Below are 144,179 nucleotides of genomic sequence, written 5' to 3'. Positions count from 1 at the left end.
CTTAACAGATTTGCATATTTTTCAATATGGGGCAACTTGACATGATCATAGCTAGCCAACTTATATTTGACCCTTCTAAGACTAATGAAATGATTGGGATCATAGGGTATCCAGAGGAAACTGGTTTGCAACCTGAGGCGTTGCAGGATCTTATCTGCTTCTTGCCATGCCTCTTCTCTTTTATTATAAATGAATGGGCCTAGCTGGTTTCTGACTTTGAGTTGTACCTTATTATTTTTGCTATGGAAATGGACCATGTCTGCATTTCCAAATTGTCTGAAATACTCTAAGGCAAAGAGTCTCATAGGGACATATCTTGGTAGCCTATATGGGGCTAACTCACAACCATATATTCTGATCACTGTATGGTGTTGGTAAAAGTACCAATCCCCAATGCTATAGGCCTTTGAGAGCTGGAGGATCCTTTGCATCTCATCTGTCAACCTTGGAGGAGGAGAGCTCAACAGCAAGGACATGGCTGGATGGATGAACAGATCTATGAATTCATAGTAGTTATATGGTGAAAAAGATATGTGATGAAATACTGAAGACCAAAATACTACAGACCTTTGGTTCCCTTGGGCATCAAAATTCTTGAGAGTAATAGGGAAGCTATCAGGCTGATAGAATAGAAACAAGTGATAGATGTAAGAAGTGTATCTAAATATCCTTTCCCTCTCTAGATTCATCAATTGCTCATGAATTTTATTGGCAATGTATGCAGCATAATCATAGTGAACAGAAGGAGGCTTCCCAGGGGAGAAGATAGACATCATGGCCATAATGGTTTCATCAACATCCTCAGATGATCTGTATCCCATGACATAACTGATCATATCCACAAGCATTTTGCCCAACTCATTGAGATATACATTTCCAATAGGAGGAGTCCTCACAGTTTGAGAGCCTGATTGAATGAATAATTGATTGATCTTTATAATTTGGGCACTGGACAGCTTGCCTCCTTTCTTTATCAAATCCATCATGGAGAGAGGAGTCAATGGCTTTGTAGTATGAAAGTGCAGCATTTGATTTATGGCCTCAGGGGTGACATGGAACAAAATTGAGCCTGAGGAACTGAGGACAGCTCTCTGACATGGGTCATAGTTGGCACTGCATCAATGTATCAAATCTGGGAGAATATTGACTTGAGGGAGATTGAAAATAGGCAAATTGGAGTCCCAAATCCCTAGAATATCATTTCCACTGAGATGTTTGGCTTTGAGATCGTTGAGTACATGAATGTGGTACTTGCTGTAATCTGGGATTCCCTCTACCATTTGGTAGTCTCTGTCAGCCAGGGGCAGCCATTCTAGCTCTCTTTGTGGGGCATTTAAAGGGGCAATATTCAATGCTACTGGAGTTTCCATGGTCAATTGATAGTTTGAATTATATTTGAACTTGTTTTTCTGGGCACAGCAACACAGAGCTATGAATTTTGCAGGAGCAGGGGAATTTGCAGAGAGGACAAGGTAGACAGAGAAGGAACTGAGTTGAATTGCTTCAGGGAGATATTTCAAATGAGAAAATGCTGGGTTTAAGGGTGGCCTTCCTGGTGGATTTGTCTAGCAGAGGTTTTTAGTTTGCGAATACGCAAACAGACTATGAATTTGTGGAAATTCGGCTTAATGCGGACACTCTGTAGGTGAATTCGGCCTTACAGTGGGAAATAAACGGTAGTCACCGAGGATTTTCTGCTAATTACAGTGTTTTTCTCTCTTTTCTCGCTTGTTTTGGTGAATTATGCAAAAAACCAGGCGCGGAGGGGAGATTTTGATAAATACCTGGTGCAATCGGCCAATGGTGGAATAACAGGTGAATTGAGGGCGCCCACGGTCTTTAAATCAATTTCTTGCAGGTTGGCGGTGAAGACGACGTGAAATTGCATGCAGGAGGCGCAACAGTCTTTTGGTAACAAAATGCAAAAAATGTGATTTTTGGCGAAAATATAGGAATTTTGGCCTTTGGCGCGCTTTTCTTGGATGACGTCAGCATGACGTCATAGGTGGGGTCATGGCACGGAATGATGACATGGCGTTCCGTGAGTGGTCCACATGGATGGGGGACATGGCAAACAACTTAGGGCGATGGCAGATGGAGCGATGATGCGACGCTGAGGTGGCAGTGACGTAGGCGTGACATGGACGTGACGTGGTGGGCGGTAAACAAAGGTGGTAAGCAGTAATATCAGACCGCATGAGGTACGGGCGTGGTTTTGGCAGGAGGCCGCCCGATACAACCCAGGAGTAACACGTGTCCGAGCCCTGACGTCATGGTCTGAAAAATTTCGGGTGCTATCGTCCGGGCATCGGGGGCGGTCCGATATTGATGTGAGCCGTCGGATGGGAGGGCCCAGATCTGACGGTCGACGGGAAGCAAAGGAGATCGGACAATACGGATGGGAGCGGGTAATAAACAATAATATTTTTGGGGATGCGCGCTGTAATCAAAACTTTGGATAAGCGGAAAAAATGGGTTTTGTGATGTTTTATAAGCCAACATGGGTTAATTAACATTTGTGCGCAAAGCGGGGTTAGGGCTATTAAACCAAGCAGATCTTGGATTAATCCCTAAACTTTGTTTTTGGCGTTATTTTGCCTATTGCGCTTAAATCTCTTAGCGCTCCAACTTTTGAAGTTTTTAAGGCTATATTGCCTAGGGAAGGGGGAATATTTACTTTGGGGCTTTTTACATACAATGGTGATATAGTAGTAGGGAAAAGGGGAATATAGGGAATTAAGTAATAATGGTTAATAGTTAATATGGGAGGGGGATATGAATGAGAGGTGATAGACACTAAGTTTTAGGGAACAAACTTAGTTTTGAGAGTAGATCAAAATGAAAAGGTTTTTACACAAGAAATGTGGCTCTTCTATACAACAAGGATCAACAAAAGAGTTTGACTTCTGCAATGAACAGAGGTGGTATTGGGATGTTAGCAAGGAGTTTGATGGGGGATGATTGGGAAGTTAGACATGCTTCACTTTGTTGCTACAAAACTGCTGAATAGGAAGATCTGCACTGGCCACCATGTGTTTCCTTTGCTTAGGCCAGTGATATGAAAGAAATCATGCTTCTGCAACCCCATCTACCTACCCATTCTATTGCCTAGCATTTTTTTGTTACTTCAGGGAGGGTGCACTTAGACTAGCAAACCCTCAATTACTCTTTTTCTTTTCTTTTTCCATTTTCTTTTGATTTTCTATCTAAGGCTAGCCTTACTACTTCCAAGGCCCCAGTTTAAGTAGTTGGGAACCTTCATTCTCTACCTAACTACTGATGTGCCAAGATTGAACAGTTTGGACAAATTTCTTTCTCTAGTTTACCACAAAAATTGAAATATGGCATGACCCAGCTTAGGCTGTTGGATCACCCATTCAGAAGTAGGACAGCATCAAACAACTGTAGATATGTGTTTTCCACAAATATGATATCTTTGCATCACCAAAGTAGAGCATATTTGGCACTTCCCCTGCCAATCATGAAAAATGAAACCTATTGGTATAGGTAGCTAACAGTGGCTCCACTTGGGGATGGTTTTTCTACTTTGAAAGACCAAGAACAGCAGGTCAGAATGCCTTGGCCCTTGACTTCTCATCAAAACTTGAAGGTTTTCTCCTTGAATTTCAAAACTGGAAACTTCCACCATTGTGGAACTTCTGAAATAAAAAGCCTTTTCCTGCTTATTTACAAAACTTCTGAAACTGAACTATCTATGTGCTGAAAGAAAATACTATATACAACTGATAATGTACAGGGCAGAGCCATGCTATATACATGGAAAGTAGTCAAAATAATGCTTTAACATCTGGCCATTCACAGGGCCCTCTTCAGCTTTAGTGTCATTTAAATGCTTCAAGAAATAAGTGTTATTTCCTTGCACTGCTTGAATTACAAAGGGTCCCCTCCAAAGGGAGTCAAATTTGCCATGCTTCCCCTTGTCTTCTCTTCTTGAATCCCATTTAAGAACTTTATCACCAATAAAGAAATCTTCAGCCTTGGTTCTTCTATCAAAGGCTTTTTTCAGTTTCTCTTGTAGGACCTGAACTCTGCTGTACACTTGATCTCTGGTTTGCTGTAAACAGATAATCTGATTGATTCTTCTTTGCATGTCATTTGGTTCAGCTTGACTTTCTTGAAGTAGCTTCATGACAGGGACCCCTAATGATGAAGGGAATTTGGCTTCCATTCCATAAACCAACTCATATGGGCTGACCCCAATAGATCTTTTAGTTGTTACTCTGTCTGCCCATAAGGCATTTACAAGCTTCTTATGCCAATTTTTCTTATTATCTTCCAATATCTTCTTAATAATGTTGATAAGACTTTTATTAGATGATTCAGCTAAACCATTGCCTTGAGGGTAGTATGCAGTAGAATGGCCCAAAGTAATATGGAATTTGTGGCAAAAGTTCACCATCTTCTTGGATCTGAAAGCAGCAACATTGTCTGTTATAATCTTGTCAGGACAACCAAATCTGGAGAGAATATTAGTTTCAAGGAACTGAATGATAGTAGAATCATTTGCTTGTCTGCATGGAACAACCTCAATCCATTTAGTAAAGTAATCTGTGGCTGTCAGGATCCATTTATGTTGGCCTGAAGATGAAGGATGAATCTCCCCAATGAAGTCCAAGCCCCATTACTGAAAGGGCCTTTCTGTTGGAATAGGCTTTAAGGGGAGTGGTAGTAACTTTCTTTTTCCCTCAAACACTTGACACTTGTGACATGTAGTGGTGAAATTTTTAACATCAGAGAATAGAGTGGGCCAATAGTAGCCTGCCCTTAATATCTTATCCACAGTGGACTTCCAATACAAATGTCCACCACAATCACCCGCATGAAATTCTTTCATAACATTGTTTGTTTCATCCATAGTCAAACAATTCAACAATATACCTTCATGATTTTTCCATAGTAACTTACCATCTATAACACAAAATCTTGAAGCTTTCATTTTTAAAAATCTAGATTTGGTTCTGGACAATCATGGGGGAGCACATAGGTTTTGCAATATATAACAGATATCAGAATACCACAGGAATTGTTCAAAGGCTGCATTGATCTTTGGAGTCGCCAGCTCCGGTTCATTGTCCAGTTGGTTAATATCCAAGGCTTGGAAGTTTGCTTCTGACATCAATTTAGCCAAACCTTGCCCTTTTATCAGTTTTGTAGGTCTTATCTCAATGTCAAATTCCAATATGTTAGCAATCCATTTTCCTCTTCTACCCTCTAAGTTTTCTTGAGTCAGTATGTCTTTCACAATGGGATTTGGTACATAAGCAATAACATGAGAGTATAGGATGTAGATCCTGAAGTCTTTGATGGCTTTGACCAAAGCATAAGCTTGCTTTTCCATGATCTGATATTTCAAAGGTGCATCTCTAAGGGCTCTACTAAAGAAAGCAATAGGTTTTTCATTCCCTTGATCATCTTTATGCAATAAGACAGCAGCAATGGTATGCTGGGAGGCAAAGGAGAAAATGATAAATTCTCTGTCAAATTGAGGATTGTTAAGACTGGGGTTTGGGTGAGGGCCAATTTAATACCTTCAAAAGCCTGGTTTGCTTCTACTGTCCACTTCACTTTTGAATCCTTTTTAGCATGTTGTTTAGTAATCTGATCAATTCTGCTAAGTTTTGGATAAATCTCCTTAGAAAGTTGATATTTCCCAAAAAGGCTTGTAATTCTTTAATATTTCTTGGATGGGGCATTTGCAAGATGGCCTGTATTCTGTCTGGGTCGATTCTAATGCCATCCTTTGAAATGATATGACCCAATAGCTTGCCTTCCTCTAAACCAAATAGAGACTTCTTGGGATTTAAGGAAATTCCATATTTCCTACATGTTATGAATATTTGTCTCAAGTGTTTCAGATGTTCTTGGTCAGATTTTGAGAAAGGTGTGAGGTCATCTAAGTAAATAACAAGGAAGTCACGAATCTCTTTAGCAAAAGCAATATCCATTGCTCTTTGAAATGTAGCTCCTGCATTTTTCAACCCAAAAGGCATTTTGACATACTTGAAAGTTCCCCATGGGGTTGTGAATGCTGTTTTATCCTGATCATCAGGGTGGACTAGGATCTGATTAAAGCCTGAGAATCCATCAAGTAATGAGATTCTTGAAGCCCCCACCACTCTTTGGAGAATGTGATCCATTTTAGGTAAGGGATAATTGTCTTTGAGGGATACTTGATTCAAATTCCTTAGATCAACACAAAGCCTAATCTCCCCAGTTTTCTTTCTTGTGGGGACCAAATTTGAAATCCAGTCTGAAAATCTGATCGGTGTTATGATACCAGCTTTAAACATTTTTTGTACCTCTTTCTCAATTGAAGGGAGAAGCATAGGATTGATTCTTCTTAATTTTTGCTTGAATGGCTTTTGATCAGGCTTGAGAGGAATGGTGTGTTGAATAACAGAGGTGTCATAGGACTTCAAATCCTCATAACTCCATGCAAACACATCTTGGAACTATTTAAAGAGGTCAATGTATTTAGGCTTCTGGTCAGGAGGTAAAGAGGCAGACAATTTTATTATCTTGGGTTTTTCAGTAGTTCCAATGTTGCATTCTTCAATGGCAGCATTAAGAGGTTGCATTTTTGGTTTTCTAGGAACATCATTTGAGTCAAAAATGTCCTCCGACGGAGTCAGGCCTGTTGGTAGAAAATTGTCTTTTAGCTGTATGATTTCTGCCTCTGTACCAGTTATTTCATCAAAATGCAATTTTTTTCCCATAAGGAAAAAATCGTAATTTCTATTAATGGAGAAATTACATTTTACAGATGCATTTGCATTCATAATTGTGGGACGGTAACCATCCTGTAGGTGCCTCGTTTATCATGTCTTCTGATAGGGAGTCCTAACAGCTAAGGCTGAATATGCCTGAAATAACAGCTTACATTCCGGCTCTGCGCAGAGAGCCCAGCAGTTGCTGATTCAGCTACATAGATGTTATACATAAAAACAATAATCAAGAAAACTACAAGAAATGTGCACTGATTATATGTGGGTCTAAAGCCCAGTCCTAAGGTAAATCATGAAATGGTCTGTGGTAGTATTGATGGGATGATCCATCAATCACCTCTTGAATTAGCCAGTCATCCCTTTGAATTTGCGCTGCTGCTTTGGATAGCTGGTCCGCCTCAGTGTTCTGTTCCCTGTATATGTGGCTGCATTTGAAGGATTCAAGTGATGCGATCAGCCTTTTTGTCTCTTGGAGAATGTGACTCAGAGAGAAAGTATAGCAGTGTGTTGCATCGTTCAACCAATTGCATACAATTTGTGAATCCCCGAATAACTGAAGATGGCTGCAATGTTTCTGTATGGCAAAATGGATGATATGCTTTGCTGTGCATAATTCAGCAAAATTGTTGGTGCCACGACCAAGATTAATCTGAATTTTATAATAATGATCATCGCTGAGATATAGCAGCGCTCCTCCACCACAACCTGTTTCTTGGGCTGAGCCGTCGAAAAAAGCCCAAGGTATCGATTTATCCAGATTAATATGCCTGAAGGTGCGCGTAGGATTTTTTGGAACAGCTGTAGGGAGTAATTCGAAATCTGCAATGGTGTGGCTCAGGATGACAGGCCAATGAGGCGCCTTATTCTGAAATATAACCTGGTTTCGAGCAATCCATATTGCCCAGCAAACAAGCAAAGGCATGTTGACGGATTTGCCTGTGTGAGATCGGCACCATTCGCTCCACGCTTCCATGAGATTCTGTCCCTGCCAGACTTTGAGGGATGGATAATGTGAAACAATGCTTTGCCAAAATGATTTAGTGACCTGACAAAATAGGAACAGATGCGCTGTGCTTTCCTCACCTAAACAGCATAGGTGGCATCTGAACGGACCGTGGAATGTTCGTTTCATGAGGTTGGTACCTGTTGGAATTTTATCAAATAGTATGTTCCACATAAGGAGTCGAGTGCGAGGGGCTGCATCCAGCTTCCAGAGCTCTTTCCAGATGGGGAGAATTTCCGTGGGCTTGTAAGGCTCCATAAGTGTTATATATCCCAACCTGGGAGAATAGATACCATGGGATGCGATTGCCCAGATAATGTCATCGGGGCCTTCAGTGAGTCGTATGTGCGCCTGCGAGAGAGCATCAGTATAAGCCCGCCATTCTAGATGCCATTGTTCAGGTATCTCTAAGGTACGGGGGGTTGCCCACGCTTGTTGCAGAAAGGTGGTGTTCGCCCTGTCTCCGATATGCTTGATATGCGTGATGCCTTTGTTATGGAGGTGTGCTAATAATTCATCAGATAACCTGTGCGAATTGCCGCACCCGACCCACGGATCCACCCCAATCCTAACACAGTTTCCTTCATTGATGCGCCAGGTGATGCCTTCCCTCAATAGCGGCAAAGATTGGAGGACAGCTTTCCAGATATTTGATATGTTGCGGCCAGGGTTGTGTTGAAGGCGGAACCAATCCATAAGGTGCATTGGCTTGATATATTTTACCTGGGCGACACGAGACCATAGGCTATCTGTGGTCAAGAGGTTCCACCCAAGTTTGGCAGCTAGCGCCTTGGCAAAGTGGTCGAGGTTCTTAATGCCCCATCCGCCCCATCATTTGGGTCTTGCTATGGTAGCCCATTTCACCCAGGTAAATTTCTTCCCTGTGTGATGCCCTTTCCATAAAAATCTGGCACATATGTTTTGTAATCTGTTCAGGATGCCGCGAGGTATCCACGCCAAGGTCATCCAGTATACTGGAGTGGCTTCAATGACTGCTTTAATGAGAGTCAATCTACCAGCTCTGGAAAGATATCTGTGATACCAAACCTGCAGTCTTTTCTCCACCTTCGCTATTAACCAAGACCAATATCCATTCCGATAGCCAAGAGGTTTTAATCTGTACCCCAGATATTTGATGTCGTCAGCTAGTGTTAATGAGATGAAAGGGAAGCGCTGTAGTGCAATAGAACATTCATGATGAGAGCAGCCTACAACCGTGATTGTAGATTTGCTTTCATTTATCTACATGCCTGTGTCTTGTTGAAAGAGAGCAAATATATTCTGGAGAGTAGTGGTGTCACCTGTGCAACCATTAAGAAAAATGAGAATGTCATCAACAAACAAGAGGTGTGTAAGATAAAAATTCTCGGAGATATTGATGCCATTGAGTTGATTCCTATCTCGGGCAGATGTGATAAGCCGACTCAATCCTTCCATGATAAGGAGGAATAGAAGTGGAGATAATGGGCATCCTTGCCTGAGCCCTCTTTCTGAGGTAAAGAAGGATGTGGCTTCACCATTGAGAAGTATACTGTAGGACACATCAGTTATGCAGCTCATTATCCATTTAGTGTAGCTATAGGGAAAGCCTAGGTGAGTCAGGAGAAGCCTGATGTAGAGCCAGTTGGCTCTATCGAAAGCTTTAGACAGGTCAACCTTTAATATCAGGCCCTTTTGTTTTTTGGTATGAAGAGTATGAAGGAGCTCTTGTGCGGTGGCGATGGCCTCATGAATCTGCCTATGATGAAGGAAAGAGAATTGTTCAGGGGATATGTGGCGAGATAAAATGGGCTTTAGACGATTGGCGATGATCTTAGCAATGATTTTGTATAGGCAGTTGCAGAGGGAGATGGGGCGGAAGTCATTGTAGGATGACGGGTGATTGGCTTTCGGGATGAGAGCGATGAAGGTGGATTTAATAGCGGATGATATTCTGCCATTTCTTCTGCTTTGCTCAATAATATTGAGGAGATCATTGCCCAGGAGATCAAGGAAAGCGATGTAGAATTCGATGGTCCAACCATCCGGACCAGGGCTTCTATCTTTCTTGAACCATTTAATGGTGGATTCAAGTTCATCCATGGTGACTGCCTTTGTGAGATCCTCTGTTTCATCTTGTAGGACGAATCTGGGAAATTTCTCTGCCACTCTCATAATCTCCAGGATGTTTGCCGCTCTGGGGGCACTATAGATGCCTTTGAAGTGATCGATCGCTAAACTGGCCAGGTTCCTCTGTGATGTAATTGGCTGATTTTGTTCATCCCTTAGCTCCCATATTGAGTTGATAGCTTTGCGGCCGTTGGCGAATTTGTGATAGAAATTTGTGTTGTCATCTCCCTCAGTAAGCCATATGGCCCTGCTGCGAAGCCGCCAGCTTTCTTCTCTATCCTTCAGGATCTGTGTACGCTTGGCAATGAGGGAGTTGAACTGTTCTTTGCTCCCTGCGGTAGAGAAGATGCCATCAGAAGAGGTCTCATATGCTGCAATGGCTTTCTCAGCCTCCTTTAGTGTGTGGTCGTCACAGACGCGCTTCTGGTGTGCCCAATGCTTGGATAATCGCTTAAGTTCAGTTAGTTTCCTAACGAAACCAGCCGAAAGATCTTCATGATCGCGAATGGGATTGTTCTGCCAATATTCGGTGACCAGCTGAATATAGGAGGGGTCCTTTAACCATGTAGAATTAAATTTAAAAGGGCTCTTGATCTTGTCATAGAAGTCGACCGTCTCCAGGAAGATAGGGCGATGATCCGAGATGCCGCCGGAACCGACCCATTGCCTTGTGCGAGGGAGATTGTTATATAGGGATTCTTTAAGCAGAAACCTATCTAATCTTCTGGCCAAGCTCTGATTTCCACTTCTATTGTTCGTCCAGGTGTGCTGTAGCCTGGCAGAGGGTATGTCTACCCAATGATGCTCCTCCAACAGGTTGGATATGGTATCCGAGAAAGGGTCTGTCAGGGCAGAGTGCCCCCATGATTCACACAAACCCAAAGTGAAATTTAAGTCGCCACCGAGCATTATATTGTCCTCCTTTAATAAGTCAGATTCAAGTAGTGCACTCCAGAAGGGAGCCCTACTAGAACATGGACCATAGACGTTGACGATGCGTAAGTCCATTTCCATGGAGAGAACATAAACGTCCAGGCCGATGAAACCTCTGCCGCCCCAAATGTTACGGATCTTGACTGCTTTGTTGAGGATCCCAATAGCTAATCCGCCCGATCTCCCTGATGCGTCAATAGCATGAAAAGTCCAGTAAGGCATCCAAGATTTGAAGGACTGGACTAGGGTGTCAGCAGGACAAAGGGTCTCTTGAAGAAGTATGATGTCAGGTTGTGATATGGTAAGCAATCTCCTGAGAGCTAGTTTTTTGGGGGAACTAGCAAACCCCCTGCAATTGAATGAGAGTACCTTCATGTAGGATGAGGGGTAGGGCCTTGCCTCGCTCTAAGGGCCCGGAGGATGGTTTGCTGTCGCCCAATGGCTACTTCAGTGTCAGCAGTGTGTCTGGATTTTGTAATACGAGATGGTCGACCTCGAGATTGCTTATGTGGAACAGGAGCAGATATGATGTCAAGACCGAAAGCATCGATACCTCTATCTTTGGATCTGGATCTGAGGGAATAACGAGGGGATGCAGGGGGGGATGGGGCAAGGGAGGCGGATATGGAGGAGGTGATCAAGGAGGGCGAACTCGGGGGAATGGCGGGAGCAGGTGGCGGAATGGAGCATATGAGGGAGGGAGGGGGAGGGGGGGCAGAGAGTCCGAGGGGTACCCCCGAGAGAGGCTCAGGTGAGCAGCCGGTTGGGCAAGTGCTCAGATGAGGTGCAGAAACAACAGAAGGAGATATCGGATGTATCTGAGGGGAGGAGGTATGAGGGACCGATGATCCATCGCCCAGCTGATTAGGGACGTCGTGCACGAGGTCTGGCAATGTGCGAGTAGTGGGATCAACAGTGCTGCCCGGAGGATCAAGTGTAGCATCTGTGGCCAAATTATGCTCCGATGTAGGCTGCTCCGACTCTTGCCGATCAGGAAAGTGTGGGGGGTGTTCAGTAGCCTCATCCTGATATGTCTTCTTACCCTTGAGAAGGAGTGGACAATCCCGGTATAGATGTCCAACTTGGTGACATCTGCGACATCTATACGGGATCCCTTCGTAATCAATAATCTGCTTTCGCGCCAAGTCCCGCCAGTGTATAGTAATGTATTCTTGTAGACCACCCCTGGTGTCCAGGTTGATGAGAAGACGAGCATAAGTCATCACACCTGATTGGAGGAAGGATCGATCATAATCCAAGAAGGTACCCAATGCATTCCCAATTCTTCTGAAGATGTCTTCAGACCAATAGTGTATTGGGAGGCCTGGGAGCCATACCCATATAGGCCCAATGCCGATCTGCTCAGATTCGGGGTCAAACATGGGAGTCCAGCGTTTAAGGAGAACTGGAGCATGTTGAAAATTCCATTGAGAGGATAAGACCCAATTAGTGTGGTCGGCTTGAACAAATTTTAAAGCAAACCATCCTCTTACTAAAATCTGTACTAAGGGGGTGTCCTTTAGATGGTGTCCCCAAATATCAGAAGTCCAGGCCTTCAATCGAGTAGCCGAGTATTTCCGTCCCCTGATGTGGCCCACCAGGACTTTGTCGGATTGTTCCATGATATCTCCCCACTGGACATCCTCCTCGAGTCTGAGAAAGATATCTTCTGCTTTTGTCTTAAAACATCTGTTTTTCCTCTTAGGATCAGGAGCCAGGGATGAGCTCCAAGCTCGATACGGTAGCGGGGAGGCTCCAGAAACAGGTGGAGGGACAGTGAAGGATGAGGGGTCAGCGAAGCCACCGGAGGTGCACATCGGATCTGGGAGAGAAGTATTACGAGGGTGACAGCCAAGGAGAGGATCTGCAGATAGAGAGTCGGCGAAAGGGTTTATGGGAGGCGGCGCAGAACTAGAGAGCCACGGATCTGAAGCAGAGAAGGGGGCGGAAAGGGGGAAAGGGGGAGCGCAATCCACCGTAGATCCGAGGGTCGCCGGAGAAGAGAGAGCAGGCCTGGAAGGTGTATGGATCGGAAGAGTCGCCGGACAAGAGAGCGACGGATCCCCAATAGAAAAAGAAGCCAGATTTGTATGCGGGCTATACATACCTTGGGAAACAGTTGGGGTGCGCCAGATAGATACGCCTTCCAGAGGATCAGCAGAGTAATCGACAGCTTCTTGTTCTTCCATGAGGACAGCAGGTTCCAGGGTGACAGAAGATCAGAGAGCAGGTGTCAGGGGCCTGATGCAAAGAAGCGAGATCGGCCAACAAAAGAAGGGGGCAGGTGCGCCCGGTGAGTGCAGGTCTCAAGGAAATCTCGCAGGCTCAGGAAACTGCAGAAAGAATAAAAAACCCTAGCTAGCCAAAACCCTCGCGTTCGAATCCCTTTCGCTCCATCGCTCTAGTATCTCCAGCACCATTCCTTGTGATCGAATATTGAATCTTCCCAAATTTCATCAAAATGCAATTGTTTAAGTTCTTGTATATTTTCCTTGTCAAAGGTTGTTGGAAAAAGTATTTGATTTTCTGTTTTGGATGATATAGCTGTTTGGTCCTTTTCAGTTAGTGGCTGTGTGTCTTTCACAGAATCAACATCAATGTTCAAACCTGAAAATTCATGCTGCAAGGTCAAGAAACTATTTATCTGTGTGTCATCCTCAAATACTTGCCAATCTTTGACATTGTTTGGGATAGAAGGTCTGTGTTTAATCTCAGCTGTAAAACAATGATTGGGTTCAAAAGGCAATTTGCATGTACTGGAAAATGTAGCTAAACTATGTGCATGAAGGTTGTGAGTCCTAGGTATCTTGGTTATTTGAAATTCAGTGAAGGCCTTGAGTATTTCAATAGCAGCAGACCTGTATGATCTTAGTCTTTTGTCATTGGTGACAAAATTGCCTTTCACTTGTTGAATAATGAGGTCTGAGTCTCCCAGGATTGAAATTTTTGTGGCCTGTAAGGATTTTACCAGTTTGAGGCCTATCAGAAGAGCCTCATACTCTGCCATATTATTAGTACATCTGAAATTAAGCCTATAGGCTCGACCTTCTGCATGATTGCTTTGTTTGTTATGAATCCACACTCCAGCTCCTGCCCCTAATTTGTTGACTGATCCATCAAACTCAAGAAACCAAAGGATTTGTTAATCTAGGGGAGATTTAATAGCTTCTCTATGACTTGGGATTATAAGCTGGAGATCTTGTTTTTCATCTGGCTTGTTTTCTAGGACAGTCTCATCAATTGATTGCGCATCCTGGATTTCTTGGGAACTTGATTGCTCATTCGTATGTAGATCTTGTTCAAGTAAGACAGATTTGTCTCCACATATTGGACTTATATCATCATTGAACAGAATGAAGGAATCCATGTCAGAATGGACTGCATAAATAGGGAAATTTTGAGGTTTTTCTTCACTGCTCACCATGTATTTCATGAGTGATTCTCTGTATAGCCTCTTTGGTTGCCCAAAGACAGAGATGGTGGCATATGACATGTCCAATTGTAGGGAACCTTGGAGTTTGGCTCCCCATGATCTTGATAACAACATTCCATATTTGGGTGGAATGTCAGCAACTACCACATCCATTAAGATTGTTTTGTTCGGGTACTGGACAAGGGAAACACATAGATCTTTTATCAAGCCTAAACACTTCACTTGGCTGGAGTCAAATGAAAATAGGTCCTTATATGGTCTTGTGATGTCTAGATTCAATCTCTCCATTACTGACTTAGGCATAAGGTTATGAGAGGCGCCTGAATCAAACATTGCATTGTGTAATATCTTATCATGAACATGCAAGCTGACATAAAAAGGTAAGATTCCAGTACCTCCGGTCTTTCCATCAACTTCCGGACCGAAAAGCAATTCTGGGGTGTCATCCAACACATTGACATCATCTTTATTATGAGTCAGTTGAAGGGACTTCTTGATTTGTTGTTTGTAAATGTTATGCTTGGCTAGCTCTGAAAGAGGAATGGCTATCTTTAATTTACCAATTTCAGCTTCTAAGTCAAAAGGTTTTTCAGACTGGATCTTGGTGTTCTGGTTAACAACCTTTTCTTTCTCAATTGAGTTTTTAGAGGTTTCTTCTTGACTCTCAATATGATCTTGAGGTTTGTCCTTTTTGCTTACTTTTTGAAAAGTGTTGCTTGGGTTGTGCTGTAAAGGTGGGGTAGCCATTGGTTGTTGATTTGAGGGAAATGCTTCGGTTACCTCTTCAACTGTTACTTCATTTGTAATTGCATCAGTTTTGTTAATTGGTTCTGTGATAACAACCTTCTTAGGCTGCTGGCTATCCTTTGTTTTCTCAGGCTGTGCCACATTTATAGTTCTGCTTCTCAATTTGTATTGCTTATGAACTTCAAAAACAGCTGTGTCATAGCCTTGTTTGAAATCAAATGATTCACCTGATCTAGTTTGGAACTGACTGATGTCATTATCCTCATGATCTTCTTGACTCAGAAAAACTTGATGATCATCGTTCAGGCCCATCAAATTGATGTGGGTATCATCTATCTGCTCACTAGAAGTGGATGCTTCAACATAGTTTTCTTGGAACGGAGGCCTAATCTCTGGTTCAGGGCTGGCCTTGCCAACATTAGGATTTTGATTTCTTCTAAAATTGGGATTCCTGATAGGATTATTCTGTGGTACTTCCCATGATGATTTCCTCTCAACTGATTCTACTCTTTCACCTAACCTATGCATACCAGTAATTATTGCATCCAATTTCTGATCCCAGCCTGAAGGCTCTTCTTTGAAGGTAGTCTTTCTTTCAGTTCTGGTCCTATTTCTCTTAGCTATCAGGTTGGCTTCTACACTAACTGCTATGTCTTGCATCTCAGCTAAATTTCGGGAGCTCTTTCTCTCAATTGGTACACCATATCAGAATCAAACCCATCAGGAAAGGTATATAGAGCTAGATCAGGTGGAGGTCTGAGATTTTGGGGAATAGCGTTGTAGACATTGTTGAACCGAGCACAATAGTCCAAAACAGTTTCTTGGGGACCTCTTTTGATAGTATTGTATTCAAATAAAATATGAATTGGATCCTTTTTCTTCTCTCATCTGTTGATAAAGGTTTGATACAGGGCTTCAGGGTCAGCTATGGAGTTTGTTGGGAGTGACCTAAACCATGATCTTACATCTCCTGTTAGACTTTGCACAAAAATTTTCATTCTGACCCCATCATCATCTATCTCATAATTTTCAAAATAGTCCTGCATTTTCTTAGTATGTTGAAGGGTTGGATAAGAGCCAGTACCATCAAAATATGAAATTTTAGTTTGATAATCTTGGGGCATAGGCCCTGGATTGGCAGGTAACTGCAGTGGAGCATATCTATTAGCCATGTTTGGTGGGACAATAGGGATAACAGGAACGAATGGGACAAGGGGAGGAAAGGGGATGAGAAGGGTATGTGTAGTTGATGGAGGGGTTGAAAGGACACCTTGTGAAGTGGATGAAGAACTAGGAGATTGTGGAACGGTGGTATGAGGATGTAGAGAAACCTTAGCAGGGGTTGGAATATTAGTTTGAAATCCTGCTTCAGAACTTGAATCTGATAAAGTCCCTTCTGATTTGTGTCTCTTAAGGATTCTTGAAATCAAGTTTGGGTTTTGGAACTCAGGTGATGGATCTGGATCTGGGTTAGATCTTGTATAGCGAGTTTTCTTCTTAGGAGCCAGTTTCTGTGATTTTCTTTAGGAGAATTTTCTAAGAAGATAGTGATATTTGACAAGGACTGATCAGGTATAGCACAACTGTATGGAACTTAAGACTGAATAAAGATTGACTGAGGCAGCTTTTATATACTCCTGCAAATGCAAAGAAGAGGCAGTTTCTAAGGCTGTCTGGCTATCACTCAGGCTTTATCTACAGTATTTAAGAATCAGACAGGGGGTTTACGAATTTCATTCACTCCCCAGCGGTGTCGCCATTTATGTTAACACCCAGGTTGTTCCCTTTGACTCCTGAGGGAATACGGCCGGGGTAACCACTAACCAAGCTTTGGATTACAGGTTCTAGCCTACCTGTAATTAGAGAGGGCTCTCTCTTTCAGTTTTAACTTTGTTTTTGAGGATTTTAGGCTAGTTATGAGGTGGGAGTTTGTTTGAATTTTGGTTGTAGACTGTTGTTCAAGGAAGGGCATGCAAATATGAAGGAGAGTTCAATCCATTGGGCATGTGGAGTCCAGAAATGAGTAGGATTTGATGTCTGTGATAAAGAGAGGTTCACTGCAAGGCTAGATGGGTATTCATGATACAAACTTTGATTTTTAGAAAAAAAAACAATATAAATTACACCAGGAAAGGAAATTAAGAGTTCTTTCACAGTGCAATACGAAATGAAGAAAAAATCCTACTCAGCAGCAACAGATAATTACTGAATAAAGACTTATCATGTGATTAGAGCAAATGGGAGCATTTAAGAATTCCACAGTTGCAGCTAACCTTGAAGAAAACATATTTAGTAGTAAGGATTGAGTTTAGGGTGTCTTTAATGGACAAATCCTGAACTAGTCTTTTACCTTTCTACCAAGATTAAACACCATACATCACAGACAGATTACAGAAGAGATGAAACATAAATACAGTTAGAAAACACTTATTGTATCACGCCATAACATGAGAATCTTGTAGCAGTCAATAATTTCATCACAGCACGTTCCAGCCAAATATATCTCCTGGAAACCAACAGCTCCTTTGTATTATATCTTTCAGAGGAAATACAGCCGAGTTCTCTTGAACAAATGAGTAACAACAACCCCCAATAAGCTATGCGGGGGTGCATATATACAAAATATCACAAAAATATCTCAGTTCTAAGTTATTGCACAATAACTGCTCTTACCAACTTTCAAAGATATTTCTTACAAAATTAAAAGCTACTTTAATGAATATACAACAACTGCTTGCTGTTTGTCAGAAGTTCTTGACTTTTGAGGGCAACTGGCTCTGCAGGGTGCTTTGCATTGATTCTGAATAATATGCCCTTTATTGCTCTATTGTGCTGTAGTTATCTCAGCTCCGTCATCTGCATCTGTCGGTGTTGCTTTAGTGGCCAAATTGGTTTGCTGAGTTGGCTCAGTCCACTCTTTTGCAGTCATAGTAAATATATCAACTATATGAACATGATGATTTATATTTGATGTACAAAAATTTGATGAAAAATCTGTTTGTTCATAGCAATGTCTGTATCATGCTTGTCCACCATTCCTGAGTAGGCAATTGATGTCTCAAAATTGTGCCTAAGGTTTCATCTGCCTCAGTATATTTGTAGTAATTTGGAGGCACTTCAAATAGATGTCTAATCTCATTCATGATAAAAAACAAATTCTCTATTCTGTCATAGAGGCTCTGCCCAGATGCAGGCCCTGTTTCCTCTGGGGCACTTGATGTTGCAGTGATCTGATTTGTAGCAAATGTATTTACCCTCTTGGCATAGTTTTCATGGGATAGTAACCTTCCTGCACTGTTTAGTAAGCTGGGAAGGCCTCTGTTATGCAATGCTGTAAATTTCTCCATGAATTTATTCACCTCTGTCTGCATTTCCTGGCACCTTCTATCCAATGTTTGCACATGATTTCTCAAAGTGAGCACCCTCTTCACCAGTAAAATGGTATCAGTTCTATTTGAGATACCCATTGCTGCCAGCTGGGGGCCTGTACGGTTATTAAGGACATTGATCATCCTATTGGCTATCTCAGGCATATTGCCTAGAGATGCCCTTGCTCTTTGGCTTTCTTTTTGTGCCCTGCCTATGAGATCTATATGCTCATGGATGGTTTCAATATATTGCCATTGATCTGTTATGGATTGACCAATATTGGCCCACAGGACTTTCTTGATTTCAGCCACCACTTTGTCAAGAGAGAGCTCTTTCTCCAGTTCTTTTATTTTCTTCTCAAGAGCCTTTACCTCTCTTGTTTTTTCAGCTACACTTTGCTTTGATTTATCATATTTTTCATTAAGTGTAGCCAATTTTTCCTTGGCTTCATTTAGTTCTGCCATCTGGGCCTCCAGAGCTTGAAGTTCTTTCATCATATTTTGCATATCCAGGCTGGGTGCCTGTCCTGATGTTGTTGCTGGTGCTGCTGCTGTATTTGGTGCTGATGTTGAAGGGCCTGTCCCAGCTGTTTGTCCTGTGGGAGGACTTATAGTTTGAGGAGGTTCCTCAAGGTTAATCACTGGCTGAGGGGGCTGAGATGTCTGGCCTCCTTCTTTCTGTTTCAGGGCTGCCTGTAATGCACCCTCTGTTGCTATCAATCGGCCTTCTATTTCTACCAATTGCTTGTGTAATGTCAGCAGCATGGCTGCTACATCTTGGTCCTTTCTCTGCTGAGCAACATCTTCTGTTTGAGGGTGAAGGGTTGCTGGAATTTTGACCATTTTCCTCAAAGCTGCTATATCTTCCTCTTTTTCTTTAGTAATGCCTGCACAACTTTGGGATCACTTGGGTCATGCCCAAGCTCTATAATGATATCTTCCAAAGACCTAATCTTGTTGTCTTTGGCTTGAGAAGAGGCTTTCTCCAATTCTAATTGGGCAGTAGTATTATGGAGACTATTTTGCAGTTTGTGTGCTAGAAAGGTTTTGTCCGCAAGAGAGGAGTAGACCATCTCACCCGTTTGCTTATGTAGCTCTATTTGGTCCATTGGGTGGATGTCTTTTGCAAATACTTCCAGGTTGGTTCTTATGTAATCTGCAGCTGACAGTGGCTACAGCATAGTAGGCATGAAATGACTCATAGTCATCTTCCCCTCTGTTATGTAATATGCTGACATAAGCCTCTGCTGGTTTGTGGGAGCCATCTTGAGAAAATGATTGTAAAGTTGGAGTCTGACTGGCTCATTCCTTTTCTTAATATCAATAAATTGCTGCTTAATGCTGGATTCTACCCTTCTTTGCTGGCTTGAGGAGTTGACCTCTCCTCCAAGTGGTCTTTCTTGTTCCTGTTGGAAGGAACTAGCTGATGCTTCCATGCTAGGAGGGCCCATACCTATGGATGGTCCCATAGGCATCTCCTCTTCAGAAAAAGGATTTAATATTTGCCTTTTCTCCCCTTGTTGAATTTTTGATGTAGTGAGGGGAGTTTCTTGCTATCTATCCCTCTTCCTGGTCCTCTCTTCATTCAACGGGGTTTGGAGCACTGAGGTATCCACTGCTGTTTCCTGCCTTGGGGGCACACTTTCTTGAGCCTGTTGCTCTGTAGATACAGGGGCCTCAGCCATTTCTTCTTGTTGTTCTGTATGTTCCTTCTGCTGTTCTGTTGTTGGGAGTGGCTGCTCCTGCTCCATCTCTTTTCCCTTTTCTGTGCTAGCTGCTTGAGGAATAGTTTGAGCTGCTTGGTGGGGAGCTGTAGAAGATGAGGCAGCTGCTCCAAGTTGAATATGAGGAAGAGAAAAAACCTGCCCACAATATTCCAAGTCAGCTTCCTTCTCAAGTTTCTTGGCTTCTTTTAGTGCTATTTCCTCTTTAGTACTTGCCTCTTCTAGAGTGCCCTCTTTCCATATTAACAGATTTGCATATTTTTCAATATGGGGCAACCTGACATGATCATAGCTAGCCAACTTATATTTGACCCTTCTAAGACTAATGAAATGATTGGGATCATAGGGTATCCAGAGGAAACTGGTTTGCAACCCGAGGCGTTGCAGGATCTTATCTGCTTCTTGCCATGCCTCTTCTCTTTTATTATAAATGAATGGGCCTAGCTGGTTTCTGACTTTGAGTTGTACCTTCTTATTTTTGCTGTGGAAATGGACCATGTCTGCATTTCCAAATTGTCTGAAATACTCTAAGGCAAAGAGTCTCATAGGGACATATCTTGGTAGCCTATATGGGGCTAACTCACAACCATATATTCTGATCACTGTATGGTGTTGGTAAAAGTACCAATCCCCAATGCTATAGGCCTTTGAGAGCTGGAGGATCCTTTGCATCTCATCTGTCAACTTTGGAGGAGGAGAGCTCAACAACAAGGACATGGCTGGATGGATGAACAGATCTATGAATTCACAGTAGTTATATGGTGAAAAAGATATGTGATGAAAGACTGAAGACCAAAATACTACAGACCTTTGGTTCCCTTGGGCATCAAACTTCTTGAGAGTAATAGGGAAGCTATCAGGCTGATAGAATAGAAAAAATTGATAGATGTAAGAAGTGTATCTAAATATCCTTTCCCTCTCTAGATTCATGAATTGCTCATGAATTTTATTGGCAATGTATGCAACATAATCATAGTGAACAGAAGGAGGCTTCCCAGGGGATAAGATAGACATCATGGCCAGAATGGTTTCATCAACATCCTCAGATGATCTGTATCCCAGGACATAACTGATCATATCCACAAGAATTTTGCCCAAATCATTGAGATATACATTTCCAATAGGAGGAGTCCTCACAGTTTGAGAGCCTGATTGAATGAATAATTGATTGATCTTTATAATTTGGGCACTGGACAACTTGCCTCCTTTCTTTATCAAATCCATCATGGAGAGAGGAGTCAATGGCTTTGTAGTATGAAAGTGCAGCATTTGATTTATGGCCTCAGGGGTGACATGGAACAAAACTGAGCCTGAGGAACTGAGGACAGCTCTCTGACATGGGTCATAGTTGGCACTACATCGATGTATCAAATCTGGGAGGATATTGACTTGAGGGAGATTGAAAATAGGCAAATTGGAGTCCCAAATCCCTAGAATATCATTTCCACTGAGATTTTTGGCTTTGAGATCGTTGAGTACATGAATGTGGTACTTGCTGTAATCTGGGATTCCCTCTGCCATTTGGTAGTCTCTGTCAGCCAGGGGCAGCCATTCTAGCTCTCTTTGTGGGGCATTTAAAGGGGCAATATTCAATGCTACTGGAGTTTCCATGGTCAATTGATAGTTTGAATTATATTTTAACTTGTTTTTCTGGGCACAGAAACACAGAGCTATGAATTTTGCAGGAGCAGGGGAATTTTCAGAGAGGACAAGGTAGACAGAGAAGGAACTGAGTTGAATTGCTTCAGGGAGATATTTCAAATGAGCAAATGCTGGGTTTAAGGGTGGCCTTCCTGGTGGATTTGTCTAGCAGAGGTTTTTAGTTTGCGAATGCGCAAACAGACTGTGAATTTGTGGAAATTTGGCTCAATGCGGACACTCTGTAGGTGAATTCGGCCTTATAGTGGGAAATAAACGGTAGTCACCGAGGATTTTCTGCTAATTACAGTGTTTTTCTCTCTTTTCTCGCTTGTTTTGGTGAATTATGCAAAAAACCAGGCGCGGAGGGGAGATTTTGATAAATACCTGGTGCAATCAGCCAATGGTGGAATAACAGGTGAATTGAGGGCGCCCACGGTCTTTAAATCAATTTCTTGCAGGTTGGCGGCGAGGACGACGTGAAATTGCATGCAGGAGGCGCAACAGTCTTTTGGTAACAAAACGCAAAAAATGTGATTTTTGGCGAAAATATAGGAATTTTGGCCTTTGGCGCGCTTTTCTTGGATGACGTCAGCATGACGTCATAGGTGGGGTCATGGTACGGAATGATGACGTGGCGGTCCGTGAGTGGTCCACGTGGATGGGGGACGTGGCGGACAACTCAGGGCGATGGCGGATGGAGCGGTGATGCGACGCTGAGGTGGCAGTGACGTAGGCGTGACATGGACGTGACGTGGTGGGCGGTAAACAAAGGTGGTAAGCGGTAATATCGGACCGCTTGAGGTACGGGCGTGGTTTTGGCAGGAGGCCGCCCGATACAACTCAGGAGCGACGCGTGTCCGAGCCCTGACGTCATGGTCTGACAAATTTCGGGTGCTATCGTCCGGGCATCGGGGGCGGTCCGATATTGATGTGAGCCGTCGGATGGGAGGGCCCAGATCCGACGGTCGACGGGAAGCAAAGGAGATCGGACAATACGGAGGGGAGCGGGTAATAAACAATAATATTTCTGGGGATGCGCGCTGTAATCAAAACTTTGGATAAGCGGAGAAAATGGGTTTTGCGATGTTTTATAAGCCAACATGGGTTAATTAACATTTGTGCGCAAAGCGGGGTTAGGGCTGTTAAACCAAGCAGATCTTGGATTAATCCCTAAACTTTGTTTTTGGTGTTATTTTGCCTATTGCGCTTAAATATCTTAGCGCTCCAACTTTTGAAGTTTTTAATGCTATATTGCCTAGGGAAGGGGGAATATTTACTTTGGGGCTTTTTACATACAATGGTGATATAGTAGTAGGGAAAAGGGGAATATAGGGAATTAAGTAATAATGGTTAATAGTTAATATGGGAGGGGGATATGAATGAGAGGTGATAGACACTAAGTTTTAGGGAACAAACTTAGTTTTGAGAGTAGATCAAAATGAAAAGGTTTTTACACAAGAAATGTGGCTCTTCTATACAACAAGGATCAACAAAAGAGTTTGACTTCTGCAATGAACAAAGGTGGTATTGGGATGTTAGCAAGGAGTTTGATGGGGGATGATTGGGAAGTTAGACATGCTTCACTTTGTTGCTACAAAATTGCTGAATAGGAAGATCTGCACTGGCCACCATGTGTTTCCTTTACTTAGGCCAGTGATATGAAAGAAATCATGCTTCTGCAACCCCATCTACCTACCCATTCTATTGCCTAGCATTTTTTTGTTACTTCAGGGAGGGCGCACTTAGACTAGCAAACCCTCAATTACTCTTTTTATTTTCTTTTTCCATTTTCTTTTGATTTTCTATCTAAGGCTAGCCTTATTACTTCCAAGGCCCCAATTTAAGCAGTTGGGAACCTTCATTCTCTACCTAACTACTGATCTGCCAAGATTGAATAGTTTGGACAGATTTCTTTCTCTAGTTTACCACAAAAATTGAAATATGGCATGACCCAGCTTAGGCTGTTGGATCACCCATTCAGAAGTAGGATAGCATCAAACAACTATAGATATGTGTTTTCCACAAATATGATATCTTTGCATCACCAAAGTAGAGCATATTTGGCACTTCCCCTACCAATCATGAAAAATGAAACCTATTGGTATAGGTAGCTAACAGTAGGGTTAACAAAATCCTAACTGGCTCTGTATATCTTTCTCCTTCTGATGCATCCAAGGGAATAATTACTCTCATATTATTGCCTTCAAATATAATATGTCTCTTTTTTTGGATTAATTATAGCCATATTATCAAATGCCCAATCGAGTCCAAGTAATGCAGGATAGGGGTTACTATCATCCACAATTTCTATTACTTCAAAGTCAGCCGTAGTGGGAACTCCTTAAATGTTTACTATTACACTTGATAGTCTTCCTAAGGGGAAGATATTTTGCTAATTTTCCATCCTTAGTTGAATATGTGACCAATGTAGCTTCGACTTACCCATTAACTCCCATGTCTACATTGTCACAACATTAGTTTTAGATCCCATATCTAAAAATAACTTGATCCATCTCATATTCTCCTATCTGCGCACTAAACCTTTTTTCTTTCCTTGTTTTCTTCTATTGATGAAAATTTTTAACTGAACACAACTCACTTCATGATGTTTCTTTAGATGCACATGAATCTGTCAATTCCTAAAGTCCTTCTACAACTTTCTAATCTCTTAATAACTTCATACAAGTTTGTAGAAAAGACCTTAAAATACCTACTTGGTTAGGTGAATCCTGATCTTGTGTCAAATCTTGTTCCTGTGTCGACTCTGATGCTATGTCGCAATTACTTTTCTGTTTCGGTTGTGCACTAGATGTCAAAGATCCAACATCCATAAAACTTCTCTTGGATTCTATAAACACTTATTTTTCTTTCTGAATATCAAATACAAGAGATTTTTCAGTAGTATTTCTAACCCATGCAGTTTCAGATTCTTTCTTTTCATTTACTTTGTCATTATTGGTTGCAACTCCACTTCTAGTAAAAATATTGACTCAGGGATCCTACAAAAATTGCTATTATTGTGAACTTACCTCCACCGAATATAGTAAGATAGATTCACACTACATTGGGACATATAGGATATTATAGGAAGTTTATAAAAGGATATGCTCAGATTACTGTGCTTATGGAAAATTTGTTGAAGAAATATGTCCCTTTTCAATGGGATGAAGAATGTCAAAAGAGTCTTGACATATAGAAGGAAAAGATGGTAGATGCTCCTATATTAGTATTCCTTGATTGGAATAAGGAGTTTCATGTACATGTGGATGCTTCTTTTATAGCTTTGGGAGTGGTACTATCACAACCTGGTACAAGAGAAATTGATCATCCTATAGCTTTTGCAACTATGAAACTATCTAAAGCAGAGAAGAATTACACAAATACATAAAGGGAAGGATTGATAATGGTATATGCCTTATCAAAGTTCAAACATTATTTGCTGGGATCAAATTTCAAGATGTTACAGATCATTCTACACTGAAGTATTTGTTTAATAAGCCTGTCTTAGGAGGCAAAATTTGCAGTTGGTTATTATTGTTCCAAGAATATGACTTTGAAATTATTGTCAAACCAATAAGACTAAATGCAGGACCTGACCATTTGTCAAGATTAGAAACAGGTGAAGAACCAAACAATATAGAAGATAATCTCTCTAATGTGCAACTATTTAATTATAATAGAAGATGACCACTTTACACACATTATTTAGTTTCTAAACATAGGAATGGCTCACTCAGAATATACTATGAAGTAGAAGAAAAAATTAGTGGTGAAGGTAGTTGATTTTTCATTCATAGAAGGACACTTATATAAGATAGGACCAGATGAGATACTACGCAGGTATGTTCCTGAACATGAAAGACAAATAATTCTAACATAGGCTCATGAGGGCACAACTGGTGGACATTATACAGGAAAAGCTACCATGCAAAAGATTTTGAGAGCAAGATTGTGGTGGCCTACACTACATAGAGATGCAAAGGAGTGTTGCAAAGCTTTTGATGTGTGAAAAAGAACATGAAAACCTTCAAGAAGAGATGATATGCCATTGGTACCACATGTTACATTGCAAGTGTTGAGTCTCCTTTTTGATGCCTTTCATACCCCATACTGTCCTCTATTTTTGACCTACTTTACCTTGAAATCTACTCACTATTTGCCTACCTTGTTCAAAAACATGACTTTTAGCTTCCTTGTGTATATATGAAGTAATTTATATTTTAAGGCATGGTTTTTATGTTATCTTGTAGTAGATATAGAATTATACTCTCTAATTAATTTGATTGGTTCACATAAATGTTTACACCGTGCTCTTACTCATCCAGTACCAGCATTATCGGTCCAGTACTGACACTCCTTCTTATCTGATATCAAACATTATCAATCTGGTACTTGTGCTCTCGTTTGATACCTGTGTGTTTGCCTATACACTACCGAAAGATAGTGGTCCAACATTTGTGCTCATCTGGCACCAACAACAACAATCCGATACCCATGTTCATTCGGTACTTGCGATCCAACACCTGTGTTGAACTGGTACTACCTACGTTAAATGTGTTGATTCGGTACTACCTATGTTGACTGTATTATTCTGGTACCAGATCCTACTTTCCAGGTTTGGTGGTTGGGCGAACTGTCTTCGATGAGGCTGAGGAAATTGTTGGTCAAAGGCATGATTTTGTTACAAAAAATCAAGATATTCTTCCTCCTCATGCACTATGTGTCATGAAGATGAAGCTTCATATGTAAAATAGCTAAACTGTAATATTTTGTATGATTTGTTACTATTTTATCAAGCCTTGATGTAACACCATTTCTATATAAGAGGAGGCTTGTAGACAATAGCTAGAGATGAGAGATTCGAGGGAGATTAGAGAAATATAGAGAAACAAAGTTTTAACTTTACTGTTATGCTGGAGACTTGATGTTGTAATATTCCTTTTTGAATTAATAATATGAGCATCGATTGATAAGTTAGTGTGTTAATCAATTTATTAGTTCTGTAAGTCTTAAAGCTTTCCTTGGTAGCTCATCAAGGGCTTACCAAATCCATTAATGGAACTTATTATTCTAGTTATTATATAGTTTAGAAGTGTTTTAGAGTTTTATGCAATTCTAGTCTTGTTTTAAGCAAGTAATTTCTGAGTGACAATTCATTAGTTTATGAATGCAAACTGTATTTCTTAGGCTATACATTTAATTGTTGATTCCTTTTTTGAAGAACAGGAAAGGTTAAGATCAAAGATCTCACCATTCACCTACATGTGTTGTTAGTGAAGACTCTTGTCATACATTTCTTGTACTAGAATGAAAAGTTTCATTCAGAACAAGTTAAATTAGCAATGATTGCTTTGCTTGATTGCAGTAATATGATTTTTTTCAGTTTCTACATGAAAACAAAGTTGAATCCATATTTTCATTTCATGAGCCTGTAAATGGAAAAGCTTGTTATCCAAGCAAGAACCATTAGATTACATTGCTGATTAAGATTTTATTTATGAGTTTTCTTTCTGATCTTTAAATTGTGTGATGAAGTTAGATTAAAATTTGTGGAGTGAAGTATTAGTTTTGAAGTACTTCTTATTTAGGATATAATCATCAGACATAGGAATTTACCTATTATCGACACATATAGTGCATCAAATCTACTAATTACAACTCCCTGGTTGACAATTTAATATTGTGGCGATATATCATTCATATAATTGCCCCAACATTTTTGGTGCTATTGTTGGGGAGCTGTAATGGTAATAGGTAATGATTTGGTTTTTTGATGGTTTTTGAGTGATATTGGGGATGATCTAAGGGCAGAGAGAGGATGATAAGATGTGAGTGAAGAGCCAGGAATCCACTATGGTAGGGTTTCTCCAAAGTTTGGTTATCTCTAATTGACTCTCTAGTTTCTTTTTCATATGCATAGAATTAAAGGGAGGATCTAAAGCTTCATTTTTTATTTTTCTATGCAAGTATTTTTCCCTTTAGATCGATTCATGAAAATAAGAGAAGCCTAACTTTTGTGAATAGATAACTTGGTGATAGTGAGATACTAGTAGCACGATGGTGCTTCAAGTACATGATTGGCTTGCTTGCATTTGTTTTAAATGTGTTTTATTCTTATTTATTTAGGATTTTTAATAAGAACTCCATAAAATGATCCATGTGCATGACATGGATTAGCAACCAACAAAGCAGTATGCAAGGATGATCAAGATTTTGGGTTAAATCTCTCAAATACTAGATGCAGCTGGGATATCTGCTTCTCCGGAAGAACAAATCTTAACAATAGTCAAGAAATTATTTGCCTCTCCAGAAGTGATAGAGGAACAAAAAATCCATGAACCACATCCATAGGAATATCTTTACCCTTGCCATATTGTAGAATAAATTAAAGAATCATGGTGTTGGGTAGCAAAAGTCTCGCGTATTGGTCATGGGGCACAGAGCACAAAATTTTGGGTAAAGTTAGGGTAAAGACTCCACGGGATGCGCGAAGCGTGAATTGTAATAGGTTGAGTCAAAGGGTAGTCCACCCAAAAATAATGTAAAGAAATGTAAGTTGAGTCAGCCCACCCATGGATCGCGGGCCAGGGAAATGTATAAATAGAGCGAGGCTCTATGGGTAGAGGAAGCCAAGTTTTGCTGATTTTGGGTCTGAAATGTAATGGGTTGTTGAGGAGAATAGTTTGAAAGCGTTTGTAAGTCCGAGTCAAGGGTTTGGGCAGTGGATAGAGGCTTTGTAGCTGTGTGCGTAGAGGCTTGGAAGAGTCCGCAGCTGTGTGCGCGGACCCCTGTAGTTGAGTGCGCAGGGCAGATTTGGATGTACTGGTGAAGAAAGTGAATAAAGATAAGTTGTTTCTATGATTCTATGTTAAATCTGAATTATCACGAATTTGGCTTAATGTATGGTTGATATGATTGTTTAATCATTTGCGCATATGCTTACATTTTGAATACATGTAAATTTGGGTTTAATCTAAGTACGCAAACTAGTTAAATATGTTGAATGTTTGCTTAAAGACCTTGCTAAGTAGATCTGATTTACAAATACCTCATCTAATAGATTAGATCTGTAAACGACGCACTAATAGAAAGTAAGAGTTATTCTAGATCTGTGCGAATAGAGAGCTGCGTGGAGCTACAGAACAGTGCGCGAAACCTCCAAACCACATCTAGACATCCCAAGGGTGTGGAAACCTGGTTCCAACACCCTCCCCCACTACCTCAGGTGAGACCTCAATCTGTGCTCCACAGACTATTGCCGAAAGGGCCAGTAGCTGCGGGGTTTGTTTGGCTAAGTAACTTTTCCAAACCTGGGTCAGGCACATATAAGCCAACAAATGGTTCCGTTGCCAGGACTGAGATCTGCCTAAAGGGTGTTTAATGTGGGAACATTGGAATCCTACAAAGAAAGAGCTTGAAGAGTGGTGTGATCTGAAGCTTCACGAGTTCGTGGTTCAGGAAAACAGAAACTTGTGGATATCGGAGGAAGATTGGTTGGACCACTATATATTCAAAGATATACATGAGATCTTCTTCACGACATTTCCTATAGAATTGTACGAGTGGATCGTGAAGTTAGCTGATAGCGTGAGGAGGTGCAGATTAGATCAGCCTAATGTGTGGACTGTAGAACTGGTGCGCAGGCTAGAAGCCACCGAAGATAAACTCACACACGTTGTAGATCACTGGTTGGATCAGATCATAGGAGGGTTTATCATTGAATTCGTGATAGATACAACCATGAGTTACAATGAAGCGGAAAGGTGATTTCTCCAAGGACTGCGGGGTAAGTATATCAAATCATTGAATACTTGGATTAAGATGCTATTGTGTGAAAAACAGATTATGTGCGTATATTGATGTCTGGACTAACGTGGAGCAGAAGAGGCTATCGAGGAATGGGAGGGGTAGAGAATAGTCATCTTATTTATATCTCGCGAGAGAGCGAGGAGGATCTCGTGATGTTCTCACCAGGAAGTGTGGTCTGGTTGATTAAGGAGCACTTTCCACTGATACAACCTCTGTCCAAACCACCACCACCCACGTCCCCTACATCAAACCCATCCACACTGACACCAACCCCACCTTCCCCACTGCCAAAAGTTAGGATGGCAAGTGCAGTACAATTTCCAATATTCAAAGGTATAGGAAATGAGGATCCAAGCCAGTTCTGGTTTGTTATAAGATCTGTATTGGATGCTCAGGGCATCATTGATGATAACATCAAGAAGGCTACCTTAGTTAGCACATTGTAAGACCGTGTGTTCACTTGGTACATGAAATACTCAAGTGATCATCCAAATGAAGGAATAACAACGATCTAGGAGGAACTAAATAAGGAATTTGGTTGACCAAAGTCGGAAGCACAATCAGTTATTGGGTTCAAAGAAATAACAATGTTGCTTGGAGAAACTCCGTGGGATTTGGATCAGAGGTTAAAGAGTACCATTTGCGAGGCAAATATGACAGTGTTAGAGAGCAGCATTACATTTGGTTTATCACGTCATTAACACCACATCTGCTAATGGCTCTATCACAACAAAAGATCTCAACCCAGGTTGAAGCCTTGGAGAAAGCAATAAGGTTGCACGAAACCCCCATACAGGATCCAGGGTTGGGAGTACAACAAATCTAAGTGCAAATTCAAAACCTATGTCTAGAAATGCTAAGCTTGAAACAAGGGCAAGTGCCTCAACCAAAAGTATGGGAAGGGGTGTGGTGTACCAAATGTAAAGGCTAGGGCCACGATACGGACCACTGTCTGATCTTCGCAGACTATGGGACAACGGGGGACCAATACTGTTGCAACTAGAGGTACAAGCTGGGCCAAGCATGGTGGCCACCCTTTGGTGTGAAATCTGTTAGGTGGGAGGAAAGCACGCCACAAACAATTGCCATCTATTGCAGAACTTTAGACAAGCCCCCCCTCAATAGCTATTTTGTAACTTTTGTAGGACCGTGGGTCATGATGAAAGAAATTGTCGCAGTTACGGGATGTTGATGGATCGACTACCTACATATAGGATGCAAATGGAGACACGCGGGCAGGAGCCGGCCACACCATTCGCATGAGGGGGATTCCAAGGATGCAGACGGGGCCGCAGAGGAATGGGACCTAGACCGGGACAAGGACAATTAATTTGTTATAATTGTGGAGGACTGGGACATTACGTGCGGGATTGCACGAACCCGACTAAAGTCTATTTCCTGTCCTGCTACCAGTTTTATCACGAAGTAGTCAATTGCCCCACGCTTATTGCTCAAATGCAGGAAAAGGGGGTCCTTCCAGCTAACCCCACTTAGAACATCCAAATGATGAAAGCTGAACCACGCACAGAAGACCCTAACGTAAACATGGTGCTCAGAAGTGGCGCAACTACAGGGGGAGATAAGGGGAAGAAGATGGAAGAAGATACGTGGGTCTGTAAGGCTCCCGCAAAACAACCGGAATTTGATTTGGCACAAGCAAGGCAAACCTTTATGGAAGTTAAGAAGAATTTCGCAGAAGCATCTACTTCGGGTAGTAAGGAACAGCTGGGGTCGGAAAAGGATACTTCTCTGAAAACTACCTTCTTAGAAACATGTATGAAGCTACTCAGGGATGTTAAAGATGTGGAAGGGCTACAAGAGCTAATAGCTAGATGCATAGGGGCAGATGAACCACATATGGTCTAAAAGTTGGGAAAACATGCTTTACGTACCGACCGGGAAATGCGACTAACTGTCGAGATTGCAGACTATGAGATGGACTAGGTTGTTTTAGATTTTGGCTCTGACACAAATGTCCTACCAAAACAGACTTGGGAACACATGGGTAGGCCTATGCTACAATGGTCCTTGATCCAATTGCGGATGGCTAACCAACAAAAGATTCTGCCTATGGGAAGACTGGAAGGGGTTACAGTGGACATTGACGACACTAGCACACAAACTGATTTTGAAGTCATCAAAATTGTGGATGACAATAACCCATATCCGTTGTTTCTAGGGATAGATTGGGCAACATATATGAATGGAATCATCAACCTCAAGAAACGGAAAATGATCTTTGGAAGTAAATCTCTCCGCGTAGTGATTCTGTTGGATCCAGCTAAAGGGGCATGTATACTGAACCTGTGTGCGATGACGACAGTGATGGGCAACTAGACTGTATCTACCAGATCACAGTGCGGGATCAGGACAGGGTGAATCCAGCAGTGGACGGTTGACTCTCATGGGACCGCGATAGCTCTTGCACGTCGAACTCAAATGAAGAGGTTGAACGATGGCAGAAATGACTGCATGAAGTAACCACATTAAATTGTAACAAGATGGTCACAATAGGAGCCGTAGAGCCGCCACCTGAGGAGATTGCTACAGAAGCCAAAGAACCAATCGAATCGATGAATTTGGAACCAAATCTGCTGGAAGTATCCACGGTGGCACCCCGCGCAACCAGGGCTTCAGGAAAAGGTGCAGTCTCAACAATGTGAAGGAGGAAGCACGGAGGTCACAGGCAGACGCATGCCCGAGTTACCAATCAAACTGAGGCAAGTAGCCCGAAGCAACTCAGTTCGCTAGTAGTCGGTGAAAGGGTCCGCAAGAACTCAAGGGGAAGCACACCTAACAGCCATCCAATGACACAACCTTATTGGCAGTTGTGGACACCATGGGTTAGATGGGCCTGTAATAGGTGATGGGGGGAAGATCAGAGAAACCGGGGTAGCCGTAGGCCCCACAATGTCAGCAAACTATGGGCATGACTGAGAACCCAAAGCACGATACAAAGGGATGGATTCAGCAGAATGCCACGCTGCGACGCTCACAGAAGCTCAGCCCCTCTGCACATAAGGCGAGTCAGATCGGTTAGGAATACTGCCAAACAAGACCAAGTTGTGACCCTGCTATCATGGCTACACCCACACCCTCGGAAGATCACTCCCCTCCAATAGCGCGTAATGAAAAAACGAGTACCCAGGTGCTCGAGCGGTGTTCGTAGCCCAGGCTGGTAGGGAAATTGAGAAATCACACCAGAGGCACGAACACCTGACTAGTGGTCGAAACTACAGTCTCAGTGCCCCAAGCAGTTGAAAGAAGGGGTGGGACTATAAACAAGTCTGCGGAAAGTCGGCATGGTGAAACGTGTCTCTCCCAGGTTACCCAACCCACTCAATCGCATCTATGCTTGATTGACTGCGCTACCACATGGAACAGTCGAGAGATGACCATTAGCGCCACTATTCATGATAAGAACGTTATCGTATGGCAGGGAGGAGCGGGCGACAAACCTTTAAGTTGAAAGTTTCGAGTCAGATCCGCAAAGATTTGTCGATGGAACAGTGGTACTACACTGGGAAAGGAGGATGGGGAGTTCTTCAAAGTTACGGATTTATTTCATGACTAGGGGATGACATGGGCATATTGGCGTTGTGAATAAGAAAAGAGAAGCAAGCATTCGGCTACCAGACAAAGCATGGGTACTATGGCTAGAACCCGAGCCTGGTTCGTGGAAGAAATGCAGTTGAATCAGGAAGAGCCAGAGGGCATGAATCGGGTTCCTAGGGTTTCGAAATCCCCACGAACCCCAGATGAAAGAAGAATAAGCAGAAGATAGGAACAATCCGGGCCTCACCATGATTCAACAAACAATCAAAAGTCGATAAGGGCAAAGCCGTTTCCACCGAACCTGACGAAGACGACGATGATCTCTAAGAGCTGCTTGACCACATTGACGCATAGGCTGAGGAAGAAGTGAATGCATTCCAACTCCCATCCTTACCTCCATATCTCTCTCCGTGGAAATGGACAACCAAGCTACACAAGGAATTAGATGTTGCGAAGGCTGAGCTCCAGGCCCCGTTTTTTCCCGATGACATAAGGTTCAAAGGATTGCCGCTGGGGCACGTTCCAAGCCTCAAGTTTGAGGATTGGGACCTCACCGATAGTGATAAGTTCCTCGAATTGGCTGAAGATACGTTATTACCATAAGCATGGCTACTAGGTGTGGAGAAGGCGGGACTCCTCAACCTCAGATGGGTACCTCACTACCACCGCATGTCTATTACCACATTTGTGATCCGGTAGCTACTCTGTCTCATACATGATGGGTTCCTTTGGTTGGAAGAACCAATTTCGATCACGGCTGAATTGGTCCACCGAATCATGCACCTACCACTAAAATGGAACAACCCCATCGACATCGCAGGAACAAGCAACGAGGTAGGCCTCACCGAAATAGTGAAGATGAAATACCAACTGGAGAAAGGAAAGCGCGGATATGTCATAGACAGCATCAATGACCGCACCGTACATGTGGCTACTCAGCTCCTCGCTGGTAAACTCATGAGGAAGTGTCACGCAGATGAGGTACCTGCTTTTGTCATTGTGTTGGCAGGGCAGTGTGCTGAAGGGATTCAATTCAATTGGGTACAATTTTTATGCAACAAATTCCTAACCAACTATCAAGAAGCATAGGACAAAGGTAAGACATTTCATTATGCATGGTTGCTTTTTCCAATCCTCTTGGTTATAGGAGAACTACCACAAGATAGCTAGTTCCCAAGCATTACAGATGACCTACCTGAGGTAGTGTGGTATACTGCGCTATGCAGTACAAGGGATGCGACAAGGGTTTCTGCAATTCGTGTGTTTTGGACCTCCATGGAAGGGAAGATAAGGAAACAGATTGCTCAATGAACGCGAATGTCTCCCACAATCTACAATAATTTCCAAAGCACGACTAAGTTTAAAGCTGACATGCATCACTTGTATATCCGGGCACGGAAGGATCCGAAATGATCATGGGTCACACTCCCATTCATGGCAACAGATGAGGCAATTTACGCAGTCTTAGCAGCATGGACCCTCGAATGGCGCACTCCAGACAAGGCCATTCTCGACCAAATCATAGCACAACAGTAGAAGAAGGACCATCATCAGTGGCTCATGCAACTGGTAGAAAAGGCACGTCAGGAACAATAGATGGCTTCGCAGCAAGAGGCTCCCAAGAACCTGCTAACAGAAGAGACCATGACAGATCAGGAATTGGATTTGGAATAGGAAATAGAGATGCAGGGCCACATGGACCAGGTCAATCGATCGCGCGGATAGGAATCACCGACCACCTAGAAAAATTCCAAAATAACAAGGGTTTTGGAGAAAGAATTCACTGACAACAGCCAGCCAGCGAGAAATACCACCACCTGTGCACTAACTGATCTAATTACAGAAAAAAAAATTGTGTTGGGGGAGATTCGAATGCAATTGGAGGCATTATAGGCGTGACCTCTAGGCAGGCTCAACCTAGTAGATGATATAGCCGTAGTCGAGCAAATGGTACACGCGATGACACCGAACACTTTATCGTTGCCAGCCGGTGGTATCCTAGTCGAAGGCATAGGTGACGAGCATAGTTTGGGATTAAATCTGGCCGCCTACCCAGTGGGATACTGGGCCAGGGAAGGTCATGCCCTTCACACTTTAACGAAGTAAAAGGCTAAGTTAGAATAGGTCAATCTACAGCATGCTGACTTGATTGGATGTTATCAGGCAGTAGAACAAGTGGTGGCAAAAGCATGCAGCACGATACTGGAGTTAGCTATCCCCAAGGACCTTCCAACAGTTACCAAGATTTGACACATGGCCGCAGGAGTCTGTATGGCCCAAGAGGCAGCCGCAAAAGCACAGGGGGAACTTACTTTACAAATTGTAGAGCTTAGACTCCAGGCACAACAACCTCTGGCGGATCGCGAACGATGCCGCGCAGAAATGAAAGCAGGATTAGAAACAATGAGGTGCGCTATCTGTGAATATTCAGGACTACTAGATTAATCTATTGGTATACTCACAAATCTCTAGGAGGACCCAACCATACAATGAGTGGAAGTTGAGGCATGCGAGCTACAGCAGGCCTATGACATAGCTCGCAGGGCTACACAAATGGTCGCTATCACATAGCGGTTGGCCAAAATGAGGGAGGCCCAGGTTCTCAAAGCCCAAATGGACGCTAAGTGGCAACAAGAGGTAGAGCTTAAAGAACACATCCAACCCTGGCTCGCTAAAGTGTCTGGTGTTTCTACAACGATTGAAGGCAAGTTAGCACATATGCAGGCAGTATGTGATACCAAGCAAGCAACTACAAATGACACGGATGCATCAGTGGCTCGGTTGGAACAGGTACAACGGATTGTTGCAGAATTTGTTGAGGAAACACGTGCCGTGCAGAAGTTGCTAACCGACATCCACAAGCAGATTGCCGCACCAGCTGAGTGACTCGAGATGAGTCACGATGATTGTGTTGGGGGACTGCTGGGTAGCAGAAGCCCCACATATTGGTCATGGGGCACAAAGCCCGAAATTTTGGGTAAATTTAGGGTAAGGACTTCACGGGATGCATGGAGCGCGAATTGTAATAGGTTGAGTCAAAGGGTATTCCGCCTAAAAATAATGTAAAGAAATGTAAGTTGAGTCGACCCGCCCATGGATTGCGGGCCAGGGAAATGTATAAATAGAGCAAGGCTCTATGGGTAGAGGAAGCCAAGTTTTATTGTATGATTTTGGGTCTGAAATGTAATGGGTCATTGAGGAGAATAGTCTGGAAGTGTTTTTAAGTTCAAGTCAAGGGTTTGGGTAGTGGATAGAGGCTCTGCAGCTATGTGTGTAGAGGCCTGGAAGAGTCTGCAGCTCTGTGCGCGGACCCTATAGCTGAGTGTGCAGGGCAGATCTAGATGTACTAGTGAAGAAAGTGAATAAAGATAAGTTGCTTCTGTGATTCTGTGTTAAATCTGAATTATCACAAATCTGGCTTATTGTATGGTTGATATGATTGTTTAATCATTTGTGCATATGCTTACATTTTGAATACATGTAAATCTGGGTTTAATCTAAGTATGCGAACTGGTTAAATCTATTAAATGTTTGCTTAAAGACCCTCCTAAGTAGATCTGATTTACAAATACCTCATCCAATAGATTAGATCTGTAAATAACGCGCTAATAGAAAGTAAGAGTTATTTTGGATCTGCGCGAATAGAGAGCTGCATGGAGCTACAGAACAGTGCATGAAACCTCCAAACCACATCTAGACATCCCAAGGGTGTGGAAACTTGGTTCCAACACCCTCCCCTGCTACCTCGGGTGAGACCTTTGTTTGCACTCTGCGGGCTGTTGCCGAAAGGGCCAGTAGTTGTGGGATTTGTTTAGCTAAGTAATTCTTCCGAACTTGGTTCAGGCTCATATAAGCCAACACATGGACTACATCCAAGAGAAAGAAACTATTAGAACTTGATTTTGAAGAATTTTTTACATGCCTATCTATAGATCCTCTAATAACAAAAGTTTATAGTCATCTCATAATAGAATATCTACATGGCATGGTAAAGGAGGATATTCCAAATGAGCCAAATAATGGGGTAAAGCAAGTAAATTTTCATTTTATTGAAAATTGGTTTCAAGCAACTATAAGGCCATACCATTGCTTCATTCTTCCTTACTTCTTGACATCGCCATTAAAACAACTGGTTCTTCATACTCAGGTATGCGTTGAAGATTATATTTTAAACTTGAGTATGAATGCATTTTTACACCTATTACGAATATTGTTACATTGAAAATACTCCTATACTTGAGGATAGGAATTTATTTTTCTCAAGTAGAGTAGGATAATAAATAAATAAACAAATGTTGCATATAGTAGTTAGTTTAGTGCAACATATTTCTCATTTGTTTTCAATAAGTGGGGATGTTAACAACTAAAATGTAATTAGTTGAAAATGGGAGATCTATGTCCTATTACATATTTTCGCCGGGGTTTCTTTCAGCTACATATTGTTTAAATGAAAATTTCCACATAGTCTTATTTCCAACTGCGACATGGTTCAACTATTACTTTGCTTTCCCACTTATTATTTATTTTCAATTAGATCTGTTTCTAGTTTTTCTTTTTTAATAAAGAAAGCTATGACCATTATGTTTGGAATTGTAGGTAAAGTTTGAAATGATTGCATAGCAACATCATCTGGTATTGCATACCAATTTTTTAGTACCATGTTTCATCTAACCAGTATCAAGAATTCTAGTACCAATTTGCTATTTTGTAAGAAAAAGCAGGATCCAAGGGTAGTGTTCATTTGGGATGCTTAAATACTGAGAGAATGTTTTTAAGAGTCGAAAATACATCTTCCTCAACAAAATGGAACACTTAGGAGAGTATTTGATGACATATTTCCTTTTTCCTTAAGTTATTAAATGTAGGTTTTAACCCTGTACAGAAATTACCTGCATACGAATTCTTAAACAAAGAAAATAAACAATGCGAGAATATAACCCATAAAACACATATGCACAGAGATTTTTCCCTGGATCCCAAAACCGGGACTACCAGCTTGATTTTTCATTATGTTCCTTTCAATGTTACAATACATATTTATACATGCCGAAGCATCCAATACCATGGACCGAAAACCATCACGTCCAATACCATGGACCGAAAACCATCGCGTCCAAAAAACATGTGCGAAAATCATGCACAAAACCATAGGTGGGTCCGCCCAACCTAACATATGGTCCAAAACCAAAATTTTCCGGGGCACTGCCCTGGACCCCATAAAGTGGGGTTACGGGTGCCCTTCAAACCCCCTATTAACTACGTGGAAAGAATATAACACAACCCAACAATCTCCCACTCGTTGTTTTCTTTCCACAAGGTGCCATAGGAGAGCTTAGTCATTTTTTCAGCCCTGAGATTCCCATTGCTTCTCTACACCAAGAGAACTTCTCAGAGCTCACAGATTTTGTCAATGCATCTGCAGTATTCTTCAAAGTGTCCACCTTTACCAGCAACACCTTTCTGTCTTCTATCATATCCCTCACAAAGTGATATTGAACATCAATGTGCTTTGTCTTTGAATGATAAGCAGGGTTCTTGGCCAAGAAAATTGCACTTTGGCTGTCATAGTCTATTCTTATAGCTCCCTGTACTAACCCCATACTTGAACACAATCTCTGCAACCAAACTGATTCCTTGCTTGCATGAGTGGCTGCCATGTATTCTGCCTCTGTAGTTGATAGTGCCACTACAGATTGTTTCTTACTCATCCAACTGACTGCACCTCCAAATAGGTTAAACACATACCCACTTGTAGATATTCTCTGATCCAGATCTCCAGCCCAGTCTGCATCAACAAAGCCATGAATATCCAACACTCTGTCCAATCTTGGTCTTCCTTGGTAGCACAAACCATAATCACTAGTGCCATGCAAATACCTAAAAACCCGCTTCACTGCTGTCCAGTGCTCCTTCCCAGGTTTTGACATAAACCTGCTCAATACTCCCACTGCATGTGCAATGTCTAGTCTAGTATAGACCATTGCATACATCAGGCTACCCACTGCACTTGAATATGGAGCACGGGACATGTCCTCTTCCTCTTCTTGTGTCTTGGGACACTGTTCAGCAGATAACCTCACACCTACAGGAATAGGAACCTTCACCGGTTTACTATCCTACATATTAAACCTCTGGAGTATTGTCTCGACATAATTCCTCTGGTTTGACCAGAGCTTCCTCTTTGACCAATCTCTTTTAATTTCCATGCCCAAAATATAGTTTGCAACACCAAGATCTTTCATGTCGAATTTGGAGGACAATTGGGTCTTCAAATCCTGGATAATTTCTTTGTCATTTCCAACCAGCAACATATCATCCACATACAAGACCAGATAAATAATACGGTCACCAATTAATTTAAAATACACACAATGATCTGCTTTGCTTCTGGTGAAGCCAAGTCCCCGTATAAATGTATCAAATTTCTGATACCACATCCTTGGTGACTGTTTTAACCCATACAGAGACCTTTAACTTGCATACCAGTTCTTTCTTACCCTTCACCGCAAAGCCTTCAGGTTGCTTCATGTAGATTTCCTCTTCCAAATCCCCGTGAAGAAATGTTGTCTTCACATCCATCTGTTCTACCTCAAAATCAAAAGTAGCAGCAACAGATAAAAGTAATCTAATAGAAGTTACCTTGGCAACAGGAGAAAAAATATCACCAAAATCAATTCCCGGAACCTGGGAATAACCTTTTGCTACCAACCGAGCTTTGTATTTCTCCACCTTTCCTTTTGCATTTGTCTTCTTCTTGAACACCCATTTGCTGCCAATGGGTTTCCTTCCAGGCGGCAACTCCACCAGATCCCAAGCCTCATTTTTGTGCAAAGATGCCATTTCATCGACCATGGCCTCTTTCCAGAGTTTTCCATCCTCTGAATCCACTGCTTCCTTCACAGTTCTGGGATCATTATCAGTAACATACAAAGCAAAATTTGAACTGAAAGCAGATGGACTATACCTTTCCGGCTGCCTTCTTTCTCGAACTGGTCTTCTCATAGCCGGAGTTTGTGGCTCTTCATCTTCTAATTCCTCATCTGCTGCAGAGTCTGATTCTTCCTCCTTTGGCTCAAACTCTATCTTCTCAGGTTCCTTTGGTTGGACTTCATGTTGAATAACATCTTTTACCTCTCTTAACAACACATCTCGGCTGTACACAACCTTCCGTGTGACTGGGTTCCAAAGCTTATAACCCTTTAAACCATCCTTATACCCAATAAAGATGCACTTTTCAAATTTACTATCCAACTTGGTTCGTTTCTCCTTTGGAACATGTACATATGCATCACATCCAAATACCCTTAGATGTGAAAGAGAGGGTTTCTTACCAGTCCATACTTCTTGTGGAGTCTTATCCTCCAACGCTGATGAAGGTGACCTGTTGACCAGGTAACATGCAATATCCACCGCCTCTGCCCAGAATTCCTGTCCTAACCCAGCACCACTGAGCATGCTTCTTGCCCTTTCCATCAACGTCTTGTTCATTCTTTCTGCAACTCCATTTTTCTGAGGTGTATATGGAGTAGTCTTCTGCCGTGCTATACCACACTTCTTACAGAATTCTTCAAATTCCTTGCTGCAAAATTCTCCACCATTATCTGTCCTCAACACCTTTATCTTCTTCTCTGTTTGATTTTCCACGAGAGCCTTAAATTCTTTAAACCTGTCAAAGACTTCATATTTCTTTTTAAGAAAATATATCCATGTATTCCTTGAGAAGTCATCTATGAATGATACATAGTACACAGACTTACCCAGTGATGGAACCTTCACAGGTCCAAACACATCACTGTGCACAAAGCTCTAATATTTGTTTCGTCCTCTTACCACCAGAGGGGAAACTCACCCGATTCTGCTTCCCATATACGTAATTTTCACAGAAATCAAAATCCAGAGAGCTGTTATTCATACCTTCTACCATACCTTTACCATGAAGTATTCGAAGGCCCTTCTCTCCAATATGTTCAAGCCTTTGATGCCACAACATGGTCTTCTCTCCAGATACCACTAGATTCTCTACTCCATTTTCAGGAACCATATAACTTTAAGTATGGGGGTTTACGCAGTGCATTATATTAGATATCATTTTGGGATTCAACTGCGTTAAGTTAGTCATTCATGTATGACCATTTCCATGAGAGGTAGTCGTAACTGACTAATTTCTCATGATTTTTGAATAGTTCACCTAGCACTCATTGCATCGGGTGATGCTCACAGGGGTGAAGAAGTGGGATTGAAACTAGTGAAATGAATCACATAGCATCAATCATCACTTCCGGGGCTTGCACCCGGTAACCAGGACTTCCCAGGAGGTCACCCATCCCAGAACTCCTCTGGCTCAAGCGCGCTTAACTGTGGAGTTTTCCCCACAATCAAGCCCACTTAGCTTGCTACCCCATTTGCAAAACCTTAGCAAGTATTGTGCCTCATGAACCATTCAAGTAGAGATCCCTTGACTCTTTTTGAATATAAGTATGGGGGTTTACGCAGTGCATTATATTAGATATCATTTTGGGATTCAACTGCGTTAAGTTAGTCATTCATGTATGACCATTTCCATGAGAGGTAGTCGTAACTGACTAATTTCTCATGATTTTTGAATAGTTCACTTAGCACTCATTGCATCGGGTGATGCTCAACAGTGCTACCTTGCAACTTGTACAGAGTTCCAATCCGAACTCCCCGCATTAATATCAGTGCTCCTTGAACCATCTTGCAGGTATCTTTCTTGAACACTGTCTTTACACCTGCATCATCCAACTTGCTTACAGAAATCAGATTTCTGGCCAATGCAGGAATATGTAGAACACCCGGAAGTGTTCTAACCCTTCCACCTTGCAACTTCAACTTTACTTTTCCCCGACCAATGATTCTAGCCTTCCTATCATCTCCTAAGAAGACATCACCACTATCGTATTTCTCATACTTGCAGAACCACTCTCTATGGGGAGTGAAGTGAAAGGATGCACCTGAGTCAATCAACCATGCCTCATGATCTACATGTGTACTTGAAGAAGCCAAGTACACATCCCCACCTTCATCTGAGGTGGTTTTCGCCTCTGCAGAAGGAGCATCATCAGATCCCTTTCCTTTATCAGGAGCTTTAGATTTACAATCCCTTCTGAAGTGCCCTTCCTTTCCGCATTTCCAGCACACCACCTTTGTAGGTTTTCCTGGAGATTTAGATCTCCCTCTAGATTTAGATCTCCCACTCGATGACTTATTTTTGTTTCTGTTCTGGGACCGTCCTTGTACAGACAAGGCATCACCATTCTAGTTGTCCATATTTTTCCGTCTCATCTCCTCCATCAGCAAGGCTGAGACTATTTCATCAAACTGCAAAGTAGTTGCATTGCTACCTATTGCAATAACCAGACTATCCCACGAATCTGGTAGAGAACGCAACAGACTGATGCACTTATCTTCATCTGAAATTTTAATATCAACAGATAATAACTGACTTACCACAGTATTAAACACATTCAGATGCTCTGTCACCGAGTTTCCATCTTTCATCCTCAGGTTATACAGCTTTTTCCGCAGGAACAGTTTATTCACCAGAGACTTAGATTGGTACAAAGTCCCTAACTTGACCCACAAAGCCTTTGCCGTAGCTTCCCCTGATACATTCAGCAATACTGAATCTGAGACACACAATTGTATCGTGCTCTTTGCCTTCCGATCCAACTTCTTCCATTCTTCATCGGTCACTCTCGATGGTTTAGTACCCAGATCTACCGCGATCCATTGATCTTTATCCACCAACAGATCCTCCATCTTGAGTTTCCACAACTCAAAATTCTGACCATTGAACTTCTTAATCTCTATCTTTCCACTGCTCGCCATCTTCTTTCACCACCAGAATTGATCTCGCAGATCTCCCACTGAATAGGGTCTACCACAGGCCCGAGCGAAACCCCTCAGCAACAAAGGCGTCCCCTTGAAGCCAAAACAACTCTAATACCAAATGTAGGTTTTAACCTTGTACATAAATTACCTGCATACGAATTCTTAAACAAAGAAAATAAACAATGCGAGAGCATAACCCATAAAACACATATGCACAGAGATTTTTCCCTGGATCCCAAAACCGGGACTACCAGCTTGATTTTTCATTATGTTCCTTTCAATGTTACAATACATATTTATACATGCTGAAGCATCCAATACCATGGACCGAAAACCATCGCGTACAATACCATGGACCGAAAACCATCGCGTCCAAAAAACATGTGCGAAAATCATGCACAAAACCATAGGTGGGTTCGCCCAACCTAACATATGGTCCAAAACCAAAATTTTCATAAAGTGGGGTTATGGGTGCCCTTCAAACCCCCTATTAACTACGTGGAAAGAATATGACACAACCCAACATTAAAAACGATGCATTCATGATTTATTTGTTTTAAGACCACTATTTTACAAAGATGATATAAGAAATCCTTTTCATAAAATTTGAATTGAAGGATAATTCCAAACTATTCATAGTTTTCGTTTCTGTTTTTGAATTTCATTTTTCTTATTCATATGTATTTCTGATTATAATTACATAACAATGGCTCAAAATATAGTTACCAATGTATACAGAGGGGATTAAAACAAAGTTAAGAGGTCCATATAATGATACCGATGAAAAAAAAAATTGAATACTATAACCATAAACACTAAAGCATGATCTCCGAGAATCTTTATTAAGACTTGCAAGAGAGTTAATAAAATCTTTGTTCATAGCGGATCAGTACTTTAAAAGCAAAAGTATACATGAAAACTATGACTAGTAGGACTTTAGGTGTCTTTTGGTTATTCTTTGGTTATCCCCATCCATCTCACATTAAAAATGGCTCATTCATGCTATGTCATTTGAGTAATTATAAGTTACTTATGCGTCTAAGACATTATGTAGGTAATCTAAGTCACTCTGAAAGGTATCATCCTATGCCTTTAAGGGGCTTTCTGAATTCACTCCCCCATCTACTAATTGCAAAAGCAATGTTCATAAGCTAAACCTAAAATAGTAGGAAACATGAGACTAGAGCCTTTAGTGTAAAATAGGTTTAAGAGGTTAACACATCGAGGCTACAAATGCATGTTGGAAGCAAGTAATGACCTATGATACCACTGGGAAAACCCATTGGGGCTATGGATGCTCACGGGCAATGGGGTATTCTGCGTAAAGAAGTGTCAACCAAACTAGGGCTTTTGTGTACACGCATGATGGTTACTCTATAGTGTTACAATAAAAAGGAAGCATGTGTGGATGAAGTCAAGGGTAAAAACAAACTTCATACATTTATTGTTGAAGAATGGCCTTAAGGTAATATTGAGTCCTCTATTATTAGCTTTTCATACTATATCTAAGATCTAATTGTCTTAGAAGTGGGACGTATGATTACAAATAACTAATAAAACTCAACTATAAAGCTTATATGTAATACTTTGATGACTATAATACTTTGTGATTTGGTTAGTAATAACTAATTTTTCACTGGTTCATCATTTGTTGTGATCATAAAAATCCTCCTACCTACAAATAATGAGAGCCCCTGAAATTCATAAAAGGTTTATTGAGCATAAAACTGTTAAATATTAATGAAATCTTATGTAATGAGTGATTTGAAATTTATTTTATGCTTGGTGTTAATTTAGAATCATTTTAATAAGTTTGAGATGATTTTTATTTTTTATTTTTATTTTATTTATTAATTTATTTTATTTATTTTTATTTTTTAAAATTTATTATATATATATTTTATATTTTTAATTTTTATTTATTTATTTATTTTATTATTATTATTATTATTTTTGTTCAGTATTCATCTCATTAGCTCCATTATTTTTTTTTTCAGAGTCCTTTGTACTGAGTCATCTCAGAAACCCTCCTCACTTCTTCAGTACCCTACCTTGCTTGCATGAGAACATGAAAAACCTCAGGCACGGGGGAATGGTTGTTGGGACCGTTTTCAACATCTTCATTCCATTTTCTTTAGCTTCCTTCAGCATATTAGATTGGCACTCAACAACTTCGACTCTTCCAAATCATTTAGGATCCTCAACCTTACTTTCCCTCATTTTCTGACACTTACACTACAATTTTAAAGTTCTTGTACCAGTGTGCTGTTTGTAGTTTTTCCAGTAAAACAAATTCACAAGAAACATCGATAATCACTAGCACCTACTCCAACTAGACCTTAAGAACATGATAAGATACAAGGATTAGCCTACAAGATTCCAATTTGAAGACTATTCATCAGGGCATCTTATTAAAATTTCATCCGGTACCAGAAAGGATTTTCTTGTGTGCATTTGGTATTGCAAAACTGTGTTCATCCAGTGCTGGAAAGTAATTTCCTATGTGCATCCAGTATTGCAAAACAATTTTCATCTAGTACTAAAAATATTTCACGTGTTAATCCACTAATAGAGGTATGAGGTTAATATTTTATTTTATGCTATTAAGATTCATATTAATCATGTAATTAATATATAATTAGCCTCATAATTTTGTATTCCTATCAATTGTTAAGCTCTTATCCTAATCCTAAACCCCTGTTTTCTATGAAAAAAATCATTTTGATGATATGATTAATGGGTAATCATGAGTGTGATTGGGTAAATTCCAATCATAATTTGAGCAAATGTGTTATATGTTGAATGTCTTATGATAGCGATTCTACCTCTGTGGGTTGTTTAAACAATAATTTTACCACTACTCCATAACCATACGTTGAATGATTATGATGAATGATTAACAAAACCTTGACATTGACCATCCCATATTGATGCACTGGTCCAATCAATCACGATCTCTCTGTCATATGCAATCCGCATTTGAATAAATTTTGACATCATTAACTAAGATTAACGTCTAAATAAGCTCTGCATACGACTTCTTGCCATCATCCTGTATATGCTCACCTTGTAATTATGGCAATCGCTTGACTATTACCATCTCCTCTTAATTTATAAATTATCTTCTAGATGGCTTCGCCATCTAGATGAGGATTATTCCTCTCTTTCATACCATTCACCCTTCATTCCACTCATCCATCCAGCACCAGCTCCGCCACACTGTTTCCATAACCCAACTTTCGGTACTCAGCCACTTCCAGTACCCTGTGTCACCACTTTTGGTGCTCTGTACCCAATAAACTCTAGTACTAAAAACTTCCCGAGTCTGAGACCTACTCTTAAAGATGGCATGGGGGTAGATAGGCATGAACTGGAGTTCCAGTCTTATAGAGAAATCAAGGAATATCGGTCATGCAAGGAGAATTTCGAGCAACCCAGTTGGATTCCTTTCCTTCAGAAGTTTAAGGGATACCATGAGGGTGTTTCTCATGCCTTCAATCAAATTTATGATAGAAAACATGTTCATATAGAGGTATGCAATTAAAGATCACAAAATCTACTATAGCAGAGGATACATGATTACTAGCTGCAAGGGAAAAATACTTCAAGGGTGTAAATATTAACAAGGAGCTATAAGAAGGTTCCATTTTTGAAATTTTGAGGAATGGTTCAATACTTTTTGCATCAGGACATGCAATGACTTAGGCATGGGGGAATGTTGAGTCTCATTTTTGATGCCTTTCATATCCCATACTGCCCTATATTTTTGACCTACTTTACCTCAAAATCTACTCACCATTTTCCTACCTTGTTCAAAAACATGAATTTTAGCCTTCTTGTGTATATATGAGGTAATTTATATTTTAAAGCATGGTTTTTATATTGTCTTGTAGTAGAATTAGGATTATTGATCCTTTCTACTCTCTAATTAATTGGATTGGCTCACATCGTTCTTTAGATCATGCTCCTACTCATATGGTACCAGCATTATCGGTCCAGTACTGGCGCTCCTACTTATCCAGTATCAACATTGTCAATCCGATACTTGTGCGCTCGTCCGATACCTGTGCATTTTCTTATAAACTACCCAAAAACAATGGTCCAACATCTATGCTCATCCGTCACCAACCACTATGATCTGACACCAATAGTAGCAATATGATACCCATGTTCATCTGGTACCTACATTGATCTGGTACTACCTATGCTAACTGTGTTGATCCAGTACTACCCACGTTAACTGTCTTGATCCGGTACTACCTACATTGAGTGTATTATTCCGGTACCAGATCCTACTTTCCAGGTTCAGTGGTTGAGTGAATTGTCTTCGATGAGGCCCAGGAAATTGTTGGTCAAAGGCATCATTTTGTTATAGAAAATCGAGATATGCTTCCTCGTCATGCATTGTGTGTCATGATGATGAAGCCGAATATGTAAAAGAGATAAACTGTAATATTTTGTATGATTTGTTACTATTTTGCTAAGCCTTGATGTAACACAATTTCTATATAAGACAAGTCTTGTAGAAGATAGCCAGGGATGAGATATTAGAGGGAGATTAGAGAAACATAGAGAAACAATGTTTTAACTTTATTGTTATGTTGGAGACTTGATGTTGTAATCTTCATTTTTGAAATAATAATATGAGTAGGGATTGATAAGTTAGTGTATTAATCAATTTCTTAGTTCTGTAAGTCTTCAAGCTTTATTTGGTAGCTTGGAAAGGTCCCACCAAAGCCATCAAGGCAAGTTATTATTCTAGTTATTATATAGTTTAGAAGTGTTTTAGAGTTTGATGCAATTTCAGTATTGTTTTATGCAAGTAATTTCTAAGTGAAAATTCATTAGTTTTATGAATGAAAATTGTATTTCTTAGGTTGCACAATTAGTTGTTGATTCCTCTTTTGAAGAACATGAAAGATTAAGATCAAAGATCTCACCGTTCACCTACAAGTGATGCTAGTGAAGACTCTTGTCATACATTTCATGTACTAGAATGCAGAGTTTCCTTCAGAACTAGTTAAATTAGGAATGATTGCTTTGCTTGATTGTAGTAAGATGATTTTAGTCAGTTGTTATAGGAAAATAGATTTGAATCCATATTTTCATTTCATGAGCCTGTAAATGGACAACCTTGTTATTCGAGCAAGAACCATTAGATTACATTGCTGATTAAGATTTTATTTATGAGTTTTTCTTTCTGATCTTTAAATTGTGTGATGAAGTTAGATTAAAATTTGTGGAGTGAAGTATTAGTTTTGAAGTACTTCTTATTTAGGCTATACTCATCAGACATAGGAAATTACCTATTATCGACACATATAGTGCATCAGATCTACTGATTACGACTCCCTGGTTGACAATTTAATATTGTGGTGATATATCATTCATATAATTGCCACACCAACATGCTTTTGATAAATGGGATATTAATTTTGTTGGACCTATCAATCCACCTGGAAAGAGGACTAGTGTGAGGTACATAATTACTGCAACTGAATATTTGACAATATGGGTTGAAGCACAACCAGTAAGGGATTGCAACATAGAAAATGCTACGAAGTTTATTTTTGAATACATACTATCTAGATTTGGGTTTCCAAAGATCTTGATGGTTAACCAAGGTTCACGTTTCTTAAACAAGGCTATTGAAGCATTGACTAAGGAATTTCAAGTTTATCACCAAAACAATACTCCTTATCACCCTCAGACCAATGGAACCATGGAAGCATTCAATAATATTTTTGAGAATGCACTGACTAAGGTATGCAATGTAAATAGAGATGATTGAGACCTTAGGATTCCAACAATATTATGGGCCTATAGAACTACATCATGAAGTTGACAGATAAAACACCCTTTAGGTTGGTTTATGGGAAAGAAGTTGTGATGCCCATGGAATACATTGTCCCTAGCCTAAGGATTGGAGATTTTACAAATATGGAAGGCCTTGACATAATTGAGGAAAGAATGTCACAATTGATTACTTTGGAATAAGATAGATTTATAGTAGGATTGCATCAAAAATTACAAAAACAAAGGGAAGAGGCCTGGCATGATAGACATATTAAGCAAAAGAAGTTCTAGGTAGGAGACCTTGTTCTCCTCTATGACAATAAGTTTTTGAAATTCCCAGGAAAATTCAAAATGCATTGGTTAGGCCCATATGTTATCAAGTATATTACGGATGGAGGCACAGTTCAGTTAGAAAAGTTAAATGGATAGTTAATTCAAGGAAGAGTAAATGGCAGCAGATTGAAGTTGTACTAGGAAAATCCTGTCCCTACAACCTCGCTCTAAAGAAGAAAGGGGAAAAGTCTTAGTGTCACCAACAACTGTAAGTGGGCATGATACTATAAACTATGCTGTAGAAAGAACTTCAATGTAGGAAGTTACTTCACTATAGTTTGTATTATGTCGAAGTAAATACGATTTGTGACGTAAGATAGATGTTCAATACACTATGGGATGCATTGAATTTTACTAAAAAATAGAAGTATGATCGTTAAAAGGGGAAAATACGGGGAAATTTACATGTATGAGGATCGATTGGAAAGATATAAGGATAGAAATGAAATTAATGAACATGATATGAACACAATATGGACAAAATCAAATCTAATGATGGGGTCCAAATTTTAGAATTGTTATAAATAGTCACCTCCCACCCAAATTAAGAACTTTGTTGAACTAAGAGATCAAGTGTTGATAGTGCGAAGAAATTGCAGAGATTTTCATTGTGTATGTCATTTGAGCATTCTTGGGAGGAAATTGTGTGAAATTTTCATGAGAAGGGATGATCTGGAATCATGGAAGCCATTGGTATGCCCACAACATTAGCAGAGATGCCCATAGTAGCATCAAACACAACACCATCACCACAGAAACATCGAAGATCCCTGAGAAAGAAATTGACTAAGGAAGTGAGAAGCAAGAAGGAACAAGATAATAAGCTTGTCAAACCTCATCAATAACTCGAGCTAGTCAAAGACAAGGAAAAAGATGTGGAGGATGTATAGATGGAGGAAGGCAGTGTAGTATTTTTATCACCCCTACCACCATACATCCCGTCGAGGAAACCAAATGCCAAACTTGTAAAAAAATCAAAAGATGTGAAGTATGACACATTTACACCCTTATTTCCAGAAGCAGTACCCTTTAAAGGAGAAGTTTTACGGAAAATTATGCAACTCAAATTCACAGATTATGACTTTAACGATAGGAAGAAGTACCCTCAGTTTACACCAGAACATTATTTGAATCAATTACACTACTCAGACAACGAAGTGATGAGGTTAGAGCCATAACAATGAGTGAATGGGTTGGCGTAGTCAGACTTGTTAAATATGTTGAACGTGCCACACTTCGGCAAAAGTGTGGTGAGAACATGTGTGAGGCAGTTACTCATGCTGTGCACAATGGAAATTTATGGATGGGGAATAAGATACCCATAGACCCTATGCTGATTTGGAGGATCACAAGGTTTCCATACATAGGAAGGAACCCCGTAGAGGAGTTCATTGGAAAGGATCAAGACCACGATATAGTGGAAAGTAGGAAGAAAAAGTTCGAGCTGGTCAAAGAAAAGATAGGTTACGACATAAATTTGATCAAGGACCAAGTAGTTCGCAACACACATCTTGGCTGGGAAGATTATGAGGAAATGCCTTGCAAATGAAGTTACTATGTTAGTTGTGTCACTAACCGCGCAGTGTGCCAATGAGGTTCAATATAACTGGGCCAGACACCTATGGAAGGAGTTCCTGGATGACTACCACGAGGTCTAGGAGAAAGGTGCAACTTTCCACTATGCTTGGTTGATCTTAATTATTGCTATGTTGGCGTGGAGAGAACCAAAGGAGTCGCATTGATCTTAGGTTCCTACAAATACCTATGAAGTTTCGAGGTATGATTTAATTTGGTTTACCACAAAAGTGTCGTGCACACAAGAAAACATAATATTTTTGTAATGTACCAAATGGACTTACATATGCTAGTGAACCAACATCCGTGACTCTCGCTGAGCTTATATGAGAAGTATAACTTTGTGGCAAAGTTCAAAGTAGAATTTCACAAAGTGTACATGTAGGCACATAGGGATACAATGAAGAAATGACATGCCTTTCCATATATGGTGACTGAAGATGATATTGTGGTGCAGATACATAAATGTCCTGCAAAATGGATGACTCCATTGGAGGGAGGAGGAGACAATGCAAAAAAAGAAGAAGATGTGGACAATTCACAAAATGACTAATCCAATGGAAAATATAAGGAGTAGGATGATCATAAGTCAAATGAAGAGGATAAACATGACAAGGGTCAGGAATATCCTCTCGAGGGAGATGAATAGACCAAGGAGACAAAAAACATAGAAACAAAAAAAACTGCCACGGAGAAGAGGAAGGCCCAGGGAGAGGCTTCCACAAAGATAAAAAACAAGTAGAAAGAGGATAAGACAAAAGACATCACACCAATGGTCCTTACTGATGGGGACCTGGAGCAGATCGAAGATAGGATTCATGAGGTGACAACTAAATCCTAGAGCAAAGTAGAAGATCACTACGACACACTTCTTACCAGTGTGTAGGAGAGGATAGCATAATTAAATATTTTGGCACTAACATTTAGAAAACCTGTGTAGATAGAGGAAAGGGTTGGAGAATAAAGGCAGATAGAGCATATGCTTGCAAAAAAGTTGGCACAAATACCTAAAAGAGTCTTATAGTTTGAATCTGCCTAACTGTAACAACAAGCTAAAGAATGGAAGCATGTCAACATGAACATTGCAGTACTACCATTACCAAGACTACACAAGATGCACATGGAGATAATTGAAGAAATGAAGATGCACGGACAACACACCTTTTAGCTAAACATTCAAGTGGAAAAAGAGAGGGTTGTGCTTTGGTAGAAGCTCAAGCAGGTGATCCAAGAAAATGATCAAATGGAAAAGGAACACCAGAAGATCAAGGAGGTGGCTAAAGCCACATGTAAAGAGATTCCATACCTTGATGCCCGAGAGAAAGAGCCAGTAGAAGACAAGGTGGAGAAGCTCGGCCTTATAGTGAAAGGGTACAAGGAGAAAATTTTCCATAGTGCAATTCAAATACAAAATTTAGATCAATGAGCTAGAAATGAAGCTACAACTAACTACGCTGCAGGAAGTGAGAGATCAAAGGGAGATTGACGTAAAGACTATAATGGCCAACACCTTCACAATAGTGGCAGACTGTGGAATACTCTTGGAAGAAATTTTTCAAATTTGGAATTCGATGTAGGAAGATCCAAATGTACAGAAACTACAAGAAGAAATGCAACAGAAGCTATAGAAATTAGAGGAGACTTGACCATTTGCGAAGACCTTACCAATCTCGCAAAAGCTCATGAAGATCAATGAGTTGAAGTCCCTCTAGAAGAAAATTGAGGAGTTGAAGAAAAGAACAAATTTTGACAGAGAGGACTCAAACTTGGCAAGATGAGGCCCTCCTACTATCACAGGTAGTGGATGAGAAGCTTTAAGAGCTTCGACAGAGGGAGACAACGTTGGTACAACAGGCCACAAAACATGTGATAGAGGCACAGCTGGGGGAAGTTCACAGTGAGTAAAAGCAGGTGATAGAAATCATACAACAATTTAACTAGGCCTACAACAACATCACAACAAAAATGATAAGAAAAGAAACCAAGTGACTCAGGACGATTCACATGTGAGTTTTGGGGGCCTGTTGGGCACAACCCAACTTGGCCTAGTTTTTAGTGAAGACTCTGCATTTTGTTGGCTTAGGTTGAGATGACCTAGGTTCGATTCTTTACTGCGCATCCACAAAACCCTCAATCATTAGCCCTTTAGGCAACGATCTACAAGTAGATCGCAGTCTCACCCAAAGTGATTATGGGAGGATGCATAACCATGTTTCTATAGCCTTAAGGGATGCATTCATACATTACTTCACCACAGTACATTCATCACTTAAACCATATCATATACATCCATAAAAATTCACTGTAATGAAATAAAGTGCAACTCATACACTACGACATATAATAAGAAAATAAACACATGAAGACACATATTTTATCATGGTTCATCCCAATGTAGGACTATGTCCATAAGAACTGTTGCTTATAATATATAATTTGTACAAAAAATAGTTCTTGGCCTGTGCACCCAGCTGTAGGCAGTCCGCGCACTCAGTTGTGGACTCAGTAGCAGAGCCTCGCCTTCTTTCCCAAAACCACAACTCACAATGATACAACCATTCAATACATGATGTGATTCTTTTTTATTATTCATCCCTATATATACTATTACATCAAGGGATATATCATCACAAAACCATGGTCCATATACTATGAACTCCCCAAATACAAGCTACTATGGTTTGAAAATCATTGATCTTTTACAACATTACATTCTTTTACAAAAGGGAGGGGATTTGGCCCACCCTGATGCCCATATAACGCGCGGTCCATTTGGAGCTCCGCTGCTCCATTGTGAATTCCACTTTGTGCTCCACTGCAATCTTTACTTCACACTCCACTCCATAAAATGTGGAGTCTTCACCAAAAACTAGGCCAAGTTGGGTTGTGCCAAAAAATCCTCCCCTCTTGGATAGGCCAGTGATAAAGTATATGTCCTCCTCAGTGGGCCTATACCATGCCCTAGGACTGACACATAAAGATTTCTCTCGGGCAGTCCATCAACTGATCAGATATGCCAATAATAAAGAGTGTGCCTTTAGGGATATAAATATGGAAGCATAACTTTCAGTTAAAAATAATCATTGGTGTGCTTAAAGCACAGTCATGCACTGGTGTCGATGCAGTTACAACTATAACTGCATTGATATCGGTGTGCACATAAGTATGACACATCATTTTTGGTTAAAAAATTTAAATTTTGATAGCGGTGCGACACACTTGTGCACTGATACACACCGATAACCTTTTTGTATCGATATGGAATGTTCAAGTTATCGAATGCACCGAGTTATAACTATATTTTTAAATATTATTTTTGTAGTGTGTTTGGTAAATATAAATGCATTGGGTGTGATGCAACGATGTACAATTTGTCACTTCTTTCTCAGTGCATTTTCATTTACAAAATGTACCACAAAAATGACGTTGCATAATGTTCATGCTCCGAAATGTTGTACACCTTGTAAATTTACAAGGCGCGCCGCTATCGGTGTGAATCACACATAATGAGAACACAATGTGGTGATTTTTTTTTTCAAAAATAATGAAAAATTTAACATAATTTGCAATTCTAATCTGCTAAAAAATTAAATTAGAAAAAAACATAGACATTACCTGGACATTTGGTCATTGGGGAGGCATTATGGACATGTAATGGAGAAAAACAAATTTTAGCATGGTTTGAAAAAATTGGAAACTCAAACAGTGAGCACAATATGGAAGGATGGTGAGAAAGAGAAGCACCAAAGTTAGGGCACTTGCATGTGGCAAGAGTGACATCGGTGCATCAGAGCTCTCTTGCACTATAGATGGTGAAAATGAAAATTACGGCGATGAGGGTTTTTTTTATTTAAACCTCCTTTATTGTGTTTGTCTAACCGCACTGGTGCATGATATATCTAAAAGCACCACATTTTTTATAATTAAAAAATATCATGGTGCTTTTCTTGAGATGCCCCGGGTGTTTCTATAAAGGTATTGCACCAATGTTGTGTTTTTACTATAGCACCACACTTTTTTTAGAAATTAAAAATCGCTTCGTGTTACACTTAATTTCGTCACCATGACAAATAATCATCAAATTGGATCTCTCGCCATCCATCCAAGTGTTATGAAGCACTCCTTTGCAAGTCAATAATTTATATACCTTGAATAAAGTGAAAATTCTAGGAAATGTGGTCCATAAACCTACTTTTAGTCTCCTTCGTAGTTTCCTAGCCAGTTTTTACACATGTGTAGTTACTGACATTGATCCTTGCGCATATATGCACTCTTTCTACCACTAAAAAGTGTGCACATGACTCAATAAAAAGTAAAAATAAAAAGTGAGATCTAGAAGCATTGTTGGGTGAATCATTCCCAATAGAAAGCCTTGAACTCATGTTTATTCAAGCTTAACCTCATTTTTGATGAAGCTAATCCCAATTATTCAAGGAGCCCTCATCCCTCTTTTAGTGGATCTCATCATTTGGACTAAGGATCTAAAACTACTTCCTTTTGGCCTATTTATCAAGCCATAGGTGGGGGGATTTGGGAGGGGATATTAAGAATAAGTTTATGCTGGAGAAATTAGGTTGGAGAGCTTATCATTCTTGGATAGGGTTGATATTAATGGGAGGAGCTTCAAAACATCAAGGCACATGTTTTGTAGCTCTTTTATATTTAATTAATACAAAAAAGCGTTTCTTCTCATTGCATTATTTAATGGATTAATTGATGAATTTCATGGATGGCTTATGTTATTTCTATTTGTCAATTATTATGTTTGTTACTGTTATCACTCAGGTTGTTCCTGTCTCCAGAAGGGAATATGGTCGAGCTAACCACTAACCAGTCTTTTAGCTGTAGGTTCTAGCCTACTTGCAACCAGAGAGGGCTCTCTCTTTGTAATTTAGCTTTGTTTTGGAGTATTTTAGGCTAGTTATGATGCACAGAGTTTGATTTTTAGTTTGTTGGATGGTGATATCAAATAGAGCTGGGATGCAAGTCTAAAACAATTTATACCATTGGGCAAATGGGGTCAATGATGATGTACTGCTGAAAGTGTTTCTTTGGTAAAGGGCAATGCTACAGAGCAAGATAACCAGTCTTGGAACAATTCTGAGATCTGGAAGCTAATGGAATGTAAGCCAGTGGATGAAGGGCAGTCAAGAATCCTTCATTATGCTGGCAGAGGGAAGGTGCATGAATATTATCAAGGAGCAGTTAAGAATTCCTAAATAGTATTCAAAATGAAAGAATTAGTGAAAACAGGAGCAACTAAGAATTCCTGTTTATGACTAATTCTGAAGAAAACATAATTAATAGCAGAGATTGAACACAGAGTGTATTTAAACAAATTATGGGCTATTCTTTTTCTCTGTTACTAAGATCATGAAACATGTATGAAATTTGCAAACACAGAAAACATAAACGCAGGTTAGAGCAACTTATTGATCCATAGAAAGACACAGGAATTCTGTAGCAGTTCCTAGAACATCAAATCCACATTCAGAGGGTCCAGCAATAGTGAACTTTAACAACCTTTGTATTAGATAGTCTCATAATCTACAACGCAGTCCAAAGAGAAAATCACCAACCCAAAATACATTTTATGGGGAGGTCTTTATACAAAAATGAGACACAAAATATCTTGTAGACAAGTCTTCATGCAATAACTTCCTTCACCAACTCTTCAGAAGAAGTAAATAAGAGAAATAAATGCTACAGTCAATGTTGGTGTGCTATCTGTCCAATTGGTCAAAGAAATTTGACTTTCTGGACTAAGTGAGTCAGTTGATGGCTGTGTCTTTATTTTGCGTTTCCCGTGTTTGCTGTCTTGCTATCTTGCTGTCTTGCTGTCTTGGCCTTGTCATCAGTGCTTGGTTTTTCATTAATGAGCTGCAGTCACAATTTGAATTTTCCTTTTTTGCTGTTTTTACTCTCTGACAGGTGACCTGTGCCTTTGAATGTGCTAATCTGTAGCTGACCCAAAAAGAGGAAACAGATACAAAATAACCTTGGTAAAATTTTCAGCATTCTCTGCCACCATTCTTCTGTAGGCAACTGATGTCTTTGTATTTTTATCCGTGTTTCATCAGCTTCAGTGTATCCATAGAAATTGGGCTGAACCTCAAAAATGTGATTTATCTCATGTTCAATGTAGAACAGATTTTCTAATTTATCATAAAGACTCTGTCCAGAGGGAGGCCCTGTTTCTTCTGAGGTGCTTGAGGATGCTAGAATTTGATTAGCAACATAATTATTTACCCTGCTGGCATACTGTTCATGTGTTAGCAGCCTTCCACTGCTGGTTAATAAGCTGGGTAGTCCTTTGCTCTGTAATGTTGCAAACTTTATTTTGAAGTCATTTATTTCTGCCTGCATTTCATGGCACTTTCTTTCTAAAGTCTGTATAAAGTTCCTCAGGTTCAGCACCTTTTTTGCTATCAAAATGGTATCTATCTTGTTCCTGATATCTAGGGCCGCCTGCTGCTCTTTAGTATGAGTGTTCAAAAATTGGATCATTCTCTTGGCTTGCTCAGGAATATTTCCCAATGATGCTCTAGCCTTTGAGTCTCAAATTGAGCTTGGCCTATTAATTCTATCTGCTCATGTATAGTTTGAATTGATTGCCATTGGTCAGTGATAGATTGGCCAATTTTGGCCCACAATTTTTTCTTGATTTCAGCTAGAGTTTTATCTAGAGTAAGCTCCTTTTCTAAGGACTTTATTTTATTGTCCAGGGCCTTTATTTCCCTTGTTTTCTCAGCCACTGTTACCTTGGACTTGTCATAGATTACTTCAAGTTTGGCCAACTTTTCCTTGGCCTCTTTTAGCACTGTAATTTGAACTTCTATCTCTTTGACTGCTTTCATCATTTCTTCCATACTCAAGCTAGATTCTGGTGTTGTTGTTGCTGCTGCTGTAGCATCTGTAGTTGATGTACCTGATGTTGATGCTGGAATGACAGGAGGAATTGCTGCTGCTTCTGTGGGAAGGGCAGTGGGAACTATTGGAGCTACTACGGGTGGCTGGGAGGTTGACTCTCCCTGCTTGCCTTGCAATGCTTTCTCCAACTCTTCCTCCATTTGAATTATCCTTTGATTCATCCTCATGAGCAAATCCATTGTATCTTCACCTTCTTTCTCTTGCACAAGCTCTGTAGTTTGAGGGTGCATGGTTGCAGGTAGCCTTAGCTACTTTCTAAGTGCAGCAATATCTTCTTCCTTTTTTCTTATGAGGGCTTTGATGCCCTTGGAATACTTAGGATCATGCCCTAGTTCCATAATAATTTCCTCCAATGTCTTTATTCTGTTGTCTTTGGCCAATGAAGACATTCTCTCCAAATCCAATTGATTATTTGTATTTTTCAATGATTCTTTCAATTGGTGGGCCAGCATTGCCTTGTCTGCTAGAGTAGCATAGACCATTTCACCTATCTGCTTGTGTAACTCAATTTGGTCCATCGGGTGTATGTCCTTGGCGAGGATCTCTAAGTTTGTTTTTATGTAATTTGTAGCTGTTTGTGGCCGTGGTATCTTCGGTTTGAATTGACTTAAGATCATTTTCTCCTCCTTAATATCATAAGATGCCATTAATCTTTGCTGTTTGGAGGGTGTTGTCTTCAGAAATTGATCATACAACTGTATTCTCAATAGCTCATTTTGGGCCTTGATTTCCATAAAAGTTCCTTTAATGCCAGATGGTTGTGCACCTTGCTGCCTCGAGGAGGATACCTCCATACCATGTTGCCTCTCTGTTTCCTGTCTTTGAGAGCTGATGGATGCTTGCCGACTAGTTTCCCTCTCCCTCCTTGGGCTTTCTATGACTTCTTCACTAATTTCATGTTCAATTTGAGGATCTATTCTTTGCCTTTTGGCCTCTGGCTGCTGTGTTGAGCCACTAGCAGGTGTAGTTTCTTCCCTATCCCGCTTCTTGCCTCTTTCCTCATTGAGAGGAGTCTGTAAAGTTGGTACCTGTGGAGCCTTTGTCTGCAGTGGAGGGGTTTTCCCTTGACTTTGTTCTGTTGAAGTAGTTGGCTGTTCTGTCATTGTTTCTTGCTCTACATCAACTACCTCCTTGCCCTTTGTTGTCCCTGTCGCTGGTGTAGACCTTTCTTGGGCAGCTTGTGGAGCAGCAGCTGATGTGCCTTCTCCCACTTGCTTTGGCAGTTTGAATGTCACCTGCTCAAAAGAATCCAAGTCAAGAGTCTTTTCCAAATTTTTTACATTTTGCTCCATTATTTCTTCTTGCGTGAATTCTTCAACTAGTGTCCCTACCACCCACTCATCTTGGTTGGAAAATTGTTCAATCTGTGGGATTTTGCAATGTTCATAGGCTGACAGCCTATATTTTATTTTTCTGGCATTGATAAAACCACTTGGGTCATAAGGTACCCACCAAAAACTTCTTTTTAACCTAAATTTCTCCCCCAATATTTGATCAACATCTTGCCATCCTTCTTTTTTGTTCATGACAAAGGGGCCTAGTTGGTCTTTGAATTTCAACTGAGCCTTTTTCTTGGTGCTATGAAAATGAGTTAAATCAGAGTTGATAAATTGCTTGTAATATTATAAGGCAAACAGTATCATTGGCACATATCTTGGCAGCCTGTAGGGACAGAGCTCAAAGCCATATATCCTAATGACAGTGTGATTCTGGTAGAAGTACCACTCACCTATTTTGTAGTTCTTTGAAAGCTACAATATTTTCTGCATGTCATAGGATAGCCTAGCAGGAGGAGTTCTCATCAGGAGACAAGAGACTGGATAGACAAACAGGTCAATGAACTCACAGTAAGAGTAGGGGGAGTTGTGGACTTCATGAAAGACTGAGGTCCAAAAAATCACATACCTCTTTTCTCCTTTGGAGTCCAATCTTTTGATGGGGCATTGGAAATAGTCTGTCTGATAATACATGAATAGATGACAGATGTAAGATGAGTATTTGAAGACTCCCTCCCTATCTAGTTTCAACAGTTGGTCATGTATCTTATTGAAAATGAATTTGGCATAGTTGTATTTGACAGTAGGGGGCTATCCTGGGGTAAACACAGACATCAAGACCAATATAGTATGATCAATATGTTCACTTGTCTTGAAGCCCAGTACATAAGATATCATATCAACTAGTAATTTTCCCACTTCATTGAAACATACATCGAGAAAAGGAGGTGGCCCTGTAGGCTGGTGATCTGCTCTCATGAATACTTTGGAAATTTGGGCTATCTCTGAGCTGGAGAGTTTAGTACCTTCATCAAGCAGGAATTTCATAGAGAGAGGGACCAGGAACTAATTTTGCTTGAAGTTTAGCATTTGGTTGATTGAGCCAGGAATTATATGGAAGAGGATGCTCCCAGATGAAGACTTGACTGCCCTTTGAGTTGGGTGATAGTTTTCACAACAGAGGCAAATTATTTCAGGGAAGACATTGACAGAAGGGAGGAAGTAGATGGGCAAGTTTGATTCCCAAATGCCATAAATGTCACTGTTGTTCAAATAACTGTTCCTCAGCTGACAGAAAGTCTGCAGGTGGTTTCTGTCACCAACCAAGTCTTGAATTAAGTGATCCCTATCAGCCAAAGGTAATGCTTCTAGTTCCTTGTGAGGTGCATTGAGAGGAGTGATATTCAAGGCTACTGGAGTGGCCATCTTTAAATTCTCTGTGTTTGTAATCTAGAATTTGGATTTGTGCAACAACTAAATAGTGAAAACTACCTCTGAGGCTTTGTCAGGGAACTGGCAGACTAATCTTTGATAATAAAAAAACGGGTTTACTGGATAAAGTTCACAGGAAGGACAAAGTGTGCACAGTTAAATTGGGAGGCTGGATATACAGAGGAAATGGTGTTCTTTGCAGAGGATTTTGACAAATGAACTTAATGCATGGGCAGTTTGGAGACTCTGCCGGCGGAAGTGGGCTCGAAGTGTGTTTTAATGGCCAATTTGCAGAGGAGGGAAAAGTTTGCAGGTTTTCTTAGGAGAAAGGGGTCACCTAGTGAATTAAAATGCAGTGGTTCATAGGCAGGAGCACTTTTAAATTTGAATTACAGATCCTCAGGTGACTTTAAAGGAGAATTTCGGAAAAAACAGGGTTTTCGGGTGAAAAATGGGTAAATACCTGTTTTGATGGCACAGAGGGCAATTAGCAGGTACAATACTGAGCTGAGGAGGCCGAGTTTGCAGAGTAAGCTCGTCTGGGTGGCGGACAGGAGAGTTGGTGGCGAATTGGTCATAGTTCGCATGCAGACTCTCCACTATCAAACAAATAGAAATAACAAAAAAGAGTCACTTTCGCGACTTTTAACGAAATTTGGGCCTTTTTAGCGCTTTTTGGCGCTTTTTTATGATGACATCATCATGACGTATTTTTGTCGTGTAGCGGGTACGGAGGATGACGTGGTGGATGACACAGTGGCGGGGTGGTGATGTCAGCAGATGATGTGGCAGTACTATAGAGGAGTGGCGGGCGACGTGGACGTGATTTTGCAGGAGGGGGCTTCGATCATGTCGGGAAGCCGATGTGTGGCAGGGGTACGACAGCAATACCGCCCATCCCCCGGACGCTAACTCCTGACAGATCGGGGGCTCTGATATTACCACCAACCATTGGATTTTGGGCGCACAATCAGACGCCGGATGGGTAATTGAAGTAGCAGGGGTTCACAACACTGAGGCACACACATTATTTAACGTTTAATAATGTTTCAGAGGGTGTAAAACTTCGGTTATGGGTTGATTTATGTGGTGTGTACAGGCGCCTGTGGTTCTTAGTTTGACCGAATGTCAAACTAATTCTAATGTATACATGCGTGGGGGTTAGTGTATGGTTTAGGCGGGTTTTGAGTGTGGTTATTTATTTAACCTGGTGTTAAATAAACCCTTGATGGATTATGAACGCGGGAGGGTTATTACTAAGGCCTCGAATGGACTTAATAATTCCCAAACTTTTTTATATGGCTATAGTTGCCAAGGGTGGGAATATTAAATACTTTTTGGGTTTTTTATATAGTTTTTTGTAAAATAGGGGTGGGGATATTGATAAAGAAGCTATATAATAAATTAAGATTTCAATATGAATATATGGAATGAAACTGGATGAATAAATGCTAAGTCTATAGAGTGAAAACTTAGACATAGGTAAATGAAAGGAGTATGGAATGATCATTTTTACACAAGAAATGTGGCTTCTTTTAACTAAGTAAACTCAGAGTTCAACTTAGCATTTCTCATAAAATGAAGTGAAATAAGACTATTGGGCAAATCCAAAGGTCCTTGAGGGGATGTTAGTAAATGATTTCTAGGGGAGTGATAGGGGAATTAGTCATGCTTCCACTGTCCTGCAGTTACTTTGCCATGGTATTTGTGTCATTGATGAGAAGAGTCTTTCTTGATAAGACAAAAATGATCACCAACTTGCTTCTGCAACCTCAAACTACCTACCCAGTCTAATACACCTAGCATTTTTCATTCCTTTTGATTGGGAGAATTTGGACTAGCAAACCCTGATTTTCATCTTTTCTTTTGAATGCCCTCCTATCTAAGTCTACCCTTATCTCTTCCAAGGGCCCAGATTAAGCAGTTGGGCTCCTTTGTTTCTCTACCTGTTTACCCATCTGCCAAGCTTGAACTGTTTGGACAGATCTTTATTCTCTATTCTAAAGACAAGTAAATTCAAACATGATCTAGCCAGGATTGGACTATCTGGCTATTCATCAACTGTATGCGGAATCTACCATCTGTACACAATGAAGTCCTACAACCATGGAACAGTATTAGCATTTAAACCATCACACTTTCTTGGTATTTTTGGTTTGGGGTTCATTTTCATCATTCTTTCTGACCAATTTACTCTTTTTGCCCTTTGATTTTTCTTTTAGGGCATACCCTCTTTTCATTTTTTAATTTTCTTGATTTTCTTACAACATATGGAACCTTTACAACATGCAAGGATGAACATATTTGGCTCTTCTACTGTTAATCATGAAAAATGAAACCTATTGGTATAGGAACCTAACAGTTACTAGCCTCCTTAATCACTAGTTTGAATTATTGAATAATTTATGCTACATATGCCTTTGATCCTTTATTGTTTCCATCTATGTAGGTATGGATTCAAGCATGGAGGAGATGCATTGAAGCAAAAAGGGGGATCTTCATCAAACATGTCGTAATAAAGTATGAATTTAGTTTTCTCACCTTGTTAGCTTATGATTCAAGAAGAGATCTATTCAGGGAAGGAATTAGCTTGATTGTTTACTTGTTACTAGGTTTTGTTAGAAACCCAGGGAGATTTCTTGTGTCTGCACTTATGATTAGTCCTCATAACAAATTGGCGACCATACTGGGGAACATCTTGTTCTCTTCCATATCCTTGTTTTTTATTCTCGAACCTTTTTGATAGATTTATTTGAGGCTCGAAAAGTTAATGATCTTTCAATTTTTGTTATTTGTTTAGATATTAAAAAAAAAATCCTTAAGTTTCTCAACCTACGCATTTCTGTTTAGAAAATGAGTGTAGATCTATGCAGATTACCTTTAGAAACAATGTGTATACACATTGTACTATATTGTCTACTTGGGCATACTATGAGAATTAAAAAAGGAAGAAGAAGCTTTTCCTCTCATTAAACTCTGAATTTTTGTTTTTTAAGGTTTCATTACACTTGTTTATGCCTCCATTGAATCTCCACGTGTTTGATTGAGTGTTGTGAAGGAGTTTCCTTGAGATTTTTCCATTTTCAAGGATTGAAAGGTAGGGTTCCTCAAGAATTAGTGTTTTGGTGAGATGTGCTTCTTGTATTGCATTTAAAACATAAGTCATTTTTATTCAAGTATTTAAGTTTGATCAGAATTACACTTTAAGCATTGATTATAACATTCATTCAAGCATTTTCATTTTAAGGATTTCATTGGGTGTTTTGAATTTGATTTGCTTTGGTCATTTCTCAAAGGTTTGCATCAGTTTATTAACAAATTTTGCATGTTTTGGCTTTCATTTTTGCAAAAAAATTTGCCCCTTAGTCACTGGAGGGGGGCGGGGGGCTAAATTTTGTCTGAGTGATAATCGACTTTGAGTTTCATTATTTGTTTTTATCTTTATAATCCTTTACTTACACTTGATTGGTTCTTTAGTTGTATTAATGAAGAGAAATAGTCTTGTTGTTCTTTCGCTGATTTGGAGTCATCTCATGTCTATTTTGAAGAATTCTCTTGCATAGATTACATTTGCAAGGTTAGAATTATCATTTCATGAACGCAAATTGTGCATAGATTACATTGTCTGGTTTGCAACTTAGAGCTTTTAATTGCATTGAAAAGTTAGAAGTGGTACATTCTAGAGTTAATATTTTAAAGAAGAACCTATTTACTTACTCTAGCTAGAATTCATCGAAATGAAGAGATTTCAAATGTCATATTTGATGCATTAGAGTTTTGAATCAAGTCATAATACCATTAGTTTCACATCCATTTATCCTTTGAGTAAATAACAACTTAATAACACAACGTTAATAAAATTCATCTATAATTTTTATTATTTTTAAGGCTCTTTTCCACCTATAGTAGATTAGGTTGTAGGTCTCTGGAATAGGGAAGCGAGTAAACTTTCCAAAGTTGTAGATGAACACTAGAATCTTGCGATAGGGAGACAAATCCAATTATTTTTGTTTTACTCTGGGAAGATCCCCTTGCAAAGGAGTCAAGCACGAGATCATATCAGACATGGTGAAGTGATCGTACTCACTTCATTGGCTATGATAAAATTATTTACACATATTACAATGGTGCTGAAATGTACTTTGGGTCACTTGAAAGTAAACCTCCAATTAACCATGTTGAGGAACTTTCAAGGGGATTGAGCTTTATTACTCTGCCCTTGCATGTACGTTCGATCTGCGAATGTTCTCCTAGGAGTTATTTTTGTAGTTTGTAACCTTAGCAACCATAATCCTAGGGATATTACCCGAGGAAGACGACAAAGGGAAGGTCCTGCTGTACCTAGAACTGACGTTGACTAGACTCACTTGGACTTTTTGGAGGGTAATCTTCGCTCAAGATGGAATAAGTGAAATCACTTGCACCAGATTGTTTCATTAAGTAGGTTGTCAGTGTAATTGGTTCCATCTTCTTTATCATTATTCACTTTTCACTTTGATATCTGTGACATTGGATTTCATTACCAACTAGTAATTTCACCGTTAAAAGTCTGTTTGCATGGTTTGACTCTTTAGATTCAATCCAAATAATTTTTTATTTCATTTTAACAAGACCTTAGGCATGGATTGTGAATATTATTTAATTTTAATAATAAAAAGTTATTTGGATTGAATCTAGTAACTACCAAACTAGAAGTTATCGACCAAGGAATACCCATTAACAAGAATCCTAATCCTCTCCCTGATTTTGAAAATGTCGATCCTCCTTATATGGATAAATTTTCACTTCCCGGATTCATGATAGGTTTACCTATATGGTTTTTATCAACGTCTTTAATTCCAAATACTCCAATTGTACCAGCTCAACTGATTTTTTCAACTCAACGGAGTTCACCATCTCAACATCACTAGCCTATTATTGAGCCTTTACCTTCTTCATCCAAAATTTCCTCCTCCCATTCTTCCTCTTTGCTTGGTAAAAGCCTTGATGCTAGTAACTAGATGACTAAGAAGAAAAATAAGCAAGATAAGAAGGAATTTGACCAACCAACCATGGTTATAAGTATTGGTAATGTTGAGTAAACTTCCACAAAGAATCATAATCCAAAATACCCTTGCAAGATTTATAAGGATGACCACATCCTTATCAATTGTCTTGATATTCTTAAGGTGTTGGAAGTATGGTCAAATAATTCTCATCAACTTATTGTTGATCCATCAACCAGTGATTCTCAGATTCTAGGGAAAAAGGTTAAATTTAGGTTTCCTTGTAGGTTATGCAAAGGGATTCATCATAGTCACCTTTTAAAAATTGTTGGGAAAAATTATTGTTTCACAACAACAACTTCCAGCTAATTATTGTAAAATTTCTCCCCACCTACTGTCAATTGACGAAGTGATTGATATAAATACAAGTAAAGTCAATCCCACTCTTCCATTGGAGAGTGAAACATGTATCACTCAGGTTGATGGGCTATTTTTTGATCAAGTGGTCGGATCGATTCCATCTTCGGTTGATCCAACTCTCCCTATAGAGAGTGAACTTCATACCGCATAGGTTCTTCATGTTCACTCAGATTATTATACACATGGGGGAATTTAACCTATTTCCATTGATCCCCCTCCAAGTAATAAGGCTATTTCCTTTGATTGGAGTAGACTGACAAAATCTCATGTTCCTTCTTCCACCCCTTTCCAAATCATTATGAAAAATTATGCTAACTATGTGCATCACACAAATGTAGATGAAGGTGCCTATGTCAGCATTTTATCCTCAACCACTTGGAAAGCTTTGGGTTCCCCTCAGCTTGTTCCTATTACACAAAATCTATTAGCTTTTAACAGAACTGTTAGTGAACCTTTAGGGATCCTTCCTAAGTTACTTATTAATTTGGAAGGTAAAACTATTTGTATTTATCTTATGGGAGTCCAAGGTCGCCTATACTTCAATTTTCTCCTTGGGCGAGACTATGCCTATGCCATGAAAGCTATCATATCGAAACTCTTTCCTATGATGTCCTTCCCTCACAATGGAAACACTGTGACAATTGATCAGTTCTCATACATTTATCTTTCTTTGACTACTAATCATCCGACACCTCTGAATGTCCTTGTATGGGAGTGGTACCTACCCCACCATGGGTTAATTATGTGGCAACCTATCTCATGTTTTTAGTTACCAATGCAAACGAGCCTCTCATTATTTGCTCGACTTATTTTGATTTACATACAATAACTGAAATGGTCAAAACTTCAACGGGTGCATTTGAATATGATTTTATTATCTCTATTGATCCCCTTGACATGTGTTTCTTCCATTTGGAAGCCATGAATAAATCCTTATGAGGATGGTTCTTTTCTTATGTCAACTTCATGGAAACAGGTTATATGAGAATGGTTCTTTTACTGTGTCAACATCGTTAAAAAATGAAATAGGTTCTTGTGAGGATGGTTCTTTTACTGTGTCAACCTTGTTAAAAAATGAAAAAAGTCCCTAAGGATAGTTCTTTCACAGTGTCAACCTCATTAAAAAATGAAACAATACCCATGAGCATAGTTCTTTTCATATGTCAAGCTCATTAAAAAATGAAACAAATCCTCCCATAATTGAGTCAAGTTTTTCATATGATCTTGTAAACAAGCCTTCATTACATCCACCTATTAGTAACATGTATTCTACTTAGGTGAATGAAATGAATTTTGGGGGGCATGTGCCCTTGTAGTTATGTTGAGGGCATGAAAATTTATCTCAAGCACATTTTTCTCTATTTCAAGCTTGTGTAAAAATGAAACCACTTTCAAGCAAAGTTTTTCTCTGTTTCAAGCTTATGTAAAAATGAAACCAGCCTCATGAAAAATTTTCCTATGTTTCAAGCTTGTGTAAAAATGAAACCTATCTTGAGTCCATTTTGGTTATTATTTTATAGACTCATTAAACTCATGAAAATCCTGAGCTTATTTTGCTATTTTTTCATGCTCATAAAACGCACATGAAAATGCCGAGTTCTTTCCATATTTTCCTACTCGTTAATTAAATTGAAGTCGGTAAGATGAGTATATTTTTATCAATTTTTCGAACTTGTTAAAACTTATGAAAAAGTGAAACTATGGAGTTCTCTTTATACCCTTTTTAGACTCCTTAAAAATGAAAATATCGTTGAGTACTTGATTGTTCGAACTTGTAAAAGTAAATGAACAACCGTCCAATTGAGTATAAGTTTACCCCTTTTATGGAGTGAACCAGACTATTTACGAAAAAGGTATACGTTGACTAATCATGGTCAATAGAGTTCTCTCTTACATTATTTTATCCTTTTTCAGGCTTGAGGGACTAAATTTATGAAAAAGAACATTGTGGAGTTTACTTATGTTTTTCTCTTGACTCTCTAAAACTGAAAAACTCCAAGCTTTACTTTCTCTAGGCTTGTTAAAATTTTATGATAAAATAACTGAACACATTTCCTTTTTGTGTATTTTCAAACTCTTTAAACATGAAAATGACATCGAGTTATCCCTTTACTAGACTCGTAAAATAAATCAGTACATAACTTGTTAAGCATGATGAGACCGAACCAATCCTTCCTAGGTTCATTAAAAATACTTCAAAGGACTCATCCAAAGGATGAGCTTACAAGACAAGAATATGTTATCCTCCTCAAGCTTGTGAAAAATAAAGAAGTACTTACCAGTAATTATGGAGGAAAAGTGAGAAAGAATTTTTGTTTTGTATTTGTAAAAGGTAGTATGTTACTCCTGAACATGTCACTCCATCAATTTCGTGTCCGGGTTGGGAATTCCATTTGTTACTTAGTTGACCATACCTCATTGAAAATCTTTAGTTGGCTTGGGTTTTATTTTTTGAGTCAAATGCTGCTAAGTCATTTTTTTGTGTTGCCAATATGTTTAAGAGAAGTCTAAACCTCAGTTCAAATTACCTTGCAATTTGTAGCCTTCAATCATGTCAGCCATCCCTGAGTCAATACTTGCAAACTATTCTTCAAAACTTGACATTGAGTTTCATGCCATAGGACCTCCTGTGATGGGTTGCTTCCTGTCAAATTTAGTTCATTATCTAGGAAGTTGATCTAGAAACCCTTTCTAGTACCTTGGAGCCTACATGCCTTAATGGTACACTTCTCACCTTCGATGACATGTTCTCATAATTGGCTCTTGATCGAATGATTCTATGAGCATTTGAATTCAGATCATCTTTTCACACTCGATAGATTGTACTAAGAGTACCTTGAGGACCATTGTCATTAATGGTGGTTTCTCTCACACTTGTTAATGGTTCACATCATTGACCAGTAATCAAGTGGTTTCTACCATGTCCTACTTCAAGACATATACTTGCATGGCTATATTTGTATTATGGATCAAGAGATGGAGATCAAGACCCTGGATCTAGTTTCATCCATATAGGTTGTGAGGAGTTTTGTATTCATTATTATACAAAGAGTTTTATGTTTGATGGCTACGTCCATCCTATATCTACTTTAACATGATGTATTTCCCTACTGATTCATCGAGTTATATTTACTCTGAGTATGGGAATTCCTACCTCAGTGATGATTATTATATTGCATTGTAATCCTTGATTTATTGTTGTAGGTTTCCAACCATTATCTTTGATCCAATCCTTGATATGATAAATCACTTCAGTCCTAAATTTTTTTTGACTTTGCACTTTAGGGGGCAATTTGTTCCACTTAATTTTGTCACCATAAAAAATGATCATCAAATTGGATCTCTCGCCATCCAAGTTTCATGAAGAACTCCCTTGCAAGTCAACATATTATATACCTTGAATAAAGTGAAAATTTTGGGAAACATGGTCCATAAACCTACTTTTACTCTCCTGCGTAGTTTCCTAGGCATTTTCTGCACATGTGTAATTACTGACATTGATCCCTGTGCAGATATGCGCTCTATATGCCACTAAATAGTGTACACATAACTCAATAAAAAGTAAAAATAAAAAGTGAGATCTAGAAGCATTGTTGGGCAAATCATTCCCAATAGAAAGCCTCGAACTCATGTTTATTCGAACCTAACCTCACTCTGATGGAGCTAATCCCCATTCTTCAAGGAGCCCTCGTCCCACTTTTAGCGGATCTCATCCTTGGACTAAAAATCCCAAACTACTTCCTTTTGGCCTATTTATCAAGCCATAGGTGGGGGGAGTTGGGAGAGGCTATCAGGAATATGTTTATGTTGCAGAAATTAGGTTGGAGAGCTTATCATTATTGGAGAGGGTTGAGATCAATAGGAGGAGCTTCACAACATCAAGGCAAAAGTTTTGTAGCTCTTTTATGTTTCTGAAATTAACACAAAAAATATTTTCTTCTCATTGCATTTTTTAATGGATTAATTGATGAATTTCATGGATGGTTTATGTTATTTCTATTTTTCCATTAGAAATGTGTTTCTTACTAGTCTCCTTAATCACTAGCTTCAATTATTGAATCATTTATGCTGCATATGCCTTTGATGCTTTGTTGTTTCCATGTGTGCAGGTCTGGATTCAAGCATGGAGGAGTTGCATTGAAGCACAAAGGGGGATCTTCCTCAAGCATGTTGTAATAAGATATGAATTTCCTTTTCTTACCTTGTTAGCTTATGATTCAAGAAAAGATAAATTTAGGGAAGTAATTAACTTTATTGTTTTGTTGTTACTAGGTTTTATTGAAACCTAAGGAGATTTCTTATGTCTGCACTTGAGATTAGTCCTCACAACACCTAGAGGTGCACTTTAGAAGATGCCCTGGGGCATTTTGATAAGTTTACCACATCGAAGGATCGTTGGAAAATAACACTGAATTTGTATGAAATTTAAAACTACAACGTTGCTCCTTACTAGTATGCATCAAGATGTTTTACTATATGAAGGACATCAATTCTATAGAATATTCAAGCACTGATGCATTGTGTTATTTAACGCACCATGTTTTTATTTTATTTTATAAAAATAAATTTTCCCCGGTGCACCATCTTATATGTAATGTATGTGCCTGTATGGATAGTAAAGCACCTGTGTGTTTGTAGATTTTAGATGCACCCTCCAAAAAACATCCGCTTGCCCAACTATTCTAGTGACCTCAATTATAAACATATTTTTATGCTATTTTCATAGGGGCATTCACAAAAAAATCCACTAGAAGGCCTTTTCCTTGTAGTGTTTTTAACAATTTAGTAAAATTGAAACAACCAAAACAAATACATGTTATCTTTGAGAAGTTATGCTTCAACTTGGGCTATTATCATAAGTATACCTTCCTTAATATGGTTCCTTTCTATGGGAAATAGATAGGATTAAGTTATTTAATATATTATCAAACAAATAAATCATATTGATTGAGATGCCAAAACACTTTGACATGGTTATACCCTGATCATTATACTCATCATTTACTGGGTAAACATTATGCGAGTCACTCGAAATCCAATATATAATAAGTATTTATTTCCATTAATAAATCAAGTTCTTTGACCTTATACATACACAACACGTACTTACAAGGATTAATTTCCAAACCCAACCATCAACATCCACTTCATCAAGACTGGCATTGGGATTGAAGAACTCCAAAAGCCAATTTCTCCCACCGAATAAATCAAAGATGCAAGGCTTGTAACACACAAATTTATTCTGAGCCCTCAAGAACCACTAATGAAATATTCAAATCCCATTATTTCACATCCAAATTCTCTAACATTATTAATATGAAAACTTTGAACCCCAAATCTAAAGAACTGAGAAAGTCCAAATCTCGTTCTTTTTTCCATTTTCTTCTCAAGAGTCATTCCAGGGATTAGTTGGAGGACATAATAGAGTGAATCACCTGAGATATTGTTGTAGGAGAAATCCACAGATGTTAGGCTTAGCATGCCTTCAATCTCTAAAGGAATGCTTCCAACCAAATGGTTTCTAGAGATATTGAGATATTTGAGAATCTGTGTCTTGGTTATCTGTCAGGGTATGGGTCCACTGACCTCATTCCTACTTAAATATATGAAGTTTATGAGCTTACAGTGACTTATCTCAAGAGGTATCACTCCTAAAAATCTATTACTACTAAAATCCATCATGGAAAACTGCTTCAAATGACCAATTTGTGAGAAACATTGTTGGTGAACTCATTGTCACTGAGAAGAAGGATTTGCAAGTTGGAGAAGTTTCCTATGAAGTCCAGAAGTGGACCTGTAAGATTGTTGTTAAACAAGCTCAAACAACCGAACTTAGAGGTCAATATAATTTTAGCTGGCATGCTACCACTTAGATGTCATGAAATTAAAACATATCCAACCTTGAAAGGTTTAGCATCCTTTTTGGGATGGATCCATTCAAGTAATTGTGGTCCAATTCGACTCTAGTGAGTGAATCACAGATGCCCAAAGATTCATGAATGGGGCCGAAGAAAAAATTGTAAATAAAAATCAACATTTTCAACTTTGTACAAACATATAGACTCAGAGGAATGAAGCTAGTAAGCATGTTGGAATATAGATCCACTTGCAAAAGCTCAGATTTATTTCCTAGCTACCTAGGAATGAAGCCAACTAAGTTATTTCCCCATAACTGCAAAACTTCAAGGTTGGGTAGTTCACTGATGAAGGAAGGAATGCTTCCATGAAACTTATTTTTGAAGATATTCATAAGGGTTATCTCCTTTAGCTAGGAGAGATCCTCTGGGTTTTCTCCTACCACCCATGATAATGTTGAGAAGGTACTTGTTTTCCAAATTTGTTCCAAAAGAAAATGCCTTGAAATTGCTTCATTATTTCTAAAGGTATGTTATCTTCAATATTGTGAAGAATCCAAAAATATTTTGGCGAAGTGTAAAACTAAGTGTGGATAAAGATATTCCATTTTTGGTCCATGGAAATGGAAACAAATTGATTTTCAAACAAAATGCCCGAAAATACATTCAATTCTTAAAATCCATGAGTAGGTAAGATGACAAGAACATAATCAACAACTTTGAAGATAATAGTCAAAGCATATAAAACCTGGTTAATCCTTGGTCAATAAAAATTGATTTTGAGTGTATCACAAGCTTATCTAGTGCATTCATGTGGTGTCACTAGATAAATATATTATAGCATCGATAAGATAGAATCTATTATAACACACAAAATGATTCTCATATCAATGGAAAATGCATGAAATCAATTAAGACTCTCTAGTTGCAGTGATTGAGTTAGAAGAAATAATCAACACCCAAGTTGTGGCTATTTATAGAACCTTCAACATGAGTGCTTCAGGGGACATAGAAAGCCTCCTAGATGCAACCTTTGGGTTGATTTCAGACCAGTGCCTAGGACATCTTAAATAGAGGAGTGCATGGAATATTATGAGTGGGGTTTCAATTACACTTCAGTTGTCACGTAAGCAAAAAAGAGGATAAAGGGGGGCTTGGTTAAATAGTCTGTCATGAAGGTAAAATGAAGCTGATACATGAATCTAAATGCTCAAGGGGTAAATCATGCCAACCTCAAAGAGAAATGTCTAATTCAGGTGGCCGACACACAACAACAAGCAACTTTATATCGATGTTGTAGTAAAGTGAAGAGGAGGAAAGGAAGGATGGAATTCGATGCAGATGGTTGTAAACATGACAAAATCCTAAGGAACGATATTCCAAAAGAAGTATGGAAGAGAGAGGAAGTGGAAATGTGGAAACAATGAAGTTCTTATTGAGGTTTCATACCAGATATAACATGGGTACCATTAGCGCTTAAACAACAAAAGTAAATCTGGGCTCGCACAAGTACTGCAGGTTAAACAAATAACATAAGTAAATCTATCTTGTACACAAGTACTGTAGGTTATAGGCTAACACAAGTAAATATGTCTTATGCATAGGTACTGTTTTCTATTTAGTAGCCAGGATAAATCTATGAATCAGGGAGAAATCAACAGCCCCATTACACTATTTCAGAGAAAGAAAAAGATTACAAAAGGGAAAACATACTGCACATTGATATGCTTGGAATCACCAGGGAGTTTCATTAATCCAATATGATTCCAACATACCAGTCCATTTACATTCAGCCAAGATATCACTAAGGTTTCTCATGGATAAGCAAGTAGAACCAAAGAGGAATCACATAAGTCCTAACCTGTAAGTGTAGAATCTGAAACTTGTCCTAAGAGTTTCTTCCTCCTATTTATAATAAGAGGGGGAGCTTGGGTTATAGTTACAAAATATCTTTGTCGAAGTATCCAACTATCTACTAGACTATCTTTCTCAACATGCAAGGCTCTTTTTCGCAAAATGATTACAATCGGGATTTGATCCCTTCTTGGAAATAAACTGAAATTGAAAAATAATGAAAAGAAAGAGGAAAACAAAAAGATAATGGAGGAAGCGTCCCCTCTGCCTTTCCTGTGTAAAACTCTGGTTAGGATGTGTCTTAGTCATCGTGCATCCCTCTAGCTACTCAACTAGTCCCTGTCACTTCCACCTTAACTGCCAAAGTAGACCGTTCTCCACAGTTGGGAGTGGGTCAACTGTGAATGCCTATCGCAGAGTGGGACTAGAGCGTGTCCAGGAATTCCTTTGCAGTGTATAGGAGTGGAGCACCATGTCGTGCCATTAAGTCTTCTTGAGCCCCCCTTTACTGGTTTACCACTACACCATACTTCATTCACCGCTTCAGCTGCCGACCCATCCACCTTCAATTACCTGTACCATGCGCTTGAGGCCTTACGGAAGCATGACTTTTCCTCTTAAATAAGTGTTTATAGGGTGGGACCTTCCGATCTATTTTAGCCCCTTTGCTCAGTCCTGCGATAACTCCTACTGTAATCTCCTTCATATGACTAGGGGGCTTGAACTAGGAACTTAGCCTTCGAGTGCTAAGGCCTTTAGACTCCTATCCGGGGAGATTTTTTCTTTATTAGTTATAATCCTGCACACTGATGTTTTATAGTTCTTTCCTTTGATAACAACCCATGACACCTATGATCGTGAATCTGTGGGATTGGGCCCACCCAGGGTATCATAATCACAACACAGGAGAGGGAGATACCCATACACTTCTTTTCATAGCCCAAGCCAACTGTCCGGACGCGGGATCCTCATTAACTATAATACATAAAATATCGCATCTGGGAGGACCCCCCACATATAGAAATCACAAACCTAGAGGGATTATGGTGGAGGGCCTTGACTTGTGTGATTGCCGATATGCGATTGTGGTGGGTGACATCATCACTGCCATGTGCCACCCTATGAGTTATGACACATGTCACCCATAAATGCCCCCCCTTAGGATCCTAAAAATGTTGAATCTGTGTGACACGTGTCCTTCGTGCTGCCACGTCATTTCCATATCACCACGTCATTTCTGTATTGCCACATCATGATGAAATTAGCTGCCATGTCATTTATAAGGACCAATGGTAGTCCTCCACATGACCCCCTGGAGGAGAGACAAAGAGGCCCACCTGAGCTTGGTTTTTCTTTAAATTCCTTTGTTAAATGATTCTTGCCTTCCCCAATCATCTAACACTATATCAGAGATTTAACACTTTGCAGCCTTTCATCCTCGTTCCTGTCTTGATTCGTTGATAGCTGATGTTGCAAGGATTGCGATATGTGGAAAATTTAATATCTTGCCATGTGGCCCTTTGGAGGAGAGAGAAAGGGGTCCACCCAACATTCGTTTTCCATGGATTTCCTTTGTTAATCATTTTTCAGCCCTCGCAATGCTTTAACACTAAATTCCTAGTTTTCGGTGATTCCCATGATATCGACATTCAATGATGATTCTAGCCCTATGCTGGTGTGCACCCCTTTGCTCCTACAATTGCCGATCTACGATATCGGTGCTCTGCCTTATGAATCACTGATAAACCATAAGCCTATGCCCAGGACCCTACTGATAACCAATTTACAATAAGACTGAACCCGCCGATTATGATTTGTGATATCGGCACTCAAATGATCACTGATATTACTTCCTTCCTTTGCTGCTAAAGGAAAATATGATTGCGGTTTGTGATGAGCCTTTTTCTTTGGACTATTTCCCTTTGTTTTCTAGCTTTCTAGGGGTCTCTTCAATCTGCTCTAACTTTTGATCCCAGAGTCCATTTTTGGACTTCCATATACCGTTGGAAAGCTCTTTCCAAGCACTATGAAATGGATGGAGACTATTTAAACTCTAAAATATTCTGTGGCTAGGGAAATGGCTTCATACTTCACTTCTTCTATGCATTCTCGACAACTGATAACTTGTAAAACAATGAGTGACAACATTGGCTCCTACTGGGGATAATGCCTTGTAGGAAAGGTGTTGGGAACCTCCAGACCAGTATCCTTCACCATTGGGCATGGATTTAAAAATATAATGAACTTGTATAACCATAAAATCTCAATGAAATTTTTTTGTGCAAGGGGTCTTTTCCTCATCAAACTAAAATGCAGAAAAATAAATTCTATCTATTGGAAAGTAAATGCTCAACTAGTGAGCTTATTTATATACATTCCTACTTATGCCCATGGCTCAATTCACCTAAGTGAGTTCAACCCTCCAATGAAGCCATGCCAACATTAGAGTACTAGACCTTATGCCTTCACATTGCTGAAAATTAAAAATTAAAACAAGCATGCACCATGAAAAGTCTTCAAATAGAGAACCTGATACATGCTGCTAAAACAACCTCTGTTGCTAGCTTAAGAATATTCACATGTACTTAGCTACAGGGTCATGGAATTGACCAGGAAAATTTGCAGCTGCCTTATTTTCATAAACAATCTGCTGACCAATATGTTCTTGGTCAGGGCAGCCACAATTACTGCCAAGCTCCTCAACTTTAGCTTTTTCAAGAAAAAAATTTGCTGATATTTTATTAACCATTTTTCAATGGGCCAACCCTCTTGAAAATATGAAATAGACTCTTCATTGTCTGAATTGTAAGAGTCATAGATTGGAGAATCTACCAAGAATTCCTAGCAGGAATATTTCTGCCACAAGTAGTGATAGACCCTGTGTGGTCCTTTAGCTTTGGGATCCTCTTGAAAAACTTGTTGTTGGAATCTTTCTCCTGACTAGCTGGTAAAAAAATTCTTCTGAAATTTTGTGACCATCTCATCCTCCTCTGAGTATTATGAACTGTAAATCGAAGGAGGTTCATGATCCTATTCTCTAGGTGAAATATGTGCATCATGGATTGGAGCCTCTTTGTTGACCTCCTGATGGGCTTCCTCTTCTTGTGTAGCTTCACATAAAGGAGAGAGTTGTGTCTCAGCATCAATTGACTCTTCCCCAGAGTTGTATCCATCACAGGAAGGAGGAACATTAAATTCAGCCGAATCATACCTCTTAGGGTTTATTTGCATCTTGATGATGTTTCCTTCCTCAATTTCTTGCTCATTGGGTGATGCATCTTGATGCAAGTATATTTTTTCTTGTATTGGAGCTCCACAAACATCTTCAATAGGGTCGTCAACCTCAGGAATGTCTTCATCATTAAAATGTGAAAATCAATCTTCAAATAGAGCGTTCGATGGATATATTCTTTTGTAATAGTGATTGACAGTTATATAATTTTTTTTTAAAGAAGATATGTTGCCACGAGGTATGGTTTTGTACAAACTCTAGCATCCTCATCTAATGAATGCATGAACAATTTCATTTGTACATCTTCAAGAAAAGTGTCATGTTGTTCCATGCATTCATGAAAATATTTGAGGTGTTGGTCAGGCCTTCTATCTGTATACCTAATGAATCTAGGAAAGTAGTTATTCCATTCATGAAATGAAGGGACACGATTTGGATAACCAACAATAGAAGAAAAATCTAGTGGGGAATTTTTTTTGGCTAGGAATGTAGGAATGGCCAACTCGGAAACCTCCCTATATGAGTGATTGTCGGTTCATAGGTAGGGAAAGTTTTTGGCTCCTATAGAATCAGAGTGAGTATGAGGATTCCTGAAAGCCAAGATGATCAAATAGAGATATGGATAGTGGAGTTGCCAGGATGTTTACCATAAAATTAAACAATGGAGTCGCCAAGGTGAGAGATCTTCAGCCCTCACTTCCCCTGCTCACCTAACAAAGGAAATGTAAAATTTTGTCGTACCTAGGGAAAAATGTTCTAATATCTTCCCTGACAACGACATCAGAAAGATGTTTTGGCTATTTATAGCACCTTAACCATGAGTGCTTTAGGGGACATAGAAAGCCTCCTAGAGAAAGCCTCTGGGTTGATTATAGACCAGTGCCTAGGACATATTAAATAGAGGAGTGCATGGAAGATTATGGGTGGGGTTTCAGTTACACTCCAATTGTTACATAAGTAAAAGAGAGGATAAGGGGGGCTTGATTGAATAGTCTGTCATGTAGGTAAACTCAAGATGATACATGGATCCGAACACTCAGGTGGTAAATTGGTCCAACCTCAAAGATAAATTTCTAATTCTGGTGGCTGAAACATAAGAACAAGCAACTTCATATCGAGGTTGTAGTAAAGTGAAGAGGAGGAAAGGAAGGAGGGAATTCAATGTAGAGGGCTATAAACAAGACAAAATCCTAAGCAACAATATTCTAGCAGAAGTACAAAAGAGAGAAAAGGTAGAAAGGTGGAAACAAGAGAGTGGTTATTGAGGTTACATACCAGATATAACATGGGTACCATTAGTGCTTAAACAACAAAAGTAAATCTGGGCTCACACAGGTACTGTAGGTTAAACAAATAAAACAAGTAAATCTTTCTTGTACACAGGTACTATAGGTTAGAGGCTAACACAAGTAAATATGTCTTATGCATAGGTACTGTTCGCTATTTAGAAGCTAGGATAAATCCATGAATCACGCATAAATCAACAATCCCATTATACTATTTCAGAGAAAGAAAAGCATATATGAAATGAGATTATAGAAGGGAAAACATATTGTGCATTTATCTACTTGGAATCACCAGGGAGTTTCATTAATCCAATATGTGTCCAACATACCAACCCATTTACGTTCAGCCAAGATATCACTTGGGTCCCTCATGGACAGGAAAGTAGAACCAAAAAGGAACCACAAAAGTCTTGACCTGTAGGTGAAGAATTCCAGAACCCATCCAAGGAGTTTCTTCCCCCTATTTATAAGAAGAGGGGGAGCTTGGGTTATAGTTACAAAATATCTTTTCTGGAGTATCCAACTATCTTATAGACTAGTTGTCTTGGTGTGCAAGGTTATGTTGCCCAAAATGATTACAATCGAGATTTGATCCCTTCTTGGAAATAAATATAAATTGCAAAATAATGAAAAGAAAGAGGAAAACTTAAAGATAATGGAGGAAGTGTCCCCTCTGCTGTTCCTATGAAAACCTATGGTCAGGTCATGTCTCTCTCATCATGCATCCCTCTAGCTACTTAGTTGGTCCCTGCCACTTCCGCCTTAACTTCCAAAGTATCTCGTTCTCCAGTGTTGGAGTGGGTCAACTATGAATGCCTGTCACGGTGTGGGATTGGAGCATGTCTAGGCAGTCCTTTGTAGTGTATAGGAGTGGAGCACTATGCCATTCCATTAAGTCTTCCTGATCCCCCTTTACTGGTTTACCGCTACACCATATTTCATTCAATGCCCTGTACCATGCGCTTGGGGCCTTACAACAGTGGGACTTTTCCTCTTAAATCAATGTTTATAGGGCAAGATCTTTTGATCTATAATTTCCTTCATATGACCGGGGGCTTGAACCAAGCGCTTAGCCTTCAGGCGCTAAGGCCTTTAGACTCCTGCCTGGGGAGATTTTTTCTTTGTTAATTATAATCTCAAAAATTGGTGTTTTATAGTGCTTGCCTTTGATAACACCCCTTGACACCTGCGATCATCGATCTGTGGGACTAGGCCCACCCAAGGTATTGCAATCACAACATGGGAGAGGGAGAGACCCATCCACTTATTTTCATAGAGAAGGCCAATTTTCCTAATGCGAGATCCTCATAAACTATAATACATAAAATATCGCATTTGGGAGGACCCCCCACATATCACAATCACAAACCTAGAGGGATTACGGTCGAGGAGGGCCTTGACTTGTATGATCGTCGATATGCGATTGTGGTGGGTGATGTCATAACTGCCACGTGTTACCCTATGAGTGGTGACATGTGTCACCCAGAAATGCCCCCCCTTAGGATCCTAAAAATGCTGAATCTGCATAACACATGTCCTTTGTACCACCACGTCATTTCCATACCGCCACATCATGATGATGTCAGTTTCCATGTCATTTATAAGGACCAATTGTAGTATGCCACATGGCCCACTGGAGGAGAGAGAGAGGGGTCCGCCTGACCTTGGTTTTCCATAGATTTCCTTTGTTAATCATTTTTCCTCTCGGTGCTTTAACACTAAATGCCTAGTTTTCACTGATTCCCACAATATCGATGTTCGGTGATGATTCTAGCCCTGTGTTAGTGTGCACTGATTTGTGCCTACGATTGCCAATCTACGATATCGGCGCTCTGCCTTATGAATCGCTGATAAACTGTAAGCCTATGCCCAGGACCCCGCCAAAAGTTGATTTGTGATAACACTAAATCCACCGATTGTGATTTTTTACATTGGTGCTTGATTGATCATTGATATTACTGTCTTCCTTTGCTACCGAAGGAAACTCTGATTGCGATTTGTGATGAGCCTTTTCCTTTGGGCCATTTCCCATTATTTTCTAGCTTTCCAAGGGTCTCTTCAATCTGCTCTAACTTTTGATCCATGAGTCCATTTTTGGATTTCCATATATAGTTGGAAATCTCTTTCCAAGCACTATGTAATGGAGATGGACTCATTAAACTCTTAGGGATTTTGTGGCTAGGGAAATGGCTTCACAATTCACTACTTTTTATGCATTATGGGAAACTGATAACCTGTAAAAAAAGTGAGTGACAACAACCCCCATGTTCTAAGAGGACCCATATAGTATACAACATTATATAGGTTGATTTTATGAAAATGACACCAAATAATGGACAATCTAGATTAATTTATTCCTCACCCCTACCCTTTTCCCTTCCATTCCCAATGAAGAGACCACATATAGTTAATCTGGAAATGACTTATCCATTGTCTCTTTTGGTTTTCCTATTCTTATCCCAAACTTAATGGTTTTAGGCTATCCACAAGAAATAAAAGTTCTCTTAAATATCTATCCAGACAAAGATCAGGTAAAAATATTCAAGAAACCAAATTAACACCTCTTGTTTGAACCTCTTGACTTGTGACTAAATGAGAACTCCACAAAATTTCCATCTTCTGCCACTGCCCCTCTTAAAAACATACCTTATGTGATATATGTTGTATTGGTCCAAAACATCAAAAGAAATATGAACAATAGAAATTACTACAAAGTTTGTAGGTTAAAGTGCAAACTGTGAATGTCATTATGTATCATGTTAACTCCTAAAATGCTAAAATTAACTTCAATCCTACAATATAGTACACTCACCTATAATAATTTGTGTTTTTGTGTTGAGACTCATCAACAAGTTCAGTTGCTTCTTCCAATATTGTTTCCACTTTTGAAAATTCCCAACCATTGTCATCAGACAAAATTTTAGCATGCACTATAGAAGAATGAAGGAGCACAAATATCCAAAAGCATGAACTTGATTTTGCTAATTCTTCCAGAGCTTTCCACTATGACATCATAAATGCCCAAATTACAAAGTTGTAAGAGAAATGTAGTGCAAAATAATGAAAGCAGGCCATCAAATGCATCAGTAGTATCATAGTTGAAATAGTTCTATATTTTTCACCTGAAAGAGCACAGGATCTACAATAATATCCTAATAGAGATTGATCTCATGGTTTGGTCCCAAGGCTTTGGCTTTGACAATTTTACACTGCCTGACTAGAATCTATGATTCCATGTGTTACAAGTCATATTTCCACGTTCAATCAAAATGACCCTGAACCTAGATCTATCATCATCAATTTTAACCTTGCAATCATCCCCTACCAAGCCAAAATAATTATCTTTCCAAAGTTACAAGAATCCTGGGCTACATTGGCTTAAAATCCTAGTTTATGGGATCATCAAACTTATCCTTAAGACAACCTAGAATGATGTAGTTTGTACACATGCAATTTGTGTTGGTCAGCGTAGGTTGCCTTCACAACAAGTACGATGACACCTGGAAATGAGTAAAAATAAAAAATAATTTTGAAGTTTCTCTCTCTAGAAGCTTTGGGAGTGGATTTAATCATTTACTATTGGATCTGATCTTGAACTCCTACTAATGAGGTCTTATCTCTTATCTCCTAATACTTACCTCCATCTAAAGTGGATCTAAGCCTTTGAATGGTAAATCCAAAACTACCTCTTTTAACCTATAAATGAAACACCCGTTGTAGTGTCTGGGTTGGATTTTTGAGACTCTAAGTATGCCTTTATGTTGTCCATTTGTGTCTAGAGGTCCATAATCCATCCATGTGATTTAGGTATAATTTAAGGCTTACCATTGTGGCAAAGGAAGGACAATATAGTTGGGAGAGATTCACAAAGTCAAGGCCTACAAGGGTTGTAATATTTTTCTCCCACTATTAATATTAAAGTGCATTATTTCTATTATACATTATGTCTTTATTATGCATATGTAAAATATGAATCATTGACTTCTTGTTTAGAGTCATTTGTTTATTTTATATTGTATATTTTTTGCTCTTGCTTGTTTTGGATGATTTGCAGGTTTAAGTTTTAGAAATTAGAGTTGGAGCAGGAGCTAACAAGCAGGGAGAAGAAGGAAGCATGCATTGGACTCCAAGTAGGTTTTCCTTCCATATTTCAAACATATCTATGGAAAAATATTGTAGTTTTTTCTTGGTTGTTTCTAGACTAATCCACTAGGTCTAGGGAGATTTCTTTTGTCCACAGAAGGAATTAAATCCACAAAAAAATTTGGCGACTCCACTAGGGAATGAGATGTTATTTAGTGATTTTCTTTTCCATAACCTTTAGTACCTATGTAGTTTACCCTTTTTATCTTTTTTAGACTATAATTTGGCTATGGAAAATTGGATTTCAAGTTTTATTATGTTTTTTTTCTTTCTTTTCGTGCATATCAAAATCATCGCACTTCATACCTGAGACATATCTCAGACTATATCAACCTATACCACATAGGTACCTCAACATATGCTTCATTGCAACTCCATTTAACTTCCTTGGCTCAACCATATAATGGCTCAAGGTGTTCACTATAAAGAAAATATCAAGCCTATTATTAACTAGGTACATGAAGGATCCAATAAACTACTTTTACATTGTTGGATCAACCAAATATGAATCTGAATCAGAATCACTCAGATTCTTCAGAATGGTCACCATATGTGTATCCATGGACTTATAGTTCATCATAATGAACCTCCTTATCAAAATATGAAAAATTTACCTCCTTTATCTGAAGGAAGATCTCATTAGGTCTCTACCACACCTATAATCCAAGAAATAGTGCATCAGGCCAAGGTCCTTCATCTCAAATTATGAAGATCCTATGGAATCTCCCTTTGCTCCCTCTATCACTAGAAGCTCCCTATGCTACTTAGTATCCATTTATCACTTAACCATACTCTAATTTATAACATGATCCCCTCATAAAAGTCATATTTCTCCTACATACCTCCCATCTTTGAGCATCTAGTTTGAAAATCACAACTCATGACATCCTCTTGGAAGGTCACTCCTTCCATTTCCACTCGAATCTCTTCTCCCTCAAAATTGGAGACTCTTTCAATGATTTGGAATGATTTTAGACATCATGAAAAACTATGTAATTATCCATTTCAAGCATCAATCACTCTTGTTGATTCTATGCTCAAGCCTTAGGCCCTACAAGAACCCAGGCATCTAGAGAGTGGAGCAAAAGTCTCCTCATTGTCCACTCCTTTTTGGGAGAAATCTCTTTCCTCAAACCTTACTTTGTAATTCTCAGTGTTATCATTGCCTTGCAAGCCTCCTAAAATGGAATGATTCTTCCTTTCCGCAAACCCCATTCAAAAGATCATGAAAAAGGAAAAATCATAAACAAGTAGTCATTTTTTTATATCAAAACATACAAAATAAAAAGGATAAGAGGTTGAACAAAAAAATAAAAAGGAGAAAAAATATGATTGGAAGTACTTATCTTTTAATCAAGGAAGAAATTGTTGAAGGTTTGTAAGGAACTATCAATTCCCGCTTGATCCTTTCCTCACATAAATCACTAGTCCATATATGATCTCATCAAGCTTAGATTCATTTGTCTTCTTCTGAGGTGGGTGTTCATCTATTAGGTGTGTGTTATATTCTTTCCATGACTAGAATTATGTGTTTTATGTTACGTCGGCTGCATCTTGCGCGGGGGGGGGGTGTCACAAGGAGGGCTACAACCCCCACTTTTTGGGGGGTTTGCAAGGGGGCTACAACCCCCCAACACGGGGCCCAGGGCAATGCCCTGGAATTTTTTTTATGCGGACCCAAGGATGGGGGGCAGACCCAAAGATGGTGGACAGACCCAAATATGATGGGAAAACCCAAATATGGTGAGTGGACCTACCCGTGGTTTTTTTCATGGGTTTTGCACATGGTTTTGGGCATGATAGTTTTTTGCCCATTATATTTTATAGATCCGGTCAAGGGAACTATGGTTATGTTATAATACAGAGTTAATGGATAGGGGTTTACAGATGCTTCAGTATATATATATATATATATATATATATATATATATATATATATATCTAGACACACACACACGAAAAATCAATCTGGTAGCCCGGTTTTGGGTTCCAAGGGAAAATATCTGTGTATATTTGTTGTCTGTTCTCTCCATTGTTTATTTTTTTGTTTGAAAAATTAGTTTGCAGGTAATTTTGGTAGAGGGTTAAAACCTACATCATCCTTGTCACCAATATTAGTTGTTGATGCATGTTTCTTTTCTTTCTTTTTCTTGCATGAGTTGTAAGGGCTAGAGTTTCTTCATCCCGTGGATTCTCCAAGTTATTCCCTGGACAACAATCCGGTCTCCTCTTGGACATAATCAATCCATAGCTTATCAAACATCCATAGTTTGTCAATGCAACAACATGAGGAATCAAGTGGTCCTTTATGGAATATACCAAGATTCTCGTAGCCTTAGCTTCATTTTTGTTATACTTGACTTTCTCCTCAGCTCCCTCTGGCTCTAGAATAGATTCCTTCTAAAGATTGGTAAGACTATTCAATCTATCTTACATTCTAAAACTTGGCACCATTTGGAAAGAAATCTAATTTCCACTCAAGGTGTTGGAAACTTGTCTCTTAGGTTTACTTCAATGGTTACTCTTTCAACAAAGTTCTGATATCATGTTGAATTTTCTACAATTTGTGTAATAGGAAACAATTTTCTAATCTGATAATTACTACCTAATGATATTCAAACAATTTATCTCTTGCCACTGATATCATTGAGGAATTATACACATAAAATATCAGTAATAAATGTAGCAGAAAAAGTAAAGATCACAGGAAGATAGCCATGTGCAATAGAGAGAATATTTTCACCGTAGTAAACCCAACCTTGGGAGAAAGCCCAATAACTTTTCTTAGCAGAAATTTGTGCCAATAATCCAAGTCAAACCTGTTCAACTTTATGTTGGTCAATGCTAGTCAAACTATCCAGAATATGAAAATATCAATGTGATTAACTTGGTATAATAAAACTACTTGTGGTCAAAGTTTGGCCCTATATTTGACTATGGTAAATTATGGTTAACCCTATGGTTCTACAGTCAACCCTATGGCTTTGTGATCAACCCTACGATTTTTTGGTCAACCCTATGATTCTACGGTTAACCCTATGGTTTTATGGTCAACCCTACGATTCTACAATCAACCTTGGGAGTTTTGATCATGATTATGTGGTCAAGACTATGATTCTACATTTAACCCTTCAATTTTGTAGTCAATAGTATGCACATGTAGTTATCCTGCAGTCAACTATAGCTTGATAAAACCTCGTCAAATTTGATCAAAAATATCTTGGTCTACTCTAGTCAAACTCAGTCAAAACAAAGATCAATCTGTCTAGTAAACATTGGTTGAAACATCCAATAATTTAGTCAAAGATTCCTTCTTGTTGTGAGAAAGAGAGAGATAGAAAGATAGAGGGATGATCTTTAAAACACACTTCATGCTCATACTTGGTCTCCATTGGTGGAGAAAATGAGACATTACAATGTCTATTTATGCAAGTCGAATGGATGTTATAACGTAAGGGAAATGTCCCTTCACATTTGGTTGGGTCAACATGTCACTCAAAAATAAATTTTATTTTATTTTTTCTTATGCTGACTTGGAGATCCCTTTAGCCATATGAGAATGCCTCCCAATGGTACACATAAATCAACAAGAAGAAATTGTAACCACTATGGAGGCACTAGCATTAAAAGAGGAAATGAAAAGGGGAGTTGAGGAGTATAGGTTTTCACCCGGTACATAAATTACCTGTAGACGAATTCTAAAAACATAAAATAAACAATGACAAGAATATAAAACAAATACATAGATATTTTCCCTTGGATCCCAAAATCGGGACTACCAGATTGATTTTTCATTATTTTCCTTTCAATGTTACAATACATATATATACATGTCGAAGCATTCATAAACCCTAATCCATTAACCCTGGATTAGAACATAATTGTAGTTCCCTTGAACGGATCTACAAAATACCATGGGAAGAAAACCATCATGCCCAAAACCATGTGAAAAACCCATGCACAAAACACCTAATATAGGGTCTATTTTTTTTTTCCTGGGGTGCCACCCCATACCTCGTGTAAGGGACTACCACCCCCCTGAAACCCCCTGACAGGGGGGGCTGCAATGCCCCTATGACCCCTTGCTGTGCCTGGCAGAATGAACATGGGAGCCTAGCACCCCCCTGCGTGTGCGACTAGTCATGGAAAGAATATAACACACACCAAACAAGGAGAAAATAAAGAAGGAGCTAAAGAAGCAAGTTACTAAAGAACATAAAGGAATAAGAATGAAGAATTCAACCAACTAATGCCATAAAAGACAAGAAAAAGAGAGAACAATATGAATCCCAACAAAGAGAGGAAGAGCATGTTAGTCAAGAATAAGTGGAAGAACGCTAGAAATTAGAATAGAGTGATTTTCAAATGGAGAAAAACCCTAGTATTGAATTCATTACTCCTATCTTGACTACCCTAATAGCCATAATTGTAGTAGTGCATACACCAATAACATTTGAAATTGAAACCATCGACAATGATGGTGGAATAGTGGCATCTAAAAAAGATTTCTTTTACTCCAATCCATACTGAAGCATTGTCAAGAGGTATAAAAAATGAAGAAAAATAAGTGCCCCTACATACCAAGGAATAAAAAATAAAGTTTCCATTTTACTACCTATCTACCCCATTCCTAGAACAAATGGTCACTATCATAATTTCAAATTTAGTGTTTTTTTAAGAAGATAATGCATCTTCAATTGAATAATAGACATTAATGCATTTCGATTGTTTCCTTGGAGAAATGGATAAAGTATTTGGAGTCCTCACAATTTGAGGAAATAAAGAAGAAAACAATTTATTTGAATCAAGAGCATGAGAGGCAAATGAAACTAGTTCATGACACTAATGAGTAGCAAGCTTCCTTCCTTAGATAAGAAATAACATGGTGGTTTAAGGAACTCGAGGATTCATGTATAAATAAGCTACAATATGTCACCAATACACACTGATAAGACCCATTCACAATCAAGGGGTGACTATATTTGTAGGACACTGAATACACAAGTCTTAAGGAGTTTTAAATCTTGTCTATTTCCACATTTGCGAATCTCAGGGGAGCTCGGGAAAATATTTTTCTCACTTTCCCAATTTCTAGGTTCATCATGAAGAGATGGGAAAGTTGTAGTGGAAATGGACATCAAAGGAAACTAAACATCATGTCATACATGAAATCCTATGGAAATTTGAAGGATATCAAGTGGGATCTAAGGAGTGCCCATTAGGAATTTCGAGGTTTAGTATAGGAGAATTAATGAAATTCCAATCCCTAATTAATGCATGGACATACGCTTCTCTTAGTCTATATTTGAGATAATATACGCTTAATAAGAAATGTTCCAAGTTGTGGGAAGGAATCCAACAACTTCTAATTGGAACTAACATGGCTAGCATAAACACATTGAACCTGTCTCAAGATGAAAATGATTCTAAGGAGCCCAAGCAAATAATAGATGAAAATACCAAAAATGTGCAACATCTAAAATGCCTCAACAAAGAATCATCCTTGTAGTACTTCATGTACCCTTCTAAAGAATTCCTCCATCATAATTTCAACTAGATATTTGCTAAGAAGAGATTGGAGGTTCACGAGTGAGCCATGATATAATGAAATCTAACATTAGATAAAATTCCCATTGTTTACATCAACCATATCATGCAAATCCGTGATCAAAGAGAAAGCCACATGGCTAGTAAACTTAGAAAGTCATCAAAATTGTCTTCAACTGCCTGAACCATGAATGGTTTCTTGTCAATGTCAAAAGGATGCAATTATATGAATAAAAAACCCCTAGATTCTTGAGGAGTGGGGGGTATTTTGTAATGTTGTATCTATATATATATATATATATATATATAAGTAAGTTGTGTCCTAGGGTCAAGGGATTGGGAAATTTTGTATTTGAGGGAAATTAAGTCTATTATTAGAACTATTTTTGCTCCATTCCTAATCCTAGGAAGCCAATTTCCTAGCTAAGATTTTGATGAGAAATTACATTTGTCTTTTCGACTATTATGGGAATATAATGGTTTTCTTTTTCAATTTAGATTATCTCAATCTTTTATATTTCATAGATTAACTATTTTGGTTAAGAGATTTGTATGCTCTTTGGATTATTTCATGGGAAGCAATTTCTTTCACAAAGTATAGAATGGATTTGTGTCTTTATTTTTTATTAAACGTTCCCCTTAAGTTCCACATAAGGTCTATTATGAACTATGAATTCAACATAATCATGTAATTAGAATATGCAGTCTAACAAACTATTCTATACAGACACATAATCCTTCACATTTTAGATTTGCTACACTTTGCTTTATTATCTTAGCATATTTTTATTTTTATATTAGAGTGATATTTTTGCTTTCTTCAATTAATATATACTTCTACATAGTCATTCATGGATAAAGACTAATAGTGTCCTATTTCTTTATCCAATTGTGGAGTTGTGATTTAGTAAACCTTAACTAATCATGCTTATTGAATTGCAATTCATTCATTTTATAGTTCACATGATAGTGTCTTTGGGATTTTTAGTTAGTTCACATTCTTTCCCATCATTAAAATTGGCTTCTCCCATATAATTTATAGGATTCAACTATCCCAAATAGAGGAGAGTCTAATTGGGCATCCCTTCTGGGTTGAATCCCTTGAATTTCTTGGTGGTCGATTTCTGCTTATTAATAGGTGGTTATTCTATACGTCTTTAACTACCTATTGACAGGTATAAATGCAACACCAATAATCTATGGGGTAGTATGACCTTGTTGAAAATAACAACAAGAAATGTTAAAAATAGAATCCAGAAAGTCCAATTTAATTTTTCCTTGAATTAAATTGTGAATTAAAATTGTAATTCTTTTCTTATAGCATCTTGTAATAGTTAACTAAGTTAAGTTGACTTACGTTACACTTAATTTTGTCACCATGACAAATAATCATCAAAATTGGATCCCTCACCATCCATACAAGTTTCATGAAGCACTCCCTTTCAAGTCAACAAATTATATACCTTGAATAAAGTGGAATGTATGGATCTCTTGGTACAAAACCTTGCTTTTGAGCATCTGCGCGAATTTTCTTAACAAAAAATGCACATGTGCAATTTCTTCCATTGTAAAATTGTGCAAATCTATGCTTTGTTCCTAAACAAAAACTGCGCAGGTAATCAATAAAAAGTAAAAATAAAAAGTGAGATCTAGAAGCATTGTTGGGCAAATTATTCCCAACAGAAAGCCTCAAACTCATGTTTATTCAAGCCTAACCTCATTTTTGATGGAACTAATTTCCATTCTTCAGGGAACCCTCATCCCTCTTTTAGTGGATCTCATCCTTGGAGTAAGGATCTCAAACTACTTCCTTTTGGCCTATAAATCAAGCCATAGGTGGGGAGTTGAGGGAGGCTGCTGAGAGTAGGTTTATGCTGGAGTAATAAAGTTGGAGAGCTTATCATTCATGGAGAGGATTGAGATCAATGGGAGGAGCTTCACACCATCAAGGCACATGTTTTGTATCTCCTTTATGTTTATGAAATTAATACAAACAATCATTTTTTCTCACTTCATTGTTTAACGGATTAACTGATCAATTTCATGGATGGTTTATGTTATTTATTTTTGTCCATTAGAATGATGTTATTTATATTTTTCCATTGGAATGATGTTTTTTAATAGTATCGTTGACCACTAGTTTGGATTATTGAATCATTTATGCTTCATATGCCTTTGATCCTTTGTTGTTTCTATTATCACTTAGGTTGTTCCCCAAAAGCAGTGGAAAAGGGAATACGGCCGAGGTAACCACTAACCAGTCTTTTAGCTGCAGATTCTAGCCAATCTGCAACCAGAGAGGGCTCTCTCTTTATGATTTAGCTTTGTTTTGCTATATGTTAGGCTAGTTATGAAGCACAAGTATTTGTTTGGTGTTTGGATGGTGACATTCAATAAAACAGGGCTACAAAGTATGAGAAGTTCAGACCATTGGGTTAATGGAGTCAAATGAAAATAAACTTTTGGGTATGGTTTCTTTGGCAAAAGGAGGAACTACAAAGAAATATAATTACCTATGGAACAATCTTCAAGCTGGAATAGGATGAAATGGAGTCAGGGAATGAAAGGCAATTAAGAATCTTTCATTATGCTAACAGAGGGAAAATGAGTAAATACTACCAAGGAGCAGTTAAGAATTCCTTAATTGTATTCAGAGTGTAAGAACCAGGGAGACAGGAGCAGTCAAGAATTCCTGCCTATGCTAGTCCTGTAGAAAACATAAAAAATGACAGGAATTGAACACAGAGTACAACAAAGTAAATTCTGGGCTATTCTTTTTTCCTGCAATTTAGAACATGGTATTTAGATGATATATAAAACATAGAAACAATAAAACATGAGTTAGAAAAGACTTATTGATCCATGAGACAATCCAAGAATTCTGCAACATATTCTTCTGTCATTAATTCCATAACCAGAGAGTTCATCAGCAAAGCATTCCAGCAATCTTTATTCAGAAGGGTTCTCAAAATTTATAGCGCAGTTCCAGAATGATATTCACCAACCAACCCCCAATACATCTCTAGGGGAGGTATTTATAGAAACAGAGTTACAAAATATCTCATAGAGAAAATATCAAGCAACAAATTTATCCATCTACTTCTTCAAAGGCGGTAAATGACATTGAAAACAGAGCACAATGAATGTAGGAGTAACTTCCGCTATACTAACTGCCTTAGGTGGTCTGCTATACTTGAATTTTTGACTCAACAAGTCGACCAGTAGCTATCTCTTTAATTTACGTCTCTGCATTGCTGTCCCGGCCCTTTCATCTATGCCTGATTCTTCTTTAATGCGTTTTGGCGTGAATTCCGTCCTCTGTTGTTTTCAATTTCTGATAGGTGGCATGTGCATTGAATTTTATTATATGCAGATGATCAAAAGAGAATAAAAACTACCTTGGTAAAATCTCCAACATGCTCTGCCACCATTGGTCTGTTGGCAACTGGTGTCTTTGGAGTTTTATCAATATTTCATCAGCTTCATTATACTTGTAGAAATTGGGTTGTACCTCAAAAAGATGTGTTATTTCATGCTCAATATAGAACAGATTTTCTAACTTGTCATATAAGCTTTGTCCATAGGGAGGTACTATGTCTTCTGAAGTGCTTGATGATGCTGTGATCTGATTGGCAACATATGTGTTCACCCTGTGAGCATATTGTTCATGTGTCAACAGCCTCTGATTGCTGGTTAACAAACTGGGTAGACCCTTTTGCTGCAAGATTGTAAACTTTTCTGTAAAAGAATTTATTTCCACCTGCATTTCTTGACACTTTCTCTCCAGATTTTGTACAAAATTCTTCATAGTCAGCACCTTTTTAATTGTCAAAATTGTACTTGTTCTATCCCCGATATCTAGAGCTGCTAGTTTCTCTCTGGTATGAGTATTCAAAAAATGAAGCAATCTATTGCCCTGTTCGGGCATGTTTCTCAATAATGCTCTGGCCTTTTGAATTTCCACTCGGGCTATTTCTATCAATTCAATTTGCTCATGGATAGTCCGTATTGATCTCCATTTATCAGTGATGGACTAGCCAATCTTAGTCCATAAAATTGTTTTGATTTCTGATAGAGATTTATGAAGAGTAAGATCTTTCTCCAAGGATTTTACCTTATTTTCCAAGGCCTTTACCTCTCTTGTTTTTTCAGCCACAATTATTTTTGATTTATCATAGTTTACCTCTAACTTAGCTAGTTTTTCTTTGGCTTCCTTTAGCTCTGCCATTTGGAGTTCTAATTCTTTTATTTCCTTCATCATCTTTTCCATGTTCATGCTGGTATCTGGTACTGTTGTTGCTGTTGCTACTGAAGTATTTGTGACTGATGTACCTATTGTCAATGCTGGGGCAGTGGGAGGGACTTCTGTTGTTGCTGTTGGAGGAGCAGTTGTAGCTATTGGGGCTGTTTGAGATGGCTGAGAGGCCAACTCTCCCTATTTTTCCTGCAATTCTGTCTCCAAATCCTGCTCTATTTCACTTAGCCTTTGATTCATTTTTATTAACAAGTCCATCATGTCTTCTTCTTCTTTTTCTTTCACTGTCTTTATGGTATGCGGATGCATAGTAACTGGCAGTCTTAATTGCTTCTTGAGGGTAGCTGTGTCATCCTCCTTTTTCTTTACCAGTGCTTTTATTGCCTTAGGGTCCTTGCGATTATGTCCCAGCTCAATGATGATTTCTTCCAAGGACTTTATCATGTTGTCCTTGGCCAGAGAGGATGCCTTTTCCAACTCTAATTGGGTATATGTATTGTTTAGTGAATTCTGCAATTGTTGAGCTTGTATGGCTTTATCTGCTAGAGTGGAATAAACCATTTCACCGGTTTGTTTGTGCAGCTCCACCTGGTCCAAAGGGTGAATGTCTTTGGAAAGAGCTTGCAAATTTGTTCTAATATAATCGGAAGCTGACTATGGCTGCTACACTGTGGGCTTGAAATGACTCAAGATCAATTTCTGCTCCTTGATATCATATGCAGACATCAATCTCTGCTGTTTGGCAGGAGTCATTTTGAGGAACTGATCGTAAAGCTGCATTCTTATTGGCTTATTTTGTGCTTTGATGTCCATGAATGGCCTTTTAATATGAAAACTTTGTTTGCTTTGTGGTTGTGCTGATGAAATTTCCATACTAGGCTGTTTTCCCAATTGTTGTCCATGAGAACTGGTAGGTGATTCTATCCCTGGGGAAATTAGTGGGCTAGCTGCCCTTTCACTTCTCGGACTTTCAATGATCTCTTCTATAATTTCCTCTTCAGGTAGAGGATCCACTCTCTGCTTCTTTGCTTCTAGCTTCTCTGCTGGCCCACTTACGGGTGTGGCCTCTTCTCGGTCCCTTTTTCTGCCCTTCTCCTCATTGAGAGGAGTCTGCAATGCTGGTATCTCTGGTGCATGGGTCTGGGTAGGAGGAATTTTCCCTTGGCCTTGCTGCTGTGATGATGTTGACTGATCGGTCATTTCTTGTTGCTCTGAATGTAGCACTTCTTTGCCTTTGGATGTCCCTGCAGGTGGAGTATTTTCTTGGGCAGGTTGTTGTGAAGTTGTAGCAGCTGATGTGCCCGCTCCAATGTGTTGAGGCAATTTGAAAGAGACCTGTCCAAAAGAGTCTAGGTCAAGAGTTTTTTCAAGGTCTTTCATTGCCTGCTCCATTTTCTCTTCCTCAGTAATCTGTTCTACCAATGTGCCCTCTACCCATTCATCTTGATTAGCATATTGTTCTATATCAGGGATTCTACAATGTTCATAGCCTGATAGCCTATATTTTGTCTTTCTATCATGGATAAATCCTTTTGGGTCATAGGGTACCCACCAAAAACTCCTTTTTAGTTTGAGCTTCTCACCTAATATCTTTTCAGCATCTTTCCACCCTTCCTTTTTGTTAATAATGAGGGGGCCTAGTTGGTTTCTTAGCTTTAGCTGAGCCTTTTTCTTGGCCTCATAAAAATGAGTCAAATCTAAGCTAATAAATTGCCTAAAGTATTCAAGGGTAAACAATCTCATAGGCACATACTTTGGCAACTTGTAGGGGCACAATTCACAGCCATAAATCCTGATCTTTGTGTGATTTTGGTAAAAGTACCAGTCACCTATTTTATAGCTTTTGGACAGCTGCAAGATTTTCTGCATTTCAGCTGAGAGTCTGGGAGGGGGACTTCTCATCAACAGAGATGAGACTGGATATATGAATAGATCAATGAACTCACAATAAGTATAAGGAGAATTATGGACTATATGGAAGACTGGGGTCCAAAATATGACAGATCTCCTTTCTCCTTTTGCATCCAATTTCTTGACAGGGAACTGAAAACTATCTATTTGATAGTATAAGAATAGATGATATATATATGTTGTATACTTGAAAACCCCTTCTCTGTTTAGGCTCATGAATTGTTCATGGATTTTGTTGCTAATGAAGGTAGCAAAGTCAAACTTGATGGCAGGAGGGTGTCCTGGAATAAATATAGACATCAGAGCTAGAATGGTTTCATCAACATACTCACTTGTTCTAAAACCCAAGAAATAGGATATCATGTCAATAACAGTTCTCCCAACTTCATTGAAATAGATCTAGTGAAAAGGAGGTGAATCTCTGGGTTGGGAATCTGGGCTCATGAATAACTTGGCAATTCGGCCTATTTCTGCAGAGGATAGTTTGGAGCCTTGGTCCAGCAAATGTTTCATAGACAGAGGAGCCAAAGGTTCATTAGGCTTGAAATGCAACATCTCATTGATTGAGTCAGGAGTGATATAGAACAAGACGATGCCATTTGGGGACAAGACTGCTCTTTGAGTAGGCTCATAGTTAGCACAACACAAGCGGATTATATCTGGAAATACATTAACTGATGGAAGATAATATCTGGGCAAATTGGACTCCCAGATGCCATAGAGATCAGTCTTGTTTAGGTAGCTATTTCTAATTTCACAAAATGTTTGCAGATGGTCTTTGATACCCATTAAGTGTTGTATTTGGAAGTCCCTATTAGCTAAGGGCAACCATTCCAGCTCCTTTTGTGGTGCATTCAAGGGGGCAACATTGAGGGCCACTGGAGGCTCCATTCTTCAACCCTTTGTGATTATTTAATTTGAAATTTTGAGTTTTCATAGCAACAGTAGGTAAAATATCAGTTTCTGGGGCTTTCTGCGGGAATTGCAGGCCGAATTGAGCTTGAACTTCAGCTAAATGGATGAGTTTGCAGAGGGAGACAAATTCTGAGGAATTTCTCAAAAAAATGGGAAGAACGGAGGTTAAAATGCAGAGGTTCGAGGGCAGCACTGTGTTTTTAGTTATGGAAGTCTGGCTTTTTGTGAAAAATGGATAAAACAGTTTGCTTTGTTGGAAATAAAATGAAAAACAGGGATAACTATGGTATATTTCTTAAGAGCTGTAGACTGGACTTGCACAATTTTTGGTTTCGTGGATTTAACTGAGAGAAAAATCGGAAATACAAAGAGTTCGGAAGAAATTGAGTAAATACCTACTTTAATGGGTGCTCTGTGAAAAATGCAGGTGGTGGGCCGAGCTTGAAGACTGGTTTGTGGGCTGGAGTTAGCTGGGTGGTAGACTGTGCAATGCAACAGGTATTTCGGTTGAAAATCACATGAACGCGTCGCATAGAACAAACTAACAAAAATGGACAAAAATGCCCTTTTCACGCCAATTTGACAAAAAGTTTGGTTTTGGCGGGTTTTGGCGCGCTTTGGTTGGGTGACGTCAGCATGACGCAATGATTTTGTCGCATAGCGGGGGTACGGAGGCTGACTTGGCAGTGACATGGCGTACACGGCAAATGATACAGAGGCGGGGTGGTGGGTGACTTGTCTGATGACGTGAGGATGACAAGAGGGTGACGTTGGCGTGGAGGGGGCATAGGAAGTAAGAAGTTTGGCCCCCGCACCACCTTTGGGCCATGGTGGTATTGGCAGAGGGGGTAGTGATCATGCCGGGCGCCTGCCACGTGTCTCATGTATGGCGGAAATACCGCCCATCTCCCAAACGCTATCGTTCGTCATATGAAGGCTTGCGATATGCATGTGGGTCACTCCGATCTAGGGGATCGGATCTGATGGCTGGAGGCATAATAAACAGGAGGAGGGGTAATATATGGGACCCACCACGTTATCCATTGTTTTTTAAGGTTTTTGTGAAGAATTACAGTGTAATTCAATTTTGGGTTTTGCATGTTGGTTATTTAATCAACCAAATGTTAATTAAATCCCATGGTTATATGTGCACGGGGAGGGTTGTCAACAAGGTTTCAGGTAAACCTTGGACCCCCAAAATATTGACATATGGCTTTAATAAGCTCGGGGCAGGATATTATAAAGTTTGGGGTTGTTTTATGTATTTTATGTATAATAGGGGTGGGGAATATTATATAGGAGTTATACAATAAGTTAATGTGTTAATATGGTTTTATGCATGGGGAACGCTAAGTTTATAAGGTAAAAACTTAGGTTTTTAGGGAAATGAAAGGGAAATGGAAGGATCTTTTTACACAAGAAATGTGGCTTGTTTTGGCTAAGTAAACACAGAGTTCCACTTAGTATTTTTCATAAAATGAAATGAACTAGGACCACTGAGCAGATCTCACTTGTCCTTGAAGGGATGTTAGTAAGTGTTCTTAGGGAAATGGGAGGGAAATTAGTCATGCTCCAACTGTTTTTCAGCTACTTTTCCATGGTACCTGTGATATCCATGAGAGATGAATTCCCTCCTATAAACAACACTGCTAATCAACCTGCTTCTGCAACCTCAAAACTGCCTACCCAGCCTAACACACCTAACATTTTTTCTTCTCTTTTGCAGGGTGCATTTGAACTAGCAAACCCTTTCTCTCTTGTTTTCTTTTAACTGTCCTCCTATCTAAGTCTGCCCTTATCTCTTCTAGGGGCTCAGATTCAGCTATTGAGCTCCCTTGCTTCTCTACCTAACTAGTGATCTGCCAAGCTTAAACTGTTTGAACAGACCTTATTCTCTAATGCTAAAACAAGAAATTTAAACATGGACTGGCCAAGATTGAGCTGTTGGGCCATCCATGAAGTGTGACAGAAGTCACTAATTGCATAAGTTTGAAGTTCTTTGCAAAAAATGGGATAGTAGTGGCATTTTGACTAGCACACTTTCCTAGTCTTTTCTTTGGGGTTCATTTTCTTTCTTTATTGAACAATTCATTCTTTTTGCCCTTTGATTTTTCTTTTAGGGCATACCCTCTTTACATTTTTTAAATTTTTTGGTTTTTTGAAAATATGGAATCTTTGCAGCATGGAAAAGATGATCATATTTGGCATTTCCATAGTCAATCATGAAATATGACACCTATTGGTATAGGAACCTAACAGTTTCAAAGTGTGCAGATCTATATTCAAGCATGGAGGAGCTGCATTGAAGCAAAAATAGGGATATTCATCAAGCATGTCGTAATAAGGTATGAATTTCCTTTTCTCATCTTGTTAGCTTATGATTCGAGAAAATATAAATTTAGGGAAGGAATTAGCTTGATTGTCTGTTTGTTTCTAGTGTCCTTTAAGGATTTAGGGAGATTTCTCTTGTCAACAAGAGGAATTTATCCGCTTAACAAATTGGCAACCATAATGGGGAAAGTCATACAATAGTTGACCTAGAAGCCTTCAGTACGTTGAATCCTACATGCCTTGATGGAAAGTTTCTCGCTTTCAACAATGGGTTCTCATCACTGGCCTTTGATCGAATGATTCTATGAGTGTTCGAATTCAGATCACCTATTCACATTTCATAGATTGTGCTGCAAGTACCTTGAGAACCATTGTCATTATTGGTGGCTTCCCTCGTGCTTGTTAATGATTCAAATCATTAACTGGTAATCAAGTGGTTTCTGCCATGTTCGACTTGAATACATTTACTCACATGGTAAGATTCATACTATGGATCGAGAGATGGAGATCAAGACCTTGGATCTAGTTTCATCAATCCAGGTTGCCAGGGTATTTTATATTCATGATTATGCAGACCCATTTTCTGACACATGGTTGCGTCCATACTGTGTCTAATATATATATATGATTTTGGTGTTTCCGTATTGTTCTTTAAGACTTTTAAGTTATGAGTATGGGAGTGCCTACCTTAGTGATGATTATTATATTACATTGTAATCCTTGATTGATTATTGCAGGTTTCCAACCATGATCTCTAATCCAATCCTTGATATTATAAAGTACTTCATTTCTCAAACCTTTCTAACTTTTCAATTTAGGGGGAAATATGTTACACTTCATTTTGTCACCATGAAAAATAATCATCAAAATTGGATCTCTCACCATCCATCCAAGTGTCATGAAGCACTCCCTTGTAGGTCAACAACTTATATACCTTGAATAAAGTCAAATTTATGGATCTCTTGGTACAAAACCCTACTTTTGACTTTGATCAAGTGTTGTGAAGGAGTTTTCTTGACATTTTTTTGGTTTCAAGGATTGAAAGGTATGGTTTCGTAAGAATTAGTGCTTTGATGAGATGTACTTCTTGTGTTGCTTGAAAACAAGATCATTTTTATTCGAGTACTGAAGTTTAATCTAAATTACACTTTAAATGTTGATCTCATAATATTCATTCAAACATTTTTCACTTTAAGGATTTCTTTGGGTTCTTTGAATTTGACTTCCCTTGGTCATTTCTCAAAGATTTGTCTCAGTTTCTTAACACTTTTTCCATATTTTTTTCTTTCGTATTCGCAAAAAAATTCCCACTCTGTCACAAGGGGGGGGGGGGGAGAGGTGAATTGTGTTTGAGAGTTATTATTTTTTATCTTTGGAATTTTCACCTGATTTCCTTTACTTACACTTTATTGGTTCTTTTGTTGTATTAATGAAGGGAAATAGTCTTGTTTTTTTCGCTAATTTGGAATCATATTGTGTTTGTTTTGAAGAATTCTCTGGCATAGATTACATTTGTATGGTTAGAATTCTCATTTCATGAACATAATTGTGCATAGATTACATTTGCATCTATTCACTGAAATTGTGCATAGATTACATTTGCATAGTTTTCAAGGAAATTGTGCATAGATTACATTTGCATAGTTTTCATGCAATTGTGCATAGATTATATTGTGTGGTTTACAGCTTAGAGCTTTGAATTGCATTGAAAAATTAGAAGTGGTACATTTTGGAGTAAGAAGAACCTCTTTACTTACTCTAGCTAGAACTCATCGATATGAAAAGATTACAAATTTCATATTTGATGCTTTAGAGTTTTGATTCAAGTCATAATACCATCAATTTCACGTCCATTTACCCTATGAGAAAATAAAAGCTTAATAACACAACATTAATAAAATTCATCTAGAATTTTTATTATATCTAGGTCTCATTCCACCTAGAGTAGATTAGTTTGTAGGGCGTTGGAATAGGGAAGGAAGTAAACTTTCCAAAGCTACAAACGAACTATAGAATCTTGAGTTAGGGAGAGAAATCCAATTATTTCAGTTTTCTCTGGGAAGATATTCTTATACATGAGTTAAGCACAAGATCATGTCCGATCTGGTGAAGTGATTGTACCCACTTCATTGGCTATGATAGAGCAATTTTCACGTATTACAACGGTTCCAAAAGGTACTTGGGGTCAATTGAAAGTAAAACTCCAATTGATCATGTGGAGGAGCCTTCAAGGGGATTAGGATCGTTACTCTGCCCTTAAGTGCACATCTGATCCGCGACTGCCCCCCAAGTAAAATTGTTGTATTTGGTAAAATTAGTGACCATAATCCTAGGGCTCTACCTAAGGTGAAGACAGAGGGAAGGTCCTGTTGTACCTGGAACAGATGTTGACTAGAATAACTTGGAATTTTTGGAAGGTAATCTTTGCTTGAGATGGTTTATAGCAAAGTTACTTGCACCAGACGGTTTCATTAAGCAAGTTGTGAGGGTAACTAGTTCCAAACGTTCATATCTATAAAACTTCTCACTTTTATCTCTGCGATGTTGGATTTCATCACCAACTAGTAAATATCGATCTCTGTGAAATGTGAGTTTGTATGGTTTGAATCCCTAGATTTTTTAGCATGTTACTTTGTTTGATTTTACGTTTTACAAGACCTTAGGTGTGGATTGTGAATATTATTTAATTTTAATAATAAAACTTATTTGGATTTAATCTAATGGATACCCATCTGGAAGTTATCGACCAAGGAAACCCCAATATTGGAAATGTCGGTCCTCCTTATATGGCTACATTGTCACTTCCCAGATTCACGATAGGTTTACCTGTATGGTTGTTCTCAACTTCTTTAATTCCAAATACTCCAATTGTACCATCTCAACTGAGTTCTCCATCTCAACATCACCAACCTACTATTGACCCTTTACCTTTTTCATCCAACATGTGCTCCTCCCTTTCTTCTTCTACGCTTAGTAAAAGCCCTGATGCTAGTAACCAAGTAAATAATAAGAAGAATAAAGGGAAGAAGAAGAAGAGGAAATATAAGAAAGATGTCAACCAACCAACCATGGTCGTAAGTATTGGTAATACTAAGGGAAATTATACAATGCATCGTAACCTAAAATACCCTTGTAAGCTTTGTAAGGGTGACCACTTCCTTATTAATTGTCATGGTATTCCTAAGGTTTTGGATGTGTGGTAAAATAATTCTCATCAACTTTATATTGATCCATCAACCAATGATTCTCAAATTCTAGGAAAAAGCCTAAAGTTAGGTTTCCTTGTAGGTTATGCAAAGGGACTCATCATAGTCACATTTTCCCTCACATGGAGGAAGCCTATGAATTGTTGGAAAAACTTACTGTTTCACAACAAAAAATTCCAGATAATTACTGTAAACTTTCTCCCCATCTACCATTAGTTGACAAAGTGATTTATATAAATCCAAGTACAAACAATCCCACTCTTCCATTTGAGGGTGAAATAGGTATCACTCAGGTTATTGGACTATTTGTTGATCAAGTGGTCGAATCGATTGCATCTTCAGTTGATCCCACTCTCCCTTTAGAGAGTGAACTTCATACCTCTCATCTTCTTCATGTTACTTCATATTCTTATACACAGGGGTTATTTCATTTGTTTCTTTTGAACTCCATCCAAGTAATGAGGCTATTTCTTTTAATTGGAGTAGTCTGATAGAACCTTGTCTTCCTTATTCCACCCGTTTCCAAATCATTGTGAAGGATTATGGTAAGAATGTGCGACACACAAATGTAGATGAAGGTGCTTTTGTCAATGTTTTATCCTTGACTACTTGGCAAGATTTGGGTTCCCCTCAGCTTATGCCTATTACATAGAATCTATTAGCTTTTAACAAAACTGTTAGTGAAACTTTAGGGATCCTTTCTAAGTTACCTATTACCTTGGAAGGTAAAACTTTTTGCATTGATCTTATGGTAGTCCAAGGCCCCTTAGATTTCAATTTCCTCCTTGGGTGAGACTATGTCTATGACATGAAATTTGTCGTATCAACACTCTTTTGCATGATGTCCTTCCCTCACATTGGAAACGTTGTGATGGTTGATCAACTTTCATACGTTGATCTTGCTTTGAATACCAATCATCCGACACCCCTGAATGTTACTTATATGGAAGTGGTACCTACCCTGCCACGATTTAATTATGTGGTCCCATGTTTTCAGTTACTGATGCAAGCAAGCCTGACACTATTTTCTCAACTTCTTTTGATTGAGATCTGATAGCTGAAATGGTCAAAACATAAATGGGGGAATTTTAATACGATTTTCGTATCCCTATTGATCCCCTTAACATGTATTCCTTCTAAGGAACTATTCTTCCATCTGATGAAGACCTTTTGGAAGTCATGATCAAGGGGTGCCCCTCGTCACGTGTTTCATCCATATGGAAGCCATGAACAGGTTCCACGAGGATAATTCTTTTACTGTGTCAACCTCATTAAAAAATGAAATAGGTCCTTCTGACGATAGTTATTCTGATTGCGTCAACCTCATTAAAAAATGAAACAACATTTTATGAGGAAAATTCTTTTACTGTGTCAACCTCGTCAAAAAATGAAACAACTCTTTATGAGGATAGTTCTTTTACTATGTCAACCTCGTTAAAAAATTAAATAACTCTTTATGAGGGCAGTTCTTTTACTATGTCAACCTCGTTAAAAAATGAAGCAACTCTTTATGAGGATAGTTCTTTTACTATTCCAACCTCGTTAAAAAATAAAACAGGTTCTTACGAGCATAGTTATTTTTGTTTCAAGCTCGCATAAACATGGAACAACCCATGAGAATGGTTTTTTTCCTATGTCAACCTCATTAAAAAATGAAATAGGTCTCAAGAGGATAGTTCTTTTACTATGTCAACCTCGTTAAAAAATGAAACAGGTTCCTTGAGGATAGTTCTTTTACTGTGTCAACCTTGTTAAAAAATGAAATATGCTCCCTGAGGATAGTTCTTTTATAGTGTTAACCTTGTTAAAAAATGAAACAAATCCTCCCCTAGTTGAGTTAAGTCTTTAACTAGATATCATAAATGTTAAGTCGAGTCTTTCTAATCTCGTAAACAAGCCTTCATTTCATCCTCCTATTAGTAAATTGTAGTCTACTCAAGTGAATGAAATGAAGTTTGGGGGGCATGTGCCCTTGCAGTCATTATGCTGGGGGCATGAAAACTTATCTCAAGCATAGTTTTTTTTCTTTTTTTCTTTTTTCTGTTTTAAGATTTTAAGAAAAGGAAACCTATCTAGAGTCCATTTCGGTTATTATTTTCAAGACTCTTTAAGCTCATGAAAATCCCAAGCTCCTTTTGCTATTTTTTCATGCTCGTAAAATATACATGAAAATGCCGAGTTCTTTCCGTCTTTTCTTGCTTGATAATTAAATTGAAAGTCGATAAGATGAGTATATTTTTATCACTTTTCATGCTCTTAAAAAATTACAAAAAATTAAAATCATGGATTCTTCCTTTAAGCTATTTTCTAACTCTTTCAAAATGAAACAATTACTGAGTACTTGCTTGTTTGAACTCGTAAAAGTAAATGAACAACTATCCACTCAGTATAAGTTTACCCCTTGTACGGAATGAGTTAGGACTATTTACGAAAAAGGTATACGTTGACTAAACATGGTCAATAGAGTTCTTTCTTGTATTATTTTATAGTTTTTTTCAGATCTGAGAGATTAAAACTTACGAAAAAGAACCTAACAAAGTCTACTTATGTTTTTCTTCTAACTCTCTAAAACTGAAAAACACCGAGCTTTACTTTTTCTAGGCTCGTTAAAATTCCATGATAAGAGAACCGAATGAGTTTTCTTTTTGTGTCATTTTCAAACTCTTAAAATAAAATGACATTGAGTTACTTCTTTACTAGACTCATAAAAAAATAAACAGTATAGGACCTGTTAAGCATAATGAGACTGAACCATTCCTTCTTAGGGTTCATTAAAAATAATTCGATGGACTTGTCCGAGGGATGAGCTTACAATGCAAGCACATGTTATCCTCCTCAAGCTTGTAAAAAGTAAAGAGGTACTTGTCAGTAATGGTGGGGAAAAATTGAGAAGAAAAGTTCATTTCTTGTATTTCAGGTAGTATGTCGCTCTTGAACATGACACTCCGCCACATATCTATTCAGGTTGGGGAATCCATTTGTCTCACAATTAATCAAACATTATTAAAAGTCTTTAGTTGGTTTTGGGTATATCGTTGAGTCAAATGTTGTCAAGTCATTTTGTCGTGTCACAAATATGTTAAAGAGAAGTCTAAAACTCAGTTCAAATTACCTTGCAATACGTAGCCTTCAATAGCGTCGACCATCCTTGAGTCAATCCTTGCAACTATTTTCAAAACTTGATATTATGTTTCTTGTTGTAGGCTTTCCTACAACGGGTCACTTCCTATCGACTTCAAATCATTATCTAGGATGTTGATCTAGAATCCTTCAATGCCTTGAAGCATGCATGCCTTAATGGAAAGTTTCTCTGTTTCGACGATGGGTTCTCATCATTGGCCTTTGATTGAATGATTCTATGAATGTTCGACTTCAGATCACCTATTCACACTTCATACATTGTACTGGAAGTACCTTGAGGACCATTTCCATTATTGGTGGTTTCTCTTGCGCTTGTTAATGGTTCACATCATTGACTAGTAATCAAGTGGTTTGTGCGGTGTTTGACTTCAAGACGTTTACTTGCATGGTTAGATTTGTACTATGGATCAAGAGATGGAGACCAAGACATTGGATCTAGTTTCAACAATCCAGGTTGCAAGGAGATTTTATATTCATGATTATGTAAACACATTTTATGACATATGGATGCATCCATACTGTGTCTAATATCTATATGATTTTGGTGTTTCCGTACTGTGTTTTAAGAATTTTATGTTATGAGTATGGGAATGCCTACCTCAGTGATGATTATTATATTACATTGCAATCCCTGTTTCATTGTTACAGGTTTCCAACCATGATCTCTAATCCAATCCTTGATATCATAAAGTACTTCAGTCCTAAAACCTTTCTGACTTTGCACTTTAGGGGGCAATCTATTACACTTCATTTTGTCACCATGACAAATAATCATCAAAATTGGATCTCTCACCATCCATCCAAGTGTCTTGAAGCACTCCCTTACAAGTCAACAACTTATATACCTTGAATAAAGTGGAATTTGTGGATCTCTTGGTACAAAACCCTGCTTTTGAGTATCCATGCAATTTTTTTGAACAAAAAATGTACATGTGAAGTTTCTTCCACTATAAAACTGCGCGGCTGTGCGCTCTATTTCTGAACAAAAATTGTGCAAGTAAATCAATAACAAGTAAAAATAAAAAGTGATATCTAGAAGAATTGTTGGGCAAATCATTCCCAACAGAAAGCCTCGAACTCATGTTTATTCGAGCTTAACCTCAGTTTTGATGGAACTAATTCCCATTCTTCAAGGAACCCTCATCCTTATTTTAGTGGATTTCATCCTTTGACTAAAGATCTCAAACTACTTCCTTTTGGACTATAAATCAAGCCATAGGTGAGAGAGGCTAATGAGAGTAGGTTTATGTTGGATTAATCAAGTTGGAGAGCTTATCATTCATGGAGAGGATTAAGATCAATGGGAGGAGATTCACAACGTCAAGGCACAGGTTTTGTAGCTCCTTTATGTTTCTGAAATTAATACAAACAAGCATTTCTTCTCACTTCATTGTTGAATGGATTAATAGATCAATTTCATGGATGGTTTATGTTATTTATTTTTGTCCATTAGAATGATGTTATTACTATTTGTCCATTGGAATAATGTTTGTTACTAGTCTCCTTGATCACTAGTTTGGATTATTGAATCATTTATGCTTCATATGCCTTTGATACTTTGTTGTTTCCATGTATATTCAAGAATGGAGGAGCTGCACTGAAGCACAAAGAGGGATATTCATCAAGCATGTCGTAATAAGGTATGAATTTCCTTTTCTCACCTTGTTAGCTTATGATTCAAGAATAGATAGATTTATGGAAGGAATTAGCTTGATTGTCTGTTTGTTTCTAGTTTCCTTTAGGATCTAGGGATATTTCTCTTGTCAGCAAGAGGAATTAATCCACCTAACAACTTAGTTAACTTAGGAATTTCAAGTTGGAAGTCTTTTTGAAGTCATGCATATGTTCTCCCTAAGTTTTAGGGGTCCAATATGAGTTTAATTGTGAGTTATAATTAGATAACTAAGTTTATTGAGTTATGTTCAATTAAATTAGCTCTTACTATTTTGGAACTAATAGAGGACTAATAGTTAGTTGGTGCACTGGTGCATCCACAAGTGTTACTCCAGCTAACTGAAGATTTGCTCATCAGAAACTCATGCATGTTAGTTCAGAGAAAGACCCAGTTGAGACTAGAGTGGAGGGACAATGTACTATCAGTTGTATGATTTATTGAGTTGTAAATATCATGCATGCAATCAGTTGAGGATTGAACAGTTATGGATGAGGAATTTCCCTTTAAATACAAGTTAATTCTCTCAGGAATTGTGCAAAGAATTAGAAGCTTGGAGGCTTGGAAATTTCGCTCAAGTATTGGAAAAAGGAATTCATCAAGCGGAGGATAGGAAATACTTATGCAGGTTAAGCTCAAGGTTGATCAAATCATATTGTATTCATTCAAATTATTTAACCAAGGGTGCAAGGAAATAGGGGCTTGGAGAGTAGAAAAAGAGGCTAAGGTTTGGCTTGAGCTTGCTTGTGAGATGGGAGATTGATTTTACTAAGTATTGGATTATTCTTGTGAGAACAAGCATTGTATTATCATCTTGGATTTCTGATTAATGCAATATAGATAGTGGGGTTTTGAGCTGTGTCTTTCCTCGAATACTTATTATGTTATGTGCCATTTATGTTCTTCCTCTTGTCGAATATTGTTTTCATTGATCTTTATGGGCTTCCGTTGTAAATAGTATAGTAGATTCTTGTCTTGTGTTTTAGGAAATTACATGAGCTGCTGAATCTACAGGAAAATCTAAAAACCTTTGTAAAATAGGGACAGTATGACCTTTGGCAAATAGGGACAGTATGACCTTTGGCATATTGGGTCGAAAGGACAAGTTCCACAAGAATAAAAATGATACTCCAAGGAAAAATTAGAGGAAATATTTCATCAATTCATTCAATAGATATTTTGGGGACCAAAAGCCTCCTTAAATGGAGAGATATGATCCAAACTAGATCATCATACTAATTTTAATTTATCTCAATACTTTTTTTAGAAATTCCTCGTAGATTCAAACTGCAAATTGTAATATGCTAAAAAAATTGACTTGAATATACTCTACTCATCAGCGTAAAAATTAAATAATTGATGAAATCACAAAGTATATAAGAGAAAGAATTCAGTCACACATAACATGATAATTTTCTAAGGAAATCTACAACTAAATACCCATGCTATTTGTAAATTGCATGAATAAGAAAATATGAGAAGATTACAATGCTTTTCTCAAGCCCATGCAACCTCTGCACTATCTCTATCTGTCTCACTACCAACTTATGCACAAGCTTCTCTTGGCACACCTTTCTCTCACAAGATCCACGCACAAACTTTTGCTTCCTATTGCTTAGTCTCACCAACTCGTGCTCACCAAAACAATGATTAAACTTGTGCCATTCCTCCTTTTAAAGGAAATTTGAATGGTTAAATTAGTGAGTTTTCTAATTAAGGAATGATTTATTTTAGGCCTTCTTCTAACTACATGCACCATTTGTTTAATTTAGATGATTTTACAACTGATAGTACATTGTCCCTGAACTCTAATCTCAATTAGGTATTTCTTCGATCTAACATGCAAGAGTTAATTATGAGTGAATCTTTAGTTTACTTGTTGAGTAGTGCTAGTTACACCCCACTATTGGATCTTCCATTAATTCCTCCATTAATTGGTACTAGTTTAAATGAATTTAACTCAATTAAACTGAATTAAATAATTACAACTCAAAATAATTCAACCTGGGCCCCTAAAATTTAGGAACCACTCTACATTACTGTAGATAGACTCCCAACTGGAATTAACTTAGTCAACTTAGTCAAATTAACTTAGTTAACTATTACAAGTTGTTACGGGAATTAGAATTACAATGTAATTCCAGTTTTAATTCAAGGACAAATTAAATTAGGATTTTTCTTGATGCTATTTTTAACATTTCTTGTTGTTATTTTCAACACTTTTTGGGTGGATAAATAGGATAAATTATTTTGTAGGGCCCATTTTAGTGGTAAGTCCTAGTTTGGAATGGAACCTTCCATAGCCATTTTGAAATATAAAATTGTACCTTTTGGGGTTACATGGTCTAAAACTTATGCACACACTCTCAATATCGGTCTTCACTCTTAGACCTTTACAAATATCCAAATACCTGTTGAATTGAATCTTGTATGAAAAAGCTATGCCTCTTGCAAGTTGGCTTATCTAGTTGATTACCATTGTATAACTGGATGCCACATCATCCTCCATTACTCACACATGTGGGGCTATCCATGTGAGTAATTTTAAGAATATTATAGAAGGTACAAAACCTTATCACATTGAGGGTTGTGGAACAAGCCTCTAACCCTAGATGGCTATCAGAATATGTTAACTACTAGGTTGCTAGGAGGAGAAAGGGTGGCATTATTTTTTGTTATAATTTTTCCATAGCTAATTAAAAAATATGGGAGTTTTATTTAGAACATAATAGAGGAGGAGGAGGATCTAACAGACATTTTGGCCATAATGTCTAAGATAATTTGATAGGAGTACCCATTTCTTTATATGTGAATTTTTATAACTAAAGAAAAAAGAGAAGATGATAGGCCTTAACTTCCCAGTAGGTTTTCTCCCATATTGGGTTCCCATGATATATATTTTGTTCATTTGTATGGATAGTTTTTTTAAGGGCCTATCCTTTGGATTTATTATTTAAATTATTTAATAACTTGAATAAAGCTAGTGATTAATTATTCTAGTATCTAACGAAATAATTTTTCATAATCTCATATTTTAGAATATTATAGGATCTATTGTGACAAACTATTGTAATGGAATATCAACAAAAGATACATATCACAAAACAATTTTTATAAGATCAAATGTAAGCTTGGTCAAAGATACAAATAAATACAATGAAATCACAACATTTAAATTGGTTCTCATTCTTGTTCTAGAAAAGGGATCCCATAAATATAAATCTTGGGTGATTCTATCCCTATGATACAGTGGATGAAATGAGACTCTATTTCAAGTAATTTCATGCTTTAACTTGTTTCTAGAGACATCAAGAACATACTGTATTCCTTTTCATATATTAATTTTTCATATTTCTTTGGGTACAAAAACATGGAAGATGATAAGATATCAAACGAGGGCCTAGAGCTACATGAAGGAACATTGGAGATCACAAAGTCCCATTAAGGACAACATAATTCTTATTTTTGTGAGTCATGGTTCTAATTTTGTTATTTTATCAGAACTAATGGTTGAATGTACTAAATGCATTTTGAGATTATCACAGACAGTTTTTGGAGATCCTATAGAGTTTCTATACTTCTTGTATACTATATATTAAGTATAGATGGTTCTCTATGGGTGTTATATGAGATTTACGATTGCAGACAAAAGTCTCTCCCCTAGGTTGGTGGATAACCTAGAACAATAGAAATGCAAGGAACACAATGTTTTTCCTTAAAGTAAATAGATGACGGAGTGAGGCCTACCTAGAATCCTTCACACAATTCACTCCTTATTTAGCTTGGAAGCTCCAATTCCAACATAAGTAGTTGTTGATGTTGTATAACAGATCTTTCAATTTGTTGACTTGTCATTTCCTTATCATAATATGCACCTCCAATCACCCTAAATAAATGAGATGATGACCACACACTAAATCAACATAAGGGTCAAATTACTCTCCAAAAGCCAACCCCCAACCACATAGAAAGGTGGGAATATATAGATAAGTAAGGTAAGTTGGGAGTTCTTATCCAATTACCAATCTAGGGTTTAATATACACCTTTGATGGAGGGATGGGATCAAATGATAAGTGGTAAGAACTCCAAAGTAGGGAAGGATAGGATCCAAATGTTTTATCCAAGGTAAGTAGTTGAAACAAATTTTGGAAAATCCTAGAAGGGGAAGCTTCCAAAATCCCAATCATCCTCCCATATTTCTAGAACCAACATAGGTACAAAGGGGAGGAACCTGTTGGTGACCAACACAGGCCACAATGGAGTAACTTGTAGGTGATCGCAACCCAATAGGCTTACAGGGAGCATTGTTCCTCAAATTGGCTCAGATGAAGCAATTTAGGGATGAAACTCTGGGGAATGAAGGGAACATGCTTAGGGATTTGTGAAATATGGTGACAAGGGGCAATAGGATGTTGATTGATCTCATTATGAGGCTCACTGATTGAATGTGACAAAATGGACTATAACAGAATGCCCCCTAAAGCACAAAGTCATATATGATGACTGATGACTGAAGTGATTTAGTTTGTGACAAGTCGAGATCAAGGACAACCAACAATATTCATTTTTTACAATACATTTACAATATAAAATCTTTGTTTGCTGAGGGAGGCATACCCATACTCAACTAATAAGCTAACATAACATGTATGATGATCAAAATATGTGTCCATAGATGCAACTGGTGGACCCATGACTGGATGTCTTTCTATATGATCACGACCATCATACATTGTGACCTTTGTATAACTACTGAAATCACAACCTGGATGGATGAAACTAGATTTGGGGTCTTCTATCTCATTGACATGGCCAACCAATGTACGGTTCTAACTATGTGAATCAATGAGATGGAGTTAGACATGCTAGGCACCATCAGATTACTAGCCAATAATATAAGCTATTAACAGATGTGAGAGAAACCACCTATGATGTTAATGGCTCTCAAGGTACTATAGCACAATTTGTATGGTGTGAATGAATGATTTGATGTTGAACACCACACAAATTATTTCATAAAAAGCCATTGATGTAAACCTATCTCTGAAAGAGTGGAAACTTAACATTGATGAATGCAAGCACCAAGGTACCAAAGGTGTTGTAACACTCTCCTCTCACATCTACCCAAGTAACCAACCAACTAGGGTAAACATGTGACGATAGGCTACTATTATTGGATTGAACCTCCTATGTGATGTTAAGGAAGTGGAATCGACGAAAAAACAACATACAGACCTTCCACATCAGCTACATGACTCCCAGGAACCATCCCAACCACTTAGGTAGCTAGCCACTGGGTCTGATTGAGGTTTTTGACCTCTTGAACTTTGGATCCTCCCATGCTATAGGCCTACTAGCATCTAAGAGGCTCTAGACATTCTCATGACAAGGCATGCCAGTGTCTAGGGACTATTTTTCTTAGTGCTGTGCCAGTGTGCCCGGGATTTGAGCCACTTTTTCAGGCGGAGAGCCCAGGTCACTACCAAGAGTTGAATGACACCTTCAGAACAATAAGATAATAGGGAAACAATGATGAAAATGTAAATACTTGAAAAAGACCTTAAATGAACCCCTACTAGCCATGACAAACATTTCATCAAACATATCACAAATATGTAATCTACAGTTGTAAACAACATATTTAAGCATAGGGATCTCATACTTATCTGAGAAATGCTAAGAACTATTGTTCCCTCTTATCATTTGTTGCATTATCAACTATTAGGTCATAGATACATTGTCCATTCATTTACAAATAAAAACATGATGAGAGCCATACATAGCAACTATCATAAAAGACATACATAACCACCATAATAGAAATATAAATATGAATGAAATCACAACCATATGATCCACATATAACCCAATATAATACTCATAGAAATACAAGGAGAAATAACCTCATATTGATGATGCAAAATAAAAACCCAGGATCGAACTACCACGTTCCTCCCGACTATAGAATGGTTGAGCCAAATCTCTCTTCATCCATTCACCCTCCTTCCATATTCCAAGCATGAATGTGGGACTCAACCAAAAGAACCAACTGGGGCATCCCAAGGCTAAAACACCTCACCCTCATCAATACAAACAAGGTTTTCTCATAATCCATCCTGGATAACTAGGCCAATACAATAAACATGTAATAACAAGCTTTACCATGATCTCCACCAGATCACTGGGCCAAACAAGCATGGATGCCACCATATTTCTTCACCTACATCGTGAGCGATTTTCCTGTCTCTTAGTCTCTTAGGATTTACTGCAAACCACACTGGATAAATAGGCCCTAAATCGAGACCCACGCTCTAAGCTTTCCCATACATCCCAACCTGGGATTACTAGGCCAAACAGAGAGAAATCCACCTCTTGGCTTTACCGTATATCCTGCCATTCACTGACAAGGATTCCTAGGCCCATCGAGGCAACACAATACTAGCTTTACCACAACTCACAGTCTGGCTCAGGGGTTATTAGTCCATTGTATTTACCATGATCCATAGTTTGGTTTAGGGACCACTAGGTCATGTGCCCTATCATTCAGAGATCCACTTCACTCAGCTTCGAATCCATCCAAAAATCTAGCTCAACCAAAACATGAGAACCCCATCACACCATGGCTATCCAAAAATGGCAAGGCTAGGCTGAAAACATTGTCACACCTAGAAAAACCCATTCCATAAAAGAAAAAGAACCACATGCAATACCATGCATGCCAAATCTAGTAAGGAAAATAGACATGCAATTTGATACCTGTAAAGAATATTTTTGTAGCTTCTTGATCCCACTCTTCCTTGCTTGATCTCTGCTTCCTCTTTTCCTTATTTTCCTTTCTTGATCCAATGCCAAAGTGCTACAATAAAACTAAGTGTCCAAGAGTGAGAGAGAGAGAGAGAATAACGAGAGAACTCCAAAACTAAAATGAAAAAAGGTTACAAACTGATCCTCAAAATCCTTTTTATCAATTATGTAGTATACCTAGGGGGGATAATATGGGGTAAAAAGGGAGGTACCCAAGGGAATAATGTAATAATGGGATGGGCCATAGTAACAAATAAGGTGGTTAACCCATATCATGTAAGGGATCACAAGTAGTTAAAAATAATGTAATAAGCCCATGGTATTAGATAGATGGTATTAAGAGAACCATGGTAATGACCCATGGTATTGTATGTATGAGGCCTATATAGATGCTAGAGACTCCCCATTGGGAGGTGTCAAGGAATATTGTATGAACAGGCATATGGCTAGTGGAGTGCTCTCCTTCCTTAAGGAGTGAAGGTATGGTGTTGCTCTACCTTAAGGGTTTTGATCAATAGAGAAGCATTTCTATTTATTCCAGTCTTGTTATTTCTAGGTTTATTTGCATTGTCTTATATTTTCATATCAGATCCATAACAAGTGGTATCAGAGCACTTTCTTGGGAAAAAGTGGAGATTTTTTTTTTAATTTTTTGCAAGAACTTTTTGGGGTGGCGAGTTTTCAGGTCATATTTGTATGTTTTGGAGAAAAATTTGCAAAATATAATTACAGATCTGGATTCTTTGTGAAAAAATACCCAAGTTCAAAAATTTTTTTGGCCAAATTGGAGTCCGGATGAAGGAGATATTGCTGATCTAAAAATCAGTGGTGTTGTAGACATTTTTTTGGGCGACGAATTTGCAGATCAGATCTATATGATTTGGGGCCAAATCTGCAAAATCTAATTGTACATCTAGGTTGTTGATGAAAAAAATACTCCATTAAAAAACAAACAGTCGAATCAGAGCCTGGATGAAGGAGATCTCACTGATTTAAAAATCAGTGCTGTTGTAGACATTTTTTGGGGAAGCGAGTTTGTGGTGCAGATCTGTACATTCTGGTGCAAAATCTGCATAATCTAATTGTATATATGGATTATTTGTGAAAAAATACCCAATTTCAAAAAAACAATCAGTCGAATCAGAGTCTGGATGAGGGAGATATCGCTGATTTAAAATTAGCTATTTTTTCAACAATTTTTTTGTGACGGTGGAACAGTTGCAGCGCGAATAGGAAATTCCAGTGCCTAGATCGGGATTTATATCACATGGGAAGATGCAAAATGGTTGTTCCATTTCCAAAAATAGGTCATAATAAGGATTCTGAGCAATATTGACTGAATTGTGGCCATTTCAAATTTTCGCCAAGTAAGTGATTTGTTTTCAAAAACCCTATTCATGGCTTATAACAGTAAGTTTTTTACAGAAAAAAATAATGGGTCTTCTATTGAAAATTTTATAGCACATCTTAAGTTTGACTTCCCAGGGTGTTGGAAGGACAAAATAGGGTATTATTTGAAAGATGAGGCTGCTATATGGTGGAAATCACTTGACAGTGAGATTCTGAAGTTATGTCATGCTAACAAAATTAAAGAACTACTTTTGGAAAAATGATCTCATACTAGAAAGGAGGAAACCAAAAAACCTAGCAAAGATTTTATTTTTGCAGGAAAGAAGGAAACCAAGAAACCTAAAGGGTTATTTTCTGCTGGTATCTCCTTATTGTAGGTTCATGGATTGATTGAGAAGGAGAAGATCATTGTGTCTATAAATCCTAGTTGCAAGCATAATTTTATCAATGTTAATTTGGTAAAAAAATTGCAAGTTCAAGCAAAACACATTGAAAACACACAGGTTGATAATGGGGATGTTCGAGTTTATAAATATTTGAAGCTTTCTATGGATAAGTATGTGTTGCATTGTGACTTTTATACTTTAGATATGGATAACATGGATGTTGTTTTGGGATATCCTTGGATGGAATCTGTGGGTACTGTCAATATTAATGTCTAGAAGAAATTCCTGAAGCTTTGGTATAAAAAGAAGAAAATTACATTGCAAGATATTCCCATTAAGAACCAATCAAAAGATGTTCTAGGGACTGACACATCAGAGGATGAGCCCTTGATGGTCGACAACCAAACACAAACATCAACCCAGGTATAGGTAGAGTCCAAGGAGGCTAAAGCAGAAAATGTTACGGGTACATATACATCAGATGAGGAATCAGTGGTTGAAGTAATATTGGAAGATAAGTAACAAAAAAAAATGCCACAACATGTACCAACTACCAATTAGGCTCCACTAGGTGGTGAATTAAAGAAAAAAGACACCGTGGGTTAAAACTTCAGCATATCACGACCCACATCACCCCACAAGAAAACAACCAACAAGATGGCAACAAATTAGCCACAAAGACAACAACCCCGACATGAAAGATAGAGAGGAGCGATGATCCACAAAAAAGAGTCGCGACGGTCAGCTTCCATCTCAAGTGAGCGAGGCACTAGCTAGATTGATGGTTCACCTTTCTCTGGGATGGCTAGATGCACGTACATGGTACCAGTGGACTACTCTTTTGAGTAGATCTTATTATTTGTGTTCTTCCCATGTTTCGGGGATGAAACATGTTAAGGGGGTGGAATGTAGTATACCTAGGGGGGATAATATGGGGTACAAAGGGAGGTACCCAAGGGAATAATGTAATAATGGGATGGGCCATAGTAATAAATAAGGTGGTTAACCCATATCATGTAAGGGACCACAAGTAGTTAACAATAATGTAATAAGCCCATGGTATTAGATAGATGGTATTGAGGGAACCATGGTAATGATCCATGGTATTGTATTTATGAGGCCCATATAGAGGCTAGAGACTCCCCATTGAGAGGTGTCAAGGAATATTATATGAACATGCATATGGCTTTTGGAGTGCTCTCTTTCCTTAAGGAGTGAATGTATGGTGTTGCCCTACCTTAAGGGTTTTGATCAATAGAGAAGCATTTCTATCTATTCAAATCTTGTTATTTCTGGGTTTATTTGCATTATCTTATATTTTCATATCAGATCCATAACAAATTAGGCCTCTATTTTCTTCATTTTCCATTGTTTTCCTTCATTTTCCATTATTTTCCTTCATTTTCCTTCTAACATGCAACTTGTGACCTTTAACCTTCCTTTTATCCTAATTTCCATTATTTTCATAAATAAATGTCAAAAATACCATTTTTCCTTTCCAAATCCTTAGCCATTTCCTTAGCCATAATAAACCAAATCAACACCCTCATTAAGATGTCTTGCTCAACATTCAGCTTGGATTAAGTGTCCCATTAATCGTGGTTATTATTTTTTCCTTTATTAACTTTTATTACATGGAATTTTCACCAGGGCTATTACAAAACCCTCCCCTTGGTGTTCAACCACACATATACCTCAACAAAACCGTTAAAAAACAAACATACTACCCATGGAGATTTATAGCATAGCTTGATGTAGTATTTACAATGATCACCCTGTTGAGAAGAAAACCAACATGACAACGTGACATCATAATAACATAATGACATGACACCCATACCACTTATTGGAGCTTTATAACATAGCTTATGGTGGTATTTACACCCATATACATATGTACATATACCAAACATCACCAAAAAATGTACCAAAACATATACCAAGATTTATACCAAAACACCATACGAAATTTTTTTTGCCTCAACTAGAAAACAAATAAGGATACATAGTCTGCATCTTATCTTCCATATCCCATGTAGTTTCATTGGGCCCAAAGTGCTTCCACTACACTTTAACCTACTTGATTTCTTGGTTCAGTAGCATGAACACCTTTTTCTACAATATATATTGAGGCTTTAGCTGGAATTCTCCATCTGGTTCCACCTGCAATACAGACTAGTCAATCACATGATCAAAATATTTAACATACTTCTTAAGCAATGAAACATGGAAGACATCATGGAATTTCATTTTCAAAGGAAGTGCAAATTGATAGGCTATTGGCACAATCCTCTCAATAATACTGAAGGATCCACAAAATCGTGGTGTCAACTTGGCACATGATCCAATTCATAAAGGTATCTTCTTCGGCTTGATGCGCAAGTACAATTGTTGCCCAACCTAGAACTCCTTGAACAACCTGTTCCGATATGCATATCTCTTCTTCCTATCCTGTGCTACCTTTAGATTCTTCTTTATAACTTGCATTTCTTGTTCCATGTTCGCCAACATGTCTGATCCAATCAACACCCTATTAACTGGATCACTCCAACTGATGGGAGTATTTCAACTCCACCCATACAATGCCTTAAATAGACTCATCCTCAAATATTCCTGATACTCGTTGTTATAAGCGAAGTCTACTAGTGGAAGATACTCTTCCCACTTTTGTTGTTGATGCATCACATACATCCTCAACATGTCCTCCAATACCCTGTTGACCCTCTCAGTTTTTCCATCTGTCTCCAGATGATAAGATGTATTAAAGGCCAATTCTATGCACAACCCTACAAACAACTCCTTCCAGAACCTAGAAGTGAACTTTGCATCCCTGTCTAACACAATACTCTTTGGAACACCATGCAATCTGACCACATCTCAATTGAATACCTATTCTACATTGCTAACAGAGAATGCAGAATTCATTGGAATGAAGTGCATAACCTTTGTGAACTTGTCTACCACTACCATGATGGAATTATGCTGTCTCACCATCCTCATCAATCCTGTGATAAAATCCATGGAAATAAACTCCCATTTCCATTCTGGAATAGAAATAAACTATAGAAGTCTACTTGGATGTTTAAACTCTTCTATAGTATACCTAGGGGGGATAATATGGGGTACAAAGGGAGGTACCTAAGAGAATAATGTAATAATGGGATGGGCCATAGTAATAAATAAGGTGGTTAATCCATATCATGTAAGGGACCACAAGTAGTTAACAATAATGTAATAAGCCCATGGTATTAGATAGATGGTATTGAGGGAACCATGGTAATGACCCATGGTACTGTATGTATGAGGCCTATATAGAGGCTAGAGACTCCCCATTGAGAGGTGTCAAGGAATATTGTATGAACAGGCATATGGCTTGTTCATACAATATTCCTTGACATCACTCAATGGGGAGTCTCTAGCCTCTATATAGGCCTCATACATACAATACCATGGGTCATTACCATGGTTCCCTCAATACCATCTATCTAATACCATGGGCTTATTACATTATTGTTAACTACTTTTGGTCCCTTACATGATATGGGTTAACCACCTTATTTATTACTATGGCCCATCCCATTATTACATTATTCCCTTGGGTACCTCCCTTTGTACCCCATATTATCCCCCCTAGGTATACTACATCTTCCTTCACACACTGACGATCGAAGCACCTAGCCACAAACTCTGCTACATCCTTCTTCAGATTTGGCCAATAATAAAATTTCGTCATTTCGATCAATGTTTTATAATAGCCTAGGTTACCTGATTATGGTTTCACATGAAACTCCCTCGATATCGCCTTCTTAAGCTCACTATTGTCTGACACATATATCCTATCTCTAAATTTGACCAATACATTTGTTGTAAGACAATAGTTTATATCCTGTGCACTTGCACCTGTAACTATACCTATACTTCTACCTATATCTATACCTATACCTATACCTATAAAACAACATGTTCCTATACCTGTACCTATACTCGTACTCTGTTGCAACTTGTGCACAATTTCCATTTACTTGACATCCTACTGACCTACCTGCAAGATCCTATCCTGTAAGTCTGTCCCATAGGAGGTCATAGTTGTTAAGTGATTTACCTATACCTGCCTACTAAGAGCATATGCCACTCTATTATCCTTTCCTTTGATGTACCTGATATCAAATTCAAACTCACTGATTGTGGCCAACCATCTAGCTTACCGGGTGTTTAAATTCGGTTGGTCAAAAAAATACCTCAACGTAATTTGATCACTCATCAACACAAACCTGTTGCCAAGAAGATAGTGCCTCCACATCTTCAATGCATGTATGTTCATTGCTAACTCAAGATCATACATCAAGTAGTTCTTCTCGTGCTCGTTTATTTTCATGACTCATAGCATACCACCTGTCCATCCTGCATAAGGACTCCACCAAGTCCTCTCTTACAAGCATCTGTACATACTATAAAATCCTTGTTCATATTTGTAACCTTTAACATCGGATCATGTATCAACAACTGCTTAAGTTTCTCAAAACTGGTCTCACACTCCTCTACCCATTCAAACTTCTGACCTTTCCTTTGCAATGACATAATAGGATAAAAAATCAATGAGAAGTGCTCGATGAACCTCCTGTAATATCCTACCAATCCATTGAAATATCTCACCTCATCCATACTTCTAACAACTACCCACTCCATGATGGCCCTTATCTTTTCTATATATACAACAATTCCCTCCTTGGAGACAACATGTCCCAAGTAATGTACCTCATTCTGAAATAAACTGCACTTCCTGAGCTTAGCATACAACTGATGCTCTCTCAACAATCTTGAAAATGATGCTAAATGCTCAACATGCTCTTCCTCATTTTTAGAATATATCAATATGTCATCAATGAACACAATAACAAACTTATCCAAATATGACCACAAGAAACCATTAATCAAGCACATAGATGTAGCTGGAGCATTAGTCAAACCGAATGGAACTATGACAAACTCATAATTCCCATACTTGGTCCAAAAATCTATCTTGTAAATATCCTCCTCTTTGATGTGTACCTTATGATATCTGGATCTCAAAAGAATCTTCGAGAACACTATTGCTCCCTTCAACTGATCGAACAAGTCATCAATCCTTGACAACACATACCTATTCTTGATGGTCACTTTGTTCAACTGATAGTAGTTGATGCACAATCTGAGAGTACCATCCTTCTTCTTCATAAAAAGTACTGATGGGCCCTAAGGTGATACACTTGGCCTAATGTATGCCTTGTCCAACATTTTCTTCAACTACAAATTCAACTCTACCAACTCAAGTGTGCTCATCCTATATGGTTCTTTTGATGCTCGAGCTACCCCTGGAACTAACTGAATAGAAAAGTCTACCTCCCTGTGAGGTGGAAACTCTGAATCTCCTCAGGAAATAAAACCTTCAACTATTGTAAAACTGGGTACCCACTCAAAACATTTGCATCCTCAAAATCCTTATCTTTTTCACTAGAAATATGTATGGAAAATAACACACATCCTTTCCTACGAATGCACTTTGCCTACATAGTTGTCGCCATCCTAATTGTTGTGGATTTCTTCTTTCCATGCAAGACTCTTGGTTCCCCATTGTCATCCACACACTCAATTTCTTTTTCATAACAATCCACCTTGGTTCTATAAAGGTACAACCAATCCATGCCCAACAAAAAATAATATGATCCCAACGGTAATACATTCAATGTGCTACAATAGGCATACCATTCAAATCAAATGCACAAGCTCTTACCCAATGATGAACTCGCTTCTTTGTACTTGTATCCGACTACACTAACCAATATTCTGCATGCAATTCCTTACTCAAAACATATGTATCCACCAAGTGAGGACTAACATAACTATAATTAGATCCAAGGTCAACCAAAATAGAAATAACTTGATCACAAATATTACCATCCATATCATTGATAGATGCCTAATGGTCTACTTGTTTTTTATCCAATGATGCATAAATACGAGGAACGCTTTGACTAACATCCCCAACAATCTGCGCCTCTTGCACATTACATATCTGAGGCCTACCACCCTAATTCAGTGGAAAATATCTCTTAAGGTGATCCTTACCACATGCCCAACAATCCAACTGACCAGTACCCTCACCTCTATGCTCCTATTGTGACCCATGTCCTTGCCTAGATGCATTAAACCTATTTTGTGGTGCCACATTTTCTTTCTTGTCTACATTTTGAGGCCTTGTTCTTTTCAGTTTCCATTTACCTTTACCTTTGTCTTTCCCTTTCCATCCTTGCTGCAAATCATTCTAATGCTTTGAATTTTCATAACAATGCTTCAATTTCCCTATAAATTCCTCAAGTTACCAAGGCTCATCATACTCAATCCAATCTCTAAATGCTAATGGTAATCCACCGACAAATTGCTAAACTTTAGCCTTCTCATATTTAAGATACGATACATATCTCAATAGCTCTAGGAACTTAGTCGTGTACTCTTCATCTATTATTGATCCCATTTTTAGTTCATAGAATTCTTTGGCCTTACTGTCATAGTACCTTTCTAACAAGTACTTCTTCCTTAAAAGCCTCTAGAACTCATGCCAAGTCAAGTCATCTGTCCTAATGTCTCTAACCCACTTCACATCTTCCCACTAGATGTTTGCTTTACCTTTCAAGATGAAGATAGAAATTTTGACCTTCATATTATCTGTACTCATGCAACTCAAAGAATTTATTCATCCTAAGCATCCAAGCCTTGACATCTTTTGGCTTCTTCACATATCCATCAAAAGTAGGTGGCTTTGTTTTCTTAAACTCATCTGGAAAGTATCCCCTATCATTCCACCTGTAAGGATGATAACAATGGTGATCATGATGCTTATTAGAACCAAAAATAGAATAATACCTATATCGTTCACCTCTCTTATACGAAGTATCCAAAAATATGCCATATCTAACCATGTCATATCTATCTGACCTGTAAACACCATGAGACCTACTGCCATATGCCCCATTAGTTTTTTCCTCCTGTCCATGGCTGATCTGAAGTGGCCCTTGTCGCTGCAATTTTGAATTTTTTTGAAGAAGTATAGCATTAACTTCTTCTTTTTTCTCTTGTGCATATATGATTTTGTCATTGCCCACCTTGCAACTCCTTGTTTCTTCCTTCAAGATTCTCAATTTGTTTGCTAAATAAAAGGAGTGCCCAACACCACGCTACTCATCTGATTCATAGGGAGAGTTTTTGTAGTCTACCATCTTGCTAGTCATTTGATCTCTTTCCTGCAAGGCATACTATGTCAGCGAAACCAAATCACAATAAACCAATGTACCTTAGCATAATTTGGGGAGGATATATCATCTGTAAGATCATCCAAACTAGCGTAATACATGTATAAAACATAGTCATAACAACATATACACATATAATACATCAACATATAACAATGTAACCATTAGTCTAGCTAGAGTTTGGTCATCAGTGCATGGCCATATCAACTATACATACTGTTAACACCCCAAGAAACTCACCTCGGTTGTATATCAGTGATGCTCAGGAACATTAAAAATTCAACAGTTTTGTTGGATAAAAGGATGGATAAATGCAAGATGTGCAGCGCCTTTAAGCCAGATAACCACTCCTACTATGAATTACCCCAGACATGGGTGAAGACCCCCAATATACAAGGCTTTCAACCACCAACTACTCACAGCTTAAAGTAAAAGTGATGATGGAGAAGACTGATTGCACCAGTAGATACACAAGGCTCTGTGATGGCCAGTTGCAACCAGTTAGAAGGTCTGCAAGACTACTATTCCATATACAGAGAGGATGACAACTCTCTGGTATTAGAACAACAACAACCTGCAAGCAATTTTCAATGAACCACTAAATTTTAACATAGAGGTGGGATGACAGCCCCTCAAATGCCAAATATTCATAGCAAATCAACTAAATGCATAACAGGTAGAGCCTAGAACACAGAAGAAGTGAAAAGCAAGTAGGTGATAGCAAAAGAAGCTTGTATTAGTGGAAATCAAGACCAGAAGCTGCAGGTCTCATAGTATTAACAGTCTCCAGAAGTTAAAAGGCTACAATAAGCTCTCATTCATCAAACACTCATCAAATCCGATTACATTTGAGTTCTGAGTATATATAGTATTACAATGCAAAACATCTCTGTTAAACAATGCGTGGAGAAGCCCATAAATGGCCACCAACCATATTCATATTCAGAAATGGGCCTTTGATATAAATCTGTCTAAGTTTTAAATAGATTAGACCCTCTCTGGCTCTCTGCGGTCCTTCTTGGGAAAGTGGAAAGAAATATGGGTGAAACCCATAACCATTTAATGCTCTATCTAGATCTGTGGTGTCCTGTTTCCTTCTCGGCCGTATTGCTGATTAAATGCTACTACTGAATCATTGAACAGCTCTATCATGACTGCTCTGGCTTTTAAACAGAGAAACACTGCCCAAACTATTCATTCCCACCCATCACTGCTTCCCCGTTGACTTTTAAAAGGCTCACACATAGTTTATTCACTATCGGGTCCGCCTTTGGCATGTGATTCACATTAAAACAGGCCCCTCCTTTGTTTTTCAATAGTTAACAAATATATGCAAAACTGCCGCAAAACCACCAAAAATGGCTTTGGCGGATTTGAAATATATATATATATATATATATATATATATATATATATATATATATATATATATATATATATATATATATATATATATATATATATATATATATATTTGGCCTTAGAACCCTTTTGGATCCGAAAACCCATCGCCACCACACCTGCCAGGCATCCTTTATATTTCCTCATATTTCACAATACACAGAAAACGCGCCCGAAACCATTGAGAATGGCTTAGGCGCGGACTTGAAATTTTATGCAAAATGATTCAAAAAACCATTGGGTCTGACCCATCGGGCCTGAACCCCATCGGCGATCGGCGCTTGCCACAGGCTTCCCTTTGTATTTTCTTTATACAAAGAAAATACGCAAAATACATTGAAAACGCTATGGGCACGGACTTGAAAAAATATGCAGTGGAGTGTTGTGTGGTCGTCGGGTCTGGTCCATCGGCGATCGCCATAAAACATAAGTTAAAGCCTGCCCCTTTCTAATCGCCGATAGCGATACACCGATAACGATATCGGCGATCACTCATCGCAATCATAAAAGCCCCGATTTCTTTGATAATGCTGATGCAATATTGCTGTGGACCCAATAGTCTATCAAGAAGGATTTATACCAATGTCGGGTCCGGCCCATCGGGTCGCAAACATAAAAGGCCCATGCTCCATTAGTAGTTCTGATAGCGATACGCCGATGTGATATCAGAGATCACTCATCGGCGATACCACATCGCTGCCGGTGCCACTGCCATCCCCCGATCTGCGATATGCCGACGTGATCTGGACCGTTGATCGGCCAGATCCAACGGCTGAGATTGATGCGGATTCATAAGCTTGAAATCTTGGTTTTTATGTGGTTTTTTGGGTATTTTCACCTTCTGATAGTGTAATTCTGCCCTCCAAAGGGCTTCCCTCTTGCAATTTTTTCGATCGGCAGAAGGCCTTTATGCACAATTTGAGGATTTCAACAGCAAACATGGATTTCGGGCATGATTATAAGCATATTTGTAGCCTTTGAGAGCATTTTGAATCCTTTTTTGATTCTTTTGCATAACAAAGCTAACACTGGCTCCTTCTGGGGATGAGATCCTCCCTGTGAGGTCTCAAGAACCTGTAGATCAATGCCTTTCCAGCAACAAACATATTAGCCAAAATCCCTAGTGTTCCATTGGGCATGGAGTCTACTATAGCTATACTAAAAACTGATAAAAGCACACTATTTACAGCTTTTAAGGCCAAAAGACCTTAAATCACATAGTTTTTCAAAAACCGCCCATTAACTGGGCCATCAAAGACTGGTTCCCCTCTCATAATTTTCAGTATGAAAGTGTTGTTTCCTTGAATCTGTGAAATGATGAAAGGGCCTGTCCAGAGAGCATCAAACTTTTCGTGATTGCCTTTCTTTTCTTTAAAAGCATCCCATTTCATGACCAAATCCCCAACCTAGAAATTGTTCCTTTTTGTCTTCTTATCGAAGGCTTCCTTGACCTTTTGTTGATGTGTTGTAGCTTTTTCAATCAGCTGCTCCCTGATCTGATATAATTCTGTTAGATCAGTGATTCTATTTGCCATATCATCTTCTTCATTCTGCGCTGTTTGGAGCAGCTTTGCCACAAGAAGTGTAAGCTGAATGGGAAAAATAGCATCAGTACCAAATACCAGCTTGAAGGGAGAGCAGCTTGTAGATCTCTTAATGGTCACTCTGTCGGCCCAAAGTGCATACTTCAGCTTGGCATCCCAATTCTTCTTATTATCCTCTAACAGCTTTTTAATAATCCTGATCAGACTTTTATTAGAGGATTCTGCTAGACCATTCCCTTGGGGGTAATATGAGGTGGAATGAACGAGTTTAATGCCCATTGAATTACACATTTCCACCAATTCTTTTGCCCTGAATTCTGCTGCGTTATCTGTTATTAGCTTATGTGGGCAACCAAATCTGCTGAAGATGTTTTCTGATAAGAATTTTATGACCACATTATGATCAGCTTTCCTTGTTGGGATTGCTTCAATCCATTTTGTAAAATAATCAGTGGCAACCAATATCCACCTGTGTTGGCCACTGGAGTGTGGGTTGATTTCACCAATGAAATCCAAGTCTCACTGCTGAAAAGGTCCCTTTGCAATTATTGGTTTTAATGGCAGGGATTTTAATTGCTGCTTAGCTTCAAACCTTTGGCACCTGTCACAAGATTTAACAAAAATAAATGCATCAGAAAATAAGGAGGGCCAATAGTACCCAGCTCTAAGAATCTTATGGGCTGTGGTTTTCTAGTAATGATGTCCTCCCCACATGCTGTCATGGAATTGTTGCATAACCTCTATTGACTGCTCCTTGTCCAAGCATCTCAAAAGTACTCCTGATGGATCCCTCCAGTAGAGCAAGCCATCATTGATGCAATATTTTGTTGCCTTGAGCTTTAAAGTTCTTGCTTGACTTTGAGAGAAATCTGAAGGGACTTCAAGCCTTAAAAGGAAATTAATAATTGCAGCATACCAGCTGCATGAAGCTAGATTCTCAGCCACTGACTGTCCTCTCTGTGATTCAGCTGTTTCATGCTCTTCTATTTGACCATTTTCTACCACAGTGAACAAGAAATCCATGTCCAAAGACCTGCAATTTTCTTCAGTCAACAATTTAGCAAGCCCCTGAACTCTTACCAGCTTGGTGGACTTCAACTCTATGTTGAATTCGATCATTTTTGCAATCCATTTCGCTATTTTTCCATCAGCATCAGGCTACGTTAGGACATCCTTTATTGCAGCAGAAGGCACATATGCAACTATTTTGGAATGCAAGATGTATACTCTGAAAGCTTTCAAATATTTGATAAGAGCATAAGCCTGCTTTTCAATAATATCATACCTTAGTTCAGTATCCCTCAAATTCTTGCTGAAAAAGGCCACTGGATACTCTTGACCTGCTTCATCTTGCTGCAATAGAACAACTGCGATTATGTCCTTGGAGGCAAATGAAAACAAGTGAAACTCCTTGCTATAGTCAGGGCTTATTAAAGTAGGAGCTTGCATAATAGCCTTCTTAATGGAATCAAAATATTTCCTTGCTGCATCAGTCCATCTTACCTCTACTCCCTTTTTCAACATGGAGGTTATGTGCTTGACTAGCTCTGCAAAATTAGGAATGAACCTCCTTACAAAGTTGATTCTGCCCAGAAAAGATTGTATATCTTTCTTTGATCTTGGGAGAGCCAAGGCCTGAACTGCTTTGACTCTTTCTGGGTAAATTTGAACACCTGCAACAGACACTACATGCCCCAACAGTTTGCCTTCTTCCAAAGCAAATTGGGATTTTTTGGGATTGAGTGAAATCCCAAACCTTCTGCACTTTAAAAACACCTTTCTTAAATGTTGTAAATGATCATGATGGTTGCTGGAATAAACTGTTATGTCATCAAGGTAGATTAGCACAAATTTATCCTTTTCTCCCACAAAAGCTATATCCATAGCACGCTGAAAGGTGGCTCCAGCATTCATCAGCCCAAATGGCATTTTAGCATACATGAACGTGCCCCAAGGCATGGTAAATGATGTCTTCTCTTGATTATCTGGATGCACAACGATTTGATTGAAGCCTGAAAATCCATCTATAAAAGACATTACTTTGGCCCCTGAGACTTGCTGCAACAAATGCTCCATTTTTGGCAGAGGATAATTATCCTTTTTGGAGCATTTATTTAGATTCCTGAAATCAACACACAGTCTGATTTCTCCACTCTTCTTCCTCACAAAAACCGGATTTTCCACCCATTTAGAATATCTGAGAGGCACTATTATTTTAGCAGCCAGCAACTTCTTAATTTCTTTCTCCACCAGAGGAAGGAGCATAGGATTCATTGGTCTCAGCTTTTGTTTGAACGGAATAGTGTCTTTTTCAAGCAGAATTTTATGTTGAATTACGTTTTTGTCATATGTTCTCAGATCACTGTACTCCCAAGTGAACACATCAGAAAATTGCCTCATTAACTTGCAGTATTCGGCATTTTGATCAGCTGATAGATTAGTAGACAAATTTATAAATTTGGGCTGGCTTGGGCTTCCTATATTATGCTTACACACAGTAGATTGATCTTCTTTCTAGGTAGCTTTGTAAGGCACATCATTGTGGTCAAACAATCTTTCAAGAGGAATCAGACCCTTAGGAATATGGTTGCTAGGGAGCTGGACTATGCTATTCTTGCCAATCTTATCTCTAAGATGGGACTTGGGAGCTTCTAGCAACGTATCATTATTTTGGTCAATTTGCATTTCAGAGAACTCATCAATGACTTGAAGAAACCTATTTAGCTCATCATCATCATCAAAAACCTTCCAATGGTGGACATTATCAGGCAAGGAGGGTCTATACTTCATTTGTATCTCATAAACTAGTTTGGGAGGCGATGGAGGTATAAACAGACTAGCTGAGACAACAAGGGAGTCAGCAAGCTGATTTTGAGTTCTTGGAATATATGAAATGCAGAAAAATTCAAAGAATTCTTTGATTCTCCATACCTCATCTCTGTATGCTCTCAACCTCGGATGCTTTGCTTGGAACGTTTTATTTACTTGCTGAATTATCAGATCAGCATCTCCAAATACCTTCAGCTTCTTTATTCCTTTGTCTTTGGCTGCATGAAGGCCCAATAGCAGTGCCTCATATTCTGCTATATTGTTTGTCACCTGAAATACCAACTTCAGAGACACTTCGACTCTTTCTTGCTGTGGAGATATTAATACCACCCCTGCTCCTGCAGTCTCTTTAGTACAAGCTCCATCGAAGAACATCTCCCAAATCTGTCCTCCTCTATCATTTTCGGCCTGGTCTATTGGTTTCCTGATTTGCAACGCAGACTTCTGAGATTCTTCTATTTGAAGAATGCATGCTCCAAAATCAGTGTCTAATGCATAAATGGGATGGTTTGTAGGATTCTTCTCATCACTAATGATATATGCTAGCTGTGCTTCTCTATATAATCTCCTGGTTTCTCCTCCAAAAACTGGGACAATTGCATAAGATAGATCATTTTGTAATGTCCCACCTAGTCTCTTGATCCATCCTCTAGACAACAACATACCAAATTTCGAAGGGACATCGGCCACCACTATATCCATCATCATACTCTTCATAGGCAGCTGGGTTAAGGCAATGGCTAGATCCTTAATTAAGCCAAGGCATTTCACCTTCCTTGAATCAAAAGAAAACAAATCATGATAGGGTCTAGTGATATCAAGGCCTAACTCTTCCATGACTGTTTTAGGCATTAGATTATGACTAGAACCTATGTCTAGCAGGCAGTTGTGGAGGATTTTATCATGGATAGTTAATGAAACATAGAAAGATGGGGAACTATTATCAGCAGGTTCAACCATGGGATTGAGCACAATGGCATGCTTATCATCTTGCGAATTGACAGAGTTAATGGAGGTTTTTTTAGACTGTAGCTCAAGGGCTTCAAGGATGGGTTTTCTAAACAATTCACTCTTGACCAACTCAGCCAGAGGCACAACAACTTTCAATTTTTGAACTTCTGACTCGAAACTGAAAGAAGAGAATGATTTATCAGCAGTTTTTACCTCTTGAACTAGAGCTATGAGGGTGATCGGATCAGCTGCTGGTCTTCTTAGCCTGGTATTCTGTGGAGCTGTTTTGGTAGCATCTTCTTGTGCAACACTCTCTTTGGCATTCTTTGCATTGGATCTTAGATTATATTTTTGTTGCTGCTCACCTGATTGCAGAACAGCACCACTATCCCATCCTTTCTTGTTTTTCTCTTGCAGAAATGACTCTTCATATTCAGCCAATGTTAAAAATACAGCGCTGCCTTTGTCTTCCATGCAGTGAATTTTATCCTCCTCTTCTTCAAATTGCTCCCCCTCCATGACTGCATTTTGAAAAGGAGCTCTAACCTGATGATCTTCTTTGGCTTGTTCACCTCTTTGCATGATTTGTAGCTGATCATTTGCTTTTCTGAATGGCTTTGGGTTTCTTGGAGCAAATGTGTTTTGCTGCCTTGTTTTTCCTGAAGCCTGCTCTAGTTTTCGCTTTGAAACTTCAGCAGCCAATGACTCTATCATCTTCGTCATTTTGTCTAACTTAGGCTCTGAAGTTGAAACATGGGAAGAAGAAGCTTCCCCTCTAATCTTTCTTCTATCAATTTGACTTTTCAACTTCTCTGCTGCCATCATGTTGGATTCCACCTCCAGGGCTGCTTCTTGCATATCATTCAAAGTAGCACATCTTCTTTCTCTTAACAGCAAGCAGAAATCAGGGTCAAAAGCATTAGCATACGTGAGCTTGGCAGTAGTGGGGGTAGGCTTTACCTCAGCTGGAATTTTACTATACATTCTATTAAATCTTTTATTGAAGTCAGGCAGAGACTCACCCTTTTCTCTTTTCAAGCTTCCAAACTCAGTATGATAATATAATAAGTCCTTCTTATCTCCCCATTGCTTCAAAAATGCCTCATCTAATGCTTCAATATCTGTTATAGATCTTTGGGGTAATTCTCTAAACCATTTCCTAGCCTCTCCATCAAGGCTCTGGACAAAAACTCTCATCCACACATCATTCTCACTTATATCTAAATTATCAGCATAACTGTAAAAAGCTTCAAGATGTTCTTCTGCTGTCACTCCCTCTGTTCCAGTAAATTTGGGCATATATTTTTGATATTCTCCTGTAGGCATGGCATTTAAAGGTGTGGGCAAGACCAAAGGTCCATATCTAGCAGCAACAATCCTTTCAATCCTAGTAGGTGCTTGCTGTCCTGCCATGTTTGGAATATGTGGCAACACACTGACAGATGGAGCAGTAGGAAATAATGTAATGGATGGCAGAGATATTGGGATGTTTTGGACAGTATGGGAAGCTCTCTTTGGATTCAAAGGGGAACTAACTGCACAAGGGGCTGAACTAGTCTCTGAAGGAATTTCTACATTAACAGTGCTGGGCTCTAAGCTTTCAAGCTATGATTCTTTAGCTATGAACTCATTTTTCAGAGACAAATCAGAGTTTTTAGGCTTATCTGATCCTGATGCCCCTTTTGGTGATGATTTCTTCGATTTAAAATTTTTCTTAGGGTCATGCAATGGTTCAGCTGGAGACTTCTGCGGATTTCTTCTAGTATGCCTCACAAACTGAGCCAGAACTTCAACGTGGGGTCACCAAAGGATGGTCTTCCACCAACGGAGTCGCCAGACAGAAAATTACAACCAATGTTGTGTTCAAACCTTGTCTGTCATCAAAGCTTGAAACTATGTCGTTCTTTCCATGGAAGCTTGAGCTCTGATTCTCTTCTCTCCCCGGCAACGGTGCCAATTAATATTAATACCCCAAGAAACTCACCTAGGTTGTATATCAGTGATGCTCAGGAACATTAAAAATTCAACAGTTTTGTTGGATAAAAGGATGGATAAATGCAAGATGTGCAGCGCCTTTAAGCCAGATAACCACTCCTACTATGAATTACCCCAGACATGGGTGAAGACCCCCAATATACAAGGCTTTCAACCACCAACTACTCACAGCTTAAAGTAAAAGTGATGATGGAGAAGACTGATTGCACCAGCAGATACACAAGGCTCTGTGATGGCCAGCTGCAACCAGTTAGAAGGTCTGCAAGACTACTATTCCATATACAAAGAGGATGACAGCTCTCTGGTATTAGAACAACAACAACCTGCAAGCAATTTTCAATGAACCACTAAATTTTAACATAGAGGTGGGATGACAGCCCCTCAAATGCCAAATATTCACAACACATCAACTAAATGCATAACAGGCAGAGCCTAGAACACAGAAGAAGTGAAAAGTGAGCAGGTGATAGAAAAAGAAGCTTGTATTAGTGGAAATCAAGACCAGAAGCTGCAGGTCTCATAGTATTAACAGTCTCCAGAAGTTAAAAGACTACAATAAGCTCTCATTCATCAAACACTCATCAAATCCGATTACATTTGAGTTCTGAGTATATATAGTGTTACAATGCAACACATCTCTGTTAAACAATGCATGGAGGAGTCCATAAATGACCACCAACCATATTCATATTCAGAAATGGGCCTTTGATATAAATCTGTCTGAGTTTTAAATAGATTAGACCCTCTCTGGCTCTCTGTGGTCCTTCTTGGGCAAGTGGAAAGAAATATGGGTGAAACCCATAACCATTTAATGCTCTATCTAGATCTGTGGTGTCCTGTTTCCTTCTCGGCCATATTACTGATTAAATGCTACTACTGAATCATTGAACGGTTCTATCATGACTTCTCTGGCTTTTAAACAGAGAAACACTGCCCAAACTATTCATTCCCACCCATCACTGCTTCCACGTTGACTTTTAAAAGGCTCACGCATAGTTTATTCACTATCGGGTCCGCCTTTGGCTTGCGATTCACATTAAAACAGGCCCCTCCTTTGTTTTTCAATAGTTAACAAATATATGCAAAACTGCCGCAAAACCACCAAAAATGGCTTTGGCGGATTTGAAAAATATATATATATATATATATTTGGCCTTAGAACCCTTTCGGATTCGAAAACCCAGCGCCACCGCACCCACTAGGCATCCTTTATATTTCCTCATATTTCATAATACACAGAAAATGCGCCCGAAACCATTGAGAATGGCTCAGGCGCGGACTTGAAATTTTATGCAAAATGATTCAAAAAACCATCGGGTCTGACCCATCGGGCCCGAACCCCATCGGCGATCGGCGCTTGCCACAGGCTTCCCTTTGTATTTTCTTTATACAAAGAAAATACGCAAAATACATTGAAAATGCTATGGGTGCGGACTTGAAAAAATATGCAATGGAGTGTTGTGTGGTCGTCGGGTCTGGCCCATCAGCGATCGCCATAAAACATAAGTTAAAGGCCGCCCCTTTGTAATCGCCGATAGCGATATCAGCGATCGCTCATCGCAATCATAAAAGCTCCGATTTCTTTGATAATGCCGATGTGATATTGCTGTGGACCCAATAGTCTATCAAGAAGGATTAACATCACTGTCAGGTCTGGCCCATCAGGTCGCAAACATAAAAGGCCCATGCTCCATTGGTAGTGCCGATAGCGATACGCCGATGTGATATCGGCGATCGCTCATCGGCGATACCACATCGCTGCCGCTGCCACTGCCATCCCCCGATCTGCGATATGCCGACGCGATCTGGACCGTTGATCAGCCAGATCCGACGGCTGAGATTGATGCGGATTCATAAGCCTGCAATCTTGGTTTTTATGTGGTTTTTTGGGTATTTTCACCTTCCGATAGTGTAATTCTGCCCTCCAAAGGGCTTCCCTCTTGCAATTTTTTCGATTGGTGGAAGGCCTTTATGCACAATTTGAGGATTTCAACAGCAAACATGGATTTCGGGCATGATTATAAGCATATTTGCAGCCTTTGAGAGCATTTTGAATCCTTTTTTGATTCTTTTGCATAACAAAGCTAACACATACCATGATCTCATGCATGAAAATAGAACCATACCAATGTACACCAACAATATGCAAGCATAAAAAACATGTAACCAATCATACAATCATGACGACATACTTGATAACAAGAATATCCTCTTTCACATGGTGGCATCACTACAACCATGATTGACACCATGCATATGCAACAAGCATACATACCACAAGGATGATTAACACACATGAAAACGACATGAATTCATGACCAAGAAATCACCCATCCAGTCTGAGGGGTGAACCATGCTTTGATACAACTTTGTAATACCCTCCTCCCACATCAACCCAAGTAACCAACCGACTAGGGTAAAAATGTGATTAGAGGCTACTATGATTGGAGTCAACCTCCTATGTGATATTAAGGAAGTGGAATCGATAGAAACACAACATACTACCCTTCCAAATCAACTATAGGACTCCCAAAAACCATCCGAACCACTCAGGTAGCTAGCCCCTAGGTCCCATTGAGGTTTCTGACCACTTTACCTCTAGATGCTCCCATGTTATAGGCCTGCCAGAATCTAGAAGGCTTTAGACTCTCTCATGAAAAGGAATGTCAACTTCTAGGGACTATTTTTCTTAGTGATGTGCCAATGTCTATTGGGTCCCTATAATACTAGTGATTACCCCATTACTATTGTAGTTATACCCCCTATTTATATTTTTGTGCCCCTATTACCCTCATATTGTTATTTCTGTGCCCCATAGAATCCCTCTATTGTTATTTTTGTGGCTTTATATTATTATTGTTAGGTCGGCTGGATTATATTGTGACTCCTTAGACTCCTATATATAGAAAGGAGATTTTGTCATTTGTATCATCCAAGAATTGTTCATTTATGTAATGTAAAGGAGGTTGCCCCCTTGAAGAGGCTGAATTCTAAGCCGTGGATCTCTCTTTTCTATCTTTTTGTGAGCTGGTTTCATAACATTTGGTATCAGAGCTTTGGATTCTAGGGTTTCGCTGCTCCAAACAGGTCATCGTGGCATTTTCGCTATAACTTTTTTTCTGTGACGTTTCAGAAGTCGGAAAAAAAAACCCATTTGAGAAGAAATCGCGCTGAACCTTGGGTCCGAATTTCAGATATTTTCGCGCGATATGTGCGGAGATATGATCTGAGGAAGTTGGTCTTTTTGCAGACTCCTGAATTACATTCAAAACAGGTGACCTAGGGAAAATCGTCATAACTTTCTCTCTGGGGATCGGATTGAAATTTCGTAAGAAGGTACAGAAAGAAGACGGACTGCAGGTTTTTTTATGTGTGTTTCAGATTCAAAGGTTGAAACAAGGACTCGTGGCACGTCGTACAAGTTCGCTCTACTGAACCAGTCTAAAAGCAAGTCACTGTGGGAGATTTCACATAACTCTTCCTTGGAGAATCCAATTTGGCTCAGACTTGTGGCATTGGAAAGAGGACACAGAAGGCTACTACAGGTAGCAATTTCAGAATTGAAGGATCCAAAATTACAGAGATACATCAGATTCAATATCAGGCTTCTATAAAGTGAAAAAAGGTGTGTAGCTTTTTTTTTAATTTTTGTGTAAGCTTGGTTTAATGGAATTCAAAGGGCATAGTAAAACATTATTATCGGTAACTGATGCCCCGAGGAAAGAAAATGAAAACACCTAGTAAGGAACCTAAAAGCTCTAGCATGACTCATGAAGAAGAGGAAGAAATGCTACATGATATATCAAAATTACAAGAACAAGTGCAACAAATGTCATGCTCACAAAAGCTAACAGAAGCTAAGATAAGTGGCGTGGAATCTAAGATAAATGGCGTGGAATCTAAGGTAAATGGCGTGGAATCTAAGATGGATGGCATGGAAGCTAAGGTGAATGGCATGGACGCTAAAATTGATGGCATGGATGATAAGATGGATGAATTGAAGAAGTTGCTACAAGAAAGGGTCACTAATGGTGAAAAGGTAGTAAAGGAAACTCATGATGAGAACAAAAGAAATGTTAATCATGATTCCATAGACTCTAATGTTGGATTGAAGACTCACCATGTTCCAAAAATCGATATGAGGAAGTTTGATGGCAAGGATCCGGCCACATGGATATTACAGATGGAGCAATTCTTCGATCTCAATAATGTGAAAAACACACAAAAGGTACGTATGGAAACTTTATATTTGGAACCAAATCAGTTTGTATGGTATCAATGGCTTTGTTCTCGTAAACAATTTATCACTTGGGCAATTTTTACGGAAGAATTGATAGCACATTATGAGGATACAAAAAGCAACACTTTTTTTAGCCAATTGATAAGTCTCAAACAAAAGGGTTCAATAATGGAGCACATTGAGGAGTTCCAAAAATTGAACATAAAGGTAAAAGATATTCCAGAGGAGCATAGGATTGATGTGTTCATAGGGTCTTTAAAGGATAATATCCAACATGATGTGCGCCTTTGGGAACCTGATTCATTAGAGAAGGCATTCAGGTTAGCAAGAAAAATGGAAAGCAAAATTATGGCAACTAGGAAGCATACCGTTCACAACTATAAAGACGGAAGTGTTGTTGCCCATAGTCTTCCACAACCTACAAGGTTGACACCACAACAATTGGAAGAAAAAAGAGCAAAAGGGCTTTGTTACAATTGTGATAGCAAATACACAACAGGTCATAAGTGTGCTGAGAAGAAATTATTCTACATAGATTGTGAAGAGGAAGAAGAAAAGGAGCAAGAAAGGTCAAAAGAAGAGGATATATTCCAGGAACAAAGCCTAGATGAAGAACAAATAAATCCTACCATATCCTGTAATGCATTGGCGGGAATTACCACTCCTCAAACCATCAAGATAGAAGGACAAATCAAGAAGAAAAAGGTAATAGTGTTGATTGATTCAGGAAGCACCCACAATTTTATTCATTGTAGGGTAGCAAAAGAATTGAATTGCTTCCTATATCCAGCACCAGAGTGTCAAGTGATGATTGCAAATGGAGGAACAATAAATTGTTCTGGAAAGTGCCATAATATCAAGCTATCCATGGGAGAATATGTATTGACTAGCCCAATGCTTTCCATTCCAATGGGAGGTGCTGATGTTGTACTAGGAGTCCAATGGCTACAATCCTTGGGTACAATAGCTTTTAATTTTCAAGAACTTTTCATGAAATTTTCTGTGGAAGGAAAGGAAGTTGAATTAAGGGGTATTGCATGGAAACCAGGAAAGATAATCAGCTCTAATGGCATGACAAAGCTTCTAAAAAAGGAGCAAAGAGGTGTAATTGCACAATTATGTTCGCTAGATGTTTCCACATTGGAATCATCTATTTCTCCAGATCTCCAAAAAGTCATGGACAATCATTCCAAGGTATTTGAGACTCCCAAAGGTCTCCCACCTATGCGTGATCATGATCATGCTATTCATCTGATTCCAGGAAGTGTTCCTCCAAACATCAGGCCGTACAGATATCCATATGTCCAAAAAAGTGAAATTGAACGTATGGTTGCAGAAATGCTAGAGGCTGGTATAATTCAACCGAGTCAAAGTTCTTTCTCAGCTCCAGTAGTATTGGTGCACAAGAAGGATGGATCATGGCGCATGTGTCCAGATTATAGGGAGCTCAACAAGCTCACTATTAAAGATAAGTTCCCCATTCCTGTTATTGATGAATTACTGGATGAATTGCATGGATCAATTTACTTCACCAAGTTGGATCTTCGTTCGGGATATCATCAAATTAGAATGAAGATTGAAGACATTCCGAAAACAGCATTTAAACCTCATGAGGGTCATTATGAATTTTTGGTCATGCCTTTTGGCCTTACCAATGCACCTTCAACATTTCAAGGTTTGATGAATTCAATTTTCAAACCATTCCTTAGAAAATTTGTGTTAGTATTTTTTGATGATATACTAATCTACAGCAAGTCTTGGAAGGATCATGTTGAACATGTTGACAGGGTGCTACAACTATTGGAGGAGAAACAATTATATGCAAAAAGATCCAAATGTTTCTTTGGAGTCCAGCAGGTGGAATATTTGGGTCATATTGTATCTCATGAAGGAGTTAAGGTAGACACTAGCAAAATTAAAGCCATTAAGGAATGGAAAATCCCCACATCCATAAAGCATCTGCGAGGATTTCTTGGGTTGACAGGGTATTATCGCAAGTTTGTTAAGAATTATGGGAGAATAGCAGCACATCTAACAACATTATTGAAGAAAGATTCATTTTCTTGGACTTCGGAAGCAACAAAGGCCTTTGAACATCTTAAAGAGGCAATGTGCCAAGCACCGGTCTTAGCTACGCCGGACTTCACAAAAACCTTTATTGTGGAATGTGATGCTTCAGGAAATGGAATTGGTGTTGTTCTGTTGATGCCCCGAAATTCGTTGCAACAACATCGGGGAAACCACCCGGTCCGGAACTTAGTGCAGCTCCTTTTCCATTTGGAATAGTGGCTCCGACTGGGGATAATGGGACCAGTTTCCCAAAGATTATAAGTAAACGGGATGGATGAATGATTTACGATATGAAGTGATAATAAACAAATAACTAAACTATAAAAGAAATATAATAACTATAAGCTAATCCCGGGACTTATCAATTCAGATAATGCAGCGTTTGATAACCTATGCTTAATGGCAGGCATATAGATGTCACTAACAGTAAGCATAAATGTTTAAACCATTTAAGATTGCTCTGCATAAATAGTTATGCAGAGCGATAATAGCGAATTACTGCACTCAATCATTTATATCATTGTTACATACATGAGTAAAAGAGATAACAAATCACAAAACATTCAATAGTGATATGAAATGCAGATTTGTTGTTATATCGCATACATGTAATCAATAATAGCAAAGTAATAACACAGCAATTCATATAATAGAAAAGAGAACAGATACAGATAATAGTACCATGCAAGCTGTTTGATCAATCCAATATATTAATCGCTATGTCGCGGTCCTTCCTTCCAACCAGAAAGCATCCCAAGCAAACGAAAATAGTGCACAATTTACTTAAAACAACATTCCAAGTAAAATTAAGGACTAGTGGTCGAGTTTCAAAAAGAATATAGACTGAAGCACAATAGTGCAAACTTCAGCCTTTAAGTCTTTTACAAAATTTTACGACCCTTTCCAAAACAATGAAAGGGTCTATAAATACTATGCTAATCTAAATATTTAAATATCTAAAACTGAAAACTAACAAATCGGCATTAACAAATATCATTTTGCATTTGGGTGATTCGGCAGTCGGCGGCGATGCTTCAGTCAGAGGTCTCTTTGCCTTTACTCCTTCGCTGACATATCGCCAGCATTGGCTCTACTTCTGGTGGAGTATTGAGGCGTGAAGTCAGCTGTACATCGTATGTGGCATCTTGGAAATCGGCAATCAGGTATCGAAGAGCATCTGTTAGGCAGTTAAGAGCCGACCTTTGAGAATGTGGTTTAATCAGGAAAAGCCAGTACGCGTCGGCGGTCAAGGTATTCACTCCAGCAATTAACCGCCCTTGTGTCTCCAGCTCAGGGTAATTCCTGAGTTCCAGCATATTTGCCGTTGTTATGTTTCCAGGTGTGCATTGTGAAATCATGTTTGCCAGATACAATGTATCATTGACTAGATTGATCATGTTACTGGCAATCATTTTGCATCTGGAGGCTGCTCTTTCTGCTTTCATCATCTGTGTGTTCCATTCCATGAAGAGTATGTCCTTGTATGTTACACAGATTCGGGAGAAATTTGCGGCTTGCCCTTCTGGAGAGTCTTGCCATTCAATATATTCTGTTATATCGTCTTCAGCCTGATCCAACTTACTTCTGGCTTTCTCGATTTGTTGACACACTGCTGTAGATGTTTCACACAGTGACTCGGCTTCAACAAGTTGTTGGCATAAGATCCTGATTTGAGATATCAGTGCACTGTTTATTCGAGTTGCCTCTGCTCTGAAATCATTGATACTCTTGGCGCTCTTAATACCTTCAAGCTGAGCTGATAACTGAATTATTTGCTCGTCTTTAGCTTGTATCATCAGCTCATTCGATGCCTTCAACTGGGATAATGCCTCTGACAATTCTTTTGCTTTCTGAATGTCACTTTGGTCTATCCTTAGTTGTTCAATTTGCTGGGTTAACAAATGATTCTCTTGTTGTTGGGCCAGCAATTGTTCCTCTGCCTGTGCTGCCTTATTCCTTGCCTCTATCACTTCTGCTTGTAATGCGTATATCTCATGCTCTTTAGTCTTCAAAAGAAGACTTACTTCGGATGCTTTGTCAATAGTTGCCGTTGAATAAGCTCCCGCAAATTGCGATAGCTTTGTCAGATCTTCAGAGGGATCTAATTCTCCCTTCCAGACGACATTGCCCGTGACTGTTTGCTCAGTTGAAACAGAAGGTTGATCAATCCTTCGTCTCTTCCTTGAGCACCTTACAACGGCTCTATGCTTAGGGCTGTAGAAAATGTCTAGGGGAGGAATTTCCTCTACCTGAAGATCAATTTGATCAGCTGGGTTTTGAGTAATTTCCTCAACATTCTGTACCATGGGTGGGCCGCTGGTTCCTTCAAGAACCGGAGAAAGCGTAGTATCGGGAGTCTTTGAGGCATCTGAGTCTTTGGAGGCTTCCTTACCACTTATAATGGAATCGAATTGGTTCCATTCTTTAATCAATTCAGTATCAACAGAGATTTGCTTACTTTGTTCTTTCTCTTTTTCAATCCTCTGCTGCTCCTCGAATACCTCCCGCTGTTGCTCTTCTTGTGCTCTTCGTTGCTGTTCCTCCAATTCCTTTTTCTGCCTATCTTCCAGTTCTTTCTTTGCTTTCTCTTCTTCTCCTCTTTTCCTCTGTTCTTCTAACTCCTTTTGTTTTCTTAGCTCTTGATCCTTTTGTGCTTTTTGCTGCCTTTCTATTTGATCCTTTCTATGCCTCTCTGCTTGCAGCTTGTTTTGCCTTTCCTCCTGTTGTCTATCATATTCTTTAGTTGTAACAGGAGATAGGTGTATTTGCTGCTGACCAGGCTCGCTTGAAGAGGGTGTTTGGGCTGTGGATAATAAATCTAGAGGCAATGTTTGCAACCTTTGCTTTCTAAGTTTATTAAATTCAGTTAACTCCTCATCTTCATAACTCAATTTAGCAAGTTGTCTGACTTGGCTTATTGAATCGGCACTCATGAACAGGTCGTCAAACTGGTCTTCTTGATGAACAACCTTTGACAGTTTGGCCTGTTCCAAGGCAATGAAAGCAGTTTTTTTCGGGTCATAGAGTCTGTTGGGAATAGAAGCTAGAGATACCATTTGGAGTTTTGCTGCTTCCTTTTCTGCATGCTTGTAATTTAGCAGCGTGTAAACTCCAATTCTCAAAGGAAAAGATGGCCATCCTCTCTTCTTCTCTTCTTTGAGAGTTTGTGTGACACCCTCAGACATGATCTGGTAGGAGATTTCCCGGGCTAACAATTTATCTGGGACGTACAGGGGGAGGACATGTGGCTTAGCTTTGCTTCCAAAAACTCTAATATAGGTAAAATGTTCTTCGCCGAACCAATGGGCTACGGCTGGGAGATCAAAAGAAGCTTCATAGGAAATTCTAGGGATAGGTCTGTCAAAAATAGAATAGTGAACGGGAACCATAAAACCATTGCAGATTTGATATAAATGGTCTTTGTGAGAGGGTTTCCACAATTTCCGATGGTACAAGTGAATGGGTGTTGGGTCATGGGTTGTCCATCTCCAACCAAGGACAGGAAACTCAAAATTAAAACAAAGGGTATCCATAATGTAAGCAGAGTAATAGAATGGTGGGATTTTTCTCTCGGTGACTCTGGTTTTGGCCCTAAACTCACGAATAGCCATGACCAATTTATCAGACAAAATAGTGGCCCAATCCATGATTATACTATTGACGGCCGCTTCCATTAAGGGAACCATATCAACATGGATATTTGCAGAATCATGAAATCCCCACAATCTACACATCATAATTCCAGCATAGCAGTAAGGTGAAGCCAAAGAAGCATTGGAGTACTTACCCGACATATCCTGCTTGTGTTTTGCTGGATTTTGCCTCCAATCTCGGAGAGGTTCGGATGGTGATTCATTCTCTCTGGCGAATTTCTCCACAAAGGCTCTGTTATAGACTTGCTCGGGATTGGGCAAATGATACATCCGTCTCAAGTCGTCAGGCTTGAAGGAACCGAAAATCCTTCCATCCTTAGTATGGAAGGTTCTATTAGTGAGAGTAATTTCTTCAATTGCCCAACGTACCACATCAGTATAAGGCAAGACTTGTTCTCTGGCTGCTATTCTGTGCAGAAAGGAGTCAGCCAAATCTTTAAGAGTTGCCTCAGAATTTCTTAGTTCATCCACACTTGCCTCCGTCACTGTCGTTTCTGGTTGTTCTGCTTCTAGCAAATTGTATGTCCCTTGCCATGTAGTACCAGGAAGACCAGTGCATGTAGTATCTGAGATTAAGCCTTTCCTTGAAACTGTAGCAGCTTGGCCTGAGGCAGGTGTCGCAGTAGAACCTGCCACCTTCTTGAACTTCTTTCCCATCATATTCAGACTCCTCTCGGTTGAATTCTACACAAATGCAAGAGAAATCGTAACAAATAAATAACAATGACGATCCATAACGGGATAGATATATAACTTGAAGCGTGGTGAGATTAATTCTAAAAGTGGCTGCGGATCTAATGATTTGAGAGGGCACCGCAGATGCAATGATGGTGATTTTACGGCCTACAGCTTCATAAATGACCATTACTTAAGTTATTAAACCGAATGACCCCTTAAAGCGTGCAATAGATTTCTTCAAAGGTCTAATCGTAATTGCTCGTTAATTCGAAGGGGCAAAGCTTTAAATACGCATGCATTACCTTATCCCTTTACTTAACGGCATTTTGAAATTTGTGCTTTTGTCAAATCGGATTTAAATATAACTTTAATGCTTTGAAATAATCATCCTTTTATTAGGAGTTCTGGTCATCATTAAGCGTCATCGCATCGCATCGGGAGTGTGAGTGACATTATCATTTGGGGGAGATCTTGGCGAATGCCGATTGCGACATTGTATCATATTAGCGCGCGAACATAATCCCTAAATGCATATTAATTGATTTACCGACTACCGATAGCGATATCACATCGCATCGGGAAAAAGATCTGAACGTCTTATGAAGATGTATGGGATTCTGCCGACTACCGATAGCGATATCGCATCGGGGAAAAGATGTGTGCTTTTTCTGTGTGTGCATTGGCTATCGCCGATGGCCGATAGCGATATCGCATCGGAAAGAACCAAGGTAGCAAACGGTCTTGCGATTGCCTTTTCGGACTTAACCAAAAATTGCTTATTATTTGTTCAAAAAGGCTTTTGTTAACAAATTCATTTGATTATCATACCTTTTTCGAACAAATTCATTAATGCCAATTAAAATTTTTAAAAGGGACCCATTTCATATGTTAATTGTTTGTGGTAAAAATATTATGAAATGGGGGGTTGTTGTAGGGCACAACAATTGGCGATTCGCTGGTAGAACCAGTTATCTCTGGACTAATAAATATACTTACACTTTTTCAAATAGAATCTTTATAAAGAAAGGAAACTTCTAATATAACTAGATGTCTATTGATTCTGAATAAAACAGGTTTCTTCATTTGACTTTCTTTTTTTATAAACACACTTTGAGTTTTGAAACAAGTCCTTATTGGTTCATAAAAGTAAAATAGAAAACTTTTCCATATCAGATTTTTAAAATAAACTCCTCTGTCACAGGTAGAGCCTCTGCTGCCAGCAAACGTTCATAGTCTCGGCAGGGTTACCTTTTAACCATGTCATTGTCCATTGTTCCATTCACTTAAGAGTGTGACTAAACAGAATGAATTCAAAAGATATTTTTGTATTTTTTGAATTTCACTTTCTTCTTTGCTTAAGATAAAAGCCATTGTCCTGGTTTGGTGGCCAGATAACGACAATGCCATTCACGGGTAGTAATCAAACTGAACAAGCTGGCTCGTGATGAGACCCCTTGTCCTGAAATTTCAAGCCATTACCCTGTTTGGTATGCAGTTTTGGTAATGTCAGTTAAATTATTTTCCTATGAACATGGTAAGCAGGCTTGTAATAAGACCTCTTATCTTTGATCTTTTATATTTTAGAATTACACTCTGAGTAATCATAAACTTTTGGTGAATGGGATGAACAACTATCTTCTTAAGAATAAATGGATGACAGGTTTAAGAGTTAAAGATACTGAAGATGAATTAGCTCCTATTTTCATATAGATAACCTTTGGGGACTAATTTCGAACACCCAAGATGACTCATAAAACTTCGTTCAGAGTGAAGTTTACAAAGGTTAGACTGTGATGTTCAGAATAAAAAGATATCTAATTTCCTAGAAACGATCTCTCTTGGTTTAAGACGCTATTATCCAAAAGTAAATACTAATATTGTCATGGCGAGACAACTTTTAATTACAGCAAAAGGTCAATGGAAGATGTCCCACGTCCTTATTTCTACAAATCCTACAAACTATATAAAAACTATCAAACTACATAGAGAAGGGGTTACCTCCTCAATTAAAGAATTTCTTCAAGATCAGACCATTGACAGGGAGGGAATCCCTCACCCCTGATAGATTTTGCAGTATAAAAGTGGAATGGCCTACTTTTTCACAGATCTGAAATGGTCCGAGCCACATTTTTTGAAATTTGGAATGTTTACCTTTGTCTTCATGGGCTTTGTCCCATTTCAGGACTAGATCTCCGACTTGGAATTGTTTAGGACTAGATGAGGCCAGATCAAAAGCTGCTTTAATGACTTGCTGATGTTTAGCGTGTGTAACCTTGGCTTTTTCCCTTTCTTCTTCAAGTTTAAGAATTTGATCATATCTAAACTGGATAGAGGAAGAAGGAGTTTCGTCAATAAATTGCACTAGGGCTAGAGATGGAAAAAGAAGATTGGTTGGTACGATTGCTTCTTTTCCATAGACAAGATTAAACGGAGAGGTCCCTATGGAAGCTTTCTGTGTTATCCTATCGGCCCATAATGCAAATACCAAGGATTTATGCCAGTTCTTATGATTCTCTTCGATTGTTCGCTTAATGATTTTGATTAGGTTTTTATTTGTTGATTCTGCTAGGCCATTACCCTGAGGATAGTAATTAGCAGAATACTTTAATTTAAATCCCCTTTTGATAGCGAAATCAATCATTGCATTACCTGAGAAGTAAGAAGCATTATCAAAGACAAGAGCGTTTGGAACACCAAACCTGGTAATGATGAACTGATCTATAAATTCAATGATCGCCTCAGAGTTTGTTGTTTTTAACGGAACTGCTTCTACCCACTTTGTAAAGTAATCAGTTGCTGTAAGAATATATTTGTGCTGCTTGGAAGAAGAAGGATTTATTTCTCCAATGATGTCCAATCCCCATTGTTCAAAAGGTTGTTCAATGTTGATTGGTTGCAAAGGGAAAGCTGGCTTTTGTTGTCTTCCACTGGCAGTTTGGCATTTGATGCATTTCCTTACATATTCATGAGCGTCCTTAAACAAAGTAGGCCAATAATATCCAGCATGAATGACTTTATGAGCTGTTGTATCAGCTCCAAAATGTCCTCCTGCCGGTCCATCGTGTAGCTCCTGCAAAACCTTTTGAGCTTCAGGTTTCTCAAGGCATCTTAATAGGACAGAATCATAGTTTCTCCTGAAGAGCACATCATTAATAAGGGAAAAACTCTTAGCTTTCAATCTAATGGCTCTTTTGTTCTTGTAGGACAAATTGGTAGGTGCATAACCATTATTTAAATAAAAGATCAGATCTGAATATTGAGATTCGGAATCCGGTATACTTAGCTGATTAACTTCTTGGGTTTGCTATGTATCACTTGATTCAAGAATGTTTGATGCTCCTGCTAATATCCTGCAAAAACCTTGACCTTTAACAAACTTTGCTGGCTTTATTTCTAGATCATATTCTTGGAGAGCTGCGACCAAATTTGCCCTCTTTTCTCCCAATTCCTTTTGGATTAATAGTTGCCTAACTGTTGAGAAAGGAACTATCACTTTAGTATGGGTTTTTAAAAGGAAGGGTCGATAATGTTTGACTGCTTTAAAGACAGCAAAAGCTTGTTTCTCAATATCGGAATAGTTTAATTCGGCGCCTTGAAAGTTTGAACTGAAGAATGAGATGGGCGCTTCCAAATTGTCATCATTCAACTGGGTGAGCACTGCTGCGTAAGATAAGTCGGATGCAATGGTATATAATATAAAATGATTAGAAAGATTTGGAGTATTCAGAGCTGGGACATTGATTATTGATTGTTTAATATCATTAAAAGCTTGCTTTTCCTCTATTCCCCATCTGAAGGTTGAATTCTTTTTAATCATCGTTTGTAGTGGTAGTACAATCTGTGAAAAATCTGGAACGAATCGTTTAACGAAATTAATCTGCCCTAGAAACGACTGCATCGATTTTTTGTTGTGCGGAAAAGGAATTTCAGAAATTTCCTTAATTCGATCAGGATCTACATAAATGCCATCTTTAGA

This window comes from Pinus tabuliformis, chromosome 2_1, assembly GCF_031772625.1.
Source record: "Pinus tabuliformis cultivar Carrire ecotype Pingquan chromosome 2_1, CPIR1, whole genome shotgun sequence".
NCBI classification, from domain to species: domain Eukaryota; kingdom Viridiplantae; phylum Streptophyta; class Pinopsida; order Pinales; family Pinaceae; genus Pinus; species Pinus tabuliformis.
Note: the sequence above shows the minus strand (reverse complement) of the source record.